Genomic DNA, 143,392 nt, shown 5'->3' with positions numbered 1-143,392 from the left:
CTTTGGTGTGGGGTATAAAAGGGCTATGGAAAAATAGACTTGGGGCGGGTTCAGTAGTCACTGGAATGCCCTTCCAGCTCTATCTCCAGTTTCTTGTCTATTTTTTTCTGTATTCCACATGCTCCTTCTCAAGAGTGTCTGGACAATTCGGCTGGATGGAGACAGATGGATGACCTACTGATTCGGGCATCCAACTCGGGGACCAACGTGCCCAATTTAAGTGAGAAATGCAGTTTGTTCCAGCCCAGAGGGAAGCTTTGCTGCTCTCCACATGCCCCGTGAGCTAGGAGAATAGAAGTCAAGTTCAAAGAGCCATCTAGGGCTGTGGAGGTGGCTCAGTGGGGAAAACGCTTGCTGCATAGACACAAAGACCTGAGTTCAGATCTCTAACACAGTTATAAAATACTGGGCATGGGGGGTGGGTGGTCAGACATGTGCTTGCAATCGCAGCACTGGGGAATGGAGAAGGGAGCTCTCAGGATCTCGCTGACCAGCCAGTCTCACTGAATCAGCAAGAGACCCATTTCAAGAGAGAAGGAGTGCATGGCTGAAGAAGACACAAGATTAATGTGACATCTGCACATCTGTACACGGGCACAAACAGCAGCACAAGAGAAGAGTTTAATCTGAACAACAGGACTGACTTTTAAAAGGAATTTGGAGCATTGAGAATCCTCTTAAGAACAGCACCAAACATCTTGCTCTTGTATCTCATTAAATTCACTTAAGCCCCTCTGCCTTGGGTGGGCTTAGCCTTACCTCTGACTGAGTGCCGCAGTAGGACTTGTTCTTGGGAGATAGGTCTGGGATGACGAACTGGTAGTAGCCCCCTTCATGGACCCCGTTGTAACACACCCCCCCGAGTGCCAGCTGGTGTACTTCCCATCCATAGGGGCACTCGGGGATTTTAGCAATGATGGTTTTGGGGTAACAAAACACAAGGATGACATCTGGAGGAGCACACACATGGTTTGAACTAGACATGGTCAGCAAACGTCATGCAGAGGCAGTTAAAACCGTGTTCTCGCTGTTCACCAGCTGTGCTGGGTTTCCCCAAACCAGCCACTGAAATGCTTCTTTCCTAATTTATACCACATATGATAACATCACTATTTAGTATCTATTTAATTGGATTCATTTTTAAAAACTGTCATTTTATTTTAGAGCCAATGATCAATGATTCTTTTTCTCCTTCCTTATTCCCTCCCTCCCTCCTTCCCTTCTTCTCTCTCTTCCTTCCTCACTCCCTCCTTCCTTCCCTCCCTCCTGTCCTTCCTTCTTTTCTTTCTTTTCAGCAATACCGGGTATCAAACACAGGGCCTCATGTTTGCCAGACAAGAGCTTTACTACCAAGCCATAGCCCCAGCCCTAACACTTTTACTTCAGAAAAACCTGGGAAAACACAGACTGCTACATATATTCCCATGAAAATGAGATTTCTTATAATTTAAAATGTCCACTGCCTCGTTTCATGCTCAATGTTACAAAACATTGTTTGAAGACTCAGACGGCATGAGTTGAATAGTCGAACACATAAAGTGGACCCATCACATAAAAGATGATGGAAACATTCTCTAATTTGTAAAACAAAAATTGGTTCATTCTGTACGTCTTTGCTTCCTGTGGGGAAAGGTCTGATTGGCCCTGGGGCTTCTGTGCCTCCGCCCGGTGATGTTTTACACTTTCCTAACTAAGCTGTCCTGGAGCTCAATCACAGCGAGGTGGCGACGAGAGGCTCCCTGTCTGGGATAGCAGTGTGGCACTGGGGTACCTGCTTTATTTGGAATGCATGATTTTGCTGAGGCTTCTGCAAAGAGTGTCAACAGGATGAAGGCCCGCACCACCATTGCGTCTCAGGGGCTGATGTCTGCCAGGTGACCGTACCAACTGCCCGAGTGCTCACGTTCTCTCCAGGCCCCAGGTCTCGATTGTTCTGCATCAGAAATATGAACAGAAAGTTAAAGTCAAGGGTAAGAACAAATTATCACTCAATCTTGTGGGGGAGTTTCCAAGGGAGATCACTGATGCTGTCCCTGGCTCGTACCACTGGGAAGGCTAATGCCACAGACGGTTGCTCAAGTTCCTGCCCTTCTCATTCTCTCTGGAGTGTCGGTGCTGCCTTCCGGATGCTCCCCAAATCTCCAGCCCCTGTCCTACTTCCCCCTTATATATCCAGAGGGTGTAAAAGAAACCAAGTCGAGATAAGTCACAATGAGCACACATTATCCAATGTAGGGTGAATAAAGGGGAACTTGGGACAATAATCCCGCAGCAGCTCAGTTACCTCCTGCATCTCATTTCTTCTCTTTTGCAGAGGTAGAAATCCCACCCCACCCATCCCTTTTACTGCTGAAACCAGGGAATCTAGAGGTTTTATTTTTTTTCTTGTGCAAAAAATCAGAGTAAAAAACAAACAAACAACCCTCTGATGGAGACAAACACTTTCTGTACTGTTTCAGGTAGAAATTTATTCATTTGCATTTTTTCTCACTCTATTTCTTGCTATCTTATTTTTACATAGGAGAATGAAATTTTGAATCTAAAAGGATTCTAGTCTGGCATAATTACATCTTGGAGTCAAACAAAACATAAGTTGTGTTAGTGTTAAAAGAAGGTGATTTTTCTCTACCGTTTCTTGATGTCTATAGCTTCATCCTGAAATACAACTTTAAACTGCAAAGCCTTTAGGCTTCCAAGCTTTATTAGTCTCCTGGAACAGTGACCTTGAAAAGGGAATTTTGAGAGACTCTCCTACAAATCCATCTTTAACTCAGCACTGGGGATGCTGCTCTGGTGGGTGTTCAGACACATCCTGGGAGTACAGGTGATTTCATGTTTCAGTGATATCCGGTTGCACTTAACAGTCTGAAGAGGAGTACTATAATAGTGTTGTCTTAGGATAGCGTCTAAGGATTATGGAAAGAGCTCCATGGAAAGCCATTAAAAATTCCTGGGACTCAGCTTCCTTCTCTGCAGAATGGAGGCCATCACCCTGTTCGTATTCCAGGGCTCTCGCCAAAGGAGCAGACAGGAGACACACACGTTCATGTGAAAAGCAAACTCCTAGTTGTACCGCTTTCTCTCAAAACAGTTGTGCGTTGTCTCGCTGTAGACTTCAGGTTCCTGCAACAGAAAGCGTGTCTGTATTAACAACACACAAGCAGTGGAGCTCATAGATATGAGCCCAGTGGGTGGAAGAGGGAGGAATGAGTTAAACTGTTTTAACACTGGAATGGATTTCAGTGCTGCCTGGAAACAGCAGCATTGCCTGCGCGTGCCAATGCTCACTCCTGAGCAAAAGGAAGCTGCTGGACGCCCGATTTCACATGTGTGAATTTTGAGCTGCTTTTCCCCAGGGCTTAGCATCCTTTCTCTATGTTTCTTCTTAGCTCCTTTTTGTTAAACACCAACGTTGCCCATGTGGTAAATTGCCAGGCTCTGCACTTGGCCCTGGCTGACACGGTAGCATAGAAGTTCCTTCCTTCCCTCTCTAGGAAATGGTGGGGAGAGGCATGCAGAGAGCAAGGTGAGTGTATGCTTGGAGTGTAGGGAGGGAAGACAGAAAGAGCTCCCGAGTGCTCGGTGAGGAAAGGAACCTTAGGAAAGCCAAGGCCCAGAAGCCCAAGGCAGCCTGGCTGCGTAGCATGGGCTAGGGTTTGGATAATGAGCCAGCGCTGACAGTTCAATCGCATCCTTCTGCTTGTGCTGGGACGCACGGCCCCATTGCAAGAGGATGCTGTTGTCTTCAAGAGTCACTTCTTTACAGCCAGCTCTGACCCAGCCAAGTCAGCAGTAGCTCCAGAATCTGGAGACAGCAGGTAGGCATGAGGTCGCTCACCGAGAGGGTGGAGGTGGAAAGGCTGCTTCCCTGTCTCTAGTGGAAAGGTAGGATGGAACCCGAGAAGATGCTGCATGGCAATAGGGTGAGGCTGAGCCATAGACAGCGCCTGGAGCCCAAAGACTTTGACCATTTATTGTCTGTATGTTTGTTATTGGGCAGGTGCTATATTCTGTGAGTCTAAATTTCTTTCTCTTTTGGAAGGGAATACTAACGTTTGTAATACAGTGTTATTCAGAATATTAAATGAGTAATTCTAATATTTATGTTACATACATAGACATTTACTCATTGAAGTCAAAGAACCCAGAGAGCCTTCTGTGCCTGTGTTAGGTTCTATTTGGGAAATGTGAAGTCGGCTCGTATGGGTCCCAGTATGGGGAAGACATTAGTTTTATCGATACCAGTTGTACCACAGGCCACTGTGAGTACCAGCTCTGGAATTAAACCTCACGGCTCTGTCAGATTTCCAATGATGTGATCTTGGGCAAGCAACTTGACCTCTTTAAACTTTTGGTTTCAAATGTGTAAAATGAGGCTTCTCATCTCCCATTGCTGATCCAGGTACGTAAAAAAAAACAAAATCCATAGAAATTGCTTAGCATGGCGTGTGGCATGGACTCGGCATGAGCAGTCAAGGATGGTATCGGCAGGAGGCTGGGACAGCAGGTCCCCAGTGTTCCCAGATGAACCCCGAGTGTTTCTATGGTAACAGCCATCTCTTTGGAAGCCCACCCTCACAAAAGAGCAGGTGCTTTTGATTTCTAGAAAGGTCTCATCAGGATAAAATTTGAGGACAGAGAAAGAGATCTCTCCCATGATTTCGGAGAATCAGCTAACAATCAGGTACACGATACTGCTTTCACGGGCCAAAGGAGTGGGCGGGGCAGTGATTCCACTTTTGCGGCAGCCTGGTCTCTAGATGTTTAATTTGCATAAGAGACAGAAGGGGACCAAATGAGCTTGGCCAAACAGCATTTGATACTGGCCTTGCTAAAAAGGCAGGAGGCATCTGTTTTCTGTGGTAATTACCATCCACTCTCAGGCCCAACTCAACCTTCCCCCACTTTTCAACACTCCTCCACCCCAGATGCCCCTGAAGTGAGAGGAGGAGCCCTGCAGATGGAATCCAAAAGAAGACCTCTGGCTCAGAGCATTGCCGGTTCTTCAAACAGGAAAAATGGGTTGGAATGTTTTACCAGTCCTAGGATTTTGAAAGAGCCCATCAAAGAGAGTTTTATGGAAGACTCGCCCGAAAGATGAGCTCATCTTTCCTGCATCTTTGTTTTATGAATTGCTAGGCAACAAAGGGTACCTTTTCTGTCTGGAGGTCCTGAGTGATTTGGGAGAGCCAGCCCAGGCACAAAAGGCATGCCTCACCAGTCAGCATTCTGAAATGAAATGGTCCAGAAGCGAGGAGCTGCAGCGGGGTCCTGCCGAGGTAGAGAAGGGGCTCGCAAGCCAAGACTAGTAAGCGTGCACTGGCATTTAAAAGCTGCTTTATTAGATTGGACTATTTTTTTTATAGAACACTGTTTTGAGTTCATGAAATATTGGGTTTGTTAAATGGACCCTGTTGTTCCTTGTAAGGTCTGGATCAAACCTTCTTCCACTTTGTGGGAGGCTGTTTGCCAATTTGCAGAGTGGGCGTTCCACTCTAGACTCCACTGGCTCTGGCCTCCCAGGAGTCCCCGGGAAAGTCCATAGAAAGTGCACTTAGGAATGGAACTGGACGATGAGGAAGGACCTTCTGCTGGTAGAGTATCATGGATTCAGAGTCAGAAACCCCTCCCCATCCCACACCTGACCTTGTTGCTCCTCGGGTGCACAGAGGCCTAAGTGTCTGTGGACGGAAGTGCCCAGGAGAAACTCACACCTGGAACTAGCCCCCAAGGCCGACTGAGTTTAAAACTGTGATTAGTCAGAACTGTGGTGCTCCCGGGTAAATTGTCTTGAGTTGTTAGTCCCTTAAGAGCCATGAATTACTAATCTGTGTGTGTGACTCAACAACCCTTTGACTGCTAAGTACAACTTTCAGAAGGTACAAGCAGATTCTGGCTTCTACCAGTGTAAAGGCTAAGAAGTCACCGGACAGCATCCAAGTCCTGCTGCACAGATTTTCCCCACTGGGTTATGGTCGGTCTGTCCAGTGCGACCACCCGTACACTTGAGGAGTGTCTTGATGGATAGCTTTCTTTGCTCTGCTACTATAAAACTGTCTGGACTGTTACCTCATTGGGACATCACATTTGGGGTACAAAGCAGAAGGAAAAATGTGAAGACTTGCACTCAATGACCACAGAGTCACAGCCCTGCTTCCCTCTCTTCTCAAACGCCCACAAGGTCCAGCTGGACTCTAGTCAAATGCGTACACAGAGCACACATTGCCATGCTTCCCTTTTGCGTCTATGCGAGGCATCACTAATCAAAACATTCTTTCCCTCTGGTCTCTAACATGACCCCAGAAACATTCCCAACACTGTGTGCCAACAGACATTAGCAATCTACTGGAAATAACACAGGAATAGAAACTCATTACTTGCTCCCCAAACTAACAAATGTACTGGGGTCAAACGGTTCACCTTAGACGGCCATCCATGTTCCCTTTCTAGACCTTGTTAGGGCTGAGATAGGTGTCTCCTTTTTGTACACGGCCCCTCCCACCAGACTGAACACTGCATCAAGGCAAGGGGTGTGGCTGGGCTTTTGCTCTACACTGGAGCTTTAGCTCCAACTCAGACCACTGGACATAGCTGATTTAGTAGATGGTTTACTGTAGCTGATTTAGTAAATGGTTTACTTAATGAGTGGCACAAAGTACTTTGGAACAAGTCTAATTAGTCTGTGTGTGGGGCGTGGGGGTGTGTGTGCCCATCAACAAGTCTAATTACTCGGTATGTGATGTGTGTGTACCCGTTTATGCCAGAGACAACTTGGGCTTCATCATATATATTGAGCTAGGATGGCTCCCTGCACTGGGACTCTTTGAGGGGTTCTGCTAACCAGGCTGTGAGTACCAGGGAACTGCTTAACTCTGTTTCCCCAGCACTGGGATTATGGACTCCAGCCCCCCATTCTCTTCTTTGGCTTGGGCTGTTGGAGGGCAAACTCTGGTCTTCCTGCTTGCAAGGCAAGCACTTTACCAACTGAGCCATCTTTCCAGTTTTAGAGTACTTGGTGAACCGCAATGCCCCTGCCCCCAGTGTTAGCTCCCAGTGGAATGGGATTTAGTATACGACCTATGGAAGCTGCCAGTGATCAAAATCAGTATGGGAAGCCTGGTCGGCTGCAAAGACAGACTGAAGGAAATGAGACGTTTCTGTGACTCGGAGTCGCTACCAAGTCCAAGTGTGAGGAACATGAATACATGGACATTGGAGAATTAAAATATCTGTGCTAAAACACTTTTTGGAAAGTTGAAAACTTGGGAAATTACAAAGGTAGTTTTCAAATGTTCATAACCAATAAACTCCATTTTAACAACTAAGAGATAATAATCTTATTATTATAAAAACCGAGTTATAAATAAAAGCAGACATTCTAGCACATAATCTCTACGTCATTATTTGGCAGAGGGAAATAGGAGCATCAAGTTTATATGACAGCAGTTAAAGAGCTCTTCTTTATGGAACTGCCTTCAGTTCGGGAATGCACTTCTCTGCCTTGAGGATTAGCTACAGGGACATGGTAATGAAAATAGATTGTCTGATCAACAGTCACGAGGAAAACTGAACTATAACACAAAATTGCCATCTTATTTATCAGCCATGTTCTTAAAGACATAGAGCCAAAGCTGCGATGAACCCAAGGGGTGGGATATAAAAATTCCCGTGCTGTAGGAAGCTTCTGGGAGCAGGGCTTCTTGGAATGAAGTGTAGAAGTATTAGAGCAGAAGTTCTCAACCTGTGGGTCACGACCCCTTCGGGGTTGGAGCAACCCTTTCACGGGGCCACCTAAGACCATTGGAAAACACAAATGTTTACATTATGGTTCAAAGAGTAGCAAAATTACAGTTAAGAAGTAGCAATGAAAATTAGCCGGGCAGTAGTGGCACATGCCTTTAATCCCAGCACTCAGGGAGGCAGAGGCAGATGAATCTCTGTGAGTTTCTATAAACCTAGTCAGGTTTATAGAGTGAGGTCCAGGACAGCCAGAGCTACACAGAGAAACCCTGTCTTGAAAAACCAAAAGAAAAAAATTTAAAAATGTATGGCTGGGGTGAACACAAGGAACGGTGTAAAAGGATCACAGCACAAGGAGGGCCGAGAAGCACTGCATTAGGGGCTCCAGAGTCTTCAGAGGGCTGGAGTCAACAGTTGAAATGAAGACTAAGGTGGCTCTGGGAATCACAGGCAGACACCACGCATGATTGATGGAGAAACACTAACCAAGGGCTGAAGTAGCCAAGCGGCTTTGGGTAGATGCTGTATGGCAAGGGCTTTCTTGTTGATGTTTTTAATATTAGCGAATCAATGACATCTCCATTGTCCACATGGCTCATTCTCCTTCAAAGACAAGCTCAAGGCTACCTCTGATTTGAAGTCTTCTCAGATCCTTGGTTTTCTGGAGATTTTGAATATTTGTTGTGTAGGCCATGTATATGGCTGCTTTGTATGTCTTGCTTTCTTAATTAAACAAAAGAATGTGTATACCTTTGAATTTTTCTACTGAAAATTGACATAATGATTATTTATGGAGTAAATTTTATGTTAGGTTCTATGCAAGAATCTATCTATCTATCTATCTACCTACCTGTCTGTATCATGTATTATTTATCTATTTCTGTTGACCAGAGAGTAGGCTTTATCTTTCCCCTTTTACAGACAAGAAAATGGAAACCTGGAAGTCACTGTCTCTTTGAATTTGACCCATTGTTTTCCGATACTAAAGTCACCCTACTGCATTTACTTTTTAAACCTGGTTTCTCGTCCTAACCCTCGTTTTCTGTTTTCTCATCACTACTCATATATAGGCCTTACAATAGGCTAATTGACCTGTTGTAATAACCCCAGTCTGATCTTCTTGGTAGCATAAACTTGGTGGTGGACAATGTCTGGTTGGGACTTTGCCTCCCACATTATCTGGTGATTCCAATCACAGTCCTTTCTTATATGTATATATTTTAAGAAGCTCCTACTGTAACAGGTTTCCATATGATCCCTCAAATGACCCTTACTGAGAATATTCCCTTCCACATCCTTCCCTTACCCCCTCTCTCTCCCGGCCTCCCGATTCTAGTCTCCCCAACTACATATTCTATTTTCCATTCCTTGGGAGATCCTCCCCCTCCCCCTGCTCTATACCTAACCTCTGTGCTTATTTAGATAATGGCATGCTTATCAAAGATTTAAAAGCTTACACCATGAATAAGAGAACATATACCCCATTTGTCTTTTGGGGAACAGACAAATCTTAAAAGACAACTCTGATAGTCAATTCACAGTCTGAAAATCTTCAATAAATGTTTACCAAGCATTTCTTAACTGACTTTCTAATGAATACAAAATAAAGGCCCGGGTCTGGATTCAAGTCCCCAGATAGACCTATCTGGAAATGATATGGCAGTCTATGCTGACCTCCAGAAAGTTCTCACATGCTCACAAACCAAGGAAGGCCAGGGTAAAAGGTCTGCACCCTGCTCTGGCATGGTAGCACACACCTTTAAGCCCATCACTTTGGAGGCAGAGGTAGGTAAATCCCTGTGACTTCCAGGTCAGCTGGTGTACATAGTAAATTCCAGGCCATCTGGAGCTACATAGTGATATCCTATCTCAAAAAAACAACAACAAAACAAAACAAAAACCCTAGTATGTTGTGTTAAAGAATGACTTCTTGACTGATCCTACTCTCTGAGGCTTACTCCTAGAACTCTTTAGACCATGTAGGCCTCTCTTTTCATCAGGAAAGAACAGCCTTGCTATAGGATATGTGGCAGTTAGAGAAACATGTTCCTAAGCCTCGATACTGACTGTGGACCAGGACAGGGTCCCGCAGCATTCCTGAGCCAGTGGAGGGGAGTGATTTAGCTTGATAAACTGGTTTACACACAATGGTGGCAGCAGGTTTTCAGTAGGAAAGGGTTTTAAGGGAGCAGTCCAGCTGGAAAATGGGGCACCTGGGGGATTTAGAGGACCTTACGTAAGACTAAAAGTACCCTTCCTTATTCGTATCAAATATTGAAAGGGTCCAAGTAGATTACAGTAAGCTGGGGTTTTCCAACCCTCCCTGCCTTCTTTTGCTCAGCTTTCCAGGAAACTAGTACTGAGATCTCTGCTTTGTGACCTTCAAAACCAGCTAAGCCTGTAGTGTCTGGGAGGACCCTACTGAAACAAGGCTGCAGCCCCAGCTGCACCAGGAATATTTCTGGAAGCTGCCTGTTGTAGAATATTATTTTAATGATGTAAAAATGTGTTACATTTGTTTATGCTGCAGAATATTAGGTTAACTGTGTTTTTGCTTATACTGCATTTGTTTAATGGTGTAAGGATGTGTGTTTAATTTTGGAAAGGTGCGTTGCATTTGTTTCACTTTGCCTGCTTAAGGCATCTGATTGGTCTAATAAAGAACTGAATGGCCAATAGCTAGGCAGAGAAAGGATAGGCAGGTTTGGCAGGGAGAGAATAAATAGGAGGAGAAATCAGGCTTGAAAGAGAATGAGAAAGAAGGGAATGGGGCATGCCTGGGGCCAGAAGCCCAGCGGCTGCCATCCCTCAGACATGAGAAATCGTGAAAATAAGAAAGACAGAAGGAAAGGAAGGGAAAACTCCCCAAGGCAAAAGGTAAACAGAAACATGTTACTAAGTTAAAAGAACTAGCCAAAAATGAACCTAAGCTAGGCTGAGCATTCATAACTGATAAGAAGTCTCCATGTCAGGATTGGGAGCTGGATGGTGGCCCTAAAAGAAAAGCCCGGTTGAGCCTGCTGTAGGCTCATGGCAGTTTCCTCGATAGCAGCCGACACCCCTCATGTGTGAGGGGAAAATGTCCAGCAGTTGGAGCAAGGGTCCTTCCCACCTTCTGTTCTCTGCTCTTTCTTCCCCCACCCCCCATCCTCTAAAGGTAAAGGGACAGAGCAGTTAAGACAGCGAGCTTCCAACGCAGCTTGGACTCAGACATGCAACCTTCAAACTCTGGGTTCCAGCTTCGGGCTTGAAGGAGGGGAAGAGCACAGATGTGTTTGGGCCGGCACAGCCTTGGGTCTGTTCAGTGAAAAGCCGATCTTGGCCCAGTGCTGATGCAACCCCCTCTCTTTCCCAAGGCAGACACTACCAACCATGCTGCCTGCTGACTGGAGCCATCTATCGAGTCCTGGTGTAGCTACATAAGAAGATGTGACTGGATGGCTGATGGCCTCTTGCTTCCTAGAGCCTGTAGATGGACCAGAGCATCTCATTGGCTGAGATCAGCAGGTCAAATTCAAGTTTGATAAAACTGTGGTGATCAGGTCTGAGAGAATGTCTTCCTTTAAGGAAGGGTCATGAGGAATGAGAACTTTTGTGTGGTCTGCCCAGGACACTGGCATACTCTTTAGTAACTTGTATCTTCATTTGCAAAATAAATCTGTCATTAAAAGGGATGTTTTTCAGAGCTGAGAGAATGGCTTAGTTTGTACAGTTCGCCAGGCCTAGGTCTCCAGCAGCTACAGAAGAAAACCCAAATAAGAGCCAGGGCACGTCTCTGTAGCTTCATAGTGGAGGAAGCAGAGACAAAATTTTTTTAAAAAAATATGCTTTTTAAGGTCATTGTGGGCATTTTATTTTAATCACGTCATGGAAGTCAACAAAAAGTTCCTCACAGATTATTCCTCATATGGTACTTTAATTGGTCTTTTAGTTGGGAATGTTCTATAACAACACCCTACCTATGCATTGATCTTTGGACAGCATTAGTTTTCTGAGATTTGCAGAATTTTTCAAATGAGAGATCACCATACACTAAAAATTACCAAATATCACCAGGAAACTCAGAGAGTACTAAAGAAGCTGTTCATGGCACCAGACACTAGATTTGGAAACTCCACTTCTTCAAATGAAGCTCATTTTTTTGTCATATTGTTTAGAACCAAGCTGGCCTTGAACTCCTGATTCACCTGCTTCCACCTCCTGAGTGCTAGAGGTGTGCCACCATGGCTGGCTGGAAAGCTCAACTTCTGTCACTGCAAACAAACACTGTCGGTTGTTATGCGGGATTGGCAAGCTCCTTTGGTCACTTTTGGGAGCATCAGGGATCCAGGTCTGAGCATTCAGAACCTGCTCATCAGCTTTTCACTGAAGTAAAAAAAAAGCTTTGTAAACACACAGTGAGTTCACTTGGGGAAAACACAACTTCTCCCAAGATAGCGACCAGTCATAGTCTGGTATGCAGTCTTCATTTTTTGTATTTATTTGTCCCGTGTGTTTCTGTGTAGGCATGAAGGAGAGCATGCACCGCTGTACCAGTGTCATGGTCAGAAGCTAACCTGTTAGGATTGGTTCCTTCCTCTTGCCATGTGGGTTCTGGGCGGGGGCAGGGGAATCGAACTCAGGTCCTTGTGCTTGGTGGCAGGCATCTTTACCCACTGAGTCATCTCACTGGCCTTGGTGTGTAGGTTTTTTATGTGTATTTTCTACTTTGCTATATGCAATATTGTTATTAATAATCTATATATAAGACCAGAAATGACCTATTTAAATTAATAATGTGCTGCTTCATCAACGATTTCTTTAAGTAAAAAACAACAAAACAAAACAAAAAACTGCTTTTGGAAATCCCCGGAGGCCTGCTGTGTTGACAGATATGACCTTTTTATGGTTTGGCTCTCTTGCCTGGCTTGGTTCTGGTTAAGGTGACAGCAGTTTAATGTGGCTGCCACTCTGTTAGTGCAAATGTCAGCCCGGGGAAAAGGACGCATCTTGTCATGGTCTGATCAGGATCCGAGGGACTCGCAGAGGCTGTTCAAACAGCCCTGGGAACTGCTACTCCGGCTCACAGATCACCCCTGCCTGTCACAATTTCCTACAGCCCCTTTGTGTGTCATCTTCTGTTTCTTGTTGCACATTGGCATCTCCCACTCTGGCATCTGGGTGGTGGGGGTGCTGTCTCTAATTGAGCATTCCCATTACCCCACTGAACCCCAGCATTGAACACCGAAAGTTAAATGGTGACACAAAATACCGTGACTTCTGGCTGAGTCTTCTGCTAATCGGAAGAAAGTGTCATGGCCTCGGTACACGACTGTTGTAATTGCTCCAGTGATGAAGGATGTTGAGGAGGGAGGGGCTGTAGAGGGAGGAGGGATGTCCAGGTGGAGTGAGGGCTAAGATGAGGATCTGTACGAGATGCCTTGTGTCAGGACATAAAGATGAGATACACATGAAGGCAGAAGGTGTTTCACCTTGAGAATACATTTATACCATTTATGGTTCTTTCTGTAGATGTTCCTTAGGATTCCGCTGGTTAGGTTTTCAGGGACTCATCTTGTTTTGGGGGACTTGGGTTAGCTGTGTTCAGAAGCTGTGGAAATCATCCTAGCTAACTTAAACAGGTGGTTAAGATTCACATGCAGCTCTGTTCATACCTCCAAGAGCTTCACAGCTCAGGATTGACTGCCCTGGGGGAGGCAGAGGACCCTTGCAGCAGGATCTGGGCTTAGGAGGTACGTAGACACTCCCGTGGTTGCATTTCTGCCTGTAACTCTGTGTGACCAAGGGCAAACCGATCTGCTTTGGTCACGGATTTCTAGCAAGCGCCGTAAAGAGTTCTAGTGGAAGTTATGAGGCGTCCAGAAAGTGTTGAAGCACTGGCTGGTACCATTGCTCTTGGTCACCCACCGTAACTTGACAGCGAATCCCTATTTCTGAGGACATCGCACGCACACTGGCCACAGGATGGGAAGAAATCAAATCGGTACTGATTGGGAGCTTCCTTCCTGCTCATTAGCTCCTACAGTCCTGGGACCTGTGTATAGGTTCCTGGAGGCATGGGGGGGGGGGGGGTTGGCAGGGATAAACTGCACGAAGAGTCTAACTCAGCCATTAACTTTGTTAACTGAAAAATAATGAGCATGAATTCCACCCCTGTGTGAAAGAAAGGAAGGGGGAAGGAGAGAAGGAAGAAAGGAAAGAAAGAACAAAACCCAAAAGTATTTCATATAGGAAATTGTGTCAAATCCTTATCTAAATGCACATGTCGATCTAACTCTCTGTCTGTTTGTCCTCTGTCTGTCTACCTATCTGTCTTCTATCTAACCATCTGTCTCCTGTCTTGCTAAGTGGAGAGGCTGGCGGGTGCACAGTGGTTGTGTACACAGTCTCAAAGCTCCAAGGTCACCCAGTCAAGGCATTTCTGCTAGTGAAGCCAGCCTTGTGGCTGCTGGTACTTTTATCTCTGGCTAAAGTCGTGCTGACTACAGTTTATTGGGTGTGCAGGGCAGAGACCAGCCTTGAGAAGGGACTCTGAGAGAGGTTTGCTAGCGCTTGGCTGGGACATTCTCCCAAGCTTTTCCACCCCTTCCAATCTTCCTTGTTATGTTTCTTATTCTCATCTTCCCACCTTCTTTTCTTGCTTGTTGTTCATACTATAGAAATAAAATGGGGGGCTCTTCTAGAAATATTAGAATATTTAGAAAGCATAAAATATGAAGGAAGCAGAGACAGAGTTCTATCCCCTTGAAGCAACAACCTCTGTTCAAACTTTGCCCTAGTTCCTTGTCTGTCTTGCTGTTACTATTTTTAACTGTGCTCTTCAAGGACATCCTTGAGAGTTCCCTGCTTATAAACTGTTGCTGCCCTGCAAGTCCCCACCTCTAGATGCAGCACAGTGACCTGCAGGATTTGAACTCTGGACCTCCTCACGTCCCTGTATCTGATAACATGTGCCTGGATTCTAAGTCTCTCCTGAAGCCTCTCCTGTATATTACCTTCCCGGCTCCTCACCTCTGCTGAGGTTCCACTAACTGGTACATGAGTGACAGTCATTGTACCGCACTGCAGCCCATGTACCTCCTCCTGTAGCCCACAGACTATGGCATTGCATCTCATAACTCGGGCCTCCTTCATGGTATCATTCCTTGGATGGGAAGGATCATATGAAGAATTTCAGTGTCAAATATTCAGCAGCAATGGTGGAAAGGGGTGCAGTAGTGGAAACCCATGTGTGTGAAGGGTGCCCTGAGCTCTGCATCAGAATAAGGACAGTGCTGTGTGATCGTCTCAACTGCCTCTCTCCTCTCTCTCTCTCTCTCTCTCTCTCTCTCTCTCTCTCTCTCTCTCTCTCTCTCTCTTTCTCTCTCTCCCAGTGTGTGTGTGTGTGTGTGTGTGTGTGTGTGTGTGTGTGTGTGTTGCATGCATAGACATGCAGAGGCTAGATAGAGAAGGACATTTACCATCTAGCTCTATTGGCCTCACTTTATTGCCTTGAGACAGATGCTCTCATTGAGCCGGAAGTTGGTAGTTTCAGGCAGGTGGGCTGGTCAAACTTCAGGATCCATCTGACTCTTTCCCAGTGCTAGGGTTTCAGCCATGTGCAACCAGGCCTGGCTTTTTACCCAAGTTCTGAGGACTCAAATTCAGATCCACACACTTTGGAGCAGGTGGCCTTGGAACCATCTCCCCTTCTCTGTTCTACAATTTCCAAGTTTTCAGTGAAGCCTGACAGTGGTGGTGCATGCCTTTAATCCCAGAACTTTGAAGGCAGAGGCAGGTGGATCTCTGTGAATTCAAGGCCAACCTGCTCTACACAGTGAGTTCTAGAGCAGCCAAGGCTACACATAGAAACTGTGTCTCGAAAAACCTAAACAAATAAATAATAGCAAAAAATTTCATTGATTTTGAAGAATGTTTTCGTTCCTTAAATCAAAAGGCACACATGTTGTTTTTATTATGGTTTTGAGCTTTTCTTCTACCAAACGTTCTTTTTATAATCTTCCTTACCTGATATCCATTGTACTTTTAAAATTGCTTTTATTGAGCTATATATTTTTCTCCACTACCCTCCCTTTTCCTCCCCTCCCCTTCTGCCCTCTCCCATGCTCCCCATGCTCCCAATTTACTCAGATCTTGTCTTTTTCTACTTCCCATGTAGATTAGATCTATGTATGTCTCTCTTAGGGTCCTCATTGTTGTCTAGGTTCTCTGGGATTGTGATTTGTAGGCTGGTTTTCTTTGCTTTATGTCTAAAAACCACTTATGAGTGAGTAATGGGATAATTGTCTTTGTGGGTCTCGGTTACCTCACTCAAAATAATGTTTTCTAGCTCCATCCATTTGTATGCAAATTTCAAGATGTCATTTTTTTCTGTTGTGTAGTACTCCATTGTGTAAATGTACCACATTTTCCTTATTCATTCTTCAGTAGAGGGTTATTTAGGTTGTTTCCAGGTTCTGGTTATGATAAACAATGCTGCTATGAACATAGTTGAGCACATCTCCTTGTAGTACAGTTGAGCATCCTTTGGGTATATACATTGCTGGGTCTTGAGGAAGGTTGTTTCCAAATTTTCTGAGAAATTGCCATACTGATATCCAAAGCATCTGTACCAGCTCGCATTTCCACCAGCAATGCAGAAGTGTTCCCTTTACCCCACATCCTCTCCAGCATAAGTTGTCATCAGTGTTTTTGATCCTGGGCATTCTTGCAGGTATAAGATAGAATCTCAGAGTTGTTTTGGTTTGCATTTTCCTGATGGCTTAGGGTGTTGAACATTTCCTTAAGTGTCTTTCAGCCATTTTAGATTCTTCTCTTGAGAGTTCTCTGTTTAGGTCTGTACCCCATTTTTACAATTGGATTATTTGTATTTATAGCACCTCCTACACCAGCTCAATGGTTAAGAGCACCAACTGCTCTTCTAGAAGACCTGGATTCAATTCTCAGTACCCACATTGCAGCTTACAACTGTCCGTAACTTCAGTTCTAGGGGATCCAAAACCCTCACACAGATATACATCCAGGCAAAACACCAATGCTTATAAAATAAAAATAAATAAAAAAGAAAAAGCTCACTAATGTTTTATAAAATAAAAAAATGTTCTTTACTAGCCTAGATTCATTGAGCATATTTGTTTTAATAAAGGCAATTCTTTCATGTATATTACATTTTTTGAATGTATTCATCGCTGAGCACCCCTTCCCTATTCCTTCTCCTATCCTCCCTTCTGCCATATATATATATATATCTTCCATCAATGAGAGAAAGTGCATGATTCTTTCTTTCTGAGTTGATGTATTTTATTTAATATGATGACCTTTACATCTATTTTCTGGCAAATGGTGTAATTTTGTTCTTCCTCATGGCTGAGTAGAAGTGTTGGGATACACATGCTGTTTACATTTCTCTTCATCCGTTGTTGGACTCTCAGGCTGACTCTTATGAGTATTGCCGCAGGCCATGTGGCTGGGTAAGCTTCCCTGGGGTGCACCGACAGTACTTCAGATGTGTATCTATAGTAGCATAGCTGGGTCAGACGGTTTTTGGCTTTTGGGGGACTTTGACTACCAGGTTCCACCCACAACAGTGCTTAAACGTCCCCCATCCCACATTCTAACCAGCTCTTGCCACTTATTTGGGTTGTGTGTCCCAGTGTGGGTGGAGGTTGAGGGACAACTTTTGGAGCTGGCTCTATCCTTCTAAGGGTTATGGGGCTTGAAATTGAGCCAGGCTTACACAGCTAGTGTTCATACCGTGGAAGCCACAAGTTGGTTCTTCTTTGTTATCTTCATGATGATCAGTGTGCTGGGAGATGAAACCGCAGTGTTTAGCCGGAATGTCCCTGACTAAGGATGTTGGACTTGTTCCACATTCTTAGCCCTCTGTGCATCTTCTGGGAACTGTCTGTCCTTATCATCACGCTATTTGTTGATTGCATTGTTTGGTATTTGCCTCTTTTTTTTTTGAGTTCCTTATGTATTCTGGATATTAATCCTCTGTCAGATGTGTAGTTACTAGAGACTCTTCTGCCACCCAGTAGGCCATCTCTTCACTTGCTCTCTTGTTCCTTTTGCTCTTCAGACATCATTAGTGTCACGAAACTGTACTTGTCAGTTCTCCATGTTCCTTCCTGAGCCATCCAAGTCCTGCGGAAGTCCTTGGGCATCTCTATTGCCAACAATTTCTAGCGTCAGATCTTGCAATAAGGTCTGACACCCACGATTGTTGTAATATGGGCGGCGGGGCTGCGTCCCCAGCACCCTGGCCACCTGGCTAGCTTATGCTCCGAAATAACAACACACAAACTGTATTCTTTTAAACACTGCTTGGCCCATTTCTATTTAGCCTCTTCTAGGCTAATTCTCGCACCTGGACTAGCCCATTTCTAATTATCTGTGTAGCCCACGAGGTGGCTTACCAGAGAGATTCTTGCCTATGTCCATCCTGGGTCAGAGCTTCATCGCATGTGCCTCAGAGAGCAGAGCTATCCCCGTGTCCACCCAGGAGAGGGGAGCATGGCGTCTCTGCTCCAGAGGGCAGAGCTGTCGAGTCTGAGCTCACTTCCTCTTCCTCCCAGCATTCTGTTCTGTTTACTCCTCCCACCTATGTTTTAACCTATGAGGTCCAAGCAGTTTCTTTATTGCTTAACCAATGAAATCAACAGATTGATATATGACACTCCCACATCACACGATGAGTTGGTTTTTATAGAGTTGGGAATAGGAATTGAGTTCTGCTCTGAAGCTGCCCCTTTTCATCTTGCAGGTGAATATTGTTTTGTTCAGAAATGGGCATCCTTAGTTTTATCTTCCCCAGTTCTTGGACAACTGGAGCCTCAGAGAACTGCTTGAGGACCAATGAAGAAGTCTTTGCTTTTCAACTAGTGAGCGGGATTTAGGATGGGTGAATGGCAACCTGAGCCACAAGCTGACCTCCAGAGCCTCACCCCGGGCCCTGCACAGATACTTATCAAAGGGCCATTGGAAAGATGCAAATGACATCTCTTTTCTCCTTTCTCAAGCTTATCCTGAGTGGAATCAGCCTTCTCTTCTCATCACTCAAGTCCGTGACTTCCTGCCAGGGCCTCCTTTTCAGTACACCGAAACCATATCCTACCAGGCAATCCCCATTGTCTATATCAGTGATGGCAAGGGAACCAACCAATGGCATCCCCAAGGAGTTGTGCCCATTGTCCCGGGACTTTTGGGACCCATATTAAGTAACTCCAAGGTGTCCCTTTAGAGGTAGCACACACATTACAAGTGAGAAGATGACAGGAGAGCGGTTCTTGGAAAAAGAACACAACAGAGTCCGTCATTCAGCGCAGTTACTCGGGACTCGGGTTTCCGCTGACCTGGTACCACAGAGAAGGATGCAGCTCTCCCCAGCGTGCGGACTCATTCACTCACAGAGGAGAGAGAGCCCCATGTTTCAGAGGAGGACATTGTAGTGCATGTGCGCCTTTGTATGTGTAGCAATGTGCCTGCCACCGACACTCCCTTGTTTGTGCATTTTTGATGATTCCTCATTACTTCCAGATTCCAATATTTGTCCCCCGCCGTAACCTCCCTTAGCTAAGCCTTCTAGTTTCATTTTTTTTCTTTCTGCTGGATTAATCACAAGTCTCTCCATCGCACTGTTTGACCTCTCTCAAGGGTTTGCATGTGTGTTTATCTCGGCTTCCGCTTCTCACACGTGCACCTGGCGTTTATGTTTACAGCTCCTGCTTTGAGCAAAATTACAGTGCTTTCCAGCCTGGGGGTCACATCTGTGGCTGTTCTCACTGCTGTGACAAAGTACCTCACAGAGCCACTTATGGAAGAAAGGTTGATTTTGACTCGTGGCTCAGTCATGACAGGGAGAGCGTGGCAGCGACTCAGTCATGGCAGGGAGAGCGTGGCAGCGGGAGTGAGAGGTTTGGTTATAGTGTATCTGCAGTCGGGAAGGATGGGGGTGGGGGGATGCTGGAGCTCTATTTGCTTGTTCTCTTTTTATTCTTTCTTGGACTCCAGTCCATGGAATGGTGCTGCCTATATCTAGCCTCTCCAGAAATGTCCTCGTAGATATACTTGGAGGTGCATTTCCTGGGTAATGCCAATCTAGTCAGGAGATTGACCACCACAGAGCCATGACACACTGTGGAAATACAGTGACTATGAGGTGGGAGGTGGGAGAGGCAGAGAAGGATAAGGGTCACATTCAGGCTCCCCTTCTAGAAAATTTTTTTTTTGATTTTTTGTTTTTTGAGACAGGCTTTCTCTATAGCTTTAGAGCATGTCCTGGACATAGTTCTTATAGATCAGGCTGGCCTCAAACTCACAGGGATCTGCCTGCCTCTGCCTCCTGAGTGCTGCGATTAAAGACATGTGCCACCACCACACGGCTTCATTCTAAATGTAAAAGCATGGTCTTTGGGCTGGGGCCTGGGACTGTAGCTCGGTTGGCAGAGTGCTTCTCTGACAAGCATGAAGCCCTGGACTTGATTCTGAGAATTACATAATGCAAGTGTGGTGGCGGACACCTATAATACCAACAGTCTGAAGTGGAAGACAACAGAAAGGTGATCTGAATTCAGATTAAGGTCATCCTCAGCTATGTGTTGAGTTGAAGGCCAGACTGGGAAATATGAGACTGTTTCAAGGTAAAATAAGCATTAGCATGCGCTGACATAGGAAGATACAATTCATTTGGATGGGGGCATGCCCTGAAATGAGGTTCTCATGTTGTCAACGCCCCTCCTCCATCCATCTTCATGAATGTCTGAAGCTGAAGGCTCCAGTCTTGATGTCTCAAGACTGACACACAGAACATGGGGCGTGTTCCCAGTCTGGGGACTGTTAACTGTGACTTGGTTGAATGTAACCAGCGAATATTGTGACGACCTTCAGGGGGATTTAGGACATATATTTTCCTTCATTCTCCAGGGTGACCTTTTCTGGTGCTTTTGTTTACCAGACCAGACTGTATCTGGAAGTGACGAGGGGCAGAGGAAGCCAAGGGGATTGCTGATTCTTACAGTCGCCGTGGGAAGAGAGCTTTAAAAATGCTTTGTAATCGTGTGGCAGAACTTCTCTGCACACCGGAAAGTATGGAGGTAAAAGTGAAGGAAAATATTCAGGCCCTAGAGTACTTCTGGAGATGCTGTCTAGTCCCTGCCCAGCATTCGGTGGTCTGATTGGAGGGGTGGCCTCACCTCTTCAGTTGTTTTTTCTGTCTGTCTCTGTGTCTCTCAAGGGTTCCATGTAAGAGTCATTCTTCACCCAAACTCAGGGATTCTAATCATTACTTATTCTTTAAAAGATAAAAGATCTGTGGATCAGGGCTTATCTCATCAAATGTCAGGGCTTGAGGGGGACACAGAGTTGAGCCATGCTGGGGAGCTGGAGCTGAGGACTCCTCTTCCCCAGGGAGCTTGTATCCTGCTTTTGGCCTCACTTTCCTTGTTCCTGTGTGGCTAGGATGTTCCTCAGAGACCCTGCTACCCCTTCCCTTCTGTGTGTTCTAACTCCTCCAACCTGGACCCATCCAGGCCAACAGACTTCTGTGTTCTTCTTCTCCCCCTGGCTTCCAGCTTTCGGTATTTTTCCATGACTGAAGCTTGGGGAGAGTTCAAGGGCAGCCTCCTGGAAAGTGAAAGGCCACAGTGAGTCATCATGTCGCTAGAATGAGCTGCGTGTGTCTAGGGGGAGAGAGCAGAACTGGGGCATCGGAGACTAGAAACAAAGGCTGCAGAAGCCTGAACCCTAAAAAGCTGTTGTACATCTCCTGTCAGGCATTACATAGCACAGAATGGTGGCGGGGCATCAGGAAGCCAACAGAGCCCTCAGTTTGTATTGCTCGTTTAGAAACACATCATAGTAATCTCCCTGAATTCACAGACTCTCCCTTGCTCTCTTAGGGATGCGGTGAGTGCTGAGTTGCCGTTGCTTGGCAGGTGGGATTTCTGTCACAGCTCAGGTCTCGGCCACTTGGTGACAGAGGTCTTTCCTGTCCAGTAGAAGCCAGTGTCCTTTTCTATCACCACAACGACGTCCTATCTGGAGGGAGTCATTTCTCCAAGTTGCAGGTGTTCCATCTACCAAAGGAGACGTTTGGAACGAGGCTTCTTAAAAGTCACCCAATAAAGTGTTCCATCTACCAAAGGAGACAGGAAGGCTAAGCATTAAGAATGCAGTTTTCTGAGAAATGGTGCAGGTTTGCTAGACTCAGAAAAGCCTGGCTGCGTGGCTGCTGCACTTAGCCTTGCTGCATTATCCTTAGCAATGGGGTGGACTGATTAGGATGTGCACATTTTTATCAATGAAGAAACTGAGCCTCAGTGAGATTCCTCAATGGTAACAAGGCTGCCTGTCTTCGGGTCCTGCTTACACATCCTGCTCGCATGTCTTGCTTGCATATTCTGCTTGCATGTCGTGGGTGCACATCTTGGGTACCTGCCCCCAAGCTCCATCACCTTGGGGTCGGTTCCTGGATTTGTCTCTGTGTTTCTGCAACTGTAAAATGGGGTTAATAATAATGGTATTACTCTAAGACTTAAGTAAAATAACCGTCAATGAGTGTGCAGTATACCATGCAATAGATATTTTTCTAGCATTGTTTATAATGCTGAAAAAAATCAGGAATAAATTTTAAATAATCTTGGGCATTTATACATTGAAATTAACATGGAGCTGTTATTCAAATATATAGTTTACTATATGTTTAATATATAATGCATCATAAAATATGAGGAACTACTAGTAATTTTTAGAACATACTGGTAAAAACTTGCTCACAATTTAATGTTTAGTGAAAAGTAGATAGGACATTGTGGATAGTATAGCCATTAATTTAAATTGGACACACATCCACAGACACACATCAACCCATCTGTCTATCAAAAGCTACAACACCGAGGGGCTGTGGAGATGGCTCAGTGGCTCAGAGTGCATACTGCACTTACAGAGACTCCCAGCACCCATGAGAGGTGGCTCACACCCTTCTGTCACTCTATCTCTAGGGGATCCACTGACACCCCTTTCTGAACTCTGCCGACACCCACACTCATGTCTGTGACACCCCTCCACACATACACATATTGAAAATGAAATAATTCTAAGAGACAGCTGCACCAAAATTCTACGACATAGTCAGAAGTTGTCTGCTGGAGAAAGGATTCTGGGTGAGTTTTAACCCTGGCTTGTGTTTTTTCTGCAGTGGAATGAGTTGCTTTCAGAACATAAGCGTGCCCGGAAGTCAGACTGCTGCTGTCTTGATGGCTAGCTGCCTGGTGACCTTGCTCTCCACAGCAGCATTTGGGCTCGGGCTTCCTTTTGCACACATGAGAGTGAGTGGTCCATTCCCTATCTGCCCCCATCACCGGGGTGCCTGCCTCGGCCCATGGGATGTCCACAAAAGCCTTTCATCCTGGGCACAGAATGAAAACATCCCCCAGGACCAGCAGCCTGGCGCCAGGTAGCAGTTTGTCAACCGTCTCTGGCTTGTGAGCTGTTTGAGCTAATTCTTTTCAAGATGAACTCACATTTTCTTCTCTGGCTTTATAAGTTAATTTGGTGACTGGTCTCTGGTTTCTCTGATGGTGGTGGTGTTTGGAGAGGCAGGCTGGAGCTGCCGCAGATGGATCCCCTGAGAATTTCTGGAGCCCACCGTACTCCATTTACCTTTCTACCTCACAATAGCCTGTGGGAATCGGGTATGGCCCCTCTTCACTCTGGTCTTTAAAACCCACTAAAAACCAAACCAAACCAACAACAAAAACTAAAAACAAAAACAAAACCCTTCATGTTTCATCCTAATATTGCTATGTTTATTTTAATAAAAATAAATGATAAGGTTTTGTGTTTCCAGCATAAAAACTGAACATAAAAAATAGAATTTAAGACATTTGAATGCAGGTGTATCTCAGTTGGTGAGCGCAGTCCCACCTCTGGGCTCCCGAGCTAGTGTGTTGCCCTCCCTATGGCCAGCCCTCAGTTTGAGGAATAAGGTGCCCTTCTGCCCTTCAGGTTTCCCTCTGTGGGTACAAGAAGGGTGAAGACAGAGAGCAACCTGGGGTGTTAGTTCTCACTTCTATGTGTTTAAAATGACATGGGGTTCCTTGCTCACATTTTTGTTTCAAGATGACGCATGAGCTTCAGGGGATTTCCTGCCTCCACCTCCCATCTCACCTTGGGATTTCAGGGCGGGTGTCCAGCTTTGGATCTAAACTCAGGTCTCTACTCTTGCATAGCAAGTACTTTACCCACTGAGCCATCTCCCTAGTCTTGTAACAAGGTCATCATATGTCATTTTTCTTATTGAGCACTATTTTGCTTGTTATTCTATGTTCATCATAGTAAGGACTCTCCTCCAAGGCAGCTGGAATCCTTGATGGTATCAGGATGTAAGTATAGCAAACATATTGATTCTTCTAACATGGATCTCAGCTGGCCTTCTTGCATCAGTGGCCAAAATCCTGGGGTTCAGAGTCAGGAGGGAGAAGGAACCAAAGCTCATTGCTGGGGGCTGGGTTTGGTGCTTTGGTTACTTTGTATCTTGTTTAATCTTCAAACTTCTGTGAGATGACAGATCTCATCTCTGTTTCCTAGAACAAATGGCAGCCAGAAAACTCATTTAACTTCTCAAGGACAAATAGCCAATGAAGAGGACTGAGATTTACTCTCTTTTCAGCCTGACTGAGGCCCAGGGTCTTCCCACACACCCTGTGCTTCCCGGGCTCAATGGCCTGCTGGGTGGCAAGGATCTGCATGGGAGTTCATACCACTCACTCATTGAGACATGGTACTTGTTAGGGAAATGACTAGTTTGTGGCCCAGGCAATGTTTCCATTTCCAACTTGGTGCATGAATGTTTAGCACTTCAGATAGACTTATTCCTTCAAGTCCATCTTACTAGGTGGCTCAGGGAGAGGAAAATAGCACATTAGGGAATGACCTGAATCCCATCACTTCACCCAAGAGCTTGTAAGTGACTTTGATCAATGGCTCCCAAAGTGGGGCTTGAACCAACGACCCTGAGATTAAGAGTCTCATGCTCTACTGACTGAGCTAGCTTGGCTTTGCAGGACAGAAACTTTCATCTATAGATCAAACTACTTGATCTAAATTCCCCAGCTTCCTCATTTGCAAAATGGTGACACAATCGTGATTTAACGGGGCTGTTGTGAAGATCAAATGAAAAAATGTATTACAATCTTTGTTTAGGAGCCTCTGAATGTATATTAATGTCTATAAAAGTAAGACCACTTGTTTGTCCCAGCTGCCCAGAACCAAAATAATCACACAGAAACTGTATTAATTAAAAGACTGCTTGGCCCATTAGCTCTAATTTCTTATTGGCTAACTCTTTCATGTTAATTTAACCCATTTCTGTTAACCTGTGTATCACCATGAGGTCGTGGCCTACCAGCAAAGTTCTAGCATGTCTGTCTCTGACGGCTCCATGCCATCTAGCTCTGACTCTGCCTTCTTCCTCCCTTCATTTTGTTTAGTTTTCCCTACCTATCTAAGTTTTGCCCTATCAACAGGTCAAGGCAGTTTCTTTACTCATTAATTGCAATCACAACACACAGAGGGGACTCCCACATCAAATGTCATGATGCTCTGTGCCTGGGCAGAACACAGTTCCAACCAGGGCAGGGACTAAGTAGCCTGGCCTACTGTCTCCCAGGATGGAGATAGAAAAAGAGGATGGAGACTAAGGCTCATGGTTTCATGTGATCTGTCCTTTCTGGAACTCAGCAAGATGGAAGCTGTGTAGTGGTTTGAATGAGAATGTCCCTACAGACTTGGGTGCTTGATCACATGGTCTTCGGTTGATGTCACTGTTGGGAGAAGTTTAGAAGGTACAGCCTTGAGGGAGGAGGTGTGTCACAAGAAGAGGGCTGTGAGAGTTCAGATGCCATGCCATTTCCAGCTGGCTCTTTCTGCTTCATGCTTTCAGCTCAACATGTGAGTTCTTGGCTTCCTTTGGGCTGCTCATTTGTTTTCTGGCCAGCCAGACTTCCGAAATAATCACACAGAAATCTATATTAATTAAAACACTGTTTGGCCCATCACTTGGGCATACTGCTAGTTAGCTCTTATATCTTAAATTAACCCATTTCTATTATTTTATATTTTACCACGAGGTTCATGGCCTACTGGCAAGGTTCAGTCTCCTGTGGTGGTTCCATGACTTCTCTCTGACTCTGCCTAATTTCCTCCTCTACTGCTTAGAATTCCTGCCTTGCTCTACTCTGCTAAGCCACTGACCAAAACAGATTTATTCATTAACCAATGAAAGCAACACATACACAGAAGGACCTCCCACACCAGCTTCCTGTTCCTGCTGCCATGGCTTCACTGTTGTTATGCTGTTCCACCATCATGGACTCTTTATCCTTCGGAACCCTCAGTCCAATAAACATTTCCTTCTATAGGTTGGCTTGGAAATGGTGCTTAAATCACAGCAACATAAAAGTGACTAGTCCAAGCCAACAAAGGATATGAGGAGACAATGCCTGTTTATCTGGTCATGTCATGCTCATCCAGCCCCTAGAGACCTATGTGCTTATTCAAACTCAGAGTGATTAAAGAGAAGTTCGGCAGATTCTCCCAGGGATGTCAAACTCAAGACTGCTACTGGGATAAATAGCTGTGGTTTCACATGTGGGAGATGTGGAGAAAGGATACTGGGATCCCGAGGTGGAAGACAGCATGTGAACCTTGCAGCATCAGCATCCTCTATGCGAAGACTTAGCAAGTCATGCACACTGCCATTCAGAGCTAAAGAGAACATATGGAGATACTAGATTAAATTGCCTTTCATAAAAGTGGAGCTCAGATGGGCTGGCGATGCAGCCCAGTTGATAAAATGCTAGTCTAGCATACACGAAGCCTTGGCAGTCCTCAGTACTACTGGGCATGGTGGTCACCCTTGTAATCCCAGCAGTCAGGAGCTGGCAGCAGAAATCAGAAATTCAGTTATCCTCAGCTACATAGTGAGTTCAAGGCCAACCTGGGCTGCACAAGACTCAGCCACAACTGATACTAGATGAGTCTCAGGGAGCAGAGTCCAGAGTTAGGCCAAGCTGTGGCTCCGACGAGAAGAAGGCCAGATTCGAATTCAGCTCTCTAAGTCCTTTATCTGACCTGATCTGGCACTCTGTGATTCCGTGTGTCTTGTGCTGTGTGTGTTGGTATGTCTGTCTTGGCCAGACCTTTATACCCTGATCCACAATCACACAATCAGCAAGCAGAGGCAGATATGATAGATAGATAGATAGATAGATAGATAGATAGATAGATGAGAGAGAGAGAGAGAGAGAGAGAGAGAGAGAGAGAGAGAGAGAGAGATTGCTTTTGGAACCTCTAAGCCTTTCCCCAGTGACATACTTCCTCCAATAAGGTGACGCCTACTTCAATAGGAACGCACTTCCTAATCCTTCTCAAAGGGTCTACTCCTTCATGACTAAGCATTTAAATATATGCACCTGTGGGGGTTCCAGTCACCACCCCTGAATAGACTGTGCAATCTGGGAGCAGTTCTCAGGTGGATGGTGAGGGTACATGCATAGGACCGGGGAGAGGACTAATGGCTGCCATTCACCACACATTATACAAAATGGAACAAGAGCAGGCAGGTACCGAGCAGGGAGTTGTCCTTAGACAACATCCTTCATTGTGTGGCTGAATTCTGAAAGGCACAGTTCCTTTTAGCCCGAGGAGACCAGGAGTGGGGTCCAGACAGTGATCCAGAGCCGTGGGGTGTGGAGAGCATCTGTGCATGGAGGGGACATCAGCATTTGGAAGCTGGTGAAGGGAGTCTAAAACCTGTTAGGCGGGCTGCGGGGAAGGAGAGGGTGGGCTGGAAATACCACACGGTCCACAAGTAGGATTTCTCCCCCTTTCGGGGAAGTCTAGTCTGGTTTGAAAGTGTCCAGCTCACTTGGAATCCAGTCAGGCCTCCTCAAATCCGATTGGGTACTGTCCATTCCTAAAGTCAGAATGTCCTCTTAACCCTTGGTTAGTGTTGACAGAACGCCTGAACTGTAGCCAAGCCAACAGGCAACGTGACACAGAGAAGGCCATTGAAAAGGGACGGGATGGAATGTCAGCCATAGAGTACGTGTTCTGTGGATGCGTAGTTCCGGGTCGACTCTCTAACGCCCATTAACAGCAGAGCAGGAAAACATGACAGGGACTCTAGCGAGGTTTCCAGCAGAGCGAGGACTCTGCGCAGCTGACTTTGGTGGCCTCGGTGTGGTCGTCTGTCCTCCCGTCTGGATTTGGCCGCACTGCTGGAATTATGAACAAGGTTGGGAGACGGTGTGCACAGTGACACCTCTCAGTTTCTTTCCCTCTGTAAATTCATCTTCGCTATGGAGTTGGGGGGGGGGGCATTTTAATGAGTGGAGATTTGCAGAGCCCAAATGCAGCACATTTGCATTTTATGACTTCTGTTTATTTATTCTGTGCAGGTGTGTGCTGCAGTGCGCATGTGCAGAGGTCATGGCAGCCTGCTAGTGCTGCTTGCAATAAAAAGTCAGATGGTCTGGGCTTGGGGCCAGTGCCTTTTGCCTACTAAGCCAGCCCCGCAGCACGGTTTAAACACAGAACTGGGAACTGTAAGGTGTGTGTAAGGGTGTGTTAGGTCTCCCATTGCCACTCCCACAGTTAGCACAAGCTTAATGATACAAAATAACACAAGCTGATTGTTTTATAGTTCTGGAAGCCAGTGAGAGGTCAAGGCACAATCAGGTCGGCCTCCTTCAGTGAGCTCTTTGTCTCTTCCTTATCTTTTCTAGATTCTAGAGCAGTGGTTCTCCATCTCCCTGATACTGCAACTGTTTAATACAGCTCCTCAGGTTGTGGGGATCCCCAACCGTAAGACTATTTTCATTGCTACTTCATGAATGTAGCTTTTCCACCGCCATGTAATAGGTGTAATACTGTTATGAATCATAATGCTAATATTTGTGTTTTCTGATGATCTTAGGTGACCCCTGTGAAAGGGTTGCGACCGGCAGGTTGAGAACACTGCTCTGGGTAGTCCTTGTGTTACAGCAAAGTTAGAGAACCGTGGTCCAGGGTGGCAGACTCAGGATGAAGCTCACAGAGGCGATACAGGGAGGTACTGAGGGTTGGAGACTGAAGGTGTAGGGATGTGGTTGGGCTGGGATCAATGGCCACTGTAGAACTATTGGGTTCAGAAAACACTGAGTCTAAGGCAACCTGAGAACTCAATGCTAATATCAAGCTCAATGGTGGTACAGGAAGACAGACTCTTTGTAATGCTTATAGTGGGCCCCCGGCTCTTAGTACATCCTCCATTTCTCTCCATAATCCTACAAGATAAGGGCCCTGGCGATCCTCCTCACTCATGAAGAAACTCAAGCTCTGAGCCTTCAGTTACCTGTGAAGTGGCTACAATGACGTCAGAGCTGTCAGATGCTGAGTTCTTTCTTCTACACATCCCACCGCTGTGCAGGAAGATACAGGCAGTGTCTTCCCACAGGATGGGAGGTTCTGTTCCAGCGAGAAGATGGGATAGCAGTGCAGGTCCTGTCTCCAAGAAGACTCCTCATCTGTTTTGGATGAGACTTCCCTGCAGGGGACACACCATCAAGCACAGTGGACTCTAGACCCTGTTAAGTAGGATTGTTTTCTGTAAATCTGAACTCAGCTTTCCAGTATGAGGGGAAACTTTTTCTTCAATTTTGAGGCCTCTCTTTGCCTGAGACCCTCATGTCTTTACACTGTCCCCTCACAACCCCTCTCAAGAGCTTGCTCTTTCCTAGCCAAAAGATTCCAAAAGTCCCAAATGACCAATTTAAAGACAATTCAGTAGCCCTGCTAATTGTGAAGATACGGCATGGAGGCAAGAAGCCTTTATACACTGACACCTTTCATTGGGGGCAGTTCCACAGCTGCTGACCACACTCACCAACCTAAAGAATTGAAGGCTTACAGTTTTGAATCTGATTTTAGTGAGTGTGAATTTTCTGTATACATAAAGGCTAACTTAAAAGCTAGCCCCTGCTGCTAGGAGGAGAATGTGAATTCATGTTTTGGGATATTAATTAGGCAAAGATGTGTTACATTTATTTATGCTGCATTTGTTCAATGATGTAAGGATGTGTGGTTAATTCTGTAAAGATGTGTTGCATCTGTTTCACCTTGCCTGCCTAAGGCACCTTGATTGGTCTAATAAAGAGCTGAATGGCCAATAGCTATGCACAAGAGGGAGAGGCATGGCTGGCAGCAGAATAAATAGGAGGAGAAATCCAGGCTGGAGAGGAAGAGAGAAGGGAAGGAGAAAGAAAGAGAGAAGAAGAGAAGAGAGAATACAGGAGATGCCTGGGTTAGAAGCCAGGCAGCTGCCAGGCAGAAGCAACACAAGTGAGATAGATAAACGTAAGAAATGTAATATACTCTGAAGCAAAAGTAAATAAAGAGAAGCAGGTTCAGTTAAAAGACCTAGCCAGAAATGAGTCTAAGCCGAGGCTGGGCACTTGTAACAAAGAATAATGAGACCTGGGTCATGGTTTGGGAGCTGGTTGGTGACCCCAAACCAAAATCCTGGTACAAGTTCACTCTAGCCTAAAAGGTGCTCCTTTGCCCTGCCTGTAGAAGGATGGCGAGAATGGCTAGCGGCCACTGAGGCTGTTATTAAGTGTGGCTGCTGTTTGCTTAGGATGACAGAAATTTACTGCTGTATGGTCTGGAAGCTGGAGGTCTGGAATCCAGGGGTGGGTAAGGCTGTGCTCCCCCGATGCCTGAGGTGCCGGCTACCTTGCCTCTTTTGACCTTTGATGGGTCTTTGACATCTCTTGCCTCCCAGCTGTATCATACACACCTCTGCCTTTGTTGTCAGATGGCCTTCCTACTGTGTCTCTTTCATATGCCACCCTTTAAGGTCACCACTTCCCCCTAATCCGTGCCTGACTACTTCAATGTGACCTGTGTTAACTAATTCGTCAGTGGTTTCTAAACACGTGGTTAATTTGCTCACTGTAATCCCTAATATCTAGAAAAGCACCGGCTCTAAGCACCGATGGGTGAATGTATACAGGAACGAGTGAGCACTAACAATAGCTGTGACTGCAAGCTGTTATCCCCGTCTCCCGATTTGGTGCCTGTGTGGTTGCTGTGTGCCGGGCTCAGCATGTCTCAGCTGCTTGCTCTTCAGCCTACACTGCTGATAAATACCTTGTGGGGGTGGGGAGGGGCTGAAGGGTGAGGGAAGATCTTCCTGACCCACATGTGCAAAGAAGCCACTCATTCAGCCACTAGACTCTGCTCCTGCCTTGCTCCCGTCCCGCAGAATCACCCCACTCTGCTGCGCCATATCCAGACCCTTCCCGCCATCGCTCCCCTCTGTGGCTGTCTTTCAAGCCCCGCTCTCCTGCCTTACGACATGACCACAGAAAACCACTTGCCTCCCCGCTTCCCCTACCCTTGGCCTTTGGTATAAGCGGTGCTGGAGGGACCTCTTTTTCTTGACCTTCAGGTAACTCCCATTCTGTCTTTAGACAACTCGGATCTTCTCCCTTCATTTTTCCTAACGCTTGGGTTAGGCCAAGGTTTCCCCTTCCGTGGACACTGGAACACTTGTCTGAATTTGAATTGCTAGTTTAAGATTTTTTGAGCATCAGGTAAGTAGGAAAGAGCTGTGCCAGTTAGAAATGCCTGCTGTGGAAGGAGGAGTGTGTGTGTGTGCGCGTGTGTGCATGAACATGTGTACATGTGTGTGCGTGTGTGAACATGTGTTGTGTGTGTGCATGGAGGGGGTGTCCTAAAGCTTTACCCTCCCTGAGGTAATTCTTTTCCTCTCCTAGTTCTGGTCTTCTCCTTCGTCATGAAGTCCTGGCCTGTTTCTGCTCACCAGACCATGTAATTTAACCTACTGTCCTGGAAACTGGAAGCAAGAAGGAACTCCTCCCTTTTTCCCTCTGTGAGTGAGTGTGTGTGTGTGTGTGTGTGTGTGTGTGTGTGTGTGTGTGTGTGCAGACAGAGAGATTAGGAAATGGCTACTGAGTTTGGACAGAGATTGACACCCTCTCCAGAAAGTCAAGGCTGTCTTCCTGCTCACCAGCCCTGCAGCCATGCGGAAAGAGGGTGCCGTGAATGCTCCCCTTCCCGCAGTCATATTTGCTGAAGCGGTGAGCCGCAATTCCCAGCTGCCTCTCCACACAGGAACAAACAGCTCTCTATGCATAGTTCTGAGCCCTGGCCTTGAGAATCCCCTAAAGAATGTTAAGGGGGTTTAGAATTTCTTAGCAGAAACTGCCTTTGGATAAGGAAAATGGGAGGTGTCAACATTTTACTCTGGCCTTTTGGGTCTAAACAATAAAGGCCTGTTATTCACTAGAATTCCTATTCATTCTCTCTCCGTCCCTCCTTCCCTTCCTCTTGCCAAAGCCAGTTTCTCAGTTTCTTCCAGGCCAGTGAGAACAACCGCTCTCTCTACCGTTCACGTGTAAATAATGATTGGTTGAGAAAACACCAGAAGGCAGAGAGAAGAAAAGGAAAATATAGATCTGTATTTAAAGCATCTGGAGGCATTTCTCTAGACTTTTGCTTTCCTCACATGTATCTGTGAAAATAGAGACCGTGTTCCCATCCACTGCCGGTTTGTGACAGTGCCCCATGAGTGGCCACCAACTGTCTCAAGAATTTTTTTCCTTGTTACAAGACAATAAACTTCTGTTACAGTTAAAAGCAAAATAAAAGAATAAAGCAGATAGCATGTGAAAATCAACAAAAAGTACTAAAATTCACCCTTCAGAGACAATTGGCACAAACTATGAATTCAGCTGTTACTGAAGATACATACTGAGTAAGGATTGGAGCTACATACCGTAGTCCCTATACTTAGGGGGTTAAGGCAGAACTGTGTATTTGATGCTAGCGTGGGCTACATCGTGAAGCAATGCCTTGAGCAACAAAACACACAACAGTGTGTACATGCGGAGACATACGGTCACGTGTGTATCTGTTCATTTAGGAAGCCGAGTTGTGCCCTAGTGGGACACTGCTGCATGTCGTTAACCAGACATGCTGAGTCTACACAGCAGCCTTCTGAGGAGTTCTGCTCCTGCCCACAGGTTAGTGCTCCGTTCGGTTCCATCAGAGAGGCTCCTTCTTGTCGTCTGTGGTGGTTACTGCAGACTCCTGGTTGGTCAAAGTGCTGAGAGTAAGTACCTGCTAAGTGCTCAGCCCTGATGTGTCACACACACACACACACACACACGATGACTATATGTGCACCCTCATGTATGCACGCATGCACGCACACACAGATACAAACTTACACACACACATGTATATGCACATACACATGATGACAATATGTGCACCTGTGCACCCTCATGTATGCATGCATGCACACACACAGAGACACAAACACACACACACCCTTGCCATCAACCCCTCAAGGCTCATAGAACACTAGGGAAGAGGGCAAGGGATGGGGTATTTTGCAATCCTATCTTAGTGCACGCCATGGCCATTGCATTCTTGAACTCTCAGTGGCTGTGATTAGGAGCACAAGATCCACATGAAATTAGGCCTGCCAACATCCTCTCATTGACAGGGCAGGCGCTCGTGAGGCTATACCCTCCCTGTGGTTGCTGGGAAAGGGGAGGCATTTTCCTCAGTGGTGTAGTTATGGTATGTTGCTCATGCTTCTGTAAGTAACCCCGATTAAACCTACTGGCTCACCAAGAAAAATAAACTCACACAGGAACATAGAAGGAAGACTAGTTGGGAAGAAGATTGAGAGGGGCCAACAGAAAGTAAGGGGAAATATTAGCATGAAAATGTCATAACATACCCACTATTATGTTGTTTATATTTGCTAAAAAGAAACTTTTAAAAATCCCATAGTTCATTTAAATACTTAGTTTTCAGGAATTTAAAACAGGGTCATGTGGCACATTCACTGAGGCCACTGATAACCTCTAATAGTAGGACAGTATAAAACCCGCTGTATTTATTAAATGATTAATATATACGATGTGTCAGATGCTATTGATCCATGGATCTATTTATAACCTACTCCCTTGTCAACCTCCTCTTTGAAACTTGTAAAGTACAAAATATCACTCCCTTACAGCTATGGTGGCTGTGGCGTCTGTCCTGGCCTGATGGCACCTTAGAAGGTCCTTGTCAATAAAGACAATAGTTTGAAAGAAGAATGCCTTCATAAACGATGGGTCACTGGAGAGGGGAGAACCCCAGAATCTTCCCTAATGACGATCCATTGACAAGTCCAGACAAGTCTAGGCAACTGTAGCTGTCCCAAGTTCACGATTGCAGTGGTGCTTATGCCAGTGGGATCTCAAAGCAAGACAAAAAGATGTGGGTGTGAAAGGAACTTGCAGGGAGGAGGGGGAGTTGGCAGAGGTATGAGCAAAATAAGAAGACACAGGACAGCCCCGTGGTGGCGCATGCCTTTAATCCCAGACTCTGTGAGTTCAAGGCCAACCTGGTCTACCAGTTCTAGGTCTAGTTCTAGGACAGGCACCAAAGCTACACACAGAAACCCTGTCTTGAAAAGCCAGAGATAGATAAATAGATAGATAGATAGATAGATAGATAGATAGATAGATAGAGTAACCAGAATGAATTGACAGTATTTACCAACTTGTCAAAGATCAAATTTAGTTAAAATGCAAAAAGGGGGAGACTCTTTTTCTCCCACCTGAGAGTATTGGCATCATGTCCCAAATGTTTCAGATAATCTGAAATCAGGACCAGGTTCATAAGGAGATGATACAGCGTGGGAAAAATAGAAAGCATCGATTGTTTCCATGGTAATTCCCCACCTATGATCTGGCTATCTCCCTGACAGCCCTGGGAAGAACAAGCTATCCCCCCTGAGTTGTCAACAGCATCCCAGGGACTCTGCTCCCTGAACTTGCACACTCTCCAACCTGACCTCGTGCACATGCCATGTGATTGAGTCTACTGTGGCTCCATGTCAAACCATCAAATGGACCTAGAACCTTGGGGGCCATGTTGCCTCCTCCCAGCAAGGAGCCTCCTTGGATAACTAGCTCAGTGGGAGTTTCCAGCGACAGGCCGAACTCATGATGATTTTATGTAGGATGTGCAGCTCCTCAGACCTCCACCACCATGCAGTGGGTGTTATAGTTAGATGTGTTTTTTCTGCTGAGGTGTGCCCTGGAGGCTGCTCCTTGGTGCTGTGGTCCTGGGGCACTGGGTCTCTTAAGAAGAGGGGCTGAATACAAGGTGAGGGGCCTCTGAGGCTGCTTCTCATAGGAAGGATCCATGCTGGCCTCCTGGAGCTGGTTATTGAAAGTGCCTGAAAGTGGACGTGGCCCCTCCTGTGAGTGACTGCGTCTTTCCTGATTCTCTGCCATGCTTTTGTGATGCAGTTACAGGACCCTAACTGAACTAATAGACCACCAGATTGCTGTGGAATAATCCTTTTGTGTACTGTGCAAACTTGGAAGTTGGATTGGTTTAATAAAATGCTGACTGGCCAGTAGCTAGACAGGATGTATAGACAGGACAAGCAGACACAGAGAACTCTAAGAAGAAGAAGAAGGCTGGAGTCAGAAAAGAGATGCCAGCAGACACAGAGGAAATAGGATGTGCGGAAAATGAGGTAAGAGCCTGGTGGTGGTGGCACACACCTTTAATCCTAGCACTTGAGAGGCAAATCTCTGTGAGTTCGAGGCCAGTCTGATCTATAAGAGCTAGTTCCAGAACAGCTGGGGCTGTTACACAGAGAAAACTTGTCTCAAAAAAAACCAAAAACAAAACAAAAAAGAGGTAACAAGCCATGAGCCACATGGCAGAAGGTGGGCTAATTTAAACATAAGAGTTAGCTAGTAACAAGCCTGAGCTATCAGCTGAGCATTTTCAATTAATGCTAAGTTTCTGAGTGGTTATTTGGAAGCATTGCTGGGAAAGGAAAACTAAACCTACACCAAATCTTGAACTTTCACTCTCCCAGATTATAGGCCAAACAAACTTCTGTATACAGATTTAGTTCCAAGTATTTTGTCATACTGACAGAAAACTGGCCAATCCAGTAGTGATATCACATGTCCAACTCAAAGACTAAGCTACATATTTCTGTGTCACAACCACAGCACAGGACCATGTGAGCAGCAAGTGCCCGGTAGATATTAGCAGGTTGACTTTAATGTCTTGGTCGCAGAATTTTGGAGACCATAGATTTGGATAATCTTCATAGGCTTTTAAAATTAGTATATATTCATTATACACGGCAATGGGTTTTATAATGACGTTTTCATTCATGTTCATCTTACACTTTGATAATAGTCAGTCGCCATTACCGCTCATGTCTCCCCTTTCCTTTCTGCTGTTCCTTTTCTCTTCCCAAGCTGTTCTTCTGCTGTTTTCACATCATAAGTATCTATACATCTCTATCTATCTATCTATCTATCTATCTATCTATCTATCTATCTATCTATCTATCTATAGTGTGTGTGTTCTTTTTAATGTGAATTCCACATACAAGTAAACATTTGGCATTTTTGTCTTTCTGAATCTGGCTTTTTAAAAAATCAATATCATGATCTCCACTTCTACCTTCATATTTACTGTCAGAGGTTGTATAGTTGGATCTGATGGGCGCCCTGTTTTCAGCTTTGGTTGAACCTCCTACTGGCTTCCTTTGTGGCTGTTCTAGTTCATTTTCCCACCACAGAGTGCCAGAGTTGCTTTCCTCATCTTCATTGTTAGTATAGTTTTCTCTTGGTGACAGCCATTCTGACTGGATGAGATAGATATATCTCACTGTAGTTTTGATTTGCATTTCCTTGATGGATGAGGAACACACACACACACACACACACACACACACACACACACACACACCAGCATGGTCTTCAGGGGCAGTATAGACCATGGATATCAACATGGTCCTTGGCCATAGCATGGGCCACTGATACTATCATGGCCCTTGGAAGCAGCACAAAGCTATCAACATGGTTTCAGGTGGCAGCAAAGACCAAGGACATCCATATGGCTTTCAGTGGTAACACTGACCATGGGCAACAACATGACCTCCCAAGGAAGAACAGATTACAAATATCCACATGGTCTCTGTCAGCAGCAAAGACCATGAACCTCAACATGAACTCTGTCCAGACCATGGACATCAACAGGGACCTTGGCCTCAGCATGAACAATGAACACCACCATGGCCCTTGATGGCAACAGAGGCCATGAACATCAACACTGTGGGATAATACTCTTGTACCCTGTAAAGATCTGTCACTTGTATTGGTTTAATAAATTGCTGATTGGCCAGTATTTAGGCAGGAAATATAGGTGAGGCAACCAGACTAAGAGAATTCTGGGAAGAGAAAAGGAAAGAGTCAGTCACAAGTCAGATGCAACAGAAACGAGATGAGAATGCTGTACTGAGAAAAGGTATCAAGCCACGTGGCTAAACATACACAAGAATTATGGGTGAATTCAAGTTGTAAGAGCTAGTTAATAATAAGCCTGAGCTAATAGGTCAAACAGTTTATAATTCATATAAGCCTCTGCGTGTTTCTTTGGGACTGAATGGCTGTGGGACTGGGTGAGACAGACATTTCTGTCTATACAACATGGCTTCATGTGGCAAAACAGATCACAGACATCCACATGAACTTTGGTTACAGCAAGGATCATGAACCTTGACATGGTATCCAGCAGCAGTACAGAGTGCAGACATCAACATTATCCTTGGCTGCAGCATGGACCATGGGCACCATCATGGCTCTCAGAGGCAGCACATGCCATGGACCTCAAGATCATCAACATGGCTTCCAGTGGCAACATGACCCATAGACATCCGTATGTCCTCAGTTGACAGCACAGGGCATGTACATCCACACAGGCCCTGGCTGCAACAGGATCCAACATAGCTCTTGCTGGCAAAGCAGACCACAGACATTCACAAGAACCTCAAGCATCAACGTAGCCTGGGTGGCAACATGGACGATACAGAACAATGTGGCCTCCATGGCCCATGGGAGTCTGGTGAGGAGATAAATCCACAAATGAGCTATTCTCCATCTAGGACATCCCGTCATGGCTCAGAGCAGGGGAGACTGTGCGGCTGGCTGGGCAGTATGCCAGGTTGCTGTACCCCACCCTGTCATCCCTTCTCAGCAGCAACATGCTCCACTCTCTACCACACCTGTCACCTCTATCGGACCTCTAGCTCCGCCTCTCCCCACAGCGCTCACTCCGCTCCGCTCTGCTTCTCGATCCTTCCCATCTCTCCACCACGTGTTTGTCCTTTGAAGTGGCACTGTAAACAGCAGTGTGTCATGCCGTATATTTTCCTGCCCATACAGCTTTACATGCAAATACTTATTACAATAAATCATTGGTCTGGTTCAAGGTTTCTGATTTCCAAAGCACCATTAATACTGGACCATCACAGGGACTTGACCCAGATATCCTGTGGTTGTCCATAGTCAGGGTGATCCTGCGGCTAGGGGGAACATCTGGGGGTGGGGTGGGCAGGATTTGTGATACTCCAGTCCTCTACCCTCCTCCCCTCCCTCTCGATGCCCAGCACCCCGAGGCTCCCTGGGCACAACCATTGTGCTTACCATCTGTGGGCAGTGCCACGCCCCGTGTTCTCCCCCACGCAAGGCTCTACTCCTCCATCTTTCCTTCCCACTTCTCGAGTCCACTTTTTGAAAGCATCTTCCCACAGGCCCTGCTGTTTTTGCTTGTTCTAGGGATGCTGCCGGCCCTGCAGGCTCCTCCTCTGCCTTTGCATCTCCGCCTTGGATCCTCCATGGGTCTCTGAGGCTTCTCGGAGCTCCTCCAAGGTCTCATAGCCCATGCTGGAAGCGGCTGCCATTTCCTGTCACAGCCATACTCAGGTTCCGACTTTGAGGGCAGTGCCAGGCTCCTGGGTCTGGTTCTGCAGCACGGGCTCCTCCATGGCCCCCCAGCAGCAGGCAGGTGGAGTGGAGACTGGGGTAGACTGACTCAAAATCTAGATCTTGGCTGATATGGCAGCTGATTTCACCAGCTGGTGGTAGTTCATGGTGCAGGTGCAGAACCTGAAAGCTCTTTGCATTATATGTCCTATAGATTTAAATATCTTTACAGAACCCACAAACACAGAGTGCTTCTTTTCCAAAAATTTAAGCAGATCTGACAAAATGACACTGTCACAGGCTTTGATTCCAGGTATTTCCAGCCACCACGCAACCACTCAGGTATTGTACAGACACACCTGGAGCTGGTGGTGACATGGTTGGTTTAGAAAGAAAAGCTGCATTGGGAAGGATCTGGGGATGATGAGCAAGGAAGCAGAGATTGCGCTCATGTCTCATCACGCCTCGCAAGGAGCTGTTGAACTCGGTGGCTTCACTGCGCATCTCAGATCTTCAGAACCGAGAGGCTGATGTCCCTGCCTATCTGGATGGGTCATGGGTCAGCAGGGAGCCTCATGGCCTGGCAAAGAGGGAAGAGGTCAGCAGAGTTACCCAATGAGCCGTAAGAACAAATCAATCTAGACTGTTTGTGGTTCCAAAAGCTAGCAGAACTTGCCTCACACTCCTTCCTAGGTGCAGTTGGGCAATGGGTAGGGAGCCTTGAATTTTTCCTGTCCACGAGCAGCTGTAAGCCAAGAGCTAGCAACGCCAATGTCTTAACCTTGTGTCTTTTCTCAGCTCGATTCATCTTTGCAGGCAGAAACAGCATGACGTGGGAGCAGTTGCTCAAGACGGGAGTCTCGTGGCTTTCCACTGGAGGAGGCCATAGGGCCAGGAGTCAAGGTCTCTTGTGAGTGCCTAATGGGCTTTGGACCTTATGGCAATCAGATAAGTCACTTGAGCAAGAGAGGAAGAACGAGGACAGCCAATGGCTGGGCTCTGGGAGGAGGTGGCCCCAGCAGAGAGTGCAGTGCACAAGTGGTAAAACGCATTAGGTGCAGATGGACAAGCAGGGACAGAAAGGCCCGAGCTCTTGTCTGCTCCTCCATCCTTCTAATCATTTGAAGACAAAGTTCAAGTTCAATGGACCTTCCTCTGTGGAAAAACCATCTTAAACTCTGTAGTCGGTTTCAGGACTGAGTTATCGGGACCATCTGCAAGGACTGAAGGAGCATAGGTTAGCAAAGATCATCACGGTGGGCATTCACTCTTGAAAAAAGCCTGGGAGGTTGTTTAGATGAACATTTGCTGCTGTTGATCCAGAAACACCACTAGAGGGAAAGGACTTTTGCAAGGTCATAGGGTTCACCATGGGCCTGGCTCTTTCACCCAAGGTCAGAGGGTTGACACCAGGCCTGTTAAATAATAAGGTGAATCCAAAGACAAACATATAGGCATCCTCCTGAATATTAACCTTCATCAGGTGATGAAAGGAGACAGAGACAGAGACCCACATTGGCTCACCAGACTGAAATCTCAAGGTCCAAATCAGGAGCAGAAGGAGGGAGAGCACGAGCAAGGAACTCAGGACCGCAAGGGGTGCACCCACACACTGAGACAATGGGGATGTTCTATCGGGAACCTACCAAGGCCAGCTGTCCTGGGTCTGAAAAAGCATGGGATAAAACCGGACTCACTGAACATAGCGGACAATGAGGACTACTGAGAACTCAAGAACAATGGCAATGGGTTTTTGATCCTACTGCACGTACTGGCTTTGGGGGAGCCTAGGCAGTTTGGATGCTCACCTTACTAGACCTGGATGGAGGTGGGCGGTCCTTGGACTTCCCACAGGTCAGGGAACCCTGATTGCTCTTCGAGCTGATGAGGGAGGAGGACTTGATCGGGGGAGGGGCAGGGAAGTGAGAGGCGGTGTCGGGGAGGAGGCAGAAATCCTTAATAAATAAATAAATTTAATAAAAAAAAGAATTTCCAATAGACAACAGCTCCTCCTGGAATCCTCACCCCAAAGCTCTGCATTCACTGCCTACTTCTGAGTCCACCTTCAACCCACCAAAGACACATTTAACCACAGAAGAATACGACCATCCTGTGTTAAAAATCTGACCAGTGTGCAGGCAGTGCCAGCCTCCACACACACACACACACACACACACACACACACACACACACACACTACATGGAGTGTCGGGGAGGAGAGAAGAGGAGAGAAGAGAAAGGAACTAGAAAAACATACTCCATTTTTAGGAAACAACTGGAAACCCAAGCTGGATACCTGGCATGTGCTAAGTGACACTGTAAACTGTGGAGGACAGGACTTTGCTTGTCTTATATGAACGCTCAGTGTCTAACATTCGGCAAAAAGCTCTTGAGGATAATGGATGAGCACCGCAAGAGCAATGGGGCGATCCTCAGAACATCGCAGGAGTCCAGAGGAGGCAGAATCTGAGCCTGGCTACAGAGTCATGGCCTCTGTGATTCCTGTGCTAATCTGTTCAGTGGATTTATGTCAGGCTTCCTTCTAGATGGCGGAGATACTAGAGTGAGCAGAAAAATGAATGAGTGCTTGCTTACCGCTAAGAAGTGGATGTCCTGGTGGAGGGACAGAAACGAGCTAGACCTCTGTGCCATTTTATGGTGCAACTCATGAGTGATTCATGGTGATTTGTATAGCTGAGGAAAATGAAGATAGATGAGAGGAGAGAGACAGACTAGGGGAGAGGGGGAGGAGGAGGGCAGAGGAGGGGGACAGACTAGGGGAGAGGGGGAGGAGGAGGGCAGATGAGAGAGACAGACTAGGGGAGAGGAGGTAGGAGGAGGACAGAGGAGGGAGACAGACTGAGTGAGAGGGGGTAGGAGGAGGGCAGAGGAGGGAGACAGACTAGGGGAGAAGGGGAGGAGGAGGGCAGAGGAGGGGGACAGACTGGGTGAGAGGGGGAGGAGGAGGGCAGATAAGGGAGACAGACTGGGTGAGAGGGGGGAGGGGGAGGGACAGATGAGAGTAGACTCTTTAGATGAAGAGGTCATGACAGCTTCCTTATGAAGGGGACTGTCTGCTCTGTAGCAAACGCCAGCACCAGGATTCTCCTCAAGTCTCCCCAACAACTCACTGCTCCTAAACATTCTTGTACTGGCAGATTTTGTGTATCAACTTGACACAAGCTAGAGTCATCGGAGAGGAAGGAGCCTCAGTTGAGGAAATGCGTCCATGAGATCCATCTGTAAGGCATTTTCTCATTTAGTGATCAATGGGGGGAGGGCCCAGTCCATGGCTTGTGATACTGTCCCTGGGCCGATGGTCCTGGGTTCTATAAGAAGGTGGGTTGAGCAAGCCAGGGGAAGCAAGCCAGTAAGCAGCACACCTCCATGGCCTCCACATTAGCTCCTGCCTCCAGGTACCTGCCCAGTTTCAGTTCCTGTCCTGAGTTTCATCAGTGATGAGCAGCAATGTGAGAGTGTGAGCCAACTAAACTCTTTCCTCACCAACTTGCTCTTTGGTCATGGTGTCTCGCTGCAGCAATAGAAACCCCAAGTAAAAGAATTAGTTTCCCTTTATTTGCTCTCAGACACTCTAGGAGTAACATTGACTGGTAGGTGCCACATAAGGAGTGGGAACTCCCTCTCCATGTGAGGGAGAAGTCAATGAATTCACACTTGGTGACAGACATGGCCAGGTGACCCAGGACTCTGATTATTATTTAAACCTTACTTAGTCTGTAGCTTTTTAAGACTTGACTCAATAGTCCCCAACTTCAAGAGTCCAGTCTCTAGAAGTCAGTAGCTCTCAGGCAGGGTCATTGGAAAGATGTCTCAGTGGTGGAGAGCGCTTGTTGTTCCTGCAAAGGTTCCAGATTTGGTCCCCAGAAGGCAGTTCACAATCATCCAAATCTCCAGTTCCAGGATGCACAGGACATACAGACATACATGTGAGCAGTACACTCATACACGTAAATTCTAAAAGTGGTTAGAAGGAGGCTATAGAGACAGAGTCAAAGAAGGAGGAGGAGGGGGAGTAGGAGGAGGAGCAGCAGGAGGAGGAGCAGCAGGAGGAGGAGCAGGAGCAGGAGGAGGAGCAGCAGGAGGAGCATCTGCCAGTACTTAGCTCTCCTCTGGAGTTCTGAAGTTGTGGTCGACTTTGAGCTATGTGTGCTAAGGGAGTATGGTTAATGACTTACTGTGAAAACACAGCTCACATTGCCTTCCAGGATGGAAGCTACCACTCGCGTTGCAGCCCCTGGCCTTTGAGGGACTCCCTGGAAACTTCCTTGTCAGGCAGCTAAGCTATCGTCCACTTAGGGCCACTGGGAAGCCCTAACCAGGTGAAGTCATCTAAAAGCACGTGTTAACCCCGAGGAACAGTCTGAGCACCCATTAGTATGATGTCTATAAACTTGTCTAACTGTGAGATTCTGTGACTCTGAAGCAAACATCAGCAAGCTGAAGCTCTTTGACCAGGTCCATCTCATGCTCATACGATGCTCTAATTTCAATATTATACAGTTTTATTGAGACAGTCACACTCCCTCATGCACTCCTCGGGGCAGCTTTCACATTGCATGACAGACTGAGTAGTCACGAGAATGACTGTGCTCCACAATGCCTGAAATATTTATCTCTGGGGCCTTTGCATCAAAGTTTATCAAAGCACATTAGAGTAGTTTAGAGCCTTTATTATTGTTTTTAAATTTATTATTTCATTTTTAATTGTGTGTGTGTATGAGAGAGAGAGAGAGAGAGAGAGAGAGAGAGAGAGAGAGAGAGAGAGAGAGTTATGTGTACATGAGTGTAGGTGCATGATGTGGGTTCTAGGAAGAGATCTCCAGTCTCTGGGAGAGCAGTATGCACCTTTAACCCTGGATCTGTCTCTTCAGCCACAGCTTTGGAGCAGACATCCCTCTAATATCTCCGTGAAGGTGGAAGGAAGGTTCTATTAGCCTCATTTTAAGAATAATGAATGTAAGTCCCTGTGAGATTTGCTTAGATCAAAGTCACAGCATGAGTTTTTACTATTCGGGGCTCCCCTAGTCACTGAAACATAGGTCTTCAAAACAGAATATTTGAACAAGGCAGGGGCAGGGTGATGATAAATGCTGGTAAGCCCAGTACTCAGGAGCCAGAGGCAGAAGGATTACTGTGAATTTGAGCCCAGCTGGTGCTGCATAGCAAGAGCCTATTTTAAAAACAAAAACAAACTCCAGTAGAGAATTTATGTTCCTTGCAGAAGAATTTAATTTGTTTTAGTACAAAAAGTTCACATCAAATATTTAAAAGAAAAGTGAGAAGTTAAGAGAGTTGGTTTTATGAAGAAGAGGGTGGAAGTCCGCTGTTATTGGTGCAGTTCAGTTGCATTAAGCAGCAAATCTTCAAGAGATTGGAGCTCCTGAGAGGCAGACATCAAGGAGGAGCTGAGAGCTCTTGCTCACTATGAGAGCTGCTTATACAAGTGCAAGGCAGAGGAAAAAGAGGCAGGTACACACGGACCACAGAGAAGGTGCACACGGACCACAGGGCAGGTGCACACGGACCACAGAGCAGGCGCACACGGACCACAGAGCAGGTGCACACAGACCACAGTGCAGGCGCACACGGACCACAGTGCAGGCGCACACGGACCACAGGGCAGGCGCACACGGACCACAGGGCAGGCACACATGGACCACAGAGCAAGCGCACACGGACCACAGGGCAGGTGCACACGGACCACAGAGAAGGCGCACACGGACCACAGGGCAGGTGCACACAGACCACAGTGCAGGCGCACACGGACCACAGGGCAGGCGCACACGGACCACAGGGCAGGCGCACACAGACCACAGAGCAGGCGCACACGGACCACAGAGCAGGTGCACGTGGAGCATAGAGCAGGTGCACGTGGACCACAGAGCAGGTGAGACTCCAAGGAACAGAGACAAAGGAAGGAGAGGCCATGTAGGAGCGGCCCCAGCCCGCAGCACAGTTACAATACCATGTCCGATAGAGTGATGGTGAGTGTGCCCGCATGTGCACGAGCATGAGTACAGGGAAGGGCTGACTCCTTCCCTATGCTCAGCCACTGAACAGGACCGGCTTGAGGGAATGCTGGGGTGGACCCAAAGGGCAGCGCCATGAGGCTGTCATTCAGCTGTGCTCCTGTAGCAGGTGACCTGAGGAGGGAGCAGAGTGGCGCCTCTTGTGGCTGCTGTGGCATCCACCATGTACCTGTGCATCATAGACTATGTTCTGTGCCAGGGCTGGAGACTACAGAGCTGACGGCCATTGTTCCTGTCACCAGGGAGCTTTGCTTTATTGGGGAATACCAAACATGGGCACCTGAGCAGGCAAAGAGGTGTTGATTGATGGCAAAGGCAATAATAAAAAGGGGTACATTGTGGTGCAGTCAGATGATAGGAACAAGGTGTTCTAGGACCCTAAGAGGAAAGCTTGAGACGTTCCCATTTGGCATTAGGACAGGTGTGTGTGGGTGTGGGTGTTCTGCATTGTTTAAGGCTTTCCCTTGCCCATGACTTGCCTCTACCCCTCTGGATCTAATTGAGTGTCTCTCAGTAGCATCCTGCATGCCACACTTAGTGATTTTATCAGCCAGCATCTGACTATAAACACACCTTTGGTATTGAAGGAGCTGTGGTCACGAATGAGTCACTAAAAGCATTCTACAGAACTGTGTGTGGCCTCTTATGAGACTCTTCCTCCTCTCCCTTCCCATTGTAACCCAAATTGAGTTTAGGGCCTGGTACATGCTTTACCATAGTTCTCCTTTTGCCTTTTCTGAATTATGAGGGAGAGCTTCGTCAGTTGCCCATGCTGGCCCTGAACTCACTCTGTAGTTCAGGTTAGCTTTAAACTCGCAGTCCCCCAGAGAAGCTGGGATTACAGGCCTGGGCCAAGAGCTTGGCTTCCTGCGGGACCCTTAATAACCAGAATGTGGCTAGGCTCAAACAATGAGTAAGCCATTCGTTAGCAAACGTCTATCTACCAAGTTCTCTAGCACATGATGAAGTGGTGTGTAGGGATAGAGTCTTTTATTCTCCCAAATTATGAACCAATAGAAAAATACACATATAAAAAAATAAAAATATATGGAATAATAAATCACATTGCGCCTTGAATACTCACAATAACAACAAGCATTTCCTAAGACAGATTTTATTCCATTTTGACCTCACTCATCTCCCTGTTATTATTTTGGTGATAACTCCCAGATACTCTCCTTTTTCACTGGTGAATATTGAGGTATGTATTTCTGAAAGGTAACGTGTGATGCTCCTTCTCTTTTAAAATACTTCCACAGTACTGCTATAATGTGTTTTGTACCACTGAACCTCATACTCTCATCTATGTTAGAGAGGTTTAAGTTGTAATTTGTATAATGTTCCTAGTCCATTCCCTACTGTGGGTGTAACACACGTGGGACACTACAAACTTGATCCACAACTCAGCACTCTGGCAGGATGTCAAGGCGAGTCTCAGGCAGGCAGGACCTGGACCACAGTCGAGATGCTTTGTTCTGTTATGTAACCTGATTTGCTGGGACCATCTTTTTAGAAACAAAGTTAATTTGCATTATTCTCCACCTACTTTACAAAGAATCCATGACATGTGAATGCTTTAACTTAATAGCCACAGCCCTTCGGGGCCGAGAGTCCATGCTTCTGTAATAACGCTGGTGTGTTTTAGACGATCTGTGTGGTCCTGTTAAAATTTCTTGGCTAAGCTTGGCAGTGCATTTTTGTAATATCAGCCCTCAGGAAGCAGAGTTAGAAGGATCTGGGGTTCAAGAGCACCACAGAGGTAAAGACAGTCTAAAGAGAGGTTTGTACCCCTCTATCTGTCTAACTCTCAGACTACTGAAACAGTAGACTCCCCCAGTGGAATTTCCCAAACTCTCATGTTGGGAGAAGAAGGTGTAAGCTTGTGCCAGCTAAGATACAGCTTGCTTCACATGGCTCTGGCAACTTGAGAGCTCCTTGCAGGAGAGACACTGATGGTGATGGGACCACACATTGAGAACAGTTTAGTTCTGCACGCCTCTTTTTAAACCTAACCCCAGGTCAGGACCCAGAAGACAAACTTCATGAGGAGGCCTCATGGAATCAGTTTGTTCCTCTTCCCAATGTGGCCGTGTTCACTCAATTTCCCCTTTCTGCTTTTCCCTATTTAACTTTTCATTGGTCTATTGAGGGTGGGAGGGAAGCCCATTAGACCCGGCTCTGATCCTAGTAGCAGCTTCGTGGCAAGTTCAAGAGCAACTTGGGCTAATTAGATCCTGTTTCAAAAATAATGCAAATTTCGGAGTAGGTATTGAGAGTTGATCCTATACATCCATTTATTTAGTATCACTATTTAGACCTTTAATGTAGGGGCCATCTGACCCCACTTTGGTGACCGTAGATAGAGGGAGCATGTCAGAATCCCATGCATTCAGAAAAGCTGTGGAGAACCTCCAGCCATTTTAGGAGTTTACAATATGTCGGCAAAAAGCACATTTTGTCCGAGAGAGAGAGAGAGAGAGAGAGAGAGAGAGAGAGAGAGAGAGAGAGAGAGAGAGAGAAACAGGACAACCAGCAACCCCTGAGTTAGTGTGATTAATCTTGCAAATCTCTGTGGGCTTTTGGACTTGAATAGTTGCTAGGATTTAAATAAATGAAGACTTCAGATCAGCTGACATGTCCAACTTCTCTTGACTTTAGATACATTGCAATATTCTGCAGGAGATAGTACATGTCTGTAGTCAAGCTATCTCCATTGTCCTTAAGACCCCACTATTCCATGCTAGCCACATCGGAACCATTTTTATTCTACGTCACTTATTTATATATACCATATTAACTCTACATTAGCTGCCTAGCACTTTGATGCTTCTGGCGTTGTGATATACTGGCCAGTCTACACATTCACTGGCAGGTGCATGTGTATGAATGTACCCCATCCTGGGTCAGTGACTATTTAGTCCACATCAAAAATTTTTGTACGGTTATGTCATATGATACATCATTAGGTCCTATTATGGAGATACCCCAAGAATGGAAGTTTGTTCACAACTTCTTGTTTGGGATGAGAGATCCATCCCCAGACAAGGCACTCAGAAGTGCTTACAATGTTGTGATTCTCCTAGTCACAAGGGATTGATTTCTCTCTTTAAGGAGTGACATGAAGCTGGGCAGTGGTGGTGCATGCCTTTAACCCCCAGCACTCAGGAGCCAGAGGCAGGTTTATCTTTGTAAGTTCGAGGCTAGCCTGGTCTACACAGTGAGTTCCAGGACATCCAGAGCTACATATTGAGACCCTGTCTTGAGAAAAAAAAATAGAACTGATTTGAAACAAGAAGCCTGCTGCATGCCCACTATCCCAAGGTCTGCACAGAGCCTCAACAATTAAAACTGAAGCCAATTGTACCTTGTCTGAAGACAACGGAACATATCTGGTTAAAGATGTGACACAGAGACGGGGGGAGAGAGAGAGAGGTGTGTGTGTGTTCTTAGAGAGCTATTCTCATAAAGATGAGTGTCTGTATGTGTGTAGATCTAGGTGTACAGTAACATATGAATATACAAATGATTAGTGATTTGGACAGTTATACAGTGGCCATTGAGAGAGGATGGAAGTGAGTGGAAGCTGGTAAGGGAGACAGAAAAGTGAGCCTAAGAACTCCTGTGGGGCCAAAAGACGGACCACCAGGAAAAGATCACCACACAAGCCCGGAAACCTGCGCTTCATTCCTAGAATCCCTGTAAAAACCAGATGTGGTGGTGCTTATCACAGCCTGTCTGTGATGAGATGGGAGTCAAGGGCAGGAGACTCAGCCAGAAGCTTGGGAGCCAGGCAGTCTGGAGTACACTGCGCAGTAACAGAAATAACTGGGGAACCCTGACTCAGGCAAGGTAAGCTGAGAACCCTCTCCCCGAAGGAATTGACTTCTGAACCCCACATGTGTGCTAAGACAAGTGCATGCTCTCTCTCTCTTTCTCTCTCTCTCTCACACACACACACACACACACACACACACATAAATAAGCAAAAGAAGTTAAAAAAAACTCATAGGTGACAGCATATGGTGGCATGGGATAGATTCGAGTCACACAGTCTTGGGTTCAAGTTTCAGCTCCTCCACGTCTGTATTCCTGGTATGGGCTCGGGCAGCTGACCTCCAAGTTCTGCCTTTTCACTCTCTGAAATGATTGTGAGCTTTCGTGACCGAGAAGCATTGGTTTAGGTGAGTACCCAGAGCTATTGTTTCTTTACCCCAAGAAGACTCTACTGACCTATGCTGGCCCTGTTCTGAATCTACGACTGCCTCAGGCTCCAAATTTGATTTCCCAAAAGATTGCACAGCTATCTCTGAACAACAGGCCCTGAAACTGGCAGAACCACAGCCATTCCTTTAGGGAGCTTGTCTAACTGATTCTCTTTCTGATAATGGCTAGCCAGGTGCCCTTGAGTGCTGCAAGTCATGCACCTAAATAAACAAAGTGGAAATCAAAGAAAGTTGGCGTGACTGTGATGCAACAATCCAGGGTTCAGGATCTGTGAGCTGCACGGTGGTCCAAGGCCTTTGGTACTCACAGGGGCCACTACCTCTTCGGTCATCCTTAGTGTCAGGAGGAAAGCACTTTGCCCTGGAGACCCAACTTCAGGAGTGGCCTGCGTCCAGCCTGTTACCTGTTCTCTCCTGCTCAGCTCGGCCTCATCTCTCCCCACAGAGATTGGGTGTTTCCAGCAGAGCTCTTCCAGGGTTGTGGACTTTGGGACTGGCCAGGTGATAAGAATGTGGGAGGTCTCCTGCAGTCCCACTACCACGCTGGCCATCTCCGGTTGATGTTTTTTGCTACATGGTTCAGTCTGGCACATCTGATCAGGTTGTTAGTCAAAGAACCTCAAGGACTGAGATGCAACACTCCTGCCCACAGGCAAACTGGGAAACTGGCCTCCCAGGGTAACCTTCCTCAGATTCTTTCTGAGTTTTCTCCTGCTCTTGGGCTCTGCTGAGCCTCTTTGCCCTGTGCCTTCAGACTACCACGGTTGCAGAATCTACTTGGGTACCTCCCTGCTGTTTAGGAGGTCACCTTACCCTGTCTCACCCTAATCTATAGAGACTCACCCAAAGTCCCCATGTCTCCTACTTGAACCACTAAGACATTAGGGGAAGTACTGCCCTTATCCAGCTGCTGGAAGGAAGGCCACCTGGGCCAGTGACATCCAGGAATAAGACACTCACTGACTGCTATGCGAAGGGCCCTCAACTCTGAGCCTTAAGACAAGGATTTTATCCCCGCTAGCCTTATGTAAAAATCTTTAGCCACAGTCTCAACTATTTGCACCCCCCCTTCAGTTTAGAAGAGTCGTCTTTGTTTCTTCTCACCTTGAGCTAAGCATCCTGAAAGCCAAAGCTGACTCTGGACAAGAGGAAAGAAATGTTTGTGCCTGAGGAACCAGGGTAGAAAGGATGTGGAACTTCTGGTATCCATTCCTGGATGGGAGCCTTTGGTAAATCACTCAAACTTTCTGGCTTCCCATGGCCACCCCCTTGAAATGGCAAAATGACCCTTCATCTTGCCATGGCTGGCATGGTGGGGAGGGTGGGTATGGAAATGAGTGTGTAACCCAGCTTTATGTGCTAGGGCTCAGCTCCAGCTGTGATAGTCTATCTTCACTGAGAGACAAGCCCTCCGGTAGCCGACTCTCTCACCTGCTACTCCCTCTTGCCCCTCCTGTGATCTTGGATGGAGAACACTTGCCCACGAGTATTCCACAATCATTACTCATCGTGGCACGGAATTATTAATCAGTGGGTAAGCAGGCTGTCACATGTTTGTAGAATGGAAGGTGAAGGCTGTGAAAGCTACGTGAAAGAAGCAATGCGTGGAGCTGGCGTGTTTATGGCAGCCTTTATGAAAATGTCTGGAACGGGAGACTCCACAGAGAATCCAGAGTCTGGCAGAAGTTCTTCTGGGGGAGCTGGTGAAGAGGGGAGCTAGAAGGGAAGTGAGTTAATTGAGAAGAGGCATCTTTAAAACTCTCTATAATAGACCAGATGGCCCTCTTTTAAGTCCTCTCAATGATCAACTGCAACATAGCCACACCAGCTAAGGGCTCATGTTCTAGAGAGTTGGGGGAAGCTCCCCTGGATTTAGCTTCTGCAGCCAGGTCACAGGGCTGGCAGGATGCAGTGCCTATTATGCAATTCCAGGCCAGCTGGGCCTCCAGAACACATCATTTTTACCATAGGTCTTTTATCTTAAAAGATCAATGCTATCTTGTAAAGAACGTGGTTGCAAAGGCTGAGTGGATGGAGAGGCCCCATCACTACATGCAGGAAAGTTAACATTAAGAAGGTACCATGGTATGCAGGTACCAGTTCAAAGGAATGAGCACCAGTCCCCAAGGTATCCCTGACCTCATCAGTGTCACCAACAGGGAGCTGCACAGCCAGGGTCCCCATGCCTGCCCTCTGTGACCCCCACACTATTCATCTCCACTCAAGTCTCTTTCCCAGCCCCCCAGAGGCAGTGAGAAAGAATTCTTGGCAAAGTAGACACAGCCAGGCTCGGAGCCTAGAGCCCCATGTGATGCTCAGTGCAGCCCCCCCCCGCACCCCCATAGAGAATGGGCTATTGAGCTCAGAGCTTCACTTCCTGGTTAGAAAATCCCCACCAGGCAAAGCCAAGAAGACACCCCAACCCCCACTCCACCCCCGTGCAGCATCATTAAATTATAACAAGCCCTAAAACCATCTCCAGAGCCTGGGTCTGCCTCTTCTCATGCTCTCAAGCTTGCGATTGGCTGAGGAAGCTCAGCCTAGCGGGCCTTATCTCTGGCTGGTTATTATTTGATGAAAGAGCCTTCCGTCTCCTCCTCTGCTGTTGCAAAACCATCCTGGGAGTGTTTGCTGCTGCCTGCCTTGCTTTTCTGGGGTCACTGCAGTGCACCCAAAGGCCTCTGGCCTCTATTCGCACAGATAGGCCCCTGGAGGAGTTTTTAAACCACCCACGTCGAGGCTGTCTTCCGCTGAAGCTGTCTGGGACAGCTTTGCTAGTCGGCTGACGGGAAATAATTCCTCAAACACCACATCAAGGACACAGGTATACTTGAGCAGCTGGGGACACGGGGACCAAGTGTCTCAGGGTACGATGACTTTAGACATGGGGATAGGATGAGTCTGGGAGAGAAATGAAGTGGAACACAGAGCAGGTAGATGAAGGTGGAGGAAGCAAGAGAGAGCTGAGAATCACGGCACTCTGTGGAAAAGCAACACTCTTGGGCAGAGGTGTTTGCAACTCGGGTGAAGTGCAGGGGTGTTTGCAAGATAGCTGTTGCATGAGTTGGTCTGTGTGCACCCGAAGCAATTCTTCTTGAGGTCTAAAGAGGATGTAGACCTGCATACTCTCCAGACATCGCCGCCTGTCACCCTGTCTCAGAGGAAAGCCCGAGTACTTTCACTTGTAACATCACTAAATCTGACTTGTGACTGGGACACGGCCTTCAAATGTGCTGTTGAGGGGTAAGAACCCAAGTCCTTGTATCCGTATTTCAGCAAAATAATAGAACACAGGAGAAGCTCTGAGCTGAGCGCTTCATGCCCAAGCTAGCTTCCCAGTTTGAGATCTGTGCCGGATGTGCCAAGACTGTTCCAATGCCACCATGTCCTCAATGAGACACGAGGATGGTATCTCATGCGACATGAGCTGGCATCTGGTAGAGTGCTCTGTGATTGACACTTCTACAGATGAGAGCTGGGCTCCAGGATGGATGAAAGGCAGGTGAAAGGTCCTAAGTGTTAGACCTGGAGGTGGCTGAGGCAGGCAGGATGTGGTGTTAAAACAAAGAAAGCCACTTTATTTTAGTGGTTGAGCGGGAAAGAATTCTTTCATGCTACGTTGGGTTTTTTGTTTGTTTCTTGTTTGAGACAGGGTTTTACTATGAATCCCTGGCTGGCCTCAGATTCACAGACACCTGTTTGCCTCTCCCTCCCAAGAGCTGGGATTCAAAGCGTGTGCCACCATGCCTAGCTACTTTGGGTTTCTTAAGTCCATCCCCAGTCCTGCATTCACACCACAGGCCACAGACTACCCATACAGATGGCCTTTCTTGGCCACTTCTTCCCAGGTGTGCCTCTCCAGTTGTCGCAGTTCTCAAACGTTTTGGTCTAGACTGTCTCTGCTTTGCAGTCTGTGGAGGAAGGAGAGGACTATATAAATGGCGGTGCCTCCTTGCTTTCTATGTGTTCCCCAGGAGCCGCTTTTGCTGAGTCCCATTGGCCTTTCTGGGAACAGCAGCCATATGTCTGGGGAGGTCACCAGAGTGAGTGTTGCTTTTCTTTGTCACTTAAGGGGCATGGTGGGGATGGGGGACAAGCCACGCCAGGGCTTCCCTTCTTGTCTGCTTCTTCTCTGCTGTTTGGACATGTCCTCCTTCCCCTGGCCTGGCCGACCTGGGTCTGCTTGCTCTGCGGGCCTTCTCCTTCACTTCTTTTCTTCTCTGTCTTGCAAAATGTATGGTCCTTGAGCCCTGTGACCCCCATACACACACCTCACTCTGCCCCTGGTCCTGGGTCTGGTCAAGTTGAAGGGTTACTACATCGGGGTCTCTCCAATGAGTATGTCTACCCTTTCTGCAAGTCAGGAGTCGAGGAACTTCCTCTACTGGACTACTCCGGGTTGTCTTGTGATTGCTAGCTTCTGATCAATTGCCGGTGCCAGACAGATAGCTTTGTGCAGGCAGGGAGTGAGCTTAGCATGGCAGCCAGGTCCTGGAGCTGCACAGTTACTGGCATGCAGTATTCTCGCTGCTCGCAATGTGCAACCCTGATGGAGAATCTTCTTCTCCCTGATCAGCACCCTCCAAGTGCTTTGCATCGACTGACTCAAACTTCAGAATGAGCTGGGGAAGAATTGTATCGACCCATTTCGGGGATGGGCAGACTGTAAGTTAAGGGATGCACAGAAGTTAATGCAGTAAACGGAGACTTCAGAGCCCCACGACAGCACAGTGACGTGATGGAGCAGAGAGAAGAACCGAGATGGGCAGGGCAGCAGGCTAAGGGCAGGAGTACAGCAAGGGCCCCACGTGTTCTGGGAACCCTTTCGTGCCTCTGCTTCAGCTTGTGAGCTTGGCTCTGAGGACATGGTGGCCACGTGGGTACGGATTTCCAAATGAAATGCTTTGGGGTCTAAGCTTCACCCTCTGTCAAGATCTGCCTTCTCCACTAGGCCCCCTCCTGCTTCCATAGACTCTCTGACCCATCTCAGTTCCTCCCAGAGAACCAGGGAGATTTCACGTCTGGCTCTGAAGTAACTAGCTAGCAATGCCAAGGCTTGGTGTTTCACGCACTGTGCCTTGCCCCGGTGAACCTCATTTATCTCATGCATGGAATGCGGGGTTAAGGTCACCCTGTGCTCCGGAGCAGCAAGGCCACTGGTAAGAACAGGAGCTGGGGCTGCACAGCAGGCAGCTCTGGGCTCAGCCACTCAGTCTGCTTTCTCACCCAGTGGGAGCATTCTTTGGACCCTTGACTTTGGGCTCACTGGACCCTGATGCCTGCCCTTGGAACAGTCCTGCCAGGCAGGTGATCTTACCCTATCTCCCTCCCTGTCCCAGAGGATAGTCAGTGTACAGGGTTCTCAGCCTTCCATTTCTTCCCTAGGCCTCAAGTCTAGCACCGGCCACTAATGCTTGTGGGCCCATACTATTATCTGAGGTAACCCCTCTGAATTGCCCCCAGCCCCCATGCTCCCCCTCCTATACTTCCAGAGAATGTTCTTTATGTATTTGCTTCCATGCACAGAGCCTCAACTTAAGGGACTGCTCTTGTTAATCTTACTAGAATCGTAGTAGAGCACAGGAGGAAAAGGGTTATTCTGTTGTTGTTTGTTTGACTTTTTTTGGCAACTGAATCCTATGTTTCTCCTTGGTATTCAAACCTTAGTTTCGCCATCTGTAAAACAGGCACAATGTTTTGTTTATAAATGACTTTGAGGACAATGGTTATGTGATGTACTTTCTGTGGTTTCAGCAGAGGGAACAGTGGAGAGAAAACCCGTTGCCCTTGCAGAAGCCGAGGCTGAAAGGGACATTGGGTATGGGCATTAAAAGCAGCAGACAAATAAACAGGCCATTTGCAACTGTGGAGAGGACAAAGGACTGGACTCAGAAGAGGGTGCAAGGCGGTCAAGAAAGGGCTGCTTGGCAAACCACAGCATTTCCATGCCTCATTTTGGGGTGGAGGGAGGGCAACAGTGGTCCTGCATGAGCCAAAGACCTTCTCACTTTGGGGCTCAGAGTCTGTGAGCAAGAAGAGAAAGCTGGGCTGAGTGGTCCCTAAGACATCATGCTGATGTCCCAGATGCTCTTGACCCATGTCCAAGCACACGGCAAGGGAGTCATGTGACTCTCTTTCTGGTGCTTTTCTGTCCCATTTCCCCAAAGCTGCCACTTGGCTTCCCTAGGAGTACCATGTACCTTCATCTCTCATCTTTCATCAGCTCAGCCAGGACATTGGAGACAACACTTAGAAAAGTTGGTTAGCATAGTTTCCAGACAAAGCCAGTGGCTAGGACTCCACTGGAAAGTTAAGTGACGAGAGAGGACTGCTGGCTTCAGGGTCCTGACAAGGTGAGGGGAGCCTCTTGAGCGTCCTCCTGCCTTTCCTTGTACGGTCTGCACCCTTGGTCTGTGGCATCATGCCAACTCTCTCCATCTCTCTTTCCTTACTTGGGGCCTCGCTCCTGCCTTTAGCAGTCTTTGAGTCACTCCCTGCCCATTGCTTCCTGGGCACAAGGTGTAAGAAAACTTCCCAGGGGCCTGGATGCTTAGGCGAAGGTGTCCCAAGGAAACAGTTCCTGGGAGGATGGAGCAGCGCTGTGGTCTAAGGCACAGAGCACTCAGCACTTGGATTCTGGGTTTTAAAACTGCTCATTGGATGGGGCCCTCCGAGGATCAGATGTTGAGAAAGGATCAAAGATGCTATGCAGAGAAACGGAACACCAAGAGTGTCTCCAAAGGCAGTTCAGACCGCACGTTATACTCCATGGCAGTCCCCGGCTTCTCCCTCCACTCAGAAGAAGAAAGTGACAGTACCATTGCAGGGGGAGTCCATTGTCAAGGCTCAGCTCCTGAACCTGATCCCCCCCACATCAGTGACATCCAGTTCAATTCAGATGTGGGGTGGGGTTCTTGGTGTCATGCTGGGTATGACAATGAAAGTTCTCTGTCACCATTCCCAGTGCCTCAGTAGGAGCCCCCACAGCAGCAGGCTCATTCCCCGCTTTCCTATACATCCTGCTGCCCCATGGCTTAATTTGGAAGCTTAACTTTATCTCCACCCAGAATGGGGGTGTGACTGTATATGGCAGTCAACCCCCTGCCCCACCCCAAAAGCAGCAAACAAAAAGCCTAACCAAGCTAAACAAAACAACCCACCACCAGCAGCCTCATCCTCTGCTCCATCTGAGTCTCGAGAGTTTCTTTGTGAGCCCTTGAACTAGCCTTCCCTGCAGAGGAGGGGTGGTTGCTAAGGGTGGGAACTCTTGAACACTGCTGGTAACTTTGTGTATCTTGAATCAGTTTCAAATAGCAACTTGGAAGAACTAGGGCCTGGGAAAATGGGAACTTTAGCCTTGACAATGGAAACTAAAGGACCAGGCAGCAGCAGAAGGCTGACTTCCCCTCCCCTGGTGTTACTTCTATCTGGGCCTCTGCAGGGACCTGTAGGAGATGCTGAGATTTGTTTACAAGGCTGCAAGCACCTTGCAGCAGTCTTAATCTCTTCTTGTTCCTTGATGCTTAGGATGAACAGGATGAACAGGATGGGGGTACCCCCAAACCAGGCAGCACAGCGGGCACCCTTAGATCATGGAATGTGCCATGGGTCTGCTAAGCATCACTCTGGGCCTTTAGTACTGTGTTCCTCAGCACCCCTTTGGTAGGCCAGCGTCCCTGACCGACCTCTGACTAGACCTGGAACACAGCCACAGGCAGTCACACCACTGAAGGAATGCACAGCCCAGAAGAGGGGACAGGTCATTAATAGGAAACGGATGTGACATTGCAATGTGCAAAGTGTGACTGTGGAAGTGCAGTGTGTCCACAGGGAAGCCATGTCGCTTGTGACTCCTGCTCCTCTCTCTGCCCTTGTCCCGGTGTATCTTCTTCAGCTGAGCCTCTAAGCTACTTCTCCAGCCTCTCTCCTGGCTCCTAAACACTCTCAGAACCACACAGGCTGCTGATAAATTTTCCAGTGAACTAACAATAAAATTGTGTGTGCGCGCGGGCGTGTGTGTCTGTGTGTGTGTGTGCAGGTGTGTATGTGTGTGTGCAGGACTGTGTGTGTATGTGTGCAGGACTGTGTGTGTATGTGTGCAGGACTGTGTGTGTATGTGTGCAGGACTGTGTGTGTATGTGTGCAGGACTGTGTGTGTGTGCAGGACTGTGTGTGTGTGCAGGACTGTGTGTGTGCAGGACTGTGTGTGTGCAGGACTGTGTGTGTGCAGGACTGTGTGTGTGCAGGACTGTGTGTGTGTGTGCAGGACTGTGTGTGTGTGTGCAGGACTGTGTGTGTGCAGGACTGTGTGTGTGTGTGCAGGACTGTGTGTGTGCAGGACTGTGTGTGTGTGTGCAGGACTGTGTGTGTGCAGGACTGTGTGTGTGTGTGCAGGACTGTGTGTGTGCAGGACTGTGTGTGTGTGTGTGCAGGACTGTGTGTGTGTGTGCAGGACTGTGTGTGTGTGTATGTGTGCAGGACTGTGTGTGTGTGCAGGACTGTGTGTATGTGTGCAGGACTGTGTGTGTGTGCAGGACTGTGTGTGTGCAGGACTGTGTGTGTGTGCAGGACTGTGTGTGTGTGTGCAGGACTGTGTGTGTGCAGGACTGTGTGTGTGCAGGACTGTGTGTGTGCAGGACTGTGTGTGTGCAGGACTGTGTGTGTGTGTGCAGGACTGTGTGTGTGCAGGACTGTGTGTGTGCAGGACTGTGTGTGTGTGCAGGACTGTGTGTGTGCAGGACTGTGTGTGTGTGTGCAGAACTGTGTGTGTGCAGGACAGTGTGTGTGCAGGACTGTGTGTATGTGTGCAGGACTGTGTGTGTGCAGGACTGTGTGTGTGTGCAGGACTGTGTGTGTGTGCAGGACTGTGTGTGTGCAGGACTGTGTGTGTGTGTGCAGGACTGTGTGTGTGTGCAGGACTGTGTGTGTGCAGGACTGTGTGTGTGCAGGACTGTGTGTGTGCAGGACTGTGTGTGTGCAGGACTGTGTGTGTGCAGGACTGTGTGTGTGCAGGACTGTGTGTGTGTGCAGGACTGTGTGTGTGCAGGACTGTGTGTATGTGTGCAGGACTGTGTGTGTGTGCAGGACTGTGTGTGTGTGCAGGACTGTGTGTGTGTGCAGGACTGTGTGTGTGTGCAGGACTGTGTGTGTGTGCAGGACTGTGTGTGTGCAGGACTGTGTGTATGTGTGCAGGACTGTGTGTGTGCAGGACTGTGTGTGTGTGCAGGACTGTGTGTGTGTGCAGGACTGTGTGTGTGCAGGACTGTGTGTGTGCAGGACTGTGTGTATGTGTGCAGGACTGTGTGTGTGTGTGCAGGACTGTGTGTGTGTGCAGGACTGTGTGTGTGCAGGACTGTGTGTGTGCAGGACTGTGTGTGTGTGTGCAGGACTGTGTGTGTGCAGGACTGTGTGTATGTGTGCAGGACTGTGTGTGTGCAGGACTGTGTGTGTGCAGGACTGTGTGTGTGCAGGACTGTGTGTGTGTGTGCAGGACTGTGTGTGTGTGTGTGTGTGTGCGGGACTGTGTGTGTGTGTGCAGGACTGTGTGTGTGTGCAGGACTGTGTGTGTGCAGGACTGTGTGTATGTGTGCAGGACTGTGTGTGTGCAGGACTGTGTGTGTGCAGGACTGTGTGTGTGCAGGACTGTGTGTGCAGGACTGTGTGTGTGTGTGTGTGTGTGCGGGACTGTGTGTGTGTGTGCAGGACTGTGTGTGTGTGCAGGACTGTGTGTGTGTGCAGGACTGTGTGTGTGTGCAGGACTGTGTATGTGTGCAGGACTGTGTGTGTGTGTGCAGGACTGTGTGTGTGCAGGACTGTGTGTATGTGTGCAGGACTGTGTGTGTGCAGGACTGTGTGTGTGCAGGACTGTGTGTGTGTGTGCAGGACTGTGTGTGTGCAGGACAGTGTGTGTGCAGGACTGTGTGTGTGCAGGACTGTGTGTGTGTGCAGGACTGTGTGTGTGCAGGACTGTGTGTGTGTGCAGGACTGTGTGTGTGTGTGCAGGACTGTGTGTGTGCAGGACTGTGTGTGTGTGCAGGACTGTGTGTATGTGTGCAGGACTGTGTGTGTGCAGGACTGTGTGTGTGTGCAGGACTGTGTGTGTGTGCAGGACTGTGTGTGTGCAGGACTGTGTGTGTGTGTGTGCAGGACTGTGTCTGTGTGTGCAGGACTGTGTGTGTGTGCAGGACTGTGTGTGTGTGTGTGTGTGCAGGACTGTGTGTGTGTGTGTGCAGGACTGTGTGTGTGTGTGCAGGACTGTGTGTGTGCAGGACTGTGTGTGTGTGTGCAGGACTGTGTGTGTGTGTGTGCAGGACTGTGTGTGTGTGTGTATGTGTGCAGGACTGTGTGTGTGTGCAGGACTGTGTGTGTGTGCAGGACTGTGTGTGTGTGTGCAGGACTGTGTGTGTGTGTGCAGGACTGTGTGTGTGTGTGCAGGACTGTGTGTATGTGTGCAGGACTGTGTGTGTGCAGGACTGTGTGTGTGTGTGTGCAGGACTGTGTCTGTGTGTGCAGGACTGTGTGTGTGTGCAGGACTGTGTGTGTGTGTGTGTGTGCAGGACTGTGTGTGTGCAGGACTGTGTGTGTGTGTGCAGGACTGTGTGTGTGCAGGACTGTGTGTGTGTGTGTGCAGGACTGTGTGTGTGTGCAGGACTGTGTGTGTGCAGGACTGTGTGTGTGTGTGTGCAGGACTGTGTGTGTGTGTGTGCAGGACTGTGTGTGTGTGTATGTGTGCAGGACTGTGTGTGTGTGCAGGACTGTGTGTATGTGTGCAGGACTGTGTGTATGTGTGCAGGACTGTGTGTGTGTGTGTGCAGGACTGTGTGTGTGTGTATGTGTGCAGGACTGTGTATGTGTGCAGGACTGTGTGTGTGTGCAGGACTGTGTGTGTGTGTGCAGGACTGTGTGTGTGTGTGCAGGACTGTGTGTGTGTGCAGGACTGTGTGTATGTGTGCAGGACTGTGTGTGTGTGCAGGACTGTGTGTGTGTGCGGGACTGTGTGTGTGTGCAGGACTGTGTGTGTGCAGGACTGTGTGTGTGTGTGCAGGACTGTGTGTGTGCAGGACTGTGTGTGTGTGTGCAGGACTGTGTGTGTGTGTGTGCAGGACTGTGTGTGTGTGTATGTGTGCAGGACTGTGTGTGTGTGCAGGACTGTGTGTATGTGTGCAGGACTGTGTGTGTGTGCAGGACTGTGTGTGTGTGCAGGACTGTGTGTGTGTGTGTGCAGGACTGTGTGTGTGTGTGCAGGACTGTGTGTGTGTGCAGGACTGTGTGTGTGTGCAGGACTGTGTGTGTGTGTGCAGGACTGTGTGTGTGTGCAGGACTGTGTGTGTGTGCAGGACTGTGTGTGTGTGCAGGACTGTGTGTGTGTGTGCAGGACTGTGTGTGTGTGTGCAGGACTGTGTGTGTGCAGGACTGTGTGTGTGTGCAGGTGTGTGTGTGTGCAGGACTGTGTGTGTGCAGGACTGTGTGTGTGTGCAGGACTGTGTGTGTGCAGGACTGTGTGTGTGTGTGTGCAGGAGTGTGTGTGTGTGTGTGTGCAGGACTGTGTGTGTGTGCAGGACTGTGTGTGTGCAGGACTGTGTGTGTGCAGGACTGTGTGTGTGCAGGACTCTGTGTGTGTGTGCAGGACTGTGTGTGTGTGCAGGACTGTGTGTGTGTGTGCAGGACTGTGTGTGTGCAGGACTGTGTGTGTGTGCAGGACTGTGTGTGTGCAGGACTCTGTGTGTGTGTGCAGGACTGTGTGTGTGTGTGCAGGACTGTGTGTGTGTGCAGGACTGTGTGTGTGTGCAGGACTGTGTGTGTGTGTGTGTGCAGGACTGTGTGTGTGTGCAGGACTCTGTGTGTGTGCAGGACTGTGTGTGTGTGTGTGTGTGTGCAGGACTGTGTGTGTGTGTGTGTGTGCAGGACTGTGTGTGTGTGTGCAGGACTCTGTGTGTGTGTGTGTGTGTGCAGGACTGTGTGTGTGTGTGCAGGACTCTGTGTGTGTGTGTGTGTGTGCAAGACTGTGTGTGTGTGCAGGACTGTGTGTGTGTGTGCAGGACTGTGTGTGTGTGTGTACAGGACTATGTGTGTGTGCAGGACTGTGTGTGTGTGCAGGACTGTGTGTGTGTGTGTGTGTGTGTGTGCAGGATTGTGTGTGTGTGTGCAGGACTCTGTGTGTGTGTGTGTGTGCAAGACTGTGTGTGTGTGCAGGACTGTGTGTGTGTGTGCAGGACTGTGTGTGTGTGTGCAGGACTGTGTGTGTGTGTACAGGACTGTGTGTGTGTGCAGGACTGTGTGTGTGTGTGCAGGACTGTGTGTGTGTGTGTGTGCAGGACTGTGTGTGTGCAGGACTGTGTGTGTGTGCAGGACTGTGTGTGTGTGCAGGACTGTGTGTGTGCAGGACTGTGTGTGTGCAGGACTGTGTGTGTGCAGGTGTGTGTGTGTGTGCGGGACTGTGTGTGTGCGGGACTTGTGTGTGTGTGCAGGACTGTGTGTGTGTGTGCAGGACTGTGTGTGTGTGTGAAGGACTGTGTGTGTGTGTGCAGGACTGTGTGTGTGTGTGCAGGACTGTGTGTGTGTGCAGGACTGTGTGTGTGCAGGACTGTGTATGTGTGCAGGACTGTGTGTGTGTGTGCAGGACTGTGTGTGTGTGCAGGACTGTGTGTGTGTGCGGGACTGTGTGTGTGTGTGCGGGACTGTGTGTGTGTGTGCGGGACTGTGTGTGTGTGTGCGGGACTGTGTGTGTGTGTGCGGGACTGTGTGTGTGCAGGACTGTGTGTGTGTGCAGGACTGTGTGTGTGTGTGCAGGACTGTGTGTGTGTGCAGGACTGTGTGTGTGTGCAGGACTGTGTGTGTGTGTGAAGGACTGTGTGTGTGTGTGCAGGACTGTGTGTGTGTGCAGGACTGTGTATGTGTGTGCAGGACTGTGTGTGTGTGTGCAGGACTGTGTATGTGTGCAGGTGTGTATGTGTGCAGGACTGTGTATGTGTGCAGGTGTGTGTGTGTGTGCAGGACTGTGTATGTGTGCAGGTGTGTGTATGTGTGTAGGTGTGTATGTGTGCAGGTGTGTATGTGTGCAGGACTGTGTATGTGTGCCTGTATAGACTGGAGGACAACCTCACATGTTCTTGCTCAGGCAGTATCCACCTAGTTTCTGAGACGAGAGTTTCTCACTAGGACCCAGGACTTGCCCCTTAGGGGGGACTGCCTGGACAGTGAACTCCAGGAATCTACCTGTCTCTGCTAGGGAGACAGAATTACACCCACGTACAGAATTACAAGTGTGTGCCACCACACCCAGTTTTTGACCTGGGTGCTGCGGTTGGAACTCGGGTCCTCTATGAGGTGGCAGATACTCTGCTGGCAGCTATCTCCCAGACCCCAGCTTCCCCTAATTGCAGGTTTTTAGTACAGCTAAACTTATTCAATGGAAGGATTTTCCCCTTCTGAGTTTGTCTTTCGTGCTTGTTGGGTAGGACAGCATTCTCTTTTTAATCAGTTGATGGTGTTTGTCCATGGACAGTTGACATTTAGTTTAATATAATGGCTGCACACAATTAAAAACCTAGTCCTGCTTTTGTCTCGGCATCATGGTTACTCAGCAAGTCTTGTCCAACAAACTGCCTGCTTGTCACTAAGGCTAGCAACAATGTCCAAACCCAAGCAGAGCCCCCTGGAGTGGATTTCACAGCATCTGAATCCCAGACTGGCTGAGTGGCAGGGACTTAGTTGAATTTTATCACTTCCTAAGACGCTTGGCTGGCTGTGGCAGTTAGACCCTTAAATAGAATCTATCATGTTCTTAGTGTCCCAGGCTCCTGTATGTTTAATGCCTTGAGTATCTGCTTTCTGGGCCAAACTCATGAAATTCTAAAAGGGAACTATCCATCTCAGACAGAAGCTGCAGTGGAAACAAAAGCCTTTGGTACCCGGCGTTATCAGGCTGCTCAATTTTTCATTGGTGTTTCAAGGTAGAAGGAATTGTGTTAACCCACGTTGTCACTTCCCCTTAGATGCGCTTCGCTTAGACACTGTGGTGAGAGCTGCCCGTGCCCTGGCCTAGCTTGACCTATAGGCAGGCTCCTCTGTTCCCCTGCTGAGGTTGGGGAGTCAGGGGATCATTAGATCTGCTCTGGGTACACACGGGGTCAGAAGACATCTGGCTATCTCACTATTTTCCGTATGGTCCGGCCCTGCTACCAGGGAAAAGAAAATGCCCACCAGGCAACTCAGATTTCAATAATTGCCGTTGTAATGCTCAAGTCATTGAGCTATAGCGGCATGTTTCTGGGTGAGATGCGGTTTACAACAAGCAGCTCTCACTCGGCTGAGATGCTCATCTGCCAGGTGGGCTAACCATGCTCAGCTGCACAGAAAGAGCTCACACTCGGACTGAGAGCTGTTTGGGGTGCGCTGTGTCAGCTTTCCTCTCGCTGTCTGACCGCATCTCTTCCTCGGGACTCAGCACACCTCTTAGCACGTACCATGGTGGGGAGAAGGTGCAGCCTGCTGACGATAATGCTAATACAACGGACTAATCTGTTCTAGAGGCAACTACTTTCTGGAAGTTTCTATTGTAATCTATGTTACCTTTGGCTGCTACTATTTTTAACTTGCCCGATTAGCTATTAAAAGTTCTCTGTGACTTTATTACCATGGCTGATCAGCAACCCAAGCCAAAGGAGGGGTGGGAGCATGGGGAGCAAGAAGCAGCAACAGTCTGCAGGTGAGGATGGATGTCTGGAGCTGCTGTCTTCTGGAACCTTCCTTGGATGTCTATTCCTAGCTGTCCAGACTGGTGAGCAGCAGGCGCTGTCTGTTTGAACTCACATCGTTGTGGCTGACTTCCTAGGCCCCTTCCCCAGCACAACTTTCCCCACTGCATTGTCTCTCCAGTAGCTGCCATCTGCTGGCTGCTCAGGGGGGCATATGCCTGCAGTGTGGTGGGGTTCATCAGGGGTGTTCCCATTAAACTGGAACATCGCACATGTATACAATGTATCTTGATTATAACCACCCCCACTCCTTCCTTCTGACACCCCCTTGTTCCCCTCAATGCAAGTATCTCCCTAAGAACAGCAAGTCTTTTTCAAAATAATTTATAACCCACTGAGGCCCGCTAGTGCTGCCCATATGCAATGGGTGTGGGGTCATCGTCTGGGAACCCACGCAAGGAAAAGTGATCGACCCTTCCCCAGAATCACCAACTGCCAATAGCTCCTCAGCTAGGGGTAAGGTCTTGGGAGCTCCTCCTGACTTAGTGCTGGAATTTTAATTAATTACAAATTAATTAATTAAGCGAGACAGGGTCTCACTGTGTAGCTCTGCTTCCCTCTGCCTCCTGAGTTAAGGTGTGCTCCATCCCACCTGGTTCATGTGGGGAGCTTTCAGCTGGCTTCATCTTGTGCAAGGCACCTCATCTACACAGGCGCAGCAGCCTACGTGTCTAACACTTCTCCCCAGCTTCCTGCTCTTACTATGCCCACTTCCTTGAGCCTTGAGTGTGCAGGGGAGTGTTTTCAGAGTGCTGACCTGGGCCTTCCTTGGTGAGGTTGTTTCTCTCTTTGGAAGAAGCTTCTCTGATGCACTGACTTGAGGAAGTCATTGCTCACTGCTCACTTAGGCTCACCGCTTGCTAATGTATGCAAGCGACAAGGGACCAAGAGCAAGGGTCCTCCTATGGGTGCCACCAGATCTCTTCCTCCTGGGGCACCGACTGCTACCACCTCCTCTGAATTCTAAGCGTAGCCAAGGCAGAGGCCATGCCTTGGACAGCATGGTGGGTGCTGTGTCAACACCTTTGTGGAAAGGGCCTTGGTGTTTGGAACCCTGGCTTGGAGAGAGACATGGTCACCCAGTAAGATGGACTTCAGAGTAAGGATGTGTGAACCTGTGTTCCTCTCCATCAAGGGCTCTGGAGACCTGGAGATAGCAGTTCTGGACAAAATGAGCTCTCACTCCATCTCCAGGCTTGCCAGCTGCTACTCGGCTCATCTTGGGAAACTCAGGTCTTCTTTCCGACTCTTGGCTGCCCATTAGAACCGAGAAGTCCCTGGCAGGGTCCATCCTTGCTTAGAAAATAGTGAAATAATATAACACATGGAGAGCACACAGCTGATACCATGGTCCTGCTGGTGCCGAGTACTGGACAGAAATCCATGGTCAATAACTATACTACTTTCGCTTGTTTATTTTATTGAAAAGATTTCATACAAATATTCTGACCATGTTTTCCCCTTCCCCAGCTCCTCCCAGATCCTCTCTATCTCTTCACCTCCCTACCTCCCCAACTCTACACCATGTTTTCCCCTTCCCCAGCTCCTCCCAGATCCTCTCTATCTCTTCACCTCCCTACCTCCCCAACTCTACACTGTTATGTTAATGTAGTGGTATGATGGAGAATGGCCTCTGGCCTCCGTGAACTCATGTTTGAATATTGGTCCCATTTGGTAGAACTTTTTAAGGAAGGATTAGGAGGTGTGACCTTGTTGGAGGAGGTGCTGGGGGCAGGCTTAGAGGTTTTAAAAGATACTTGCATATCCCGGTCACCTCTTCTGCCTCGTGGTTGAGGGTCAAGATGTGAGCTCTCAGTTGTTCTTTTGTTCCACCATCATACATTCCAAGTCTCTGAAACTGTAAGCCAAATTAAATGCTTTCTTGTAGAAGTCACATTGAGGTGGTATTTTATCACAGCAATAGAAAAGTAGGAAAGACACTTAAGTAGCAGCTATCTGCAGTAATAAAGATATGGCAAACACACAGTTAAAAGCTCAGGAGGTAGCTGGCCGGGAGGTAAGAGGTGACTCATTGCTGATAAGAAAAGGAGCTTGGAGAAGGGACAGTTGAGGAGGTTTCCCAGCACTGAGTGCTGAGTGAGGACAGAGCTGGCGTGGCTGACATCTCTCTCGCATACTGGTTCCTGAGACTGCTTTCTTGTTCAAACACTGAAAACCCATGTTTAGAAAACTGCATAAAGTTGATGAAATAAAGCTAAGATCCATGTGTAGTTCTCCATGAAGAGAGCTTGTTTCATAGCTGCTGCTATTGGGGGGGGGAGACTTCTTCAGGGTCAGGAAAATTATTGCTTCCCTTCATATGTCTCTAAACTAGCCCAGGGAGGGGATCTAATTCTCCATCTCAGCAGGAAGAAGAGACTAAGTACTACACATCACACACACACACACACACACACACACACACACACACATGCAACCATCACACAGATCACACACACATATAAACATCACACATACTTGCCACACAGATATACCACACACACAACTACACATACCATACACATAGCACACATACATTAGAGATACATACTATATGTCTCATACACATATAGACTACATATACTATGTGCAAGTCACACAAGCCATACATGTCACACATGTACAGTATGTGCACCATGTACACATCACATAGACACACTGTAAATACCACACATGCATGCCAAACATATCAGATATACACCGTGTACACACTATACACACTACATACATACTACACATACATACCATACCCATGTACATATCCCACATGAACACCATACACATACCACAGAAACATTCCACACATTTCACACACATATAGACCACATACACACATACCCCACATATACCATACCACACAGACACACATATACACACATATTACACAAATACACACATTCTCCCCCAGCACCACCCACTCCCTTTCTGCATGCCACATATACTTCATACATTCACTCAATCTCATCCATTAATTCATGGCCTCTCAAAGCAGAGTGCCCATGGGGGACAGGCCCTTCAAAATCCAGCCCAGAGCTGTGTTGCTTACGTCCAGCCAGCACTATAAAAACACATGCTTTGTCCCTTCTCTCACCATCTGTGTTCAGCACAGATCCAAGGGACTGGTGAACCGTCTTTTGCAATAACGTTGATACTCAGGGTTGAGAGCCACTCAAAGGGCCAAACAAATGAACACAAACAACAGAGCTTCTCAATGAGGTGGCAAGAGATGCCTCTGGGCTGGCTCATGGCTATGGTCCTGACTTTGCTTGTGACTCGGGATCTGCCACTCCTAAGTTTGCTTGCTGGTGAAAGACCAAAGTGTCCAGGCTCACTAGGGAGAGGTAGTGCTTAGCACAGTGACTGCACGCACTCCTCCCCTCAATGGAGACTCCTGGTGTACCTGTGTAAGCAGCTGATTGAAGGTGCTGGCATGCGACATCAAGTCTAATTACATATGAATGAAATCTTGGCCAAAGGAAGTAAACGGAGTTAAAGTTAATCTCCACTCTGATCCTAAATGAGGGTTACACTATAGTGATGACCATTGTCCAGTGCAGGCCAGGCTTCAGCACAGCCCACTTCCTGTCAGAACTCTGCCTTCTATTTACCCTCCCCGACCAACCTTTTACCTGCCTGCTGCATTGCTTATCTCAGAAGACTCACCAAGCACAGGTCACATGCTTAATGCTTCTCTAACACGCTATCTGTTCTCTCTCTCTCTCTCTCTCTCTCTCTCTCTCTCTCTCTCTCTCTCTCTCTCTCTCTCTGTCTCTCTCTCTCTCTCTCTGTGTGTGTGTGTATGTAGTCTCTGTGTTCATGTGTATGTGCAGGAGCTAAATGTTGAGGTTGGGTGTTTTCTCTATTATTCTTCACCTTGTTGTCTGAGACAAGGTTCTCCCGCTAAACCTTTTCAGCTAGACTGGCTGTCCAGCACACCCTGAGCTCCCCAGTTCAGCTAGACTGGCTGTCCAGCACACCCTGAGCTCCCCAGTTCAGCTAGACTAGCTGTCCAGCACACCCTGAGCTCCCCAGTTCAGCTAGACTAGCTGTCCAGCACACCCTGAGCTCCCCAGTTCAGCTAGACTGGCTGTCCAGCACACCCTGAGCTCCCCAGTTCAGCTAGACTGGCTGTCCAGCACACCCTGAGCTCCCCAGTTCAGCTAGACTGGCTGTCCAACACACCCTGAGCTCCCCAGTTCAGCTAGACTGGCTGTCCAGCACACCCTGAGCTCCCCAGTTCAGCTAGACTGGCTGTCCAGCACACCCTGAGCTCCCCAGTTCAGCTAGACTGGCTGTCCAGCACACCCTGAGCTCCCCAATTCAGCTAGACTGGCTGTCCAGCACACCCTGAGCTCCCCAATTCAGCTAGACATAGAATGAGGACTTCAGAAAGGAAAGGTTAGTTGTAGCCCATGGGCCAATCCCTGCCCGCCACCTGCTTGGTAAATAAAGTTGTGCTGGCACAAAGCCCATTGATTTGCTTCTCTATTTTCTGTGGCCTCTTTCACATGGCAGGATTGAGCAGTTGACATGAAGACCATATGGTTAGAAAAGCCCAAAATAATGGCTATCTGGTTCATTAAAAAATAATATACTGACTCCTAACTTAAAGTATTAGTGTTGGACTCAGTCATGCTGGAGTTCAAATGGGGCTTTGGTTTCTTGTTAGCTGTGACATTGGGGAAGATGCACAGTCCCTCTATGGAGCTGGCATCTACTCAATGGGGATGATAAATGCCTCCTTTGGAGGGCTCTGGGAGGATTGAGGGTGACTGTATTTATGAAAATCTACACCACGTGCCTGGCACCAAGTAAGTCTCAGTAAGTGGTAGCTCTGAGGGGCATTCACTCAGACGTTGAGCAAGTGTGAGCGTAGATGACTGCTCACTGCACAGCATCTGCCCTCGCTGAGCTTGCATTCTGCTGGAAGCAAGCAAGGGAAAAGAACAGGTTAATTTTAGACAGTGGCAAGTGGTGAAAATAAAACAGAATGACATCGAATAAGACAACAAGCCTGGGACAGAAAGTGCAAGTGGAGCTAAGAGCTAAAAATAAGAATGAATCAGCAATACAAATACTCGCGGAGACATCATCCTGGCAGGGGCAGCCAGACTCACAGGGTTCTGAGCCAGACGAGCGTAGACTGGCTCCAGAAGAAGGGTGTCACTGAGGGAGGGGAGAGTGGCAAGGCGCAGGTAAGGGATGACAGACAGGGGTAGAAGCAGGTGAGAGCCCGTGCCCTGGGGAAGGGGTACCACTCAGAATCAGGGAAATCTGAGACAGGGATGGAGCAGAGTGAAAGCAGGCCTGTGGCCTCCTTTGTAGGAAGTACTGTTCCTCCTTGATGCTGGCATGAGTCACCGCTGGAGCCAGAATGAGCATGGGGCCTCACAAGCCCCCCCCCTTAGCTCAGCATCTCCTGGGGCTTTTCTCCATACAGTGCCCTAACTCATCTGACAGATCTTTACGACAAGCCAGCAACTCTTTGAAATCACTCTTTATCAGGAATCTTAGTGCTTCTCCAGGTAGAGCACTTAAGGAACTTATCAGTTAACGAAATCTTAAAGCTTCCAATAGTTTCCCCGCAACAGAAGACCACCAGATAAGCATTCATGGCTCTGGTTCCCCAAATTAGCATTTCTATTTTGTCTGAATCGCCAAACAGGCGTGAAGGGCCTATGTGATAATATTTTACCTGTATGAGGTTTAAAGAAAGCATCAGATACCGTCAGTTACCCCAGCTGCCCCACAACCGCTAATAATAGCCCCGCAGTGGCCAGAGTCACAGAGAGCAACTGTATACTCTGCCTGGAAGGGACGGTGCGCTTTTATTGTTGCCGGGACAGAATGTCTGACAGAAGCAGTTCACAGAGACAGGGGCTGCTCCGTCCTGGCTCACAGCTGCGGAGGGTGCCTGCGGAGGGTGCTGTTCACCCTAGGGAAGGTGTGGTATCTGACTGGCTCAGCTCATTGACATCTCGGTGCATCAGGAAGTGGAAATCTCAGTGGTGAAATGAGGCTGGGCTAAACATCTGAAGGCCTCTCCCGTGGCTTACATTTAACAGCTAGGCACTGGGTGACAATAGTTCCAGAACATTCTTCAAAGCACCACCAGCTGGAACCAAGTATTTAAACACATGACCCTGTGGGGGACGATTCACATTTGACCGCAATCCCTACCTTCTGATTTGGATAACGTCTCCTCTTCTTTATCTTGTCTTCTTCTCCATCTTCACCATCCTCAGAATGATTCTTGACTGACATATGGATGATCTGCTGTTTGTCACTATAACGAAGTACTCAAGGCAGGCTAATTTAATGAAGAAAAGAGGTCTAATGTCATCCAAACTTCTGGAGATGTAAGGTTAAGGGACCACATAGGTGATGGCATCCTTGCTGGCAGCCTCCTGTGGTGTCACATGGCAAGAAACATGGAGGCTATGTGTGAACCTATGATCCCTTCCTGCCTCTTAAAAAGCTGCCAGGAGCCAAGGGTGGGCTCTCCCTCTTGTTGCCTTATATAACCCTATTCACTTCTCTAAGGCCCTAATTCTAAATATCTAAATATTGTACTTCTCAAACACCCCCATCTCAGTTACAATCCCTGAAAGCAATTGGGACTGATTCCTGGATCAATTTTCTAGTTCTCTTAAAGGTACAATACAGTATCTATTATATATCAGGGCCTGTCTCAGAGACCTATGTTTTTTTCTTGGATTTTTGAGACAAGGTCTTGTTATATAGCTCAGACTGGCCTCACAGTTAGTAATTCTCCTGCTTCAACCTCATGAGTGTTTGGATTATACACATACCATATTTTAACTCTAAGCCCTTACAAGTATAAATTAGTATTATTATAAGCTTTGCTTTACAGATGCAAAAAGGGAATAAGTGAGACAGTGAGGAAGGGGAGATTGACAGTTATACTATAGACAGATGATAGATAGATGATGATAGATAGAATTAAAAGCAAATTGCATAACTGCATTTACATCAACATTCCTTCACAAAATACGGATATGTGGTTGGTCAGGCTTAAGTATGAGTTCAGAATAATTATACTTTTGGACATGTCAGAGCAGCAGCTATGCCTTGCTGTAATCCTAATTAATAACAGGATACATGTATGTGCCACCATGGTTGTAGAGTAATAAAGTTTGCTAGTCACATGTTGAGGTCAGGCAGTTGATTGTTCGGCTTAATTACAATCTGCCGGAGAGTCACTCTGGTTAAATACATAAGGTTAATTAGCTACATAGGCGATTTTATTTTAGGTATATTACCATTACTTAAAATTCACACAGTGTTCATGGGCTTGTCCCAGTTCTATGGAGCTAGGAATCAACTGAGTCTTACCTCTGAGAGGCTGACATTCCACTCATTCCTGTGTTTGATCAATTGCTGAGGCGTTAGACAATCATTAATTGTTGGTTTAGACTGTATTTGTGCAGTAGTTAATGGGCAAGTGAACTACAGATTTAGACGGGCTACGCTAAGGACTCCACTTGTAAATGACCTAGAGAAAAACCAACCTCACTCGCAGTGACATCTATTAACCTACCTGTTGACTGAAGTTCCTCAGACTTCTATGATTCTTGTGTGCATTTACACGTGACTCAGGGGAGTATAGCAGGGGCATGGGAGCAGAACCGCGGAGAGCCTTCGGATGCAGTAACTGCAGTGTCGTTGATAAGTGGGGGCACACTGTATCACAGACAGAAATAAATGTGCAATGAGATGGACGTATTCTTCCCCCGGGGGACTAGCTGGCTTTGTGATCCAGCAAGTGGTGGGGTGACAAGAGCGACCGGAGAGGGAACCAAACCTCACTGTACCTACAACTTTGGATAAAGGAAAACCCCGCCCCCAGTGTCTGCTTCTGTGTTAGGAGATGACTCTCTTACGTGATGGGTGGCAGCAAGACCAGATCTGACGATATTTACATTTTCCTTTGTGTCTGATTTGTGTGATGAGATGCACACATTCTTCGCCTTGAGTGGCAGTTGTTTGATGACCGACTCTACTTTGGAAACCTTTTCTTTGGGAAATTGGTAAGTTAAAAATCAAAGACATTTGCATAGGGCATGTTTCTAATGCTCAAGTTTGCCAAAAGAAAGGCTTTGAACTTTTCTCTGTTTTTGAAAGTAATAAAACCAAATTTTCTCAGAAGTACATTAGAAAAAAGTGTTGATTAAATTTGGTTGATCTTACTCTTGGTTAGACTTAATGAGTGAAGTCCTAGTTTTCTTTGAACTCATCAGAAACAGAAAACATGCAAAGTAGTTCTGACCTTCTGATACCGAGAGAAGGACAGTGATAAGACCCTCTCTGGCCACTTCTAGTTCTTCCTTTAGATACTTAAAAAGTCTTTTTGTGATTATTGGATCTAAGTGTGTTTAGCTCTCATCCTCAACTTGGCTTTTGTTCATCGCTGACATTCTCATCCAGTGGTTCTCAACTTGTGGGTTGAGACCCTTTTGGCAAAAATATTTACATTATGACTCACAACAGTAGCAAAACTGTTGTTATGAAGTAGCAATGAAAGTAATATAATGGTTGGGGTCACCACATAGGAGGAACTGTATTAAAGCATTAGAAAGGTTGAGAACCACTGTTCTGGTCCATGGCCTCCGGCCGCTCACCTTGTATACTTGCTCACTTCTGGGGATCCAGAACCTACTCTCATTACATTACTCTACTTACATTGCTTCCATAACTCTGACCCAGATGTTGCTGGGGTGTGGAGGCAACTTAGGGAAGAAAGGGTTTATTTGGGTTTCTTCTGATTCCAGAGAGATAGGATCCATTGGGGTGGGCTGGCAGCCAGAGCAGGAAGCTGAGAGCTCACGTCCTCAGCCACAGGCACGAGGGTAAATGAGTGAACTGGAGGTGGTGTAAGGCTTCCACACGAGATGAGCTTCCTCCAGCAAGGCCGTGACACCTAAAGCACCCACAGCGATGCCACCGACTGGGGACAGAGTGTTCAGATGCCCAAGACTGTGGAACCATTTCTCCTTCACACTAGCGCTAAAGGCCAAAGCAGCTAAATTCAGAGAAAGGATGAGAAGAAAATGAGGATAGGGACCTTGATTAAGGCAAACTTTGACAGAGTAGAGAATATATTTAAGACATTTGAATAAATTTTGGTAAGTTGGAGTAGGGATAAGTGTTCGACATGGCCTGTGTTGTCTTTTTAAATGTTTGTTTTGGATGATGTGAGGAGAGGCTGCTTGAAAAGGCAAAGGGTGGCAGGACTAGACATGGGGACCCCAGCAGCGAGCTGCTCTGCCTCCCAGATATGCGATGGTGGCTCGGGTTAGGCTAGAGTAGGAGGAGAGAGAAAGAGATGAGTGATGTGTTCTGGGGAACTCAGGAGAGAGCACAGACGGGGCTTCGTGTTGGGTGGTCATAGGAAGAAGTCTAAAACGGTGCCTGTGTTTCAGGTCTGATAAGTAGAGTGTATGGGGTGGAACCGAGGAGAACCTTGAGCCAGCAGACGACGTGGAGAGAAGTATATCCAGTGGTAGAAACGAATTCGGGAGGGTGTGGCTTTTTGCGTCAATGGAAGGGGGTTTTCCTTATACTCAGCTTCAACTTGCTCCTTACACTCTGAACTCATGCAGGAGTCTACAAGGTTCCTTTGGAGGTATTCTGTTCTCCTGGCACCCTCTGAGAGCAGATGCCTCGTCTCCATCTCTGTCAGCATCTTACATTCACCAGAAAGCTTACCTAGTATCTTTCAAGGACAAATGGCAAGTTTCAGAGACACAGTCTTAACAATACTTAGGAACCGTTTTTCCTAAACCAAGTGCCGTCTACAGAGGTGCAATGACCTGGTTCTGAGCAAAGGTGAGGACACACCTGCGTGCTGGCGTGTGCAACACTGGCTAGAGCTCCTCAATTTCTTCACCCCAGATTAAGGCCTTTGCTTTCTCAGCCCAACCAGAATTGCCACTGATTGTTCTGGAGATCAACTGGGCTGTTCCTTTCTCTCCCCACATGCTTGGTGGGATTCCTGTAGCTAGTAAAATCTGAATAGGCTGATATGTAGATGAAGAGGCAAGGTCATCTTTCCCCAGTCTTGACAATCAGTGAGGTGCCTGTCAACACATGATTTCCTTCTGCTTGGCTCACCCAGTGATCTTCATGAGCACAGCCCTTGTAAGAACCATTTGCCAATACACATGCAGAATCGGCCTATATTAACCTCTATTAGCTTAACACTTGGAGTCACTTGTTGCTGCGGTATAAACTCAGCTTATTCTGACTGACCCAGAGGCATTCTTGCCAGAAAACAAACCTGAAAGATTTATGTGAACTTTGGAATTTTGGAGAAAAATCTTTGTTGGAATCCAAGCTCAAGAGAACAGGATTCTCACTTATGGCCCTGAGAATTTCACAAGGAATACGTTTCCCAAGTGCAGGGTTTTCCACCATAGATCTTTGGAGACCAGAACTCTCAAAGAACTATGGTTATATCCACAGCACATCTTTACTCGGTGTAATGATGGCTGCCATTGAGGAAATCCCACCCATGGTTCACACTGTGCTAATGATTTTGTATACATTATTTCCATCCCCAAATAATACAAAGAGTAAGTGAACATTAGAGAATCAACAACCCAGGTGGGTGAATTGGGGGTCAGAGAGGGGTAAAGCAGGGGCACATCCAGTAGGGGAAGCAGGCTCTTTGTCTCCACATCCCTCACAGAACGTTCAGACTTTCTGCTATAAGGGTGTGTGCATGCGCGTGTGCGTGTGTGTGCCAGCGCTCTGCACTGTTGAGGCTGAGGGTCCTCACAGAAGAATCTGTTTTCTCAGGCTAAGGACATCACATCCCAGCCCTAGTTACCAGACTATGTAAGATTTACGGCCATGTGTTCTAGAGCCAGACATCAAAGTTCGCGTGCGGGTCCCGCCACTTAACAACATTTACTTGACCTGACCTTCCCTCTGTGCCTAATGTTTCCCTCTCTGGAAGTAGGTGTGTAAGTAGTTCCTAGCCTGTGTGGCTGTGGGAAGGACAGGCTCCCCCATTTTCATTTTGGACAGCAGATTCGTTCTCCTTCCCCCTGCCTCCCCCCATGCTCTTCCTCATTGAGGAAGTGATAGGTCAGGCTTCCCTGCAGCTTGTATTTTGCTCATAGGAAGGGCAGGCAGTGTTTAAATTGCCGAGAGAGGGAAAGGCAGGCTCTGGTCCTCTTGCTGCACTGTGCTCGGGATGTAGCAAGTGCTGGAGAGAGGGAGATTACAGAGTGGCCGTTCTGCCCACCAGCTCTTGCACTGCTAAGGTGCCCCAGGCAGGCCCCTGGGGACATCAGAGCTGCCGAGCCACTGCCCACTCCTCCTTCCAGACTGCTCACAGCGTTAGACCTGTCTGTCAGCTCTTACCTAATCTAACAAGGTGAGGAGATGCAGACTCCACCATGACATCGGTATCATGTGTCACAATTTAAAGTTTTCAAAGAGCTGCAGCTTACAACACCTTGCTCGCTCTGGTCCTAACTTTCTTCTACTCCTTCTCTGCAACTTCGTTCTTCCTTAGCCTCACTGGCCTTGGCTCAGAACTCCAGCTGTCGTCCCTCTGGGCTTTGGAATGTTTCTTTGGCTTCTGGTCAGGTATTTTCTGTGGTCTTTTTACAGGGAGGTCATTTTCACCGTGGGCAAGTGTGGAGCCCTCCACCTAGAAATGCTCTCTGAATGATACTAGGATTTCTGGTTCTCCTGGGATTCTCAGTTCTGTGATGCTCATTGTATGATTTAGGTGAGACAGACTAGCACATAGATGATCAGCAAAGGCGATTATAGAACAAGGCCGAGAGTGAACATGAGCAAAGAGGCCATCGAGGAGTTCTGACATGGATCCTGATATCCTTCTTTTATCTTTCCTGTTTTGTTTGTCACCTCTCATCCTTCTTCCCACTCCTGTGTGTCAAGGTCCACTAAACTTTCCACTCTCCAGGACCAGACCATGATGACTTTCCAGTTTCTACCACCAGCCCTTACCTAGACAGGGGAATGCTGCACCGGATGAGAGGGCCCTCATCTCTGAAGCATAGTTACATCCCTCAGTTTGCTTCTCAGTGTCCGGGCTGTGCTGAATTCTGCCCCCACCCCCCCCTTCAGACAACTTTCCTCTCACACCATCCAGCTGAACTTCTAGCGAGAAAGTGGAGCTCTCTTGAGCTTGTCTTGTTGCCAAGAGACCCCAGTCAGGCAGCTTCTTGTTCTTTCTGTGTTCTATCACAAACTGCAGCTGCTTGGCCTCCCTGATGGCACAGCTAAGTCTGGGTATACTCTGAGCAGAGAGGAAATAGCTTTCATTCCGTAAGCGTGAGCTAGCTTGGCTTTTTAAAGACACACTAGCTAATTTCTCTATTACCGACTGCTCACCCTGCTTGCCTATAGACAGTTTCTCTTTTACACTATGTCACCACCCTGAGGCCCAGCTAGTGGCTGGTGGCCTTGGAGTCCACCTAGTCTCTGCCTTGTTTTCTTCCTGAATTGTGAGCCTTGTCCCTCACCCTATCAGCTAGGCACTATGCCATGTCAGGTCAGGGTTCCCCAAAGTCTGACTGACCATTGCTGACGGGTTAGAGGGCCACACTGAAAGACTGTGGCACCAACCTGCCTTGCCACGTGGACCCTCCCCCATTCAGCGTACACAGTCATTAATGCTGGCCTTGTGCACCTTAGACCATTATCTTCCGCTACAGTTGGCTTCAGTATTGGGGACTTTCGTTTGCCTCTGTCTGTCTTCTCATTCTTAAAGGAGGCTCAATGTCTGACACCTGAGACTAGAAGTTTACCGGACACTAGCCACTGTTCAGACCATTTCAAAACTCGGAAGAAAATACTGCTTGAGGCTGAGTGAGTGGTTTCTGGCCGTTGGCTGGGACCACTTTTCATGGTGTAGCACTTTGGAGGATCCTGAATTCTCTAAGAGCCAGACCAGTCATTATTCTGCTCTGAATTGTTTGGATTTGAAGTGTTATTATTTAAACCAATAAGGATATGATGGGTACATCAGTCCAAAAATATCATGTAGTCAAGCTGTTTCCAGCCAGCATCATACTTAACATGGAAATCCTCCTTTGAGTTTATTTGGAGCTTAATCTACATATCCATTCCCTGATGATGCAACTTTCAGCAAAAGTGAGGTCCCTGAAGCACTATGAATGTGCTCAAAGTGAGTGAGGGACGCTCGATCCCCTATGGCCTGAGATCATTTCTAAAGGATGGAGTCCACCCCTTCCACTGCCAGCCCCCAGCCTGCAGGCTAGCAAGGCAGTTTTCTAAAGCTCTTCTCTTCTCTGTTTACTCTTTCATGTGGTTGAGTCATTCGAGCAGCAAGAACTGTGCTCACAGTGAAAGTCAAAGCAGCTTTGCCTGAGAGGGACAGACTGTCAGATGCTAGTGGTTTAAGTAGGTGGGGATCTGATCTGACAATTACGGCAGCTAGACTTGGGGAAGCAGGGAAGCAGCAATGTCTGCTGTATCCCTTTAACTGGGAGAGCAAAGCTGGGCAATCCTCACCGTTGCTTTTCTCTTAGGTCACACTGCCCTAAAGTAAGTCACGTGACCATCTTGGCTGCAGCGAACAGTTGCAATATTCGGGAATGAGATTATCATAATTGGCTTAGACACCTTGTTTCATTCTTTTCTCAGAGCCTGGCAAAAGATCACCCTGAACAAAATCAGAGGGAAAGGACAGATAGATGTTAGACCAGCAGCTCTCTCAGGGAGAGCAACTGAGAGAAGGCTAGACGCCATAAGGCAAAGGGCTAACGCCGAGCTTTGAATCTTTTGGAGGGCAATAAGCAGGAGTTGAGTAAGTATACCAGCTATGTCCTCCAGAGAAGGGACAGCATTGTCCTGTTAAAGCCATATTTACAGCAGAGTGCCTGGCGTCAAGGAGAGGCTTTGTAAATAGTTTCTGAATAATTCAATACCCAGAAGGAGCCTGGAGAAAAGTTTAGGCCTCTTCGTCATTCAACTGATTTCTTTGACTAGGATTTTGTAGAATAATTGTTGTATTTGAGATCAAGAGATGCCATGGCTAGTGACTACAAGATTGGGTTTCGAAAAGTCAGCTAATACTGTTCTCTTTTGGAGAAGTGTACAGTGGATCAGTAATAACTGGAACAAATGTACTCATGTTCCTGTCGATCACCACGGGAGCCTTTTGGAGAGGGACCATTAAATAGGCAGTGTAGATGTTGGAGAAAACACAGAGCTTAAGTGTGAGAAAGGCTTGGGTTCTGGTCCCGTCACCAATACCTTTCGTCTTTGTGGGGTTGGACTCCCTGCTGTTGTCATACATGTGAGTTCTGCATGCTGTAAACTCCACAGTCCATTGTTTTTATTTTTGTTGTAAAGTCATTATCTTTTAAAGAGATCTTACTATGAACATTATCCAGGGGTTCTTAAGGTCTCGTAATTCTTTTGTAGAGGTTCATATTTCAATCTACAGCATTTTACTTTTTGTCTGAAAACTAGTAACATTTCCTGTAGCTTGAGTCTTCTCTAGATGAATCTTTCAGTGTTAACCTTTCTCCTTTCCTCCGTGGACACCAGTCACAGGCACCTCAGGTTCCTGATGCTGTGTTTGTTATCTCTAGTCCCTTGACGCTGCATTCTGCATAGTTCTCACACAGTGTTTTAAAGTAACTCAGTTTATTTTTCAGTAACAATTAACCTGCTGTTAATTCATCGCAAGTGTGTATGTGTTTATATGTTAAAAAAAATCTCAGTGATTTTTACAACGTCTGTTTGATTTAGATTGTTTTGAGACAGGGTCACTTGTAGCCCAGCAGGCACTAAACTCATCTTGTAGTGGAGGATGATTTTGAACTCTGGCCCTCTGCCTCTATTTCCTAAGTGCTGGAATTAAAAGTCTATGTCTCCACACCTACTGGTGGGTGGTTCTATGTATGGGATACATGACTTCATGCATGTGACCTAAGCAAGCGATCGACCAACTGAGCTACACCCTCGCTCCCAGTCTAGATGTGGCTTTTTTTTCCCATGTCTCTATTCTGCTTGTAATTAACCTACTATCTCTAGGATTCTCAGCTGTCGCTTTCCTCATTTTTGCTATGCATCACTCTTTCCTGTTCCTTTTTCATACCTAATAATTTCACTGTACTGAGAATTTCACTGTGAGTTACAGGATACAGAATATGTTTTATTTCCTGTAAGTATTCTCATGCATTATTCTAAGATACTTTTTTTTTAAGCAATTGAATCAAGGGTTTGGGGGTAGAGCTTGGTTTTTAAGACTTGTTAAATAGGACCATAATAGACTTTACTGGAGGGCCAGTTTTGCTCTGCTATGAGGTGAGATCATTTATGTCATGGATTATGGGGTTTTCACTCTTTGAAGATCAGGCATTTTACAGTCTTGTATGACCACTGAGAATCTTTTAACTCTGACTTGTAGGAACAAGAATAATCCCCTATCTTGTGCAAGCCACAGGGAGTGTTCTTTCTTCTCTTCATGTGCTTATGTGTCCTTCTTTCCTGTACGAGGATAGCTTCCTGACATGTGTGGGAATCAGCTGGACTGACGTCTGCAGGCCTTCATGGCTCCTGTGCCACATAGCTTTCTTCTCCCTGGTAATCTGCACCAGCTCCATCAGACATGATCTCTCAGTCTACCTACACTTCTGAGTTCCTCCTCTTTCTAGGTGATAAATCAACGTAATGATGGGGCTCCGCTCATTTGTTTCCCTCCCCTGGACTGTCCATCTCAGGTATATGATGTCTGGTGTGTAAATGTCTGTTTGGTTTTTGCTATGTTACATCAGGCAGCGAATTCACGCATTGCTCCATCTTGACTGGCTGGACTGGTTACTGTAATTCACTCTGTTGATAAAACAGATTGCTTAGGGAGTCACCTGCTTCCAAAACAATTTCCATTAAGTAACCTGGACTTCTTGGCATGGCGACCCACATTGACACATACAGTATCTCTTGTGCAAGAAGAATCCACACAACTGAGTTTTACGTATGACATATTTTCCCTCCGGCTTATAGTTTAGAATTTCTGTGTCAGTCTTTCCTACCTAAGGCCTTTTTAATTTTTTTCCTTTCATGTTTTGTTTTGTTGTTAGGGCCCAGTATCCTATACACAAAATTTCATGTTTTTTTTAATTATTCTTTGTAGCCAATATACAGTGCTCCAGAACTTTAATGAAGTGGTTTTTTTTGTTGTTGTTGTTTTGTTTTGTTTTGCTAAGGTACACATGAGGCTAAAGAAAGGCAGGGTCTTTGACTTCAAGAAGACCTATATTGCTTATTGTATGAATACCCATTTCCAATCTCTGGGGTTATTTTCCAGAAGAGACTATCTGCTCCTTAAGATGGGCTTATAAAGAGAAGTAGAAAGTTCAAGTTAAGAAAGTCTTGTTCTTGGGCCTCAGCTTCAAATATGCGGTGCATATTAGAACACAGCATTGAGCGTTGATTAGGACTTTGGTGCAAGGTTCTGGCATCACGAGTTTGTAACCTTATGGAATTATGACATGCACTGATGAGGGCCTAACACTTGGTGATTGTTCATCTTTGTGACATACAGTAGGATGTGCTAATTGAGGCCCCGAGAGAATAGGGAAGGCCTGGAGAACTAGTTTAGGGACCACAAGATGCTGGGAGGAGCGGCACAGGCTGTCTCAGGACCACGGGAGGGACAACTGCTGGGGAAGAGCGGGGAAAGAGAGGCCTCTCAGTTGCAGTCCTGATGTTCAGGGCCCAGGAATTTCAATACTAGGGAGCTATGTCTAAGATTATTTGGGTTGTTCATGCACAAAGGTTTGTCTGAGAAGATTAGGATGAGACTGTGCAAGATGGCCACCAAGAACCAACAGCAGTGACTTGCGGACAGACCATGTCTTATGTGTGTTCCCAGATTCTAGTTCATATTTAAGGTGTGTTGAGTGGTATATCGTTTTCATTTTAAATTACTAATGCTTTTGATAACCATCGGCCTTGTCAATAGTTCTGGCAAATATTGCAAAAGAGCCTCTTCCTGCTCAGTGTTGTTTTGTTTAAATAGCTCAAGTGAAGTAATGTTTGACCTGAATTTCTTCAAGCGGTTCTGAAAAAGGTATTAATTGTAAATGCATGCATAATAGCTTATATACATACACACACATATATATGAGGGGCTGTTATGAATTATGAGTACAATCTAAACAACTAAGCTGAGCTAATCAGCACACCATTATTTCAAACACTTGGCAATTTCTGTGGTGAGAGCATTTGGAATGTACATCTCAACACCCTCAGAAGTCAGAACACGGTCATTTAGCACAATCGCCGCATACACTGTTTTGCGCAATATCCCTCAAAAAGGAAAAAAGCTGACTCCTGCTGCCTTGGCGGCTTTGTATCTTTCAAGCCTTACCTTGTCCATTCTTCATTTCCCCCCCTTTGAGGATCAGCCACTAACAGAAATTTCACAAAGCTGCCTTTTGCAACCCCTGCCTCCACATTCTTAACAAATTCAGCTGACTCTCACACATCTCGTAAAAGGGCAAGATCACGCTTAGGTACCTAAACGCACACAGCCCACATGCACTCCACTACTGGGTCTGCTGCTGGTGGGAGCATCCAGGTCAGCTGAGGTCACACGAAGAAGTGGCAGACTGACAGACGGATCGACCGACGCACGAAAGCCTGCAGCTCAGGCAGGGTAACCATGAGGCTCACTCCCCAAGCTCAGTGTACGCACGCTGCCCTTAGTTCAAACACTTTCTGCAGAGCCCGGCGTCCAGCCGCTCCTGACGTCACTGCTGCGCGCCGCGGCGCCATCGCCGTGCGCCGCTGCAGCAGGCGCAGAGCTGAAGCGCTGGCAGCTGCGGGCGCCCAGGCGCGAGCTGCCGGGCGGGTGGAGCAGAGCGCGGGGCTGGCTGCGGCTGCAGGACGCCGCTGGGCCCGAGCGCGGGGACAGGTGCGTGGACGCCCCTCTCCCTGGGCCCGCCCGAGGCTTTGCAAGTGTCCCGGGCGGACCCCGGGTTCCCCCCTTGAAGTGGGCCGGGCTCCGGGCAGGGTGGGCACGGTAGTGCCCGAGGGATCGGGCTGCGGTGCAGCCAGCGGCAGGGCTGTCATCTCAGAACCCCCGGGGAAACCGAGGCAGTAGGGCGCTCCGCGAGCAGCTAGCTCTGGGGACCGCTCGCTGACTGCAGCCACGCGGCGTGGGACCGAGCGCCGTGCGCTCCACGGTGTTCCTGGTGTGCTGTGGAGACCCCTGCCCTTCCTGTAGCGCGAGCCGGTCGAGCCGGCTGCGATGCTGCTCGTTCTCCAGCTGGGAAACGCAAGTTAATGCAGTATTAACTAACTTATCCCAATTCCCACGCGGGGCTGCAGGCGGGGCTTTAAACTCCAGATTGGGGCCGCTGCCTCTGCTTGTGCCCGACTGACAGATTTCGTATTCTGCTCTGCTCAGTACAGCTGTCTGGATCCTTTGGGATTTACGTGTTTTCTTTTTTAAATTCTCCTTTGTCCTGTAAGAAAAAAAATCTTCCTTGACCTCGGGTAAACCCTGTGGGGCGGGAGAAGCAAGGCGTGGACTTTTCTTGGCACAGCCTCCTTTTCCTCCTCTGATCTCCTCATTTCTTTTCTCAGGCAGGAGCGCGCTCCCCCTGTGGTGTGGCCATTCTGGACCGGAAGTTGGTCGCCGAGAGCCGAATTTTTATGATACAGAACTTTTCCCCCCAGGTGCGATGCTCACTGTCTACGGTGTCAGCTGGTTGCTTATGCAGGTGCAGCTGTTTTGAGGCTAAACAGTTACTGGAACAAATCCACGTGGGGATTGCAGAGCCCAAGTGTTCCCCTTAGAGAACATTGCTAACCGAAGGTGATCTGTACATTTTAAGAGAACAATCTAATGCTAGGTGAGAAAGAACACATAGCTAAAATAATTAAAAACTGTATAAGAAAGTTTTTTTTTTTTTGCTTTTTTTCGAGACAGGGTTTCTCTGTGGTTTTTTGGAGCCTGTCCTGGAACTAGCTCTTGTAGACCAGGCTGGTCTCGAACTCACAGAGATCCTCCTGCCTCTGCCTCCCAAGTGCTGGGATTAAAGGCGTGCACCACCACCGCCCGGTATAAGAAAGTTTTTAAAGATTATAAAAAAGCAACCCTGTACCCATACATATAACATATCACACTAAATAAGCTTGTGCTGCAGCCGGAGAAATGGTCAGTGGTTAAGCATGCTTGCTGGTCTTTCAGAAGAGCAGAGTTTGGTTCTCAGCACGTGCATCAGGTGCCTCCCGACCACCTGTAACTCTAGACCAGGGGGTCTCATGCCCTCGTATGCATATGCACATATGTGCATACATAGTCATAAATAAATAATAAAAAATTATGGCTTCATCCTCTCAGGAATTGCTCAGTTATTAACAAAGCGCAATAATTATTTGTTGCATGCTGGCGTTAACCTGTTCGTTCTCACAAGTTGCTCAGGAATCTGAAGGGTACAGACGTTGTATCCTTGTATGTTCAGGAAGTACTGGTTTACAAATGTTGACTTTCCTCTCTAATCAGGGTGGTTTAACAGAGACATAAGCACAGCAGGCCAGATAAGCGAGCGCTCCATGACCACGCTGGAGTTTTTCTGCAGTGACTTACAGCACTAGTCTGTCAGCTCATCTGATACCCAGTTACTGAGCAGAATCCTGTAGAGATCAGCACTTTCAGGATGCTTCCTTGAGTACTACTTATTTCTTACAGCTCATGAATTGGACCTTGCACACGGTGACATGGATGAATCTTCAGTGATGCTTGGCACGATAGATGTTTCTTACCTGCACGGTTCATCAGAGTACAGCCTTGGCCGATGTAAACATGCCAATGAGGACTGGGTGAGCTTAAACCTTCAGAACAGTTCACCTGAACTATGTGCCTGTATCAAGTAGAGATTAATCATTACAGAACCTGCTTCCTGCTGTAGGAACTCCTTCAGCCATTAGAAGTGTGCTCTCGCAGTCTAAGAAAATTTTAAAATTTTTACCACTATTCATTGGGAAAAAAACCTGGATGGAAAATTTCAAAATGGCGATCACATTACATACAAAGCAGATCCCGGAGGCGTAAACAGTGGCCGTTGTGTTGGGTGGTCATTGTGTTGGGTGGTGTGCTTGTAAGTTCTTTTTCTTTCAGTACCCACGCCACAACTTATATTGGGAAAGCATGAATTTTATAATGGAAAAAAACTCTAAAAGCATTGAAAATAGGAAGCTTGCTTATTAAACTAATTGTAAGAGCATGCATTTCTTGGGTTACTATTTTAAATTAATATGGAATGTTTAAAATACCTCAACACAAATTTACAACAATATTTATTTATTTTTGTTTGTTTGTTTGTTTTGAGACAGGGTTTCTCTGTGTACTCTTGGCTTTCCTGGAACTCACTCTGCAGACCAGGCTGGCCTCGAACTCACAGAAATTCACCTGCCTCTGCCTCCCGAGTGCTGTAATTAAAGGTGTGCAGCACCAATGCCCGGCATATTTGGTTATGTTTAAGATCGTTTTATCAGTGTTTATTATTTTATCTCTCCAAGTTAAGGAGAAATCTGAACACCCCTGAACAGAGTTTGACTCGTGTCTCTGCCTTTCAATGCTTTGATGACAGAATGTCACTAAGCGTACTTTTTTTTCCTCTGAAGTATCATAAGAACAACATTTTCCACTTACACGTGTAAGAATGGCAGTGGGTGCCTTTGTGTCCTGGCTGTTGTTAACATAATGAACTCCAGGCTTCTTTGGGTTTCATCCTTTGTTGTGACTAAATAATATTCCACTGGGTAATATGTATGTCTTGTTTTTAGCCATTTGTCCTCTGGTGAGCACCAGAACTGTGATAAAACCTGTGAATGTTGCATCGAGCATGCAGCAACTGTTACTGACTATAATGCTGCATCGAGCATGCAGCAACTGTTACAGACTGTAATGCTGCATTGAGCATGCAGCAACTATTACAGACTGTAATGCTGCACTGAGCATGCAGCAACTGTTACAAACTGTAATGCTGCATCAAGCATGCAGCAACTGTTACCGACTGTAATGCTGCATCGAGCATGCAGCAACTGTTACAGACTGTAATGCTGCATCGAACATGCAGCAACTGTTACAGACTGTAATGCTGCATCGAGCATGCAGCAACTGTTACAAACTATAGTTTTAGGAAACCAACCTTTTCTTATTAACAAACTTTTCCCAAATGATTGTGGAACAAGGTACTTTACATGAAAACAGTCAAGGCCCATGTAATTATGCTGCCCAAAGAGACAGCATAATCTTCTCTTTTATTTGAAATATCTTAATTTTAGAGACCAGGAAGATGAGAACAAGCCTCTTGCCATTTAGACATAATTTCTCTCTTATACTTATCAGGGTGACTGTGGGTTCAAACCTACGTTCTTCAGATCTGCGACATTAAAATGGAAGGAGAGTCTCATGAGCCGGAAGAGGCCCTTTGTGGGAAGGTGCTGCTACTCCTGCACGCCCCAGAGCTGGGTAAGAACGCCCCTGCTCACCACAGAGGGCTTCCGTTTTGTGGATTTGACTCCTGCAGAACCAATTCAAGCATTTCCAGTAAAGAAATGGAGTTACTTCATTTATTCAGTAATTCTGATCTACAGTTAGGGGGAGAGTAGATTTTATTTTGAGTTAACATCCATAGAGTTGATGGCGTGCTCACTCAGTACCTGGTAGGTATTGACTTTTAGCCCCCAAGAATGCTCTTGGTTTTTGTTATTTTGTTGAGAAATGAGAAGAGCCGACTGGGTGAAAGGTGAGCTGCTGATGGTGTTTGGTGCAGGGATGAGTTAGCAACCATAGGATCTTTTTCCCTACTGCTCTAAGACGAGAGTTATGTTTTGAAAGGTCGTATTATCAAGCTGTTCTTGGGGTGGACCAAATGTTTAGGACTCAGAAGCTGTTGTTTACAGAGGGTGGTAGTAACTCGTGTGAATGGCTGGCTGTGCTGGCTGCGTTCTCCACTGGAGGCTGACTGGGCAGAAGGCTCAGCTCTGCTTGCATAGAGGGCTTTATTAACATTGGTGAGATTTAGGCAGAGCCTTTGCTGTTCCTGTTCAGTGTTGAGGTCTGCTCAAGAATGGCTTGTTAGAGATGTGCCTTGCGAACTGTAAGTGCTGTAACGCAGGAATTCGCTACCACTGAAGGCATGAAGATTGCCAGTCCAGGAGTGAGGCCAATTCGCATTTAGAGGGCAGTGGAAACAAAGATTTAAATAGAAGGCCACGTGGGTTTTCTTTTTAGACTGACCTCTCACCTAATTCTAATTTTGAATGCAAGGTAATACCATAACTACAGTTCTACACCAAACAATATGGCAACTGCAGGGCTACAGTGTGTTGTCAGCCAGAGCTATTGGTGGTGAGACTCTGGCCTGGGGTTGGCTGGATATATTGTAACAGGCTGTTGCTTTTTGTGTCAAGGTAGTAATGGATGGAATTACATTCATCTTGACTTTCTCCCATGCTCATTTAAAATAATCTGTTAGTACGTTTTTTATAGTTCTTGATATTTGACATCTAGTCTTTGAAACCCCAGTTTTTGATAAAGGGATTTCATTGCAGTAATCTTTACGTCTTGTTGACACATTTTTCCTTTGCATTTATTTTTGGACTTTTACTGTTTTGCTCACATTGTTAAAGGGGTAGACTATCTTTTCAAGATCTCCCATCAAGAGAGTGACTGGAAGATACACTTTTAGGTGACCGTGAGGTGCTCAGCTGCTTTACAGAGTGGAAATATCTGAGATTGAATGCTTAGGTTTGGCAGTCTCAATTTTCTTACACATACCATGGGTAATTTTCATGTGTCTTGTGCACTGAGGGGTTAAACAGTAACTGATATTTAGAATAATAGTTTGCATTTGGGGAAGACTGAAATCTGTGCCTTTGTGACTGAAGCTGATTGTAGGTCCCTACTCTGTAGGGGAGAGCGGTGGTGGGAAAGGGATACCATGGAGGTTTCAAAGTTAACCTTCAGTTAGTGACAATCTTTAAAGTAGAAAAAGTTCTATTTAACAAAATATATATTTTCTTCATTCTACAAGTTTGGAAGCAGCAATTGCTACTGTTATGCTTGAAGTTTGGATGTCTTCTAGAGACATTACTAGGATTCATGACCATCAACCCAGCTGTGAATTCATGTCTACATTCATTTTGTTTTTATAGGAAAGGTTTTTCAACCCCAGTATCCCATCTCTGGGTTTGCGGAATGTTATTTATATCAATGAAACTCACACAAGGTAAAAAGACATTTTTTATACTTCTAATAAGTCTTAGAAGTAAAACTGTAGTGGTAATTAGCATACTTTAAGATGTACCTGCAGTGTCTAGAGTGGGCAGAGTGTGAGCCTTTGGCACAAGCGAGCTCGTCTAAAGATCAGAAGCAGGATGGCAGTTGGAGGCTGTCACGGTTGATGCTGCTCTCTGTCTGTCACTGTGGTATTCTTTAACACATGTAGATACTGACTTTTGCTATGCAGTGGGGAGTATTTCTTTGACAAGAGATGTAGGTTTGCATGTCTTATGATACATTGTAGCTATTTTGTACTCCAAAAACATGTAAATGGAACCCTTGAGATGGCTTAGCTTGTTGACTTTCTGAGTCTGACTTCTGAAACCCATGATGGAAGGAGAGTCAGCTCCTGAGTCATCTCGGGCTGCCATGTGTGTTCATATGTGTGCAGACGTACACAACACAGGAATGACAAATAAGACCAGTGGTTGACATCTCCCCACTGTGGAGCCCTCTTTAGTAAGGCCCCCTTTATGAGTGAGCGTCTCCTGGACAGATGGTGAGTTTCATTGTGTTTTCATGATGTCAGTCTCTGTACTGTGCTCAGATTCGCTGTCTGTCTACCTGTGTCCTTTCTCCCTGCTGCCAGTCCCCTGCTTGACTTATTTAGTGAAGATAAGTTAAAAAAGGAGTTCTGATTTCTGAATTCCAGTACATAGGGACCTGGCAGGTGCCGGGGACAAAGGGGCCTTTGCTTTCTATAAGGGAAAGTTAGAAAAATGTGTCTGCAAAGCAAGAGAAACAGCAGCCAAAGCCACCACAGTCCTCGTGGTTCTAAGAGCAGATGCCCGAAGGCGGTCGGTGGTGTTCTGGGGTTCCAGAAAGGTGCTCCAAGAAGGCGGTGCGTGGCTTTGGTCCTCCATGGCACTGCTCTAAACTAGATGAAGAGGGTCCTGGGTGAGAGTACCAGACCCGCTTGTGTGTTCAAGTTTGCCTTGGTCATAGAACCAGAAGCCAAACCCAAGCATTTCCTTTCCATTTCACAGGTTCCTCTCTGTCTCCTCTGTTATTTGAAGCAGAGAGGAGAGACTGATCCATGAAATTTGTTTTTATTTCTTGTTCTTAGTAGACATGACTGTGATCCTAAGTAAATAAACTTTCTTTTTTATGTAAATAGACATTTTACCTATGAAGCCATATTTTTTGTGTGTTATCTGTGATTGGAACAGTTTTTAAGATATTTTAAAAGGCATCAGCTATTTTGACCTGATGGTAGCTCAAACTATTTCATGAAACAAGTTGCCTGTGTAGCTTCTTGTGTGTTAAATGACAAAGGCTGAAAGCTTTTGCAAGCACGGGTGTGCACTGTCCTGCCACACATTCTTGGGCCATTCGCACACATTCGCACGCTCTCTCACTCTCTCACGTCCTCGATGCTCGCTCACCCACACGTCCACACCACACAAATCCATGTTAGGAGGTTGCAAAGCCATTTCAGGGAACACTTGGGCTTCCTGTTATCGTCGTCATCTGAAATGTTCACCGCAGAGGGCTTGGGAGAATGTGGCACTGGTGACAGGAAAGGAAGTCAGGCGAGGAGTGTTCACAGACACTTCCACTCCACGCCTTCTGAGTTGTTGACCTGTTTGAATCTGCTGTTGGTGTCACGTGCTTTCGGTCATTGTCATACATTGTTTCAAGCCATTACACAGTGAGAGTCACAGCATCTTACTCTGATGTGCATCTCTGTGTCCCCCAGCTCCTCAGCACGTGGTGGCCATCTCCTCCACCAGTATGTCCTTTCGCTTAGACCTGATGCGTGTTTACAGCTGGACGTCTGACTTGATTAGCTTTTAATTCACTTTGAGGCTCAGTGATTATCTTGGAAGAATGCTTAAATACAAAACAATATAGCCCTTTGTGTTGGGAAGAGACCGCCAAGTTTCCTCTTTGTAGACTATGGCTGTAGCTCCAAGCTGTCCCCACCTGTCCCCCAGCTCCTACATAGCTAATGAGTAACATCCCACTTGCTTGTCTTTGTAGTACTATTGATTAAGTCAGATAGCTCTTCTGTTTTCAGATTTGGATTACTAGTCAGATAAATGAGACAATTTAAGCATTGATAAACAATTTCCAAGTTTCAGTTTTCCCTGAGAATCTATGAAAGTAATGAGCCAGACAGCTGCATAGCATTCTGACCTCTAGGGCTGCAGGCTGGAATAAGTGACCCCAGTGCTCTCTGTGGAAAATCACTGTGTAGTGGAGTGTGCAGGACTCGCTGAGAAGTTTCTCTGTGTGTTGCAGGCACCGAGGATGGCTGGCAAGACGTCTTTCTTACATCCTTTTTGTTCAAGAACGGGACGTCCATAAGGGCATGTTTGCCACCAACGTCACTGAAAACGTACTGAACAGCAGCAGGTGAGGCAGGGCACTGTTGAGAAGGTGGGGGCAGCTGGGTGTGGCAGTGGGAGGAGAGGGACTTGAGCCTCTTCTGTGGTTTCTCTGCTTTTCTCTCTAGGGAATGCTTGCATTTCTGAATGGTAAGTGTTAAGTCACAAAAGAAGTTGATGGAAGTCAGGAGAGTGGAGTGTGCAGGAGGGTGCCGTGTAGACAGACGACAGTCCTGTCTGATGGACTGTGTGGACGGTGCCGTGTAGACAGACGACAGTCCTGTCTGATGGACTGTGTGGAGGAGGGTGCCGTGTAGACAGACGACAGTCCTGTCTGATGGACTGTGTGGAGGAGGGTGCCGTGTAGACAGTCCTGTCTGATGGACTGTGTGGAGGAGGGTGCTGTGTAGACAGTCCTGTCTTATGGACTTTGTGGAGGAGGGTGCTGTGTAGACAGACGACAGCCCTGTCTGATGGGCTGTGTGGAGGAGGGTGCCGTGTAGACAGACAACAGCCCTGTCTGATGGGCTGTGTGGAGGGTGCTGTGTAGACAGACGACAGCCCTGTCGGATGGGCTGTGTGCAGGAGGGTGCTGTGTAAGTAGACGGTCCTGTCTGATGGACTGTGGTCTGAATAGTCTCTTAGAATGTGAAAGTCACGTCATGATTTGGAGGTGTGTGCACATGTGTCTAGGGTTCCTCACCAGTTTTCTATAGGATGAACCTTGGGGACAACCCATTTTCTGTTTCGATAGACCAAAGCGCTTGGTATTTTGTATAATGGTTTTTGAGTACCTATGGCCAAGCCCTAGTAGTAGAAATAAAATTCTTTGCTCTCAGAGAAAATGTTTACCCTTGAGGGAGGCTGGCCTCAGCAGACTATGAAGAAAAAGGGCCACACAGCCTCATTAATGTGTACCAGCCCCCAGGGGAGTGATTGCCCAGTGCAGCTGGAAACTGGAGTGGTTGAAGAGGAAAAGGAAACAAGGGGATTTAGGGACTTTGAAGGGTAAATAGCTGCAGGGGATTATGAATGAGCTGGGAAAACGTGTCGGGGACAGAGTTCTCTGGGAGGGAGATGTATGAGCCATGGGACTTCCAGTCCTGGCGGCAGCCTTCCTACCTGCTGAATGAATGGGGTTCTAGGAGTTTCAGAGAGCCCCTCCCAATGCCTTAGTTCAGGGGACACCACAGAGAACTAGGAAGTCTGAGACAGTTTCCAAGGCCTCCCACTTACCTTTATTTAAAGTTCATCTTGCTCCATACTTTGTGGGGTGGTTTTCTGAGCCACTAACGCTAGGAGCTTCGGTGAGAGTTCTCTGCTTTGCCTCTTGGGTATGGCCCACCTCAGTATAGCTGGGGACCAGAGATGGGGTGACTGAAAGCTTAGAGTTCATAAAGTTTGTTTGTTTGTAGCCGTGTCAGGGGTGGTGGCCTTAACCCCAATGGTGCTGGCTCGTAGTACTTAGGAAAACACGTTAAATGTTGAATAGTTGACAGTGACATCCTAGCTCATGGAGTAAATGCTGTCTAGTTGAAACCTCCAGGTAGCAAGGGTGGTGGAAACGCTCTCAGTCAAGAGGATCTGTCTGCTGGGATGAGCTTTTTCTTCTGCATATTTCCTGTGGCTGTCTTGATTTCGATCCTGAGCTCTGCCTTTGTAAAATAACTGGAGAACAAGAAGTAAATAGTTCCGTCCATTTTAATGCTTCTCAAAGAGTTCTACGTGCTCCAGTGTTGTGACGATATAAACAATGACATTATGATTTCTGAAGGAAAGTCACCCACTACTTTGACTTTTGAGTGGCTGTTGTTTTACTTTCTTCATTATACTGAGTTGCATAAAGCCATTTTCACAAAATCTGCATTTTCTTTGAGTACATTCTCCATTGTGGGCAGTGTACACATGTCCTTTTTCCTTATCGCTAGCAGTCACTCAGAGGATCTGAGTAAAATGGTTACGTCTGTCCAGATTTATAAGGGATTCTTTGCCTTAGGAATGTGTTGCCCATTTTTTATATTGTTATTGTTATTTATGTGTATCTGAGTATGTGTCTGAGCAGGAGGAAGCCATGGGGTGGAAGTACAGGCGGTTGTGAGCTGCCTGATGCGGGTGCCGGGGATCACACTCGGGTCCCCTGCAAGAGCAGTGCATACTCTTGACCACTGAGCTGTCGCTCAGCCCTGGCTGTCAGTGTTGATAGACAGCAAAGGCTAACGGTCCTAACTTGAACTTTCTCTTTTGCTGCTATACTACTTCTTCAAGAGAACTTGCATTTTCTGCACATTAAAGACAATGGACATTTTATTCTGTTTTCCCATCCTATTCATTTATAGCCACAGTTTAGAAAATACCAAATGTGCCCAGTAACATATGATCAATTTCAGTGTCTGACTCTTACTTTCACATCAGAGTCCAAGAGGCAATTGCTGAAGTGGCTGCTGAGTTGAACCCAGATGGATCTGCCCAGCAGCAGTCCAAAGCCATCCAGAAAGTGAAAAAGAAAGCCAGGAAGATCCTGCAGGAAATGGTTGCTACTGTCTCCCCAGGCATGATCAGGTATTTAGGGGATGGTGGCTTGAGGCCAAAGCGTCTTTCTATCACTATTATCTTTCTATAACTATTGGATCTTCCTTTCCTAGCTGAAGGAAAACATGTGAGCAAAGATGTTGCTGTATTTCAGTGTGAAATCTACGTACTCAAATGTAAATAGCATGATAAAGGCTTCGATCTGCCTTTGTCCCTGCTGATTGGTAGCAGCTACTGTATTATGGGTGTCGCCTATTCTCCTCAGATGGCTGAGTCTTGTGTCCTACAGGGAGTGGTGCCTGTGTTAGAAGGGTCCTTTCGCTCACTAGTTTAGTATGACGTTCACCTTTGCCGGACTGAGTGCTTTCAGAGGAAAGTGTGTTCACAGTCCACAGCAGGAAGATACTCGTGTGAGCAGTGTCTGTATACATTAGAGTACGCATTCACAGTCCAGATACCTAAGTGCACACACATGAAGTCACTTACAAGTGCTTTTAGGTTGTGGACTCAAGCCGTGGGAGGAAAGTGAACCGTATGCAGATTTATAACATACACATGTTTGTCTATGTTTGTATGGACTCAAATGTTTATATTTCTTTCAGGCTGACTGGCTGGGTATTGCTAAAGCTCTTTAACAGTTTCTTTTGGAACATTCAGATTCACAAGGGTCAGCTTGAGATGGTTAAAGCTGCAACTGAGGTAAGGTTATCTGCTCCACCCTCTGTCTCTCCTGAGGGTGTGGTGTGCAGTTAGAGAGTCTCCCCTGTGCTGTCGGGATTCTGGAGGCTTTTGGGAGCATCCCACTTTGTGATAACTGCAGTTGATTTTGGGAGAGAAGCAGGGCCTATCAAAAATGTATAGGACTGCTTTTCTAAGTTACCTGGGGACAACCCTGAACACCGGGTCACGTAATACCTGTTTTATACACAGGGAGACAGAGATGGAGGCGTAGGTGGTAGGGAAACATTAACCCAAGTCACAGATAGTAAGTTATTTTCTTAGTTTTAAACCAAGCCTGGCTCCAAGAGCTCTGCTCATTTTCCGTAATGAAGACTGCGTCTCAGAAGAGGTGTGGTCGACTTGAACTTGTTGATTCTTCCCCCACTAGTCGCTGTTGTTGTAGTAGCGGATCTTATATCTGGATATGTAGGCCCTGGAGAATCACTGGAGCATGTTTGTAGAGAGTGAGTCATTGATTAGCCAGTGATGAGGGACCGTAACCAAATGCAGTGGCGAAGTGGGACTGACCGGTAACACCTGAGCTTTAAGGTTGGTGCCTCCCTCTGCCCTAGACGAATCTGCCGCTCTTGTTCCTGCCGGTGCATAGATCCCACATCGACTATCTGCTGCTCACCTTCATTCTCTTCTGCCATAACATCAAGGCGCCATACATCGCCTCGGGCAATAACCTCAACATTCCCATCTTCAGGTGAGATCAGCTTCGTTTGAAATTCAAGGTATTAAAAAGATTGTTCTGTCTGACATGTTGGACATGCCTTTAGTCATGGTGTTCAAGAGGCTGAGGCAGGTGGATTTCTGAATTCTAGGCTTTCTTGGTGCACATTGCAGGTTACCGGTCTGCCAGGGCTGTATAGTGAGTCTCTGTTTCAAAAAACAAAAAGGATTGGTTTGAATTTGGCACTTTTTTGTTATCTTTGATACATGTTATAAAAGTGGCATTAGCCCCTGTTTATTAGAAAACCAATGCTTCATTGTGTAGCCTTTGGCTGGTATACACTGTTCCTCACTGTATTTCTGTGTACGGGCTGCATGGTGGACTGTGCCTAGGCAAGCTTGAGGGGCAGTGTTGGTCAGGTGGATGGACGGCTGTCAGAGGAGGCTTAGGTGCTGGCCCTGTGGTAGATAAAGGCTGGCGACACTGGCCCTGCTGTTTTCTTGACCTCATGATGGAGAGATTCCGATGCAACCCAGGAGGTGTTTCTCTGCGTTCCCAGAGGATGCTGTGCATTCTACTGAAAGGCAGCAGTGTGTTCAAAGGCAGCGACTCAAGAGCAAGGTGTTGGGAATGTGGGGGTGGGCAAGCAGGTAAGGAGAGGCCAGAGCTGGAGGGGCAGCTGCGCGGATAGTGAGGGCTAGTTCAAGAGCAGCTCTGAGCGGAGGGTTGGTGTCTGTCCTGGCTTTGAACACTGATCTGGTCAGACCTGTATGTTGAGTGGCCATTTTAGAATTGAAGAAATTAATTTTGATTCTCTTGTGAGAGTTCTGGCAAATGCTGAGAGCTTACATCAGAAGTATAGCTGTGTTCTTGGGGAAGAGGGCAGAGGCTCACTAAAGGAATTAGTGAGCTAAGTTCCCAAGAGTCAGGTCTTGTCCACATGTGGAGCTCGGAAGAGGGTGTAGGAGACTGGATCTGCTCTAAGTCTGCTCGCTGAGGAGCCAGCGAGGACTGGGTGGAACTGAGAAATGGAACGTTAACTCCAAGCAGCGCAGAGCACTGAGGCCAGCTCTGTGATCTGACGTGACTTAGGAGGGTGAACACAGAGAGAAACTGTAGGGAGAGTTGGTGGCCTGGCAGGCGGAGACTCCTACAGTGGCATCCAGAGTCCTGGCCTCGCCCTCATGGTGCAGGGCGCTCTGTCCTGGTTCCCAGAGTGCTGCAGCTAGCCAGACAGATGTCATCAGCAGAAGTCAGTGGATGTATTCCATTGAGCATCAAGCAAACATGGACAAGACACATACAGTCCTCGCTATCAAATAGCTTGTTGTGTAATGGGAGCCCAGACAAACAGCCAGCCTACAGGAGGAACATGCTTTCCTTTCCCAGGACTAGAACAACCGTGTGGTACTCCAGGTATCTTTTCCCAGCACCAAGGGACAGAAGCTAAATTAAACATTATCAGCAAGGTTGACTGGGAAGATGGTACAGCTGGTAAACTGCTTGTAGGCTTGAGGATCTGAGGTGGGAAAAAGTGTGGGTGTGGTGTCTGCTTGTGATCTTAGTGTTGGGACAGGCAGAACCTCAGGCCTCTCTGGGCAGTCAGCCTAGCCTGTTTGTCAGGTTCCAGGCCGGTTAGAGACCCAGTGTCAAACTATAGATAGATAGGTCTTGGTTAATGACGCTTGTGGTAGTGCTCTGGGCTCACGTGCATCTACACATACACATTCACGCATGTGCACACACATACACACACAGAGACAGAGACAGAGAGACAGACAGAGACAGAGAGACAGAATGAGGAACAGACAGACACACACAGGAAGGCCTGCTCTCAGAACTAAGTTGTCTCTTCTGCTGGTGCTCTCCTGTGGTCGTTCCTCATCTAGTTCTCGTGAGGCTTTTATTAAGTGTCAGTGTTGATAATTTCTCATAATTGAGCGTTTCCTTTCAGGAGCTCATGCCAGCCTTTGCTCGGCTTGCCTTTCCTTCAGATACAGCGGACTATAGACAAACGTGTCTGTCCGTAGTTTTCTTTCGCCACATTTACATCTCCACAGTGACAGCACATCTCAGGGTACACTGTTCCCTCACTGAATTTCTTCTGAGAATTTCAGAGTGATTTTGTACTTCACCCACATCTCACCCTGACTTCCATATACAGGAGACCAGAGTACGTTAACATTTTAATATAGCATGGCTACTCACACCAGTGTGAACGCTAATGTCTGTTTACACCAGTGTGAACGCTAATGTCTGTTTACACCAGTGTGAACGCTAATGTCTGTTTACACCAGTGTGAACGCTAATGTCTGTTTACACCAGTGTGAACGCTAATGTCTGTTTACACCAGTGTGAACGCTAATGTCTGTTTACACCAGTGTGAACGTTAACATCTGTTTGAAGACAATTGCTCCATTTGACACTGTATATTCAGGAAATCTGACAAACTTTCAACTTCATATCTAAACTTTACAGTGTTGCAGAAAGAGTCTTGGGGTTGGCAGCAGAACTGTTTTGTTTCTCTGTGTGCAAATGAACCTAGGTTTTGGTTTTTTAGACAATAGGTTGGAAGAGGGGATCTGACGCCCTGGAATTATAGTTACAGAGGGTTCTGAGCTGTCTCATGTAGGTGCTGGGCATTGAACACAGGTCCTCTGAAAGAGCAGCCAGTGTTCTTAACTGCTGAGCTGTCTCTCTAGCCCCTGTTTCCTGTTTTATATTTGATTTTGGTTTGATAAAATTACTCTTCCCATGGGACCTCACTAGTTATTTGAGAGGATTTTCCTTAAAGGACATTGGTTCACTTTGCAAATCTGCCATGGGCCAGTGTCTATTTGTCTGAAGCCTAAGACAGACTCTTTGGAAAGAGTTTGGAGAGCATGGATAGGGTTTAAAAAACTTTCTTTTTATTGGTTAATTCTTTTTGTTTGTTTGTTTGTTTCTGTTTCCAAGACAGGATTTTACTCTGTCACTCTGGCTGGCCAGCAGTGTAGGCCAGGCTGAACTTGAAAACCCTGTCTCTGCCTCCTGAGTGCTGAGGATAAAGGCTGCACCACCATGCTCAGCCATTGATTTGGTTTTGACAGTTTCATAGATGTATGTAGTATATTCTGATTATTCCCCTCCTCAGCCTCTCTTATTTTTCTCTCATCTCTGTTAACCTTACCCCATCCCTACCAGTCAGCCCTTTCTCATTCATGGCTTTTACTTTTGTTTTCTTTTGTGTATGTGACCCATTTGTGTTTAATTTTTTAAGATTGATTTCTTTCATGTGTATGAATGTTTTGCCTGCATGTATGTATAAGCATCACTTGTGTGCCTGGTGTCCAAGGAGTTCAGAAAAGCATGTCAGATCCCCTGGAACTGGAGTTACAGATGGTTGTGAACCACCATGTGGGTGGTGGGAATTGAACCAGGGTCCTCAGCAAGAAGTAAGTGCTCTTAATTTCTGAGCTATCTGTCCAGGCTGTGAGCCATTTAGTTTAACCAAGACCACCCATCTGTGTGAACACTGGACAGAACTGTTCACTGGAGCCTGGAGGACTCCATCTGTGTGAGCACTGGACAGAACTGTTCACGGGAGCCTGGAGGACTCCATCTGTGTGAGCACTGGACAGAACTGTTCACTGGAGCCTGGAAGACTCCCACCTGTGTGACCACTGGACAGAACTGTTCACTGGAGCCTGGAAGATTCCCATCTGCGTGACCACTGGACAGACTGTCCACTGGAGCCTGGAGGACTCCATCTGTGTGAGCACTGGACAGAACTGTTCACTGGAGCCTAGAGGACTCCGAACTGCATGACCACTGGACCAACTGTTCACTGGAACCTGGAGGACTCCCATCTGTGTGACCACTGGACAGAGCTATCTACTAGAGCTTGACGGACTCCCATCTACATGACCACTGGACAGACTATTCACTGGAGCCTGGAGGATTCCCAATTGCATGAACACTGGACAGACTGTCCACTGGAGCCTGGAGGTTTCCCAACTGCATGAACACTGGACAGACTGTCCACTGGAGCCTGTAGGACTCCATCTGTGTGAGCACTGGACAGACTGTTCACGGGAGCCTGTAGGACTCCATCTGTGTGAGCACTGGACAGACTTCACGGGAGCCTGGAGGACTCCCATCTGTGTGACCACTGGACATACTGTTCACGGGAGCCTGGAGGACTGCATCTGTGTGACCACTGGACAGACTGTTCACGGGAGCCTGGAGGACTCCCAACTGCATGATCACTGGACAGACTGTCCACTGGAGCCTGGAGGTTTCCCAACTGCATGATCACTGGACAGACTGTCCACGGGAGCCTGGAGGACTCACCAGTGGATATATAACTGAAGGCAGTGACTCTCTACTTTTAAATTTAGAAGCATTCCAAAATCTTCAAAACTGTTTCATAACCTTTGAGGATGACATCAAATCAGAACTCCTTTTTTGGCTTAGAACTTCTGCAGCGGTACGCCAGAGGCTTAGAACTTCTGCAGCGGTACCCCAGAGGCTTAGAACTTCCGCAGCGGTACCCCAGAGGCTTAGAACTTCTGCAGCGGTACCCCGGAGGCTTAGAACTTCTGCAGCGGTACCCCAGAGGCTTAGAACTTCTGCAGCGGTACCCCAGAGGCTTAGAACTTCTGCAGCGGTACCCCAGAAGCTTAGAACTTCTGCAGCGGTACCCCAGAGGCTTAGAACTTCTGCAGCGGTACCCCAGAGGCTTAGAACTTCTGCAGCGGTACCCCAGAGGCTGAGGAATGGGTGAAGCGTGTCGACGGCATGAAAACTGAGCTTTGCATTTCCACTGTCAACATTCAAATGACACGGGACTTTTGTCTGCATGGACAGTGCTGTGGAGTAGCTTGGCATTTGAGTCTTTCCATGTTTCCTTCTAAGTAATTCGTGCGCTCTCTCTTTGTAGCACCTTGATTCACAAGCTTGGGGGCTTCTTCATCAGAAGGAGGCTTGATGAAACCCCAGACGGACGCAAAGACATTCTCTATAGAGCGCTGCTTCAAGGGGTGCGTATGGCCTTTAATTTCCCTCAGCGCTGTGGTGTTAGCCATCACAGAGCGATGGAGCTGTGTCGTAACTAGGATTTTTATAAATTTGTTCTTTGATTTGGGAGATGACTGGCCAGAGATGAGTCACCATTTTTTTTTTTTTTTTGTAATCTGCCCCATATGACTTTGGTGGGATGCTCTGTAGTTCTGGATAAGGGGAAATGATTAGTTAGTGGTGACGTTACATTTTCCCCTGTTTCGTCTTAAGATTCTGCTGTTCTAAGCGCAGCTGGATTGCGAGGTCCTAGTTCACGTCTGATTCTCTCCTGTCTCAGCACATAGTTGAACTGCTCCGGCAGCAGCAGTTCCTGGAGATCTTCCTGGAAGGCACGCGCTCCCGGAGTGGGAAGACCTCCTGTGCTCGGGCAGGGCTGCTGTCGGTGATAGTGGACACTTTGTCGTCCAACACCATCCCTGACATCCTTGTCATTCCTGTGGGCATCTCCTACGATCGGATAATCGAAGGCCACTACAATGGTGAACAGCTGGTAAGGAGCCAGCCCACACAAGGCCGTCTTTGCCTTTCAAACTTTGCTTTTATATTGAATGGTTAGTGTTAGATCAGAGTGGCATTTTGCTAACATGGTTTTTCTTGTTGCTTATCTGAAACCTGCCTGAATGGGCATGGTGAGCTGCCTTCATTGTGTCTGTCAGCTTGTGAGTGAGTCTCTTGTGTTTCCCTGGGCTTGGAGAAGTACGTGAACTCATACGTCAGTGCTGGCCTTGATCAAGGGATTGCAGGTGGAAAGCCACTTGTCAGTGAGCTGTGGTCTCCACTATGTGGGCAGTGTGGGTATCCATGCTCTCCTCTCTGAGGTCTATGGCTTGATTCTGAGCAAATTTCAGTGAATCCTGGGTCACATTGCCTGAGCAACTGCAAACTGATGTGAGAAATGGGATGGATCTTTTCAGCAAACTTTTGCCAAAATATGCCCAAGTCATAAATAAGCACTTAGATTGAATATCAGAAAGTCATCACCTGTGAACCTAGCACCCAGATGATGGAGTGACGTCAGGGCCCCAGAAATCTTCCCATACCTTTCCTCTTAGTTTCCTCCAGGAGAGCCGCTTGTCCAGCCTCTTGCAGAGAGATTGGTTTTCTGCATTGCTGAACTTTATACAATAATAATTAATAATAATAATGTTATGTGGTTCTTTTGTATCTGATTACCTGTAAGCTCAGTCACTTGTGAGGCTCAGCCTTGAATGCAGTTCAGACCCCACAGGGGAGATGTTCCACTGTGTGAATAAATCACCCACAAGGCTCTTTAGTCCAGCGCATTTCTCCTGGAGCTCGCTGGGTTCACTGTGGATTGTGTGTGTTGAGGAAGGGAAGTGCTAGCTGTAATCTAAGGGTACTCGGTTTGTAAGCCCGCCCCGTCCATCAGGCATATCTCCCAGATGGCTTCGCTAGCCGACCACTCTGAGCAGCAGTGTGCGGTACCAGAGGGCCGGTTTGTTGACTTAGTGTGGAAGTCTTGGGCAAAGCATGTGCTTCAAAGTTTGTGCTCCAGTGTGTCAGAATCTGGAGGGTTCCTGGCTACTGAAGGATTTAAGGATAGCGGACTGATGGCGCTCGACAATTTGTGCCATCACTGTGTGTGCCTCGTGGGATGACTTGTTAAGCAAATACTTTTTTTTTTTTTTTTTTTTTTGCTTTTTCGAGACAGGGTTTCTCTGTGGTTTTGGAGCCTGTCTTGGAACTAGCTCTGTAGACCAGGCTGGCCTCGAACTCACAGAGATCCGCCTGCCTCTGCCTCCCGAGTGCTGGGATTAAAGGCGTGTGCCACCACCGCCCGGCAAGCAAATACTTTCAAGTGTCTCATTAGTGGGAAGGCCACTGTGAGACTGGCTGGCATCCCCCACTTTGGAGAGCAGTTTCCAGGACATTATGTCATTTTGTCCTTCTCTGTTCTGAGCTGTATCTTTGTGAGTTGAGGGAATGCGTTCTCAATGTGCTCGCATTACATTTTTCTCTTTGCTCAGTTTCCTCCCCTGAATGACACAGCTACATCTGTGAGCATCTTTGAATACTAGGCACTTTCTGTCAGGTTTCAGGTAAAGCAGTCAGGCCTGTCCAGTCTATGCCTGTGGCTCACATGATCCCAGGGTAGCTGTGAATGTGGCCTGACCCACTTAGAGTCAGAAGGTTGACAACCCTGACTGCCAGTCACTCACTTTTCATTCTTTACATATCATTCTTCTTATCAAGGTAGGATTCAAGTTTCTATGAAAAAATTATTCTAAGCCAGGCATAGTGTCTCATGGCTGTCTCTGAACAGTTGCAAGGGGGCAGGGCTGGAGGATTGCAGGTTTGGATATCATAGTGAGACTGTCTCAGAAGAAACAGCATCACACCAGAGCACCCTCCCCTTCCCTGCTGTATTTAGGGCAAGCCCAAGAAGAACGAGAGTCTCTGGAGCGTGGCGAGAGGCGTCATCAGGATGCTGCGGAAGAACTATGGATACGTCAGGGTGGACTTTGCACAGCCATTTTCCTTGAAGGTGAGACAGTCTATGGAAGCCCTGGCCTGAAGCTTGTGTCCACAGTTCCTCTTAACTGCTGAAGACGAAAATACAGTTTATATGTTGTTATGAAGGGTTTTTTCTTTTCTTTTTATTTTTCCAGGAATATTTAGAAAGCCAAAGTCAGAAACCTGTGTCTGCTCCCCTTTCTCTGGAGCAAGCACTGTTACCAGCTATTCTTCCTACAAGGTAGGGTGTTCAGCCCCTGTGCTAGCCCACCTGTTTGGGAACTCTCCTTCCTGCATTGCATGGGGCAGTAGGTTAGCGTTAATTGGAGCATGCTCCTTCTTGTTCCATCCTCAGTGCGGTGATAGTCCTCTTGGTTTGATAAAGATGTGGGAATGCTTGTGCTTGTGCTCTCTCCCTTACCCTCTCTCCCTCTCTCCCACTCCCTCTCTCCCTCACCCTCTCTCCCTCACCCTCTCTTTCTTACCCTCTCTCCCTCTTCCTCTCTTCCTCTCTCCCTCTCTCCCTCTTCCTCTCTCTCTCACCCTCTCTCCCTCACCCTCTCTCCCTTTCTCTCTCTCCCTCTCCCTCTCTCCCTCACCCTCTCTCCCTCTTCCTCTCTCTCCCCCCTCTCTCTCCCTCTCTCTCCCTCTCTCTCTCCTCCCCCATCTCTCTCTCCCTCTCCCTCTCTCTCCCTCTCTCTCCCTCTCTCTCCCTCTCTCTCCCTCCCTCTCTCTCCTTCTCTCTCCCTCTCTCTCCCTCTCTCCCCCTCTCTCCCTCTCTCTCTCCTCCCCCATCTCTCTCTCCCTCTCTCTCTCCCCCTCTCTCTCCTCCCCCATCTCTCTCTCCCTCTCTCTCTCTCCCCCTCTCTTTCTCTCTAAAGGCTTTGTATAATTTTGTGTTGAACCTTTTTGTGAATCTTGTTAGATGACTTGATATATATACCTTAGCTGAATTTATTTGGGGATCGCTTGGGTTATGCATATTGTGAGTAAGATTTATAAAAGAGTGTTAGATAGTATTGAATTTACCAGAACTGAAAATACAGTGTAATTTAGAGCCCTTCCTTTATATTAGGTAAGATGTTGAGTTTTCAGATGTTCTAAAACATGGTCTCTTGCTTCTTGCATTCTTTCTGTCAGAAGTTTGGGTGATGTATTAATAGACTGTTTAGTCATTAATAAATAAAGTATTCTGTCTGGAAAAATGCATTAGGCTCTACATTATAGAGGAAAACAACCCAGAGAAATTATTTATTTATAATTTAAATTTAAAATATATGATGATCAGAACTATTCATTTAGAAGTTAGTCCTATATTTTTTGCATAGGGCTGGGTGTGGTACATGTCTGTCACCCCAGAAGTTGGAAGACAGGAGGAGCATTGCAAGCTTGAGGCGGGCCTAGTCTGTGTAGGGAATTTTAGCTAGCCTGGCAACAGAATGAGATGCTATCTCAAATCAATCAATCAATCAATCAATCAATCAATCAATCAATCAATCAAATAAAGCTGACGTGTAGAAGACTGATTTTACAAATCTTTTAGACCTAACGATGCTGCTGATGAAAGTCAAGACACATCCAGTAATGAGTCCAGAAACGCAGTGGACGAAGCCTTCCGAAGAAGACTGATTGCGAACCTGGGCGAGCACATCCTCTTCAGTAAGTCGAACGCCACACTTATGCACAGGTCACAGGGCATGTGGAGTAGTGTGGCCGTGCAGGCTGGGAGTCTGCTCAAGTTACTTTCTCGTGAGTCCGTCACCTATTCCATAGACTGATAGGCAAGAACCTGGAAGGAAGGTGACAGCGAGGGGTGGGTGGGTGTCTGAAAAATACCCAGAGGTCCTTGTGCAGCAATTCTCATGGTTTTGTCAGGATGATTGTAGATCCTTTTGCTCATAACTAGCCTGAACTATTGTATGGCATGATATCTGGGCTTATAGTTGGGTGTCTCTTTCTCCTCTAGCCCCATGCAGATTTTATCTCAGTAAATGTCGAGTGGCTACCCATCCTGCAGCTGTTTCAGCTGTGGGGATGCAGATGAACCTCCAGTGGCTCTGACAACTTCTGCTTTTATCCTGGAATAGTTGTGCACAAATAGTGCATCCAGACTAACTCTGAGCAGAGGGTGAGCCGGCCACCTTCAAGTACAGCATTCTGCTCTTGAAAACCTGAGCATAGATAGTGCTGTGTTGTCCCGGGGCTCAGCTCTTGTTGGCTCTCCTGTTTCCTGGGCCACTTCTGGTCAGATTCTCATCACTGCCTGTGAGCACTGTTGTAGAGAGAGGGTCCCTTCCTTCAGCTCGAGTCTCCCATTATCCCACTGTGGTTGCTGCTTTTCCTACTTGACTCCCGGCCAGAAGATTGTGTGTGTGCTATGTGGATGGAATTGTGGGCCTCACACGTTCTAAGCAGGTGTCTACCCATGAGCCGCCAGGCCTCCAGCCCAGAGAACTTTTCTTAAGAATATGTGACTGTATCCCACACCTCAGATATGGATGCCAAAGCAGATTCTTCGTAATTGTCAAAGGAAGGCAGAAATGAAATAAGTAAGAAAAGCCACCTTCTGATAATCAGTGGTGCTGATGTCTAGTCCCTGAAAATATTTTGTGGCCTTGAATTATTTTCTATTTATTTTACATATTTATTGGTGTTTTAAAGTTTTTCATAAATGTTTTTCCTAATGACTGTTAAATGATGCTGGATACATTGCAAACACTGGAGGGAGCTGTAATTGCAAGTGAAGTATTTCTAAATCCACTGTCATTTCAGAGGCTCACAAATGGCATCTCTGTTTCATAGTTCTCTAGATGATGATAATTTTCTACACACTCCAAAGCAAAGTGTGTTCTAGATGTATCTCTGTGTCTCCTCCCCACTTCTCTGGGCCACAATGAAAGAGGAAATGCAAGTGTATTGAGCATCCTTGCTAGGGGTGTCTACCAGGCCTTCAGCCTGTTTCTTGCAGCCCAGTGAAGGTCTCCATATTTTAAAAATAGAGACTCCAGAGTTTGGGAATTCACTCCAAATCAGGACATCAATTAGTGTGAAAGTTAGCCCTAATTTTGTGACTTCAAGTCTACCGTTTCCTCTCTCTTGTACTTTCATTTTTACACATGGAGTACAGAAGAGGGAAATGAGGCTGTAGCCCACAGCGTGCCGAAGCACATGATGGGAGGGGGGCTTAGAGTTCCAGATGTGCCTAACCTCATTGTCTGTCATAGAATATGTCTCATGGGTAGTGGTTGCTCCATTGTACCAGAACACTGGCAAATCCAGTTATATTTCCATTGTAAGTTGCAGCTATAGGAAATACAGTAGAAGATATGGTTAGCTCCCTGCTCCTGTTTAAAGCCAAGGTACTTCCAAGGTCTCGCGTAAGTTAGAGCAAGGCCAACTAATGTTCTCTTTCTTTCCAGCTGCTAGCAAGTCCTGTGCTATCATGTCCACCCACATTGTGGCCTGCCTGCTCCTTTACAGACACAGGCAGGTACGTCCGGTGGTCCTGGTGGTCCTAGGAAGCCTGGGTGTGTGTCTGCCTGTTTTAGGCTGAGGCAGTGAGATGAACAGTGGCAGAAGCAGGGCGTCCTGCCCAGAATTCACCAGCCCAGTGAGGGAAGAAGTTGCATGAGATTGAGCCAGACTGTAAACGTTTAGATCAGAAGGATGCTCGCTCGCTCTGGTGTGTAGTTAACTAAAGTAAGGCATATTTCAATGACACACGGTATGCATTCTGCTGGAGAAGTTCCAGGGAAGTTGCTCTGTTTGTGAGAGCTCCCTCTGCCCTCCCATCATAGGCTTGTGGAGCTCTGCTGTGGGAGAGTCCTTCGTATTCTTTGTCACGCTCTTGACACCAGACATGGGGTCTGTATGTAGGCACCAACTAAACATTCGGGAGGCGAGTGCTTCAAGCGGGGTCCTCCCTGAGCACTGATCGCGACTCTCAGACTGTGTCTCCTTCCCTTGGTGGTCCCTTGTGCTCAGGGTTTGTGATGTGCCATCTGCCCTGACATCCCTACCGCTTGCCTTGCTGGCCTGGGCCTGTTGCTGTGCGTACACGCTGGACAGCCACAGTAGGAAGAAAGTCTGGGAGATGAGACTTTCCGCTGTCACAGTCCACTTTTGTCTCTCCGTAGGGCATCCACCTCTCCACATTGGTGGAAGACTTCTTTGTGATGAAGGAGGAAGTCCTAGCTCGTGACTTTGACCTGGGATTCTCCGGGAATTCGGAAGATGTCGTCATGCACGCCATCCAGCTCCTGGGGAACTGTGTCACCATCACACACACTAGCAGGAAGGACGAGTTTTTCATCACCCCCAGCACAACTGTCCCTGCAGTCTTCGAACTCAACTTCTACAGCAACGGGGTGCTTCATGTCTTCATCATGGAAGCCATCATAGGTACGTTAGCCGGCAAGCGCCCTTGTTTGAGGGGTGCACCACTGTAGCCATGGATTGCCTTCCCTGCACTGTGGGAGACCAGACGACCTGACCTGCTCACGGAGTGGGAGTCTGTGGAGTTTTGCTTACACTTCTGAGGCTTCTGCAGACCGTTGGTTTTGTTAATAGGCTTTAATGGTAATAGAAGGGCCACCCGGCACTGATGACCCTGCTGTCCCTCACTGTTCCTTGTGTTTCCTCAGCCTGCAGTCTGTATGCTGTTCTGAGTAAGAGGGGCTCGGGAGGGTCTGCTGGTGGCAATGGCAGCTTGATCAGCCAGGAGCAGCTGGTGCGGAAGGCAGCCAGCCTGTGCTACCTTCTTTCCAATGAAGGCACCATCTCTCTGGTGAGTGAGGGCTCCGCCGTGCTCCCTGACCCTTTCGTATTGTTTGTATGAACACATAAAGTACCTTTGCTTTTCTCTAGAGAGCTTTTGTCCTGTGGCTGCAGCTTTCTGGTCCAGTCTCAGTCTCAGTGACTACTAGCATAGCTTGGCCTTGACTGTCTTGGTTTGTCTGGCTGGGTGCCTAGTGCCCTGGCTCTGAGACATGAGAGACTGCTGGCAGTTCTCAGTCAGACCCCAAGTTACTGCTCAGTGGCTGTGCAGAAGGTGCTGTGTTGGTGTCAGTAAGGAGCACACCCAGTGTGGATGTTGGAACCCAGATGATAAATAGGTAGAGAACACCTCAGCTTACACACTCAGGGGCTCAGCAGTGTGAGTGGTCCCCTTATCACATCCTTACACCAGTCGGCGTTAAAATGAGTCTACGTAGTAAGCAGATTTTGGGTACTCAGAACCAAGTAGAACCTATTTTTGCACTGTGTTACTTTTTTTCTCTCATGTGACTCATGATTGGACATTCACGAGTGTGTGCATTTTGAATGTGGTCGTCTTGAACATGCTCTTTATGTGTGTTTGACACTTGGGTGGCAGGATCAGGAGGGGTGTGGGCAGATAGGGCTTCTAAAGTGGGCCTCGTGTTTTCTATGGGTCTTTCCCGGTACTGGAGTGCTGTGTTTCTTGTTCATTATTCGTGTGAACTGCCTTCACTGTGAGACAAAGGTTCCCAGAAGGTCTGGGCAGTTGGTCCTTCCAGGGCTCATCCCATTCAGGGCACTGGGCTCCGGAGCTCTCTCTGTAGCTGGGACCACATAAGTGCGTGGCCATTCCTGGGAAAGGACCCTTCTCTGGCCTTATCATGACTATTTATCAAGACGTGGACATCAGAGATCCTAGGACTTTGTCAGGGTGGAGGAGGCGGTGGAGCAGAGGGGCTGACAGCCACTCTGAAGCCTCCAGGAGAAGGGGAGGCCAACTCACCTTTAAATGACTTTCTTTCCAGCCCTGCCAGACTTTTTACCAAGTTTGTCACGAGACAGTGGGGAAGTTCATCCAGTACGGCATTCTCACGGTGGCAGAGGTGAGAGCGCACCGCCTTGATTGTCTCTGCTTAGCTGCTCCCTCTTCGTTTTCCTTTCCTACCTACTAGTTAATTTAAACTACCACTTACCTCAGCTACTAAAATCCACTTGCTGTATGTATTTATGTCCAGATGATAGAAAAGGGCAGTAAGAATGGGGCACAAGGGTCTTGGGATCGTTTACTATTTTGATTTCTTTTATAAGTGGTATTTTCTAAATTAAAACAATACTTTGATTTGATTCTCTGACATCCAGAAGTTGGTTCTGGGATGAGACAGGAAGCATATCACTTGTAGCTCATGCGTAATATTTTTATCTTTTGAGATTCGGGTCTGCCCTGATAGAGTCCATGTCCTTCAGAGGGACTGGGAAGCAGCTCTCTGTTCGGAGAGTGTAGCCCTCCCCGACACTCCATCTGTCCTTCTCCCCTGCAGTCTCCCAAGGCTGGAATCAGCCTGAGGGCTGTGCCGCAGGGAAGGTTGAGGCAGGCTCTGAGAAGAGATTGCTCTGTCGGGGTTGATGGGTGCTTGGTTGTGTGCCTCGGCATGTGTTCTTACTGCCAGCCGTCTTCCTGAGACAGCAGGATGACCAGGAAGATGTCAGTCCTGGCCTTGCAGAACAGCAGTGGGACAAGAAGCTTCCAGAACCTCTGACCTGGAGAAGTGACGAGGAAGATGAGGACAGTGACTTTGGCGAGGAGCAGCGAGATTGCTATCTGAAGGTACTTTGTGAAGGATTCCGGGTGCACAGCAGCGGAGCGTAAAGTTTATGTTACAGCTGGATAACAGGGATGGTGACTTACTCAGTTCCAAAGTACTTGTGGGCCAGCGCTAGCCAGCTCTGGTAAAGTCATTTAAATTAATGCCTTATGTTGTCAAGTTTGGGGACTGGTAAATGGAAAGGGAATGGTATTTGAAGAAAGGAGGTGACTTTCAGCACCTCCAGGAGATGCTCAGGTGGCACCTGACGTCCATCTACCCAGTGTCCGCAGGGCAGACACTTAGGCACGCCCTCTCTTTCAGTTTGGGTCTTACTAGTTTCCCATTGGACAGTGGTCTTGCTTCATGCACAGAAAAACATAGTTGCTGTTCCCTGTGTTTTGCGTGCATGAGTGGCTGTTATGCTTGTGTTGCAAACCCTGCAGGGCTCAGCCCCAGTCCAGCTGTTCTCAGCGATGAGACTTTGTTACAATGTTGTCAGTCGATTGGGACGATTGCTCCAGATGACTGCTGAGTGGACCCAGTCCTCAGGTCCTGCGGAAGGAATGAGCGCACTGAATGAGCGCTCAGCTGCTCTTTCCAGTTAACCTGTGCTGGGGCAGCCGGCTCTGCTTTCCTGTCCCTTCTTGTGTCCTCACCTCCTCCCTCACTCTCTCAGGTGAGCCAGTCCAAGGAGCACCAGCAGTTCATCAGCTTCCTGCAGAGGCTCCTGGGGCCCTTGCTAGAGGCCTACAGCTCTGCCGCCATCTTCGTCCACAACTTCAGTGGTCCAGTCCCCGAGTCTGAGTACCTGCAGAAGCTGCACAGGTACCTTCTCACCAGGACAGAAAGGAATGTCGCAGTCTATGGTATGTGGAGTCATTGTTTTGGCTTCTTTTAGAACTGTTGCCCTATTATATAAATGTGTTAATTTTGGGAAGTTGGGGAAGATGCAGAATTACGCTGACCTCATTCCTTAGACCTGCAGGACATGTCATATAAATTAAGTGGTAGTCGTGTATTCTCTGTCTGCCTTTTTGCAGTTAACATGTGTGAGAGCCATACATGTTGCTGTGGTTCTGTCTGCTATGTAGTCTTTCACTGTACAAGTTCCACTCCCTTTCATCTTGCTGTTGATCGGTACTGGGCCATTGGCAGTGACGAGCTCTGCGCCCGTCTGCATCCAGGTGCCAGTCACCACAGCTGAGCGCATGCCCTTGGCGTGTTTACAGGACAGTCAGCGTCAGGGCCAGAGCGGGGTAGAGATGGTTAATCCCATCGTGCCTCTTAGGGACACCGGTCCTGGGCCCTTGGCAAGTTAGTGCAAACGGGTTAGAATTCTTGTTTCCTGATCTCTGGACTTGAGCGAAGCATCCGCGTCACTGTCCTTTTTTGGAGTTTTACAGACCATCTTGTTGGATTCTCACAAACCCCTGCGAGGCAGATGCTCTGTGTATCTTCCCTCTCCCCCTGACTCTTTTTTCTCTCTGTTTTCCTTAGTAGACGATAGCACAGGTTTAAAGACCTACTTACTAAGTAGGTCATTTGAAGGAGGCCGTGGGAGTTGCCAGTAGCAGTAGGGAGCTTGCTCCAGTCTGGACTTCTGCTTCCACACTCTGTCGCCTCCAGTGTGTGTGCTAGCCTGAGCACTGACAGGGCCTTGTTGTTTCTCTGCAGCTGAGAGTGCCACCTACTGTCTTGTGAAGAACGCTGTGAAAATGTTTAAGGACATCGGGGTATGTGTCCACCACTGTGCTGCCCTTTTGTCGTGTGTCTCCAATCTGTCGCTCTCCTCTGTGGGTCCAGAAGAAGCATTTTCTGCTGGACTGACTGGGGATGCATCTCCTAGGGGGAGGTTGGGGCAGGGCATGTGGAAGGCATGTTTGATTCTGCAGGTTTCACATTCATCCCCAAACTAGAAGCAACAGCCACTGGGCAGGCTCTGTGTTAACTGTTCCACAGTCTGTTATTTTCTTGCATGTTTACCAGCTTTGCTAAAATTAGCCTCAGGTTTCTTTACCTTCGTGTATGATGCGCTCCACGGAGCTGCACGTGACCTTTGATAAGGCTTTGTTTCTGACTTTAGTTGTGAAAGCCAAGGCACTGACTGAACTTCCTCCAGAAACCCCATCTCGCGCTTCCGGGCTTGCGGCAGACCCACAAACCTACGTGCTAACACCGAACACTCACACCTCCACACCACGTTTCTGCGGACGTCCATCTGCGGCCGCTAACAGAGTGCCCCCTCACCCCGGTCCTTTCTTGACTTGTGTCTTCTCTTTCCTCTCTTCAGGTTTTCAAAGAGACCAAGCAGAAGAGAGTCTCTGTTTTAGAACTGAGCGGCACTTTCCTACCTCAGTGCAACCGGCAGAAACTCCTGGAGTACATTCTGAGTTTCGTGGTGCTGTAGAGCTCTCTCAGCACCTACGGCGAGGGAGGGGCCGCTGACAAGGGAGTCTCTGCAGGCTCCAGTCTGACCCAGAGCGGCAGGTGTCCTGGTGTGGCCCGCCTGCCTTACCCAAGGAGACCTCCAGGAAGCTGCGTGCCTTCTGCCCACCCCGTGGACCTGCGCTCTGCCCAGCATCGTTGCAGTGGCCTGCGCGGAGCACTCGGGGCCAGTGCCATGTGTGATTCATGATCTCTAGGTCACTAGGGGAAATCTCAGTAAGTTATTTTGGAGTTTATTAAAGATTCACATTTTAAGTTTGACTTTTAAGGACTAGTTACTGTGATGGACGTAGAGGTGTCTGTAGAACTGAGTCCTGTACAGTATGTAATAATGTTTCCTTTAAAGTAATTGGGTCCATTCTCCGTCTCCCTCTTACCATCTTACCGCTGTCAGAAGAGCTCTGGTGTGCTTTACTAAGGAATGACTCTGCCCTGGGCTGGCAGTCTCAACGTGCGTTTGAATGGCTGCCTGGAAGCAGACGATACTGTGTAAGGCAGGAAGTGAGGTATGGTGACCAAAGGGCCAGTGCCATGAGGTGAATCTGGTTGGCAAGGTGAAGCTGCGCTTGGCCAGGAAGGTGGCACGGGAGGCTTTTTGTTCACTGACAAAGTGCCATGGAGTTAATTTCCAGCAAGTGCTTAGAGTTGCTGCTGTTTGGCAGCTGTACCCTTCCTGCCCTTTAAGGGCAGGCATCTGTGCTTCTTAGGGGCCTCCAGCCAGTCAGCTTCTGTGCTGGTTGTAGCTCGGCTGGAGGGTTTCCAGACACTGCGCACTCGCTGTCTGGATGACTAGTACTCAGATGGTGTTCTGTGCAGCCTGTGTGGTGTGCACAGTGACCCTACTGAGCGGCAGACAGTTGCAGCCTTTGTAGATTTTAAGCTCTGAGAAGACTCCTTGGTTCTTTAGACATTTGTATGAGCTACATACCCAAACTCCATTGCCACTTAAAGGCAAATAATTATGAAAATTTTCTGTTTTCAAGGGGTAGGTGCCTTTTTGTGAGCAAGGAACATAATTGTTGGTTACTTGTGGTAATGATGGCGGTTTCTTAATGATCATGTGACAATACAATTTCTAGCAATCTACTGTCCATGTCTCTATGATTTTATGGAATAGGAACTTTTCTGATGAGTGTTCCATAGATAATTTGAATTTATAAAAGTATTAGGGATGAAACTTGTACTTTCCTGAACTTGAATTTTTAACACTAATAGTATCCTACGAGAGACGTGTATGTTGGGGAGGTGGGATCCTGCCTGGCATCACACAGTGCATGAAATGGCTGGTTTGGAGCTCAGAGCAATAATGCTGTGCTGTGCTGTGCTGGTCTCCGCCCTTCGCAATTGTGCATGTCAGATCTCCTCTCCTCTGCATCAGTTCCCTGTCCATTGTAACTGTGGGTGTGCAGTGAGATGTTCACCTGTTGTTAACGAGGATGGACTTAGAGGATACCCAGAGAGTCTGGCTTACTCTCTTGGGGACACCCTTCTGGTCAGCTTTTGCTGAAGGTGGCTGCAAAGCTGTGGACCTGACCTCCCAGTGGGCACTGCTGCCCTGCCTGGCACCTGCAAGCAGCTGCTGCTTCTGCAGCCTGCAGAGAAACACGCGCTTCCCTTGCCGTGGCCTCCCTTCCGGTCAGTTTCATTTTAGGGGCTTCAGTTGACGCGCTGTTGCCAGACTTAACTCACTGTGAGATGTGTGCATGCTTTTGTAATCAACTGGTGCTTTGAAACCTTTCTTACGGAGGAGAACTCTCAACCAAAGTTATGCTCATCCCAACAAGCTGACCCTTGAGTTAATTTAGCACAACTCATTCTTCAGTGCCTCGTTAGGAAGAGAAAAAGCATCACGATAAGACTGGCAGGTAGCCTGTTGGCTAATAGAGACGGCCCCTTGTTTTCAGCAGTGGGTGGCTTCCCCGGAAGATCAAACAAACTCGGTGCTTGTGTATAATTTATTACAGTTTACTCTATTGCATTTCTGTCAAACTGAAATGCATGCCCTTCAGGGGAAGACTGTGAGTCAAGTTAAATAAATAAAAACCTAATACTAAGCAATATGAAGCTGCACTTCTTTTTAAATGAGGCTAACCCAAGTAAATCAGAAAGGGGAGGGAGGAGTATTTGCTGTTGTGATCCTATTGAACCAAGTGCTTAGGGGAGTGCAGCCAGGGTGCATGCGCTGTGCCCTTCCTGGCTCTGCTGAGCCTTGGCCATCATGAGGGTGAGTGCAGAAAGTAGATATGGGGTGGCAGCGAACGGGAGCTGGGACAGGAGTTCCTGCACCCTGTTTCCCTGTTCTGAGATGTGTGTCTGGGTTCTGGGGTACATGGGACACTGCAGCGCACTACACAAGCCTGCTGAACCTAGGATTTCCCAAACTGTTCTGACCTCAGGACCTCTCTCCCCTCTGGGGCGCCTCACTGCATGCCATGGAAAACATTAATTAGTTCTTTAAGCAGACCAGTTGGTCACAGACAGTGGCGCCAAGGCAGAATTTGCAGACTTTTGTTACCATCCACGATGCACCGAGTAAGGACGTTATTTTTCCTCGCTGGAAAGCGGAAGCACAGAACATTGGCTGGAGTGCTTTCCTTTGACGGAAATCAGCTACCTACGGCCCTGGCCTTTTAAACTGAAAATAGAATTAATACAAGGATGAATTGGGGGTAAATAATAAAGGTTTTAATTCAGATCTACAAGAAAACACTGCACAATTGAATGCAGATTTTTATCCTTAGATAACTGTAGTGTTTTGAAATGATCTTTGACGTTTATAAGACTTACTATGGGATGTAAATCTGTTTTTTTAACACTTTTTAGGAGCTTGAGAGTTGCCATCTGGCATTTAGTTTAGCACAAGCAATGACTGCTTCTCGAGACTCTCGGCCTTCCTTCCCAACAGCTAAAGGGCTAATTGTCTCTATGGAAGGTGTTTGTTACAGTATTTGCCCATTGTACAACGTACACGAGATTGTTCTGGAAAGAATTACTACTGTAGAATAGCATTGTATGATTTTGTGAATGGCACTGCCTTGGAAATGTTGGCTGATTTTTATGCCTGATGACGGTGTATCCTGAGAAGCATGGGAATGGATTGTTTTAATAAACCAGAAAAAAAACAACCAACCTGTCGTGGGATGTTATTTTAACTGTGTTACATTTGTTTCTGCTGCTTTTGTTAACAACGCAAAGATGTGTTAAATTTGTTTGATTAAATACAATTAATCTGGGGTCAGGAGGCTGAGTCAGCAACTAGTTGACAGGAAGTGGTAGGGAGGAACTAAGTGTAGCAAGATTTTTCAATGGGAACTGAGCAGAAGGACGCCCCCCTTTCCCGGAGACACGAACAAGGAGAGAAGTTAGCTATTTACTCAGCCGCTGGGAGCGCGCAGGATTTCTCCTCAACCTTTGTATCCTGAGTTCTATGGAAGGAAGAGATCTAGGTTAAGTTCCTTAGCAGCTGTGGTAGAGCCAGTGCCTGGGGAGACAATTCCTGCCTGGCTGCTGGTAGCTGCTGAGTTGCAGCTGCCGCTTGAAACAGTTGCTGAAGGCGCAGCCACTGTCTTGCAACAACAACCAAAAACCCCAACTTATTTATAATGTCTTGGATTTATTGCTAAGAGTTTTCTGTTATTCAGTGTATGATGCTTGCTTGACTTCATATAGAACTTTATTAAAATGCTGGTTTTGTAACCTGAGATCAGCTTGTGAGTCTCCCAGCCCTGACTCTATCGGCTCACATCCCTTCAGCATTGATGAAGCACGTGGAGATGGGGATGCCCGCCCACATCGCAGAGATCTCTCTGGGTCGCAGTAGATCCCACCAGTGTGCCTTTCCTCATTCACCTCTCATGAACATTTAACGTTATAGAAGTACAGCGACGTCCTAGGCTTCTCCCCTAGTTATAGTAATTGCTCAACAACATTAGCTTATTTTTTATTTAAGAATAAAATATTTCCTTCATGAGAGTTCAGATATTTTGTAGCTCCTCTGAGTGCATCCAGTGGTAGCTGCCCAGGCCTATTACTGGAGATGGTAGTGGTCACATGCATGACAATGATGTACCTCCCTTTTGAGTGCCCGATGTGGCTTCCAACTCTGGATTCAGAAGTTCTTAACACCTGCAGTCACCTTCCAGCCTCATTTGTGTTCGGCAAGGACATTCTCTTCCACGGAAGGCATGGAGTTGACTTGATTTGGGAAAGTATGTCTAACATGGACAATGGAACACAGCCATTGTGGTTAGCGTGGAATTCAGTTTTTCACTTCCAACATCTTTGCATTTGGATGTCTCTCTATGAAAATGTATTTTGCTTTTCTTTTTTTAAAAATATTTATTATGTATACAATATTCTGTGTGTATGCCTGCAGGCCAGAAGAGGGCACCAGACCCCATTGCAGATGGTTGTGAGCCACCATGTGATTGCTGGGAATTGAACTCAGGACCTTTGGAAGAGCAGGCAATGCTCTTAACCTCTGAGCCATCTCTCCAGCCCCCGTATTTTGCTTTTCTTATCTGTTCACTCAGGGTCACCTTCAGTGATTGGTTCTCGTTGCTGTTTTAATAATAAAATCTTAGCACCCAGAAGGTAATTTTACAAAACATTGAGGCTGAAAGGGGGTAAGAGAAATCAGTCAAGGGGTAACCGTATGTCCTGTTTACATCTTGTCAACTTGATGTTCCCTCCTGGGAAGAGGGAGCCTCTACTGAAGAATTGCCTCTACCAGGTTGGCCTGTGGCTATGTCTGAGTTGTCTTGAATGATGACTGGTGAGCGGACCCAGCCCACTCTGGGTGGTACTGGAGGTGGTTCTGGACCCTGTAAGAAAGCTATTAACAAACAAGCCAGCGAGAGCTAGTCAGCAGCCTCCACCTGCGGGTTCCTCCTCCAGTTCCTGCCCTGGCTCTCAGCCATGGACGGTGACTGGAAGAATCAGCTGAAACCAGCCCTTTCTTCTCCAAGTCGCTTTTGGTCAGAGTGTTTATCCTAAGAGGGTGAAACTAGAATAGAGTGCTGTGTGCAGTCGTGGGGATCTACCTGAGCTGGGATCTCAGCTGGTGGAAAAGGCCAGGTGTGGCTGCAAATGCTTGTGAACCATCGCTGTAGAGGGTGGAGACAGGAAGATCGCTAATCCTTGCTGACTTCCGTCTAGGTCCTGGTTCAGCGAAGGCCCCATCTCAAGGAAAGACACCCAAGGTCCTCCCCTGGCCTGCACACGCTCATCTGCACAGATGCTCATATACCAAACATGTCCACTACGTGCACAGACACAAACGGGAGTGTTTGGATCTCATGACTTGGAGGAGTTGGAATATGGTGGACACTGACCATGGGATCTCTGTAGTCAAACCAAGTGCCACAGACAGGTTGCAGCTTCCATGATGCATCCTGGATGGAGCACCGTCATGAAATTAACTGTAAGAACTACAAAACAGGATTGAGTGCTTTGCTACATAAGGTAATTCCCTGGCAAAGTCTTTTGTCATATGAACCTCAGCACATATACAAATTAGTTAATTCTTACATGGCTTTGGGCACATGCTTGAATTCACCCTTTTATAAGTGGACCTAACAGAAGTAACTGGCAGATGAGCCCATGGAAGTGTCCCGGAAATATAATTCATTCTCAACTTGACGACTGGCTTCTTTTGTTGTACCAGGTTTCCTGGGGCAGGTTTTTTTCAGTGGATTCAGAAGGTCTCTGACCTCTATCTGCCTAGCTACCATGACAGTCACCTGTGGGAGCTCCTGTGGGAGGTGTCCCACCCATCTCTTCCTGAATCTGCAGAGGATACTCTTAGACTGTGCCCAAGTGCTGGTGAGCCAACAGCTCATTTATGACCCATCAGTGGCTCCCAGGCTCTGCCTCTGAGGAACATTCTGAAGGTCTGGGTGGGCTTCTGTTGCCCCTGCAGCTCAACACTCCTTTCTTGTCTTCCCTCTATCTCCTCTGGTCAGCCCCTTGCTTCTCCATCCTGACATCAGCTTGCATATAGGTGACTTGCTGCTGAACTCTTGTCTCTTGTCTGGTTCTAGAAAACCAGGTAAGGATGGCATTCTTTGCTCTTCTTTAGGCAGTGCTGAGCTGTGAACCTATGTCAAGAGTCAGCATTCCCAAGGACTGAAGTAGACAGTCAAGAATATTTTATGTGTATGTATGTGAGCATGAGTATATTTATGCACCATGTCTGAAGGAACCTTGGAGGCTAGAACAGGGTGTTGGATCCCCTGGAACTGGACTCACCAACAGATGTGAACCACTGTGTTGGTGCTGGGATGCTGTAGGATTTCCTACCACCAGTAGCCTTAAATTACCCGCCCACTTGGGCGTGGCATCTTATACTATTTATGCCAATGTGAAGCGCACATCTGGCCTCTTTTCTGGCTGCAGGATTTGGTTGCTGTTCCCTGTTCCAGCAGAGGGTTGTGATCTGTGAGTCTACTCCTAAATAAATAACCCTATATTGTACTCAATTCAGAGCTAGTGTGGAATTTCTTTTAGTATCCTTCTTCCTCTGGCGCCCCACGTGGATCTGAACTCCACACCTACTGGGTAGATCGGTTAATGGCCTAAACGGTCCACAGCCATGAGTCCTCTAGATCAGTCAGTGCTCTTAAACACTGAGCCATCTCTCCAGCGCCCCCAAACATTTCAGATGAGCAGTATGAGAAGCCCATGAGAGGATAGTGATGGAGAATGGCCCCTCTGTTGTTCCTTTCAGAAGGGTCTGGCTACAGTGCTTGGAGACGTCACAACGGGGGAGTCCAGTGTCCAGGAAGTACCAGCACTATGCAGAGCCAGACTTCTTCCTAGCATGTGGTGATCATACAAGTGTTGAGTCCTGCCCTCACCCTGGAGCAGCACTGTGTCTCCAAAGGGACAAGGGCCACACCCAAGAATCAGTTCCCAAGGACTCTGCTTTTGGATGAGGGCGTTCCAGAGCCTGCCAGGCTACTGTAGAGATGAGGGCATGACTGTGGGGTTCTCACCCTTTCACTGGGTCTCGAAAGAAGGGGAAGAACAGAGAGCTGAGATGGGAACCTCTCAAAACTTCACCTGCTGACTCGATTGGACAAACTATCGAGTGGCTGTGTGCAGACCTAGATGTTGTCCCCCCGTCCACTCTGGTGACTTAGAGGCTCCAGGCTGATCTACTTGCACTTGACTTTTGAAGCAGCCAGAATACCTTTTCTAAGCTGTTGGAAGCCTTTTTTTTTCTTTCTGTAAACCCCTGGCTGTGGTTAAAGTTGCTAGAGCTACACTTCTAGGTGGAGTTGCGTTTTGGTGGGGGACAGAGAGGTGTGTCTTTCTGTTGCTGCATTTGCCCATTCCTTGCGCGTAGGGGCATTCGATCACTGGGCCTGGGCAGTTGTTTTGTTTTCTAAAACAGACAGCAGTGTCTCTGAGTGCACCCATCTTTAAAACAGAGGACAGCAGACCTTTTGAGTGGGCAGATGGAGGAATTTGATTTTTTTCTGGGCACAAACTGGCAGCCAGTCTCTGAGCTGCCAGCTGTGCAGGCAGAATCAGCCGCTTCGCGTTGTACAGATGAAGAAGTGGAGAGAGCTGGGCGAAATTCCTCAGCACAAACTCTTCAGCTTCTTCAGGGAAGCTGGAGGCGAGAAGGCCGAACGTCAGATTTCTCCAGCCTTGGCCTTCTTTGTGGATGTTTGGATTGCAGGACTTAGTGTGGTAAATTTCATCTGGGGTGGGGCAAGAGGAGGGGTAGAATGGAGAAGCACTAGGAAACAGAAAGTTATTATTTCCTTCAAAATGTGAAGCCCCATGCCAGGACCAAGGCCAGGGCAATGGGGCCGAATCTGCAGCTGTGTGTGTGTGGGAATCCCAACATCACCACTGCCTGTGATGAACAGCCAGCCGATCTCCCCGTTGGGACCTCAGCGAGAAGAAATGATGACCACTGCGTGCAAAGTCATGGTGAGTGCCTTTTCATTGCTTTCTTTTGACATGGAGTCTAAATTGCCAACAGGAAATTTTGAACCCATAGTAACTGGTGCCAGCATCCGGAGCCACCACCCCATCTGCAGCAGCTTCAGGTGTAACTGTGTTCGTTTGTATGATATTGTCACCAAAGCCTTGCTGCTCAGTGGCAGAACCTGGTTGAGGCTGTCTGGGTTCAAGTTCCAGCTCCACACCTACCAACCACTGGGTCTTGAGCCCGTTTTCTGACTACCCGCCTTCTCTAATTGGTGACGGCGGCGTGAAGGAGCAAACACTCTCGAAGCTCTCTGCCCCAGCCTGGCTTATGGCAGCTTTATATAAAGGTTAGCTCAGCTCAGGGGCTCTTCATCTGCCTCTTTAGATAATCCCACAAACTCGGTTTCCTTCTGCCCGCCTACTCCTTCCTTGGCCAGAATTCCACACACACTGGTCTAGCCTCCGCATAAACAGATTTTGGGATTCCCCACCCCCATTCTGTCCTAAAGTCATACGTTGATTTTCATCTCCTTCAATTGAGCCCACCTGTACCAGAACGCTGGGTGTGGCCCTGCTTCACTTTTTGATCTGCCCACTAGGTGGCGATAGAACTTCATCCAGGGGTTCTTAGCCACAGGCCTAGGTGGGTTTAAAGAAAGGAGACAGGGAGGAGTGGGGGGGGGGACCCATGGCCAAGGCGGCCCAGACATCTAGGGTGCGTGGCTGCATTCACGAGTATTTCTTAAGTGTTGCTTGTCACAGATTGCCAGAGTTAGACCCCAGGATGGCTTCCTCAAATGAAATCAGGACAGGAAAAGCTATTGAGACCTGGCCTAAGCATGGGGCGTGGCAGAGGGAGTGGCTCCGGGCAGCTTGCTGTCCACGGGAAGCTGGAGGCTCCTGTGACTGCGGGATGTCTGCTGTCTCGGAACCCTTAGGAATGAATGCCTGCAAGGGCTACGGAAGGTGAGGGGTGGTGCTGGTCTTTTCTCCCCAGCTTCCCATTCATCGGTGCCAGGGGACTCCAAGTCCTATAGATCAGGCTCCTTCTTGCTGCCCACTCTGGCCTATTTTTGTATTGTCCGAAAGAAGGGTGCAAATAATCCCCGAAGTCCAAAGCGCCCTGCAAGGGCCTCCTGGCCATCTGGAAACGCCCCTTTGGTGCCCAAACCACCGGGGGAACTGGACTCAGCTCAGGCTTAGCCCGCTAAAACTGACTTTCTCCCCGGATGAGACACCCATTTTAATCTCTTTTATTCGCTCACAGTGTGTTTTACATGAGTGCAAAAGAGCTCATGGGAAGGGGTCTACGGGAGGATGTAAGTTTGGATATGACCTGTGTGAAGATGGGGGCCAACTGAGGAGGACCAAGGAAAGGGAACCGGGGCTGGAGACTAGTGTAAAGCGATCCACAGTTTTATTCTTGTTTGTCCCTTTCTGGGTCTTCTCCACTGAAGGAAGCCTCTGGAGCCATTAAGACTATGGGCTTCCTGCCCACTAGAAGGCGCAGGCGTCCTTCCTCTTAGCCTGGAGTTGGAGCAGACCTGCAAGAGTGTGAGGTTTGGGGAATAGCCTCAGGGATCTCTAAACACCTGGCCAAGGGACTATTTTCTCACATCCCCTTAAGCCCCTTAACAGTTAAGACTTAACCCTTTTCCTGCTCAAGTGTGCCTGTTGTTTCCTGGGGCATCTTGTGTCCAGAACTGATCCCATCTTTACCAGAGTGAACTCTGGGGACCACCGTGGCTTTTTGCGGGGACTTGGGCTGCTGTGGGGACACTTTAGGGACTCAGTCAGACCTCACAGACATGCACTGGCTTTCCCAGGAGCCTGCTCCTCCCGATAATCTTTTCTCCAGAGGACCAGCTTCCCGGACACGATAAGGCATCTTTAGCATTTATTTACTTTTAAAACGATTTTTTGAAATTAGATTTTTATTTAGTGTTGGGGAGGGACAGGGGGCACGGAGGGCAGAAGACAAGTTCTCTCCTTTCAGGTGGGTCCCAGGGATGGAACTCAGGTCGCAGGCTTGGCAGCAAGCGACTTCACCAGCAGAGCCCTGGTGTCAGAGACAGCCTGTGATCATTCTTCTTCAACGCTCCAGGCCTATCTTAAGCCATCACTCCAAGGTCAGCACTGCTACTGTGCCCGGGTGTTCTGGAACCGGGTAATGATGGCTCTCCCCAGCTTCCTGAACCCCCTCCTTCCCTTCTGCTAAGCTGTTCTAGGCCAGGGAACTAGACTCTTAGCCAATCGCAGCATGGCCTTCATTTGTCCTCTACCAACCTTTTTTTTGTTTTGTTTTGTTTTGGTTTTGACTTGCAATACTGCTTGGCCAATAGCTTAGGTGTCTTTTTCAGCTAACTCTTATATCTTAAATGAACCCATTCTTATCACTCTGCCAAGCTGTTTGGAAGAGCCAGGGCCACCGGCCACCAGCAGCCATGAGTCCCTGTTGGGAGGCTGTTTCTGCTGTGTTCTTGGAAGTGTGGACAGTGGCAGGACTGGGTGTCATGCACTGTAGGGAACAGAGCTGGTGGGACTCTTGAGGGCTGACTCCACACAGGCTGTCCTGTACTCAGGAATGCACAGTGATCCCGTATGGGATGTCAGCTTCGCTAACATGTGCCTGGTGGGACTCTTGAGGGCTGACTCCACACAGGCTGTCCTGTACTCAGGAATGCACAATGATCCTGTATGGGATGTCAGCTTTGCTAACATGTCCCTGGACCTGCTGGCAGATCTGCTTCCCACACCACATCTGCCAGGCCGGATTTTCCTCCTCAGCAGATGACACGTTGTCTCCTGCAGTCAGGCACCCTGCTTCCACTGTCACCCTTACTCCTTAACAACCCTTCACTGGGTTAGCCATGTAGTGGGCTTGCCTAGAGTGCTAATGTCCTTATTTTATCATGGCGTTAGGGGCTGATTACCACTACAAGAACCTTAGTGCTGAAACTCGCCCAGGACCTTTGCAGAGTCATCGTGGAACTCCGGAGAGTAAGGACCAAGTAGAGGGAAGGCTAGAGGGTTGACATGCTGGCATCTCTGAAGCTGAGGGCTGCTGGGGACACCTAGGGAGCTGATGTGTGTGTGAGGACCTGGGCAGTCCCCACCAGTGCAGGTCTCCTCTCTTCCTGAGGAACAGCCACAGAAGGCTATGCTTGGAGCCAGCAGGCAGGAGGCCATCAGTTTGTATGATTTATGAGAGGTAAGATTCAGAGAGGTTAAGATTCTTGCTTGGAGCCACATAGCAAAGAAGAGATAGAAACAGACTCTTTAGAAAACCATAGCTTGCAGCATAATGCCTGAAGGTGGTACCTTAAGGGTACATTTTTCTAGTCAGTCAAACACTATTACTGGACAGTTAATGCAGGCTAGAGGCTGAGGAGAGAACTCAGGGGGATGCCCAGGCCATGTGACAAACCCATGCAGAGTGTCAGGTGACCCAAAGGAGAGGCCTGTGTCTAGGGCATGAAGTCAACAAATAGTAAGCCATGACCATGATGGTAAACATATTACCCACTTGTCCTGGGAAGCAGCATTCCTCGCTTCTGAGACAGAGGCTCAGAGAGAGTTGGATTGTTCCGATCTGGAAGTCCTCCTGGGCAGAGGCTTTTTAACCTCCGCCTTAAAAAAAAAAAAAAAGAATCCTGTTCACCATGGGACATTCCAAACACGCATCAGAGTGGTAAGAGCAGTGTCTTGTTGCCAGGACCCACGTTGCAATCATGGGTTCCAACTATTGTCAACCCAGAGCCAACTTCCTCTCAGCTATGCCCCCTCTCTCTTCTACCCCTGAACTGTTTCCAAGAAAATCTCTCCCATCCGATCTCTTCGTCCATAAATATCTCAGCATTCAGCTGAGGATAATGAGGCCCTGTAAGAAAAACTCAGAATCCAGTGATCTCACAGAAAGCACCAGCATTAATTTCAGCCTCTGTCCGATTACCTCCTCCTCCTTTCCTTCTTCTTAAGATTTATTTATTTTTATGCAGTATATTACGTGCATGCACGTCTGTGTGAAGGAGCCAGATCCCCTCAGTTGTAAACTGTGGGTGCTGGGAATTGAACCCAGGTCCTCTGGAAGAGCAGCCAGGGTTCTTAACTGCTGACTTATGCCTCCAGCCCTCCTCTTGTCCAAGTTAGGATCTGGACAAGAGTCACACGAAGGGAAGTCTTAGAGTTTCTTCTGACCTCTGTTTCTCTCTCCCTCTTTATTCCCTTTGTAATCATTTGTTTAGGAAACCTGGTTGAATCTTGAGCGGCTTCCCTTAACTAGAGCTTGCTTTCTGTGCCCTGGGGTCCTGTCTAGCAAGCTCCCAGGGCCCTGTGTTTCCTGGCGTGTGTGACTCTGGAGGTTTGGACGATGCGGGCTTGAGGTTTTGAGTGTGGCATCTGGAAAACATAAGTCAAAGGGCAGCCTGCTGAGTGCCACGAGCATGCATGTGGGTGTACACATAGACATGTGTCTGTGGGTGATTCTCCCCACCTTTGGTTACTTCCAGAAGCCTTTGTTCTGGTGCCCACAGGCTCTTCTTCTAGGGTTTTTGTCAGGCAGGCAAAGAGTAAGTCAAATGTGTCCCTGAAGCTCCGGGGAAACCTCAGGGTAAAGAAGGGTGGGCTTCAGTCATCAGTAGAATCCTACACACCGCCCCCATCAGGTAAAATGGGGCATTGCAGCCTCTAATTGTATTTGGCTTTGACAGACAGAGCAAAAGAGGTTAAGCTTAAACGCAATCACAAAAGAGCTTGAAGATCAGAAAGCAGAAGGGGGGAAGGCAAAGGAAGGGGCACGCTGGTTAACCTCCACTGTTAACTTCACTGGATTGAGAACCACCCAGGAGGCATATTGTTAGGGTGTTTCCAGGGAGATTTAACTTAGACAGGAAGACCTACTCTGAATGTGGGGGTCACCACCCTAGGAGCCGTGATCCTAAAATGAGGAAACAGAGAAAAAGATAGAACAAACTGAGGACTGACATCCATCTCCTTGTCTTCCTGACTAAGGACACAGTGCAACCAGCCACTCCATACTCCCTACCTTCCTCCAGTAATGGGCCGTAGTCCAGACTGGGCCAGAGCAAATCCTTCCTTCAATAAGGTTTGGTCAGGTCACAGTTTGGGAGTGGGGAGAGAAAGAGACAGGCAGACACAGACACAGACAGTCACATACAGAGAGAATATTAGCCCCTAAGTACCACACAACTACTATAGCCCAGCTGGCGGGTACCAGAAGGGAAAATGAAGACCTATATATCATGTCCTGTTGACAAGACAGATGGCAACCAGGAGAAGCCACCTGCAGCTGGCTTTGCGGAAATTTTGGCCTCAGAGTGTGGGTTATTCATCTAGGGAGTCACCAAGCTGTGAGCTTGCTAAACTGTGTCTGCTGGAGGCCTGTGCTCGGCTGACATGGCAGCGTGACAGGCAACTGAGCCAGATGGTTCAGACAGTCGCGGATCCGGGGTCTCCTTGCAGCGAACCACAGCAGAGCAGATGCCTGCATCTGCAGGTCTGGGATGGCAAAACTCCTAGGAGCACTTTCCTAGCGCCAGAGGGGCGTGTTCTCAGTGGGCGGCACGGTCTGCATTCCAATGCCCACTTTGCTCTGTCCAAAAACGTTCTGAGGGATCCTGGTGCTTCTATGCACCCTGCCTGTCAGGGTGAGGTTGGTCCCCTTTAGGAATGGAGGTTGCTGATGTGGGAAGGGGTCGATGGTGTGGCATAGGGTATGCCAGAACTTTGGTTCCGGATGGACGGTGGCTCTTAGTCTAGACACCACTCCTGACCGGAATTCGGGGGCAGAAGGTGATCCTAACCCTCAGTTACCTTTTTTTTTTTTTTTTTTTTTTTTTTGCCAAGTGGGGGTATGTACCTCATAGAATGGCTTCAAGGGTTACACGGGCTAGTTTAAAGAGAGGACACCTGGTTCCTACTCTCGGAATAACTTCCTGACTGCAAGCAAGCATGCGCAGTGAATCCTGCCTAGCCCTCTTCATACAGAAACTGGATGGTGGCGCGGGCCCACAGCCAGCGCTTGCTATCCAGGAAGGGCTGTGGCACTTAGACTTTGGGACCTGTCTTTTAAACCCGCTTTTCCTACTCTTGGAAAGCGCTTCCTTTTTCTTCCCTCAGACCAGACTGCACGAGTCCCAGCTGCTTGCCGTCGTGGACGCTGGCCCTGCCACACAGAATTGTATTAGAGGTTTCCATTTCCTGAATCCTTGCCTGTTTCTAATTACTGTACCTACCCATAATTAGATGAATGTGAACTGAAAGAATGGGAGCCACCTGGCCTTGCTGGGTTGGCGTGGAAACTTTCAACCTCGTTAACAAACATTTTGGTGATGAACTTTTGACCACAGATCCATCTTTCCCCCATAAGCATCCTTTGCTCAAAGACAGCGTGTATCTGGTGGAGAGGTGGCATTCGGGTCCTCCATCAAGACTGACGATGCTTCTCTGTGCCGCATCCGCAAAGCGAGAGGTTTAGACCTCATGACCTCTGGGGTTCTTTGACGACTTCAGTGGACTTGAAGAAAAACATTTAAATGGATCGGATCTAGAGTTCGCTGCCAAGCGGAGTGGCAGGCTGTCCATGCCCTTAGGTTTGGAAGGTTGTTTCTGTGACGCTGATTGTGAGCACATGGAAGGCTCCGTGGCCCTTCAGGAAGGAGAGTGAGTGTCAGGCAGTGGCTGCCCGGGTTGGTAGTTTGCATGAAAGTGAATTTCCATTAGGGCCTCACCAAGTCTTTTAAAAATGTCCTAAGTCTGGTTCTCTGGAGAGCTTTCCAGCATTTGATGTTTAGGTTATAGTTGGAATAATTGCAAGGGAATTCTGGGGAGTAGGGGGAGGCATCAGTGTGTTGTAAAGATCACCCATGTGATCCAGTGTGAGGGTGATATGGATGATCAGCTATAGAAGAACATGTCCCAAATGTCCCAGGGTGCAGGTATAGCCAAGGGTCCTGGGAAGGTGTGTGCTGACTCAGCTTGAATTGGCAATCTGTTCAATGACAGTCTCATCCCAAACAGTGACTTTCAAGTTTTTTAAACTTTGGTTTACTGATAAATATCATATGCTAAATAAACCATAGAAGCACGAGGTAGTGTTTTTAGAACATTCATGTTTCAGTGATTCTAAAAACTCCGATATCTAGCAAGTGGCGTCTGTAATTTTGTGTAATGTATGGTGGTTCACACACACCTCAGGGTAGAGGGCTAACAGAAAGGGGAAGGAAGATGTGTAGTGATAAGAGCGTCGGGGCTGCATCCCCAGCACCCCGGCCGCCTGCTAGCTTATGCCCCGAAATAACAACACACAAATTGTTTCATTTAAACACTGCTTGGCCCTTTAGCTCTAGCCATTACAGACTAATTCTCACATCCTCCCAGCATTCTGTTCTGCTTACTCCACCCACCTATGTTCTAACCTATGAGGGCCAGCCAAGCAGTTTCTTTATTTTTTTAACCAATGACCTTCCTCCATCAAAGATGGGCACACGACATTGTGCTTTTGGGCAGTGATCATTTCCATGGTGAGAGCCGATTTGCAGCATCAGCAGCTGAAGGTTGGACATGCTCAGCAACCTCCTTTGTTCTTGGAGTTAAAACTTCATTTTCCTATGATCTGATCTCCAGTCTAGGGTGTGAGGCTAATCTAGATCTTCCCTGGGGCTATTCACAGGACTGTATTTTGCCCTTTCCAATTCCTCTTTTTGTTATTGTTTAGAAAAACGAGTGCCTGCTTAAATAGGGTCTTAGACTGATCTGCTCTGATAGGTAAAACTTTAATGGTATTTTTGCTTCTTGCTTTCTGAAACCCCAAGCATATGGGCATAGTCTATCTTATATCGACTGCACCGTTAATGGCTCCCTCTAGTCACTGATGGGACTTTCATCTGCTACTCATATCAAGGGGGCCCAACAGATGCTATGGTTTTATATTGGTAAGTTTTCAGAAGACAGGTTTTCATTTCAGTATGGGGGGGAAGCACACCTTAGAACTTTAGGAATCAAAAAGCCATGAGATCATGAGCCAACAGGGAAAATCAAATCAATACCACTGTGAGGTCCCACTTCATTTACACTGGGGTAGTCAACAGCAAAAAGATAGATAATCACCAGTGTTGAAGGGTGGGGAGAAAATACAAACCCCACACATTTCTTGGAGGAATTACAAAGAGTTCAGTGTTTTGGGAAACAATCTTGTAGGGTCTCAGAAGGTTAAATAATAGCAGGGTGCTGGCATGAGGACAGACAAGGGGACGGATGGAGGGGAAGAGCCTAGCATGGAATTCATGCTTTACGATCAGTTGGCCTTGATTGATATCAAGAACACGCGTGGAGAAAAGATGGCCTCACCAACAAGCAGTGCTGGGAAAACTGAGTCAAAGGCAAGCCATTGGGTGAGAAAAATACCCACAAGCTGTGTGATAGATACAGGGTTAATATTCAAGCAAACAGAAGCTACATTGAAAGACTGGGCACAGAGCTGGCTTATCTCCCAGCCAGTCAGGCCGAGGTATACAGGCAGGACATACTTACAGATGAATGTTCATGGTAATATTATTCATCATAGCCTGGAAGAGGAAATAACGCACAACTCCGCCAACCAGGAATCAATCAACAAAATGTGCTCTATCCATGCAATAGAATAACAGCTAGCCATTATAAGAAAGTATTGATAGACTCTATAACATGGGTAAACGTTAAATGTTTACATGGGTAAACTCTCTGTAATTGCAAAACCTAGTAAACAAGATGAATGAAAGGTAGGATTATCTCTATATGAAGCATTCAGTGTGGGAAAATGTAGACATACACATATAGATCAGCTCTGGATATAGCTGATGTCTGGGGATGAGGAAGAAAGGTTGCAACTGTATTGTATATGGAATTTCTTTTTAGCCATAACAAAATGGTTCTGAAATTACAGTGATTATAGCTGTATAACTCAGATAAATATTAAAAATAATTAAGATTTGTTCTTTAAAATAGGCAAATTAAGTAGCATATAGATTATATCTGATAAACAAATTATTACATCTGTTTATGAATTATATCTGATAAAACAAATGTGGAAGCCGGGTAGGGTAGCCCATGCTTTGGATCCCAGCATTGGATAGGCAGAGGAACGTGATTCTCTATGAGTTCAGTGTTATCCTGGTCTACATAGTGAGTTCCAGGCCATCCAGAGCTACACAGTGAGACCTCATGTAAAAACAAGTAAGTGTGTATGTGTGTGTGTGTGTGTGTGTGTGTGTGTGTGTGTGTGTAGGGGTGGGGGAGTAAAAGAGATGGTGACAGAGACAAATATGAGTAAGTAGGCAGATAGGTAGATGGATGGATAGATAGATAGACAGACAGACAGACAGACAGATGATTGATAGATGAATTGCTACCTGACTCGGGATGAGAGTGTTCAGTGTTCACTGTTCAATCTATGTAAATTTACAGTGTGTGTAAACAGCAACCACAAAAATATATCGGCGACGTTAATTGAATCTGTCAGAGCCCGAATAAAAGGAAAGCAGATTTGCTAGGGAACATTTAAGAATAACAAGGTAGAGAGCCTCCTCAGTCTTCCATTCTGCCCTGGGGTCTACGGATGCAGTGATCTCATCTCTGACCACCACACAAAAGAGCGCAGAGAGCCCCCTCCTCTTCCTTATAAGGGAATACACAGAAGCCACGTCCTAAGCCCAGTACCCAAAGGTATTGTTGGAAAGAATCTCCACAACAAAACACTCAGTGTTCTATAAATTGCGGTGCTCCCCAAGACTCATCTTTTTCCGATCCTGTGTGAGAGCTCTGCTTTCTTTAACTGACTTTGGGAAATTTTTGTTTTGGGGCAGAGAAATTTAATGGTCTCAGTGTCAATGACAGATATGCAATCTTGCCTTTGACCAAGCTGTTCTAGGAGACCAGGCATGTGGTGGAAATGGGAGGTGCCATCTGATTTCCAGGTTCTAGTGAAGTAGCTCAAAGTCCAAATAAGAAAAGTAGCAATGGGCACTCTTAATGGAATAAGAACACCCACTTGCTTAAGAATTGAGATGGATATCACTCATAATCACCTGTAAGAGCAAATCAAAGGCCTTGAGCATTTCTGGTCCTGTCTTGTGTGAAGCCAATGCTAATTTCTTTCTTTGGGGGGAAATGTGAATGTCTACCTCTCCCTCTGAAGTCCTTGTGACAACCCAAAGTTCACTTCCACAGAGCACTTGCTGGGATTACTTACACGGAGCATGGTGAGGAGGTTAGTGATAGAAACCTGAGTGAGCCCAAAGCAGCCACGCTGGAAACTTTACCCAGTATGGATTTCAGCTTCCCCACAGCCACACAGGTGGGGTGGGCATTCTCTCCTTTGGCCTTCCCAGCCTAAACTGTGGCACCTTCTGAGACGCTGAGACTATGTATGTGGGATTTCATAGAAAATGGTGGGGGAGAAACAGACATGAGGATCCAATGACTCACTCATGATATGAGTCCACCTCATGCCCACAAGCCAACAATCATGGCAGACTAAAATTTACACAGCTGATTTCATGAAGGTGGTGGCAGCCTGGCTCAGTCTACAGCTGGTATCTTGTGGGAGCTTCCTTTACCTGGGCTGTGTTTGCCTTGAATTCTTCAGGGTTTGGTACAGAGACACCAAGGAAGTTTCCTGGAAACAGAGTCAGAATTTGTGCCCTTAGAAGATAATAAATTGGCTCTAAACTACCCAGTGGTAGGAAGCATGTCCCAACATCTCACATCCCTAAGATTCAGCATGGTACAGTGGGTATTGCATGAGCTTTTACTGAATGTCAGGTGCCAACTGGAATGTTGAGGCTACACAAGTAGGCATGCACAGACTAGGAAGGCAAATGATGTTTAAACAATCTCACGTGTGATTATAAATACAGAATACCTTGACCAAAACATATGTACAAGTGAGAAGAATTACCAATGACTAAATGACTGCAGGAAACCTTTACTTCCGGCGCACTTGGGTTCCTACTTGGAGATATAGTGCAGAATTAGGTCATCATGTCACCCCTTCAGAGAGTCATGAACAATGAGATAAATTATCCTAACTGGCCTCTTTGTTGAAGGACCAAAGGGTGAATGGACAAGGCTTCCTCTGAGGCCATCTTGTAGGTAGAACGCCGCTACCCATTGGGTGAGCAAGCTGTGGCCAGGAAAAGGGACTCTTTGCTGCTCCCTTGGGGGTGATTCACCTCCCTTTGTTCACAGGGCTTCAAGGTTTCCCACCCAGAGGCACAGCACAGGTACCCACCATGGGCACACCAGGAAGCTAGGGGACCATTGTCCACAGCTTCCCCCTGCACTGTGTCTGATGTGTGCTGCTCCCTCAGCCACAGTGGATATGGCTCCACGTTTAGCCTATGTGCCATGGGAACCTGACAGTTCATGAAGTCAAAGATGATCTCATGGCCTCCCCTTGCCCCCTGAACTTGCTTTCCCCTTCTGTTTGCTTTTCCCAGAATCTGGCATCACTCATACCCTAAATCAGAAATCTTGCTTCCTGCCATGTCACCATCCCTCTCTTCAGGTCAGTCAGTCACAATCTGTAGAGTTCATTGGATTTGTCCCTTCTGTCCCTCCATCAGAGCTGTAAGAAAGAGGTTTTATTCTGTATGAGTGCAACAGCCTGGTCTTTTGGTTTCTGTCTCCCAGTCCTTTAGTCCGTCTTCCATCCCTGCCACCAGACCATTCTATTTCTTTTCTTTTCGGTGTATGTGCGCGCGCGTGTGTGTGTGCACACGCCCTCCTCCACCTCCCCGGTGTAGGCATTACAAGCATGTGCCACGACACCCAGCAATTTCACATTGGTTCTGGTGATGGAGAATGTTATAAAATCAAGCACTCTACCAACTGAGCGGTTCCGGCACACCAGATAATTCTACAATGTTAAGCATGCTCTCCACTTCCCAGCTCTGTGTAGCACATGCTCCAGCCCTCCTCCAGAAGACCCCTGGGATGGCTTGGATGCTTACTGCCCATCTCATGCACAGCATTCTATTGGACTTGATTCTAGGGTCAACTCCTGTCTGAAGCACGTGCTGCTTTTTTGTCCAGTCTCCACACCAGATGAAGCTCCCTACTTCCCCTTTGTAAATCTCTACTGCATCAAGGCCAAAAGCAGAGGGTTCATGCAGATACCCCCTTCCCCACACACAGACAGCTCTCTTCGGCATGTATTCTTTGTGTGGTCCTTGGTGCCTACTGACCACTCCAGGCCCCCGCTTCTCTCTTTAAAGCGTGGAAATCACAGTGGTTGGTTCACAGGCTCACTCAGAATTAAACCAAGTGGTTTGTGTGAACTACCTGGGACATGGGCACCATCAGCCAGTACACACAGTGCTTTAAACCTGCAGGATGTTCTGACCAAGTTTTCACACTAGGGTGAAACATAAATCATTATGTTTATGTAACTGCACCTGGACTAATCAAGCCTGATGAGGACAAGTTGATCTTATCTTTTTATCCTTCAGTTTCTAGAACGGAGGCGGAGAAAGAGCAGACTTATAATGGCCCACGGTTCACTGTTGTGTCTCAGTGAATCTTAAAGACTGATGAAGCTGCTGCCACTGGATGCTATTCTTGGGAGTGACTGGGGAGTGATCTGAGCCTCGGTGCAAAGAAGGCTGGAAACATGGGGTCCTGGGCACACCTGCAGAGGGGGCAGGAAGCATGGGGTCCTGGGTACACCTAAGTTCACAGTTCTTTTGGATGATATGTCGGAAGGGATCTTGATTTTACTTATTTTTGCAAAAATATCTCAAATGATGATATTATAAAACTTAAAAAGCCAAAATCTTTAAAAAAAATTGAAACACATATTCAAGAAATACATATATTATATAGAGAGTACACAGGCTCTTGTCTTGTTGAAAGTTCTTGTTTTAAGCCTCAGTGAAATTGTGTGCACCTGTATCCTCAGCGCGTGGGAAACTGAGTCAGGAGAATTGCAAGATTTAGGAGACCCTGGGCTGCCTAACAAGATCTGATCTCAAATAAAAAAGGAAGTGTTGCCATTTAATGTGCTGTTGGTTAGAGCACTTGTTGGTGGCCTTGGCAGTGACTTTTCTGTGTAGCAGATTGGCCTGATGGAAGGGAGCTCCCTTTCAGCGATGCTAGCACTCACTTCCCTCACCCAGCAGGAAGTGAAACACAGTGTGACCCTGCAGTGTCTTCATTGTCAAGGGAGCTGCAAATTTAGCCAGAGGAAGACAAATACTTCCTTATCTGGAAATGACAACATCGTCTTTCTTTTGTAAATGTCACCCGCATCTGTCTTGAGTTTGGAGGAGTAGTGTTAAGATCAACTGCGAACCTTGTAGAGCACCACATTAGATGGAGTTTTCCTGACTTATTTCTGAAGTCATAGTTTAGTTGTAGAAATTCACTGTGTTTTGCCTAGCCGTCAATTGATTGAGTGGTTAAAAACAATGTGTGTGTGTGTGTGTGTGTGTGTGTGTGTGTGTGTGAGAGAGAGAGAGAGAGAGAGAGAGAGAGAGAGAGAGATCTTTATGTAGCATTTGCTAATTTTTTAGTTTATCAGGAGAAAAATTCTCTTATATAGCTTGTGGCATCACAATTTGTCACCCTAGTGGGGAAGTGGCCCTTCCTAAGTCTCAGGTGTAGCCACATAAATAACACTTCTCACTGGAGTGCTTTAGCTAACAAATGACGATAGAACATAGGATTAAGAAAGGGTTCCTTTGTGTAAATGTACCACATTTTCTTGATCCATTCTTTGGTTGAGGGGCATTTAGGTTGTTTCCAGGTTCTGGCTATGACAAGCAAAGCTGCTATGAACATAGTTGAGCACAGGTTCCTTGTGGCATAGTCGATCATCCTTTGGATATATACCCAAAAGAGGTATCGCTGGGTCTTGAGAAAGGTTGTTTCCTAATTTTCTGAGAAATCGCTACACTGACATCCAAAGGGGCTGTACTGGCTTGCACTCCCACCAGCAGTGCAGAAGTGTTCCCTTTTCCCCACAACCTCTCCAGCATAAACTGTCATCAGTGTTTTTGATTTTGGTCATCCTTACAGGTATAAGATGGAATCTCAGAGTTGTTTTGATTTGCATTACTCTGATGACTAAGGATGTTGAGCATTTCCTTAAGTGCCTTTCAGCCATTTTAGATTCCTCTGTTGAGAGTTCTCTGTTTAGGTCTGTACTCTTATTTTTTTTATTGGGTTGTATCTTCTTTTTTTGTGACCAATTTCTTGAGTTCTTTGTATATTTAAAAATAAATGACATCTTGAAATTTACAGGCAAATGGATGAAGCTAGAAAACATCATATCAAGTGAGGTAACCCAGATCCGGAAAGACAATTATCATATGTACTCACTCAAAGAAAACCAGAAAAAAAAAAAGAAAGGGTTCCTGGGGGTTGGGGTAATGGCTTGGTGGTTAAGAGCACTGGCTGCTCTTCCAAAGACTCTTTTTTTTTATTTTTTTAATTTATTTATTTATTAAAGATTTCTGCCTCTGAGTTCAATTCCTAGCAACCACATGGTGGCTCACAACCATCTGTAATGAGATCTGGTGCCCTCTTTTGGCCTACAGGTGTACATGCAGGCAGAACATTATATACAAAATAAATAAATAAATCTTACAAAGGGAGGGGAGTTCCTGTTTGGATTTCATGAAGAATTTGAATTTAAAAAGTCCAAATTTTCTAATACTTTCATTGTCTAATGTTGCCCTGTTTTTCTTTGTCTTACCTATCTACTGTTGCAGAATCATGGGATGCTAGCTCTGTGTCCTTTCCCAAATGGACGCTTCTAGAAAGGTTTAGGGTACTTTGGTCTTCTATGTGCAAAGTTGAAGGCAGTTGGTCCTAACAGACTCCCTTTGCCCTAGTAAGCCCACTGCATTCTTGTCATTTTCTTTGCCTCTTTCCTACTTTCTTTTTACAAACAAGACCATAGAAATCATCACTCATTGCTCATTCAATTTTGGTGGTAAGCTTTGACCAGGAACTTCAGCTACGAAGCCTCTTGAGACGTCTTATTTCCCAGGTGTCTCTAATAAACTCTGCTCTGTTGTAGGTGGCGAACTGAAGCAAATGAATTCTCTGATGATGTATAAAGCCAGGCACCTGGAGCTAGTTTTGTTTTATTGAGTTATCCATGTGGCTTGGCATAATGAGTTGTGTTGAAATACTTACTACTTTTCTGCTTGTCTTTATTAGTTTGAAATTTAGATCTTTTTTATTGGTGGTGGTGCTAGGAATAGGTTTTAAATATGATGTGCAATTATCTTTCTGTCATGTTCATTTTGGTTTAATCGCCTCTTCTATATCATAATGGGCTAAGTCAGCAGAAGACAATGCCCCTTTGCCTGAGAAAGCTAAGGTCTCTTCCATACCCTTATAATGTATTCATAATTCCTGGTAACATTGAAACCACCACTTCAGAAACACATCCATCTCTATTCCCCTTAAAACTACTTAACAGCGTAGCATTTTCTGCATACCCAGATAGAATTTGATTCAGTTCTTCCTTTGTTTTTATCTTGTTATTGTTTGCTATGCAATTTTGATTGCTGCTGTATTGCCATCCTTTAAATACATTCTCTCTTTGCTCTCTGCAGATTCCCAAACTCGTAGGGGTTTGCATTTTCTAGAAGAACTGTAGATACAATTGTGCCTATTATCCACATCTAGCTGTGTAGTAATAAGAGCGGCGGCGGGGCTGTGTTCGCAGCACCCCGGCCACCTGCTAGCTTATGCCCCGAAATAATTACACAGACACTGTATTCTTTTAAACACTGCTTTGGCTCATTTCTACCTAGCATCTTCTAGGCTAACTCTCCCACCTGGACTAGCCCATTTCTTATCATCTGTGTAGCACCGGTCTTACCGGGAAGATTCTAGCCTAAGTCCATCCTGGGTCGGAGCTTCATAGCGTGCGTCTTCCCTGGAGCAGGTAGCATGGCGTCTCTCTCTGAGGTGTCTGCTCCGGAGAGGAGAGCTGGGGAGTCTGTCCTCACTTCCTCTTCCTCCTGGCATTCTGTTCTGTTTACTCCTCCCACCTATCTCCTAACCAATGAGAGCCAAGCAGCTTCTTTTATTTTAACCAATGACCTTCCTCCATCATTTATAATATAAAACACATTACAGGTATACCAAACAATCCTACAGGTCAGGCAGTTATAGAAAGATCAAATCGTACTATAAAGGATATGCTGAACAAACAGAAAGGGACTGAAAATACCCCCAGAAATAGATTACATAATGTTTTATTAACCTTGAATTTTCTTAACGCTAATGAGAAAGGAACGACAGCAGCAGAGAGACATTGGATAATGGAAAAGTCTGCTGAACTAAATCAACCGATTTATTTCAAAGATGTGCTGACCTCTCAATGGAAGCCAGGAGATGTGCTACGTTGGGGAAGGGGTTTTGCTCTTGTTTCCACAGGAGAAGAAAAATTGTGGATACCATCAAAATTAATAAAGTTTCGATTTGAAGAGGAGAAACCTCTTGGAAAGGAGAAATGACAACTTATCTACAATGATGATATTCATACAGGTGGATCCCCCAGAAAGAACGTCACCCCTATGACAGCTGGAAGTAATTCTAGAGGACGATGTCCCCTCTCCCAGTAAAGTTTGCCCTTGGGTTTAGGGACATCATTTAGGGGTTGATTATAATTAGTATACGATTGAGGGTTGGGGGAGGAATTTTATAAGCTCAGGGATCTTTTTGAAAAAAAAAAAGAGGGATGATGGGATAATAGATTTGTAATTATGAGTTACTGTTTTTAGACAAATATATTGGTATAGATTCTTGTATATTGATACAAAGTTAAATTATATTGACTATTGTATGCATGCATGTTTCTACCTCTGTTTAAAACATTCTTATGTATTGACATATATTGTATTGATATATATATTGTATATATTTACCATATTGCAGTGTACATTTCTACCTCTGATTAAGATACTTATATAATGTTTGTATTGATATATATTTACCTACTGCAATGCATATTTGTACATTGTTTATATTTGGAGGTCATTGTCCTCATTTGTTTCACAGTCGTTTATTGTCTTAGTCTTTAAGTTAGATAGATATTGAGAATTATATAGGCTAATAGTCATCTAAGTTTGTCATTTATAATTAGACTAATCAGGTTCTTTAGATATATAGAGATTATACTCAGTATAGATAGATAATCTTCAACTTCTTCAAAGAGCTGTAGAAAATGGCCTTTAATCTAACTCAGAGTTTTGTGGTAGTGAGACACAATTGCTCCTGGCAACACCGCTCTATTCCCGAGAGAATGTTGAGCACCAAAGACACTCCACCTGGAGCCTTTCTTTTTGGCAGAACTGGCCTTTGGACAAAGAAATGCCCATACCTCAACCACTGACAGAGATACAGAGCATGCATCAACGGATAAAACAGGACTGTCATATCCTGCCAAGACAGGGTAAGATAGTTTTGAAAAGTTGCTTGCCTTTGAAAACGGTATGTCAGTTATGTTAGGCCTTAGCCAAAGTTGGTTGCTTCAACACTGCTAACGTGATTTTGGGTGATTGCCCAGGTAGCTAGTTGTCTCTGTGATTTGTTGCATGTTTTGGAAGTTGTTTTACTGAACTTCCTAATTACCCAGGTAACATTATTTCCCTTCTCAGATCTTTGATGGGGTTGAAGACTATATAAATGTAGTTACTTTCTCTCATGACTTGGCCAAGTTATTTATTATACAAGACCTAAGCTAGTTAGAATAGGATATTTGTACTTATTGTATATAATTTCAAAGTAGGTTTAGAACTCTCTTATTTAAACAGAAGGGGGAGGTGTTGCGGGAGGTCCCCCACTCCTCCAGCCAATAGCCGCTGAGATACCAGCCCATTGGGGCGTGGTCTCTCTCCCTTTAAAAAAGCAGCCACTTCCCTCTCCTCTCTCTCTTCACTTCCTGCTCCGCTGGCGACTAGACTCCTGGTTGCGTTGCGTAGAGGGCTGTTGCCTGGGACAGTGATCTGTAAGTTGTTTCCCCTTTAAATAAATATCACCCTATTAATCATAATCCCAAATTGGTGTGGCATTGTTTGTGACTTATGCCTTCATAGCTGAGGGGCTAACGAGAGACTGTGCATGAATAAAGACCCCAACCAATCCAACGCTTGTTACTGATACATTCTTCATCCACAGAAGGATTGAGATTCATCTGTATAGCAATAAATTATTGATTTGAAATTTATTTTTAGATTTACTTATTTTATCTTGTATGTATGACAGTTTGCTTGCATAGATTTGTGTGCTCTGGGAGGTCAAAAGAGGGTGTCAGATCCCCTAGAGCTGATTGTGTCTTAAAAATCAAGGAGCAGAGTGATGGAGAAGACAATGGAAGTTGACCTCTTGCTTCTAAATGCTCAACACATACAATACTTCCAATATTTTAATATTTTTATTTGGAAGAAAATAGAAGGAACATATGGAAAAAGATAACTGGATTGCTTTGTGTAGGCAAAATTTCCCTTTATTTTGTCACCCCAAAAGCCTGGTACACTCTCAATAGTATGTTGTGATGGTCTGAATCTCAAATCTTGTCTTTTGAAGAGTTGGCCTCCAGCTGGTGGCACTGTTTTGGGAGATTGTGGAACCCCTAGGAGGTGGAACCTAGCTGGTGGCATTAGATCTCTAGGGTGTGCCCTTGAAGAATATAGGCAGCCCCCTGTTCCGGTCCCGGTTTCTCTCCTTCCTCCGCTGTGCAGAGAAGAGCCTCTGCCACTCCTTCCCACAGCCATGCTTTTCCAGTTCCCTTCCCCATGATACTAGCCTGAGATCCGAAGTCACGAGTCAAAATCAGTTGTCCATCCTTTTTATTCTTCCTATAGAGTATTGCTGCCATAGGGATATAAAAGTAATGAGAAGCATCTCATGGGTCTTTGGGACACTTGGGGTGGCAGGGGCGACAGTAGAGAGGAGCAGAACTACTGTGGGTCTGTCCCATTCACCTGGGAGCTTCAGTCTGGTTGGAGGTGTGGGGGCACGGTGAGCTAGCGCATGTTGCTGGTGGACTTGGGTTTCTGCGGCCCGGATTTCTCTCCACATGCTAAACAACTTTACAAATCCCGTAAGAAGTTCAATTTGTGAGAATCTGTTTAAAAGATGTCACCACACACACCAGGCAGAAATAGTCGCCTGGGGAATGAGTTAGTTATGTTCCGCATTACAGACAAATTGGAGGACTGGGTTTCGAATTGCTGGCCATGAGTACAATACGAATGTAATCGTTTGGAGGTAATTTGAAGGAAAATGAAGTGTGCTTGTCCTGGGAGTTCAAGGTCATAGAGCAGACTTTGTGAGATGTTGTTTGGGGAGGGAGCTCTCTTGGAAATTACAGTCTGAGTTTTGAGTTGTCGCCGTGGTACTGGCCTCTTCATTCTGGGGGAACTGTCAGCTCTCCAAAGGGAAAGTGGCCGCTCCACAAAATCTCTTACTCTTCGAGAGGTACCGCTTGCAGTTTCACAAAAGCCACCTTAGCGCTTTACAATGCCGTGGCACCGAGCTCTTCAGACTTTTTATGGGAGAGCTGTCTGGCTAATTCTTAACTGTCAACAGGGAAAAAAAATCTAGAATTGTCCAAGAAGAAAGCATCAGTTTGGGAAGTATTTAGATCGGGTTGGTCTGTGGTCATGTCTGCAGGTCGTGCCTGGTTGTTGTTGATGTGAGAAGACCCAGTCCCCTGGAGGTGGCCTCATTCCCTGGACATGGGTTCCTGTCCATGAAGGACAGGAGACTAGACATGAGCAGAAGCAAGCAGACGGCTGGGCCTTTTGGTTCCCCCTGTTCTTGACTGCACATGCTATGTGACTAACTGCTTGTGCCCCTCGGTGATGGACTGTCACCTAGAAGAGTAAGTCAAATCGCCCTCCTTCCTCCCCCAACGTTGCTTTGGGTCAGGGTGTTTTCTCACAGCAGCAGAACTGAAGCTAGCTTTTTAGTGATGGTGATTGAGCATGCAGCCATGATGGAATCTAGTGGTAAGCTATGAAAGAGAGAACGATTCCCCTAATCCCATTTCCATTGTCAAGTGGCTCAGCTTCTTTCACTCAGGAGCAGAGCCTCTGTCTTACTACACGGAGCATATGGCCCACTGTCCTCAACAGAATGTGGAGAATGTGATGCTTTCTCAGTTCCAAGGTTAGACCTCAAGAGTCTTGTGTAGGTCTGCTTCTCTGCAGCACTGCTTCTGACTTGTGAAAAGGCCCACGCTAGTTCGCTCGAGTGTGGACACCCACACGTACTCTCAGGGACCCCTGGGTCAGCAGGCCCATATCCAGCAGCAGAGATGCCTTGCTAACCCACGGTTAACATGTGGAGACCTTCGGTGTTAATCAGCTGTTTGTGGTTGTGATTAAATGCCTGTGAAAATCAGCCTACAGGATGAAGGTTCGTCTTGGCTTGTGTTTGTCATCCACGATAGCTTGGCTCCATATTTTCTGGGCTGGCAGTGAAAAAGCATATTGTAGCAAACAGGTAGAATATTTAAAATTTGAACTATAACACAGGAGGGACTGGGAACAAGTGCATAACTGAATTTAGCTTAGAATCTGAAGAAATGCAGCATGGTTTCACACTCAGCCACCAGTCCTGTGCTCCTGCACGCGCCATCTCCTCGCCATCCCAAGCAAGTTCCCTTCCCCATTTGATGTGTGTGTCATGGCATGCTGCGCCACACCTGTGAAGCATGGGCCTAGTGCCACGAGATAGGTGGGTAGCCTTGTGGCTTCAGGCTGATTCACAGCGTGGGCTCTGCTTCTGAGTGGTACCCGAGCTCTCCAGACTCTGATCGCCTTGCTCTGTCAGGGAGAGGCACCCAGGGGAGCCAAAGAAAGTCAGGGTCCTCCTTCCAGTCCTAGAAAGCAAGATGAAGGGAAGGGACAACTGTAATTTGGGGAGCGGTTGCCACAGTTTACAGAGGGTGAAACCCCGGAACAGTGATAGAGGCAGTAGGGGAGGTGACCTATGTTGTCTTCGTTTTTCTTGCTGTGTAGGGTCTGAGCTTTCAGTACACAGTAAGGCTTTGCCTTGTGGCAGTGCCGCCTGTGCTAATGTGCAGACGAAGTCCCGAGGCTGGTGCTCCCCGGGCACAGCTATCAGACAGGTGTGTTTGCTTTCTTTGTTATCCCACAGTGGGCTGTCTCCTGGGGCTGGATTAGCAAAGAATCTTGGGGTGTGACTGAGGCGAGGCTAACCTCAAGGTCTCCCCCATCTAAAGTTCAGCTGGGTTGAAACTGCCGACCCCCCTGGAAGGCACTTTTCAGACAGCGACTAATTCAGGACAGACTAATTAGTGACAGAGCTGGCTGGTCAGCTCATGGTTCCTAAGTTACGTCAAGGACTCCGGCTTGTCCTCTATCTTCCTCACCATCTTCACCATGTCGGTTCTGTCCTTAGCCTGAAAGCTGTCCGTGTGTGTAGGACCATGTTCAAGAAAGCCTTTCCAAAATTACCAAAAGCTTTCTTTCTCCCCGTTCAGAGTTAGATCACTTGCCAGAGCTTACCCAATCCATCAAGGACTGAAATCAAGATTCATCTTGGTGCTGGAGAGGAAGTCCCTCCCAGCATGTGCCCAGCTGGGGAGGGGACTGGGAGTAATTGGGACTTTGCCAGTAAGGACTGTTGAGGCAAGAATGGCTGATGGAGTGAGTGTATGTGGCAGGATAGGGAGAGCTGGGCTGAGACAACAAATAAACCTCCCTACCGCAGCGGCTTTGCACAGCATAATTTATTCCACACACAGAGTCTGAGGAATGCTCGGTGGAGTCGTCACCCACCTGGTGACTGGGGCTCTTGCTCTCTGTCCCTGCTCTTGTGAGTTTTCCAGGTCTCACGTGACCTTCTGGGTCTCTACAGCAATGGAAGAATATTTAGTTTATTTTAACAGATTATTCACTTTTATATTTTAATTTTATCTCTGTTTATGTCTGTTGTGAGTATGTCCACATGAGTGCAGGTGCCCATGGAGGCCAGCAGAGGTCGTAGGATCCCGGAGCTGGGGTGGAGGGCGGTTGTAGCCTGCCTGCTATGGATGCTGAGAACAGAACTCGGGTCCCTTGGAAGAGCAGTATTTTGTCTTAACCGCTGAGGTGTCTCTCTAGCCCAGAAGGATTTGTTGTAATTGCCTCAACCCAGGAGTGACACAAATAATCCCTCTTGTCAGAAATAGTCCAGTGGCTACAACCCAACCCTGGGGCTGATTGTACAGTATTAGTGGCCCCTTGAGAATCTCTTAAACATAGACTGCAATCAAGATGCAGAGGCAATAAACAAACAAACAAGGGACGCTGAATCTAGGGTAGGTAGAGGAAGCTGGGCTTCCCATCTTATTTGACTCTCATTGTGTCTTTTCTGGAGATGAATGTTGTGAGCATTACAGAGATTCTCATTTATAGTTTAGAAGATTGTCAAGAGCCTCTGAGCACCCCAGGGGTAGGAATATGTAAATATTGATGTCATTGTCACACTGTTTCATGGCCCCCAATCTCCAGTTATTACTCAGCTGCATGTCTGCATCCTAATGCAGCAATGATAATGCTTAAATTTGGAGAAAGATGACTCTCTACAGACTTGCCTAGTTGCCGCGTGCCTTGACTCAATAGCTTTGAAGACCCTTTGGTCTTTGAGAGATTAGTCACTTCCGTCCACATCCTCAAATTGTCTTCCCAGTGCCATCACAATGACTCATCTGACTTTCCAGATGGTGGGTCAGGGTTGTTGATGGATGCAGGCCTGTTTGTATCTCCTGTGGGTTGGATTTGAGACCCAAAGCTTTGGGCACAAATATCTTGTCAGTACAAAAATATAAGCTGTCCTGGAGCAAGAAGTACTATTTACCCTCTCCACAGGACCTAGTATAGCTGCGAGTTTACAATCAGAACCCTGGGAACTCAATCTGGTGGGAGACGTGCAGACTGTCTGGCCCCTGGGCTAGAACGTTCTCTGTGTCTAGAGAACTCTGTGTAGTCAGGGTCAGATGTGGGTTCTGTATTTCCTGTTATCTTCTGCACAAAGTAAATGTCATAGGAAATGTCCTTCCCTGGGGCAAGATCACTAAGGTTTTTTATACAGATGCTCACTCGCTAACTTTAAAACAATACACTCTATAGCCAAAGGCTACAAGGTCACAATGCCAACCATTAAAATGTAGTTACCACACAGTGAATTTGTTACTTTTCTGTTGGTGGTATTAAATGCTATGACCCAAGCAACTTAAGGGAGAGTTTATTTGGCTTGTGTATATTCTAGGGAGCTACAGCCCCCAATGGTAAGGAGGATGTTGAATGGTGATATGTAATGGCATTTCAATTATATTTTAATAAATAAAGACTGCCTGAAGATCTGAGAGTAAAACAGTCCCAGTGGTCAGCCTTACAGGCCAGATTATGGTAACACACACCTTTAATCCCAGTAGCCACACTCATTGCCATAGAAACTGGGTGGTTCATGCCTTTAATTCCAGCCCCAGAGAGGATTATAAAATGGGAAGAAACAGCTCTCAACAAACAGTTTCATTCTGAGATTCCTGGAGGAAGGATCTTTATTTCAGACTGAGGATGAGGTAAGAGCCAGTAGCTGGCTGTTTTGCTTTTTGGATCTTCAGGTTGAACTCCGATTTCTAACCCTGAGTTTTTATTAATTGTGCTTCAGTGACCGGAGCAGGAAGTGGATTTATCTGCACCTAGGAAACATAGAAAGAGAGAGAGGGGAGAGGAAGGAGGGAGGGAGAGAGAGAATGGATTCAAGCACAGCTAGACTATAAATGTTCTAAATCCTCCTTAGTGACATATACCCCCACAAGGGTGCATCTCCCGAGGATTCCATAACCTCTCCAGGCAGCATCACCAGCTGCTGATCAAGGGTTCAAATACACGAGCCTATGAGAGACATTCTTTACTCATTCACAAAGCATACTATATAAGAAAAGACCCTGTGAGCAGGGGGAAGACAGAAGAAAAGTCTTGCATTAGAATTCCTTCTAACAGAGTGATCTCCTTCTTACTCAGAGCTCAGTGACTTCCACTGTACTGAGTGTTCTAAAGTTGTCATGTAGTCATATAGCATGTCATAGCATGAATATTCCAAAATAGTCATGTGATCTTATAGCATGTCATGGCGGTGGTCAGTGCAGACCCGATTGAAGGTCTGAGGATTTCCATTTAGTGGAAGCAGCTGTTTGAAATCACGACAGACTTCTGCCGGGTAACATGGCAATATGCCCACTGTCTAGGCTGAAAACAAGAAGACGGTTTACAGAACAGCATACAGGGTTTCTCTCTGTTAGAGAGAATGTGAGCAGATAGGTCCAGGGTTTTTATCACCATGGCAAATTGTGTAGAATATGCCTCTGTTCTCAGAGTGTCGAGTCCTGAGGGAGAAAGAAAAGAACTGACTTTGGTCACATGGTCAGTGCAGGGGAAGGTGGGAATGCTTGTATTTGGCCATTAAAGCACCTGGCAAGATCACCAACCCCAGGAACTAGGATGTCAAGGGCTTCCTGGAAGAAGTTCATTAATTACCAGCAATTGAACCAGGCTTTAGTGTACCTTTCTGTGTGGTGAACACAGCAGTCGGGTGTGACATCATCTAGTGTGTAGTGTGTAAGGTAGAAGCAGGAAAGGAGATGAAAAGTAGGCAAATGTGTGGAAGGAAGAGGACAGTCTGCCGTGGGAACCAATGATGTCAAGCACTGAACCAGCTTACTCTGGTCAGCAATGTTGCAAAGGGCAGGGCTAGTACTCTAGGATATTGAAAGATTTTATTTGTTTTTGTCTTTATACACACCAACATTTTGGGGCACATATATTGAACATACTCTTTTCCTTGTTTTTTCAATACAAGGTTTCTCTTGTAGCCTTGGCTGTTCTGGAATCTGTTTTGTAGACCAGGCTGGCCTCGAACTCACAGAGTTCTGCCTGCCTCTGCCTCCCAAGTGCTGGGATTAAAGGCATACACTACCATGCTGGCAAACATATTTTGTTTTTAAAGGAAAAATAGTTCTAACACATGTAATTTTGTTCTGAAAAGAAAAACAGGGAATGCTTTGTTGTTGAAATGTGAGGGGTCCTGAGCCAGGGAGATGGTTCAGTTGGCACAGTGTTTGCCATTTTAGCATGAGGATCTGTGCTGGATGCCAAGAACCAGTTGCAGTGGCATGTGCCTGTAACCCAGCTCTGGGCAAGTAGAGCCAGGAGGGTCCCTGGCACTCACTGGCTACTACGACTCAATGAATCCGTGAGCTAAGAGTCAGTGAGAGAACCCATCTCAGAAATTAAACTGACACTAGAGATTGACCTCTGGCCTCAGATACACAGTGTGTGTGTGTGTGTGTGTGTGTGTGTGTGTGTGTGTGTGCCTGGGCTGGTAGTAGATGTCATGGGTCCCTTTGAGATGTAAAGTGAAGGCAGGGGCCCTAGAATTCACCCTTCTGCCAAGTACTGCCCCTAGGCTGAGTAAAAAAAATGCTTCCTACACAGATAGGAATATTTAAATACACTTGATATGAGCCATGCATATTAATTTCTAAATGAAATAAATTTAGAGTAATCCTTTGTAGATTTTCCCACCCAAACAACACAAGACGGATCATTGCCTACAAATGGGACTCTGAACAGTATATTGTC

General features: G+C 47.0%; 2 protein-coding genes across 14 annotated transcripts in view; one reads left to right on the top strand and one right to left on the bottom strand.

The window, feature by feature from the left end:
* The window catches only part of Tectb (tectorin beta), a 15,780-nt gene extending 13,933 nt beyond the window's left edge, over nucleotides 1–1,847 (bottom strand). Inside the window, exons 1-2 of the mRNA XM_075975121.1 lie at nucleotides 1,772–1,847; nucleotides 760–950 (exon numbers count right to left, since the gene is read on the bottom strand). Coding sequence (XP_075831236.1) covers nucleotides 760–950; nucleotides 1,772–1,847 — 267 coding nt within the window. The remainder of the gene's footprint in view (nucleotides 1–759; nucleotides 951–1,771) is intronic.
* Nucleotides 1,848–51,264: 49,417 nt separating this feature from the next.
* Gpam (glycerol-3-phosphate acyltransferase, mitochondrial) lies at nucleotides 51,265–112,900 on the top strand. 13 transcript variants are annotated; one of them, XM_075974406.1, is made up of 24 exons: nucleotides 77,355–77,472; nucleotides 79,331–79,396; nucleotides 80,454–80,569; nucleotides 82,269–82,361; nucleotides 83,377–83,507; nucleotides 85,039–85,161; nucleotides 86,850–86,923; nucleotides 89,221–89,334; nucleotides 91,719–91,865; nucleotides 92,438–92,534; nucleotides 93,128–93,264; nucleotides 98,153–98,252; nucleotides 98,570–98,782; nucleotides 100,685–100,798; nucleotides 100,923–101,008; nucleotides 102,311–102,426; nucleotides 104,187–104,257; nucleotides 104,904–105,168; nucleotides 105,411–105,553; nucleotides 106,551–106,628; nucleotides 107,210–107,350; nucleotides 108,007–108,196; nucleotides 109,005–109,063; nucleotides 109,621–112,900. In XM_075974406.1, the coding sequence occupies exons 5-24, from the start codon at nucleotides 83,406–83,408 to the stop codon at nucleotides 109,735–109,737; spliced, it is 2,487 nt and encodes an 828-aa protein (XP_075830521.1). In that variant the 5' UTR covers nucleotides 77,355–77,472; nucleotides 79,331–79,396; nucleotides 80,454–80,569; nucleotides 82,269–82,361; nucleotides 83,377–83,405; the 3' UTR covers nucleotides 109,738–112,900. The 13 variants fall into 13 exon arrangements, with proteins under 13 accessions (XP_075830522.1, XP_075830531.1, XP_075830521.1 ...); XM_075974417.1 differs by having other exon boundaries at nucleotides 79,178–79,396; nucleotides 107,213–107,350; XM_075974405.1 differs by having other exon boundaries at nucleotides 79,178–79,396.
* The last annotated feature ends 30,492 nt before the right edge of the window (nucleotides 112,901–143,392 follow it).

This window comes from Microtus pennsylvanicus, chromosome 5 (genome assembly GCF_037038515.1).
Source record: "Microtus pennsylvanicus isolate mMicPen1 chromosome 5, mMicPen1.hap1, whole genome shotgun sequence".
Classification (NCBI taxonomy): Eukaryota; Metazoa; Chordata; class Mammalia; order Rodentia; family Cricetidae; genus Microtus; species Microtus pennsylvanicus.
Note: the sequence above shows the minus strand (reverse complement) of the source record. Positions and strands in the feature narration are given on the sequence as shown.

Coding starts and splice junctions, on each gene's coding strand:
- Gpam (XM_075974407.1), top strand. CDS start 83,406: ATGGATGAATCTTCAGTGATGCTTGGCACGATAGATGTTTCTTACCTG. Junction 98,783..100,684: donor ACTACAATGGTGAACAGCTG/GTAAGGAGCCAG, acceptor TGCTGTATTTAG/GGCAAGCCCAAGAAGAACGA. Junction 108,197..109,004: donor AAGGAATGTCGCAGTCTATG/GTATGTGGAGTC, acceptor GTTTCTCTGCAG/CTGAGAGTGCCACCTACTGT.